At 49.3% G+C, this 139,157-nt stretch overlaps 12 protein-coding genes and 2 long non-coding RNA genes across 19 annotated transcripts; 8 read left to right on the top strand and 6 right to left on the bottom strand.

The window, feature by feature from the left end:
• Positions 1 to 27,268: 27,268 nt before the first annotated feature.
• LOC120679931 (RPM1-interacting protein 4-like) lies at positions 27,269 to 30,125 on the top strand. 2 transcript variants are annotated; one of them, XM_039961590.1, is made up of 4 exons: positions 27,269 to 27,496; positions 28,917 to 29,363; positions 29,459 to 29,650; positions 29,750 to 30,125. In XM_039961590.1, exons 1-4 carry the CDS (start codon positions 27,491 to 27,493, stop codon positions 29,777 to 29,779), a joined length of 675 nt encoding a protein of 224 aa, XP_039817524.1. In that variant the 5' UTR covers positions 27,269 to 27,490; the 3' UTR covers positions 29,780 to 30,125. The 2 variants fall into 2 exon arrangements, with proteins under 2 accessions (XP_039817524.1, XP_039817525.1); XM_039961591.1 differs by having other exon boundaries at positions 27,287 to 27,496; positions 28,920 to 29,363.
• A 4,628-nt stretch (positions 30,126 to 34,753) lies between these two features.
• LOC120677479 lies at positions 34,754 to 35,623 on the bottom strand. The gene is made up of 3 exons (XR_005676342.1): positions 35,512 to 35,623; positions 35,232 to 35,387; positions 34,754 to 35,111 (listed from the first exon to the last, which is right to left on the bottom strand). It is a non-coding gene; the product is annotated as an uncharacterized LOC120677479 (long non-coding RNA).
• Positions 35,624 to 36,166: 543 nt separating this feature from the next.
• On the bottom strand, positions 36,167 to 36,979 carry LOC120678275. Its single transcript, XM_039959410.1, has one exon. The coding sequence runs from the start codon at positions 36,977 to 36,979 to the stop codon at positions 36,167 to 36,169; it is 813 nt and encodes a 270-aa protein (XP_039815344.1).
• Positions 36,980 to 51,565: 14,586 nt separating this feature from the next.
• Positions 51,566 to 53,672, top strand: LOC120680182 (UDP-glucuronate 4-epimerase 6-like). The gene has a single exon (XM_039961795.1). It carries the CDS (start codon positions 51,692 to 51,694, stop codon positions 53,138 to 53,140), a length of 1,449 nt encoding a protein of 482 aa, XP_039817729.1. The 5' UTR covers positions 51,566 to 51,691; the 3' UTR covers positions 53,141 to 53,672.
• An 8,220-nt stretch (positions 53,673 to 61,892) lies between these two features.
• Positions 61,893 to 65,189, top strand: LOC120679549. Its single transcript, XM_039961155.1, has 2 exons — positions 61,893 to 62,348; positions 63,609 to 65,189. Exons 1-2 carry the CDS (start codon positions 62,053 to 62,055, stop codon positions 64,942 to 64,944), a joined length of 1,632 nt encoding a protein of 543 aa, XP_039817089.1. The 5' UTR covers positions 61,893 to 62,052; the 3' UTR covers positions 64,945 to 65,189.
• Positions 65,190 to 65,640: 451 nt separating this feature from the next.
• On the top strand, positions 65,641 to 67,282 carry LOC120679885. 3 transcript variants are annotated; one of them, XM_039961545.1, is made up of 3 exons: positions 65,660 to 65,797; positions 65,884 to 66,082; positions 66,958 to 67,282. In XM_039961545.1, exons 2-3 carry the CDS (start codon positions 65,909 to 65,911, stop codon positions 67,021 to 67,023), a joined length of 240 nt encoding a protein of 79 aa, XP_039817479.1. In that variant the 5' UTR covers positions 65,660 to 65,797; positions 65,884 to 65,908; the 3' UTR covers positions 67,024 to 67,282. The 3 variants fall into 3 exon arrangements, with proteins under 3 accessions (XP_039817478.1, XP_039817479.1, XP_039817480.1); XM_039961546.1 differs by having other exon boundaries at positions 65,700 to 65,797; positions 65,880 to 66,082; XM_039961544.1 differs by having other exon boundaries at positions 65,641 to 66,082.
• Positions 67,283 to 68,390: 1,108 nt separating this feature from the next.
• LOC120679905 (GDT1-like protein 4) lies at positions 68,391 to 71,431 on the top strand. The gene is made up of 9 exons (XM_039961563.1): positions 68,391 to 68,731; positions 68,829 to 68,894; positions 69,026 to 69,136; positions 69,244 to 69,342; positions 69,449 to 69,521; positions 70,083 to 70,168; positions 70,478 to 70,561; positions 70,837 to 70,896; positions 70,981 to 71,431. The coding sequence occupies exons 1-9, from the start codon at positions 68,648 to 68,650 to the stop codon at positions 71,167 to 71,169; spliced, it is 852 nt and encodes a 283-aa protein (XP_039817497.1). The 5' UTR covers positions 68,391 to 68,647; the 3' UTR covers positions 71,170 to 71,431.
• A 55-nt stretch (positions 71,432 to 71,486) lies between these two features.
• LOC120679906 lies at positions 71,487 to 72,287 on the bottom strand. The gene is made up of 2 exons (XM_039961564.1): positions 71,781 to 72,287; positions 71,487 to 71,636 (listed from the first exon to the last, which is right to left on the bottom strand). Exons 1-2 carry the CDS (start codon positions 72,276 to 72,278, stop codon positions 71,487 to 71,489), a joined length of 648 nt encoding a protein of 215 aa, XP_039817498.1. The 5' UTR covers positions 72,279 to 72,287.
• A 4,221-nt stretch (positions 72,288 to 76,508) lies between these two features.
• Positions 76,509 to 81,252, top strand: LOC120679904 (ubiquitin carboxyl-terminal hydrolase 2-like). The gene is made up of 3 exons (XM_039961562.1): positions 76,509 to 77,787; positions 78,310 to 79,447; positions 80,621 to 81,252. The coding sequence occupies exons 1-3, from the start codon at positions 76,509 to 76,511 to the stop codon at positions 80,874 to 80,876; spliced, it is 2,673 nt and encodes an 890-aa protein (XP_039817496.1). The 3' UTR covers positions 80,877 to 81,252.
• Positions 81,253 to 82,508: 1,256 nt separating this feature from the next.
• On the top strand, positions 82,509 to 83,971 carry LOC120680295 (translation initiation factor IF-2-like). Its single transcript, XM_039961909.1, has one exon. The coding sequence runs from the start codon at positions 82,877 to 82,879 to the stop codon at positions 83,678 to 83,680; it is 804 nt and encodes a 267-aa protein (XP_039817843.1). The 5' UTR covers positions 82,509 to 82,876; the 3' UTR covers positions 83,681 to 83,971.
• Positions 83,972 to 84,971: 1,000 nt separating this feature from the next.
• On the top strand, positions 84,972 to 86,834 carry LOC120677519. The gene is made up of 2 exons (XM_039958665.1): positions 84,972 to 85,896; positions 86,041 to 86,834. Exons 1-2 carry the CDS (start codon positions 85,480 to 85,482, stop codon positions 86,494 to 86,496), a joined length of 873 nt encoding a protein of 290 aa, XP_039814599.1. The 5' UTR covers positions 84,972 to 85,479; the 3' UTR covers positions 86,497 to 86,834.
• A 4,838-nt stretch (positions 86,835 to 91,672) lies between these two features.
• On the bottom strand, positions 91,673 to 92,137 carry LOC120678274 (arabinogalactan protein 1-like). Its single transcript, XM_039959409.1, has one exon. The coding sequence runs from the start codon at positions 92,135 to 92,137 to the stop codon at positions 91,673 to 91,675; it is 465 nt and encodes a 154-aa protein (XP_039815343.1).
• Positions 92,138 to 107,182: 15,045 nt separating this feature from the next.
• On the bottom strand, positions 107,183 to 112,252 carry LOC120677275 (UBX domain-containing protein 1-like). 2 transcript variants are annotated; one of them, XM_039958424.1, is made up of 13 exons: positions 112,062 to 112,252; positions 111,397 to 111,492; positions 110,980 to 111,056; positions 110,732 to 110,802; positions 110,076 to 110,130; positions 109,734 to 109,783; positions 109,538 to 109,619; positions 109,321 to 109,391; positions 109,160 to 109,241; positions 108,444 to 108,521; positions 108,288 to 108,362; positions 107,847 to 107,966; positions 107,183 to 107,754 (listed from the first exon to the last, which is right to left on the bottom strand). In XM_039958424.1, the coding sequence occupies exons 2-13, from the start codon at positions 111,488 to 111,490 to the stop codon at positions 107,572 to 107,574; spliced, it is 1,038 nt and encodes a 345-aa protein (XP_039814358.1). In that variant the 5' UTR covers positions 111,491 to 111,492; positions 112,062 to 112,252; the 3' UTR covers positions 107,183 to 107,571. The 2 variants fall into 2 exon arrangements, with proteins under 2 accessions (XP_039814358.1, XP_039814357.1); XM_039958423.1 differs by having other exon boundaries at positions 109,734 to 109,795; positions 112,062 to 112,251.
• Positions 112,253 to 114,061: 1,809 nt separating this feature from the next.
• LOC120679683 lies at positions 114,062 to 117,460 on the bottom strand. Of its 2 annotated transcripts, none has more exons than XR_005677285.1 (6): positions 116,778 to 117,460; positions 116,520 to 116,643; positions 115,325 to 116,014; positions 115,012 to 115,114; positions 114,463 to 114,864; positions 114,062 to 114,376 (listed from the first exon to the last, which is right to left on the bottom strand). It is a non-coding gene; the product is annotated as an uncharacterized LOC120679683 (long non-coding RNA). The 2 variants fall into 2 exon arrangements; XR_005677286.1 differs by having other exon boundaries at positions 116,520 to 116,637.
• Between the last annotated feature and the right edge of the window lie 21,697 nt (positions 117,461 to 139,157).

Below are 139,157 nucleotides of genomic sequence, written 5' to 3'. Positions count from 1 at the left end.
CCCTCGCCTGAACCTCACCGGAGCACCCTCGCCGTCGCTTGCCTCCGCCGCCGACCCGCCCTGCTCCGCCGAGCCGCCGATTCCGAGCCCCTCCGCGCAACCCTAGGCCACCCAGAGGTGCGCCTTGCACCCGTGAAGCTCACGCACCCCTCCCCTCTCGCCGCCGGTGAGCCCCTCGCCGGGAAACGGCCGGTCAACCGCCGCCTTCCCTCTCTGACCCGGCCCAGGGACCTCGGGTTGAAAGGAAAGAAAACCCAGGGGGTTATTTGCATAGGCCTAGACTCAGATGAATAGTGCCAGTAGGGGCTGCTTTGTAATATTTTCAGTGAACTTTGAAATTCTAGATCAATTCGTAGAAAATTCGTAAATTAGAAAATCTTGATGTTTTGGAATCCTCTTGAAGAGCTCTATGCAGTAGAACCATAATATGTTAGGCTTTAGTTGCAAGTTTTTGCCGTATAAATGGTTTTGTGTCACTAGGTAAATAAATACTAGATGTTTAGTCTTTTTCTTATCTAATGCTTGAAAGCTGGTCTTGCTCTGAAATTTTTGTGGTAGTTTACTCATGTTACACTAGTTTTGCTATAAAAATTTCATGATCAGTTCTCTTGTGTAGCTATTTATTTGATTTAATCCTTGTTTAGTATACTTTATTGATGATAAATAGTTTCTGTTCTTGTTAAATCCTGAAAATATTCCTGAGTATTCCTCTGGAGTATATTAGCTTGTCCAGGAAGTTTGAGCCTGAGTTCATGGCTAGATTAGGGGCTAAAAATAAATCTTGCTAATCTGTTGTTTGTTTTAGTTATTTTCTCAGAGTTAATTATGTGTAGATAAAATCATGAAAAATTCACTGTAGCTAGATCTTACCTTTGTAAATCTCCTGTTAAATTTTGAGCTTCTACTTTGCAATATTTTAGTCTGTATAATTCAAGCTTGTACTAGGTGTTGCCTGCATAAATGATTTATTGTGATTAAATGATTAGATGTCTTGATATGATTTTTGAAGGGTAGATTACTTTGTTCATGTTCTGTTTAGTGTAATTTTGGTATAATTTATTACTTTTTGTACTCTGATTTGATGATTTATTTACAAACCATGACTTAGTGGTATGATAAATCACCACCACTCATTTTATGAAGTTAGTTAACTTCTTTTGTGCTGTTAATCATGATGCCTTGTGTAGTTAAATTTGTCATTTAACTACTCTATAAACGATTGCCCATGTTTGTTTATAATGTTGTTCTTGCATTACATATAGATACGACTACTTTGTCAGACGGGACGTACGAGTTGATTCCGGAGTCTGACGGAGGTGATCTCGAAGCTCAAGTGAACACTGCGGAACTAACTGAAGCCCCGAACCAAAGTTCGGAAGAGCCTAGCGCTGAAATAGTTAGCAATTACCGAGAAGGCAAGCCCCGGACATAACCTATACTTCAAAATTAATTTCATTTACTGTATTATTTTACTTGTGCATTTACAGTTCATAGGAGTTGAATTGAAACTCTAGATGCATGATCCTAGGAACCTATGTACTGAACACTAGACTTGAGTTCGAATAATTGCTAAGCTTATAGGACCGGTAAAAGTCGAGTGATTGCCTGTCACTCGCGAGCTTTATAGGAATTGCTTGTTTACTTTCTGTTATCAATATAAGGACGACGGACGGGGTTGTGTTCGATATTATGTCCTATGTGAGACCCCGTCTGTGTTGATGAACTTGCTAAGGTCGCGGTGTGTGGTAGTGCTGGTTAAGTTTTTGAAAGTACTAGTCACATGCCGTAAATATGGTACGCGGCAAGCCTAGTAGCCGATTGGACCGGGGAGTGGATATACCTCCCACTCTCTCAGTAGGGATAGGTTTTATTTTATGTTGCGCAACACTACGACTTCTAGGGACAAGGTTCGGCCTTGGAGCCCTGTAGTCGGGGAGAGTGGCACTATCCACAAGCCGGAAAGAAAGGTTAACGGTTGTTTGGGAATGACCCGACGGTATTCCAGACGTGTGTACTAGGTTACCCTTGCAAGGTTGAATTTCGATTCAGAATCGTCCGCCTCTCACGATGAAATGAGACTGCTTGATCTCTTTGCCACACAGAGTAATAAGAGCAACAATATTCTTATTAATCTGGATGTTTGCTTAGAAGTTTCACCATGAATGGTTAGTAGATGCTTACATAGAATGGTTAATCAACTAGAATCTTGAAGCTAAAACTTGAAAGTAAGGACCTACTCTTTATTGCTTTTCAGCAAAGGAAAACCAGAGCCTTACAAATGCCTTGCATAGTCTAGCTAAGGTGGGCTACTTATACCCGTTGTCGGTTAAGTCTTGCTGAGTATTAGAATACTCAGCCTTGCTGTTGAAACCCTTTTTCAGGTATGAGTTTTGAGGATCAGATCGCTAGCTTGACCTATCCTTGCGCTTTGCCTCCTGGCTGGTCCATAGAATGGGATACGTCTTCGGCCGGCAATGACTATGACGAGTGATACCATGCCTGGGCTAGCCTGGTATCCTTTTTGTGACGTGTTGTAGCCGTCGTGTTTTATCTTCCGCTGTTTTAAACTCTGATTCTACACTTATGTTTGTATAACTGTTTTACTTAAGTTGGTTTTGTAATAATGGTTTGAACTATTTTGTAATCACTACTGAACTTGCCTGTGTTGTAAAATTTGTGGTTGTAATATCTCTGGACTCGCCTTCGTGCGAGGTATGCTTGTTCGATCCGAGAATCGGTGGTTGTATCGGGACGTTACCCGACAGACCAAAAATTGTTCCGTTTGAAGTGCGTTTAAGCTAATGTTGCCTTTATGGGGATGGTTTACGCACTTGAGCCGGGATAATTTAGGCGGTTCTGCCACAGCTGGCATCAGAGCTACAAGCATATACCAGAGGTGTTGGAACCTTAAAAATCGTTTTCCATATAAAATTGGAACCATAAAGAATTTCGGAAAACTACGTTGGATTCGTTAAGAGTTGTGTTTAGAACGTAAAGTCCTAGGGAATTTATGGGAATTACTAGGTGGTTATTTTTGTATGGTTTATGTTATCTGACTTCCAGCACTTTATATTTTGTCAAACCATACTCACAAGCAACTCTTAATTCTTGTAACGACGCACCTACGTGAGGTAAGATGGTAAGGATCCTCAGTCAGCTGAGGGAGTCTGACCTTCCCGTCGGTGATGCGAGCCGAACGCTGCCCTCAAGCAGTGGCTTACTTGAGGTGCTTCCAATATACCGACTATTAGTTGACTATATTGGAAGTAAAGTGTGCTCAGTCAGCTGAGGGAGTCTGACCTTCCCGTCGGCGATGCGAACCGAACGCTGCGCTCAAGCAGTGACTTACTTGAGCTGCTGCCAATATACCGATCTCGGTCGACTATATTGGGAGTAAAGGAACTCGTGAATACGCCACTAACTAGCGTATGTTAACGTTGGCCATACGGCGGAAATTGTATGGCTGCCGCTTCTATAGTGAGCGGTAATGTTTGGGAACGCTTTCATGAGTGCTGGCATGAAAGGTTCATTGGGGTTATATATTTATGTTCTGTCAATATTATGCAGGTACGCTAACCACGATTCGATAAGATAAGAACGGTTAGAATGTATCGACTAGCTATATAGGGAGAGCCGTATTTATGTATGCCACCATGCTAACCACGTAAGCCCAACGATAGTTGGCAATTGTTTATCTTGTGAGGAACGAACAGGACGTGCATGCATATCTAGTTGATGTTTGATTTGTTCCTAGTACTTGAAGTTGCTACAGGAGCTTGTTAAGGAATTTCTAGTATGAATCCTTATAAGATAAGTGTTAGTGTGCTTAAAACATGAGTAAGTGAAACTCTGATGTTAGTAGCATATTAGTAAAATGCTTAGGTTTCCTTAGATGAAAAATATGGTTTCGAGTCATGCCTTCCTCCTAAGCCCATCTTGTTGTTATAAGGATCTTTTCATTCCTTAGAATCTCAAATGATGAACCAGTACCAATTGTGGTTTATTATTCTTTGAGTTGGAATCATATCATCTTGTGAATTAGAATCACATTTGTTTTACCGCAGTCTTCTTAAAGCTTTATTTGAGAAGTCTTGAGATAATTCCATTACTCACATTTGAATCCTTTTTTATTCAGATGGCGACTTGTTCCCAGATCTTTTGGGATGAGGAGGGAAATGCTCATACCGATTGTCTGTACTGGGAGGGTTTTCCGAGGATTCTTTGGGATTCACTTCGTACCTTCCACTACCCAGATCCACCCCAGTACACGGGACGCCAGTTTTCGGAGGATGGAATTAAGAAGAACAGAGTTAAGATGATCATTGCATGTACCATTGATTTTGGAAGCGAGAAATATGTATCTAATGGATGTCTTCCATGATTACAGATGGTTGGTCATACACGCGGAACGCCTGATGGCTTTGGTTGTGAAACTGGCAGTGGATCTCAGCAACCACCGCCACCCCCGTCAAATCTGGCCGAGTTAATGGCCATGCAAACAGAGCTGCTTCGCCAGCTAGTCCATGGGCAACAAAATCAGCCACGCCAACAGTATGGAGGAAGGGAGGCGCAACCAGCGGGTTACCAGGAATTCTTTGGTACCCAACCTCCACTTTTCAGCAAAGCTGATGACCCATTGGATGCCGATGCTTGGCTTCGTACAATCAATTCCAAGTTTGCTTTGTTAGCGGTACCATGTATTGATGCAAACAAGGCCCCCTTTGCCGCCCAACAGCTTCGCGGTCCTGCCCGTATATGATGGGATAATTATTGTGAAATGCAGCCTGCTGAACATATCATATCTTGGGAGGAATTCAGAACTGCATTCAGATCACATCATATTCCGGATGGACTGATGGAGAGAAAGTTGAATGAATTCTTGGCTCTAGATCAGGGAACCCGCACTGTTCTTCAATATGCACAGACCTTCAATCATCTGTGCCAATATGCGGGCCATCATGCTGATACTGATGCCAAGAAACGTGATCGTTTCCGTCGTGGCCTCAATACTAAGCTCAAGGAACGTTTAAACTTGGTTCAGCCCCATACCTATAATGAGCTGGTGAATATGGCCATTACACAGGAAGATTGTATTGCTGCACATCGTGCTGAGAAAAAGCGGAAGGCACCAACGGGACCCTCGAGTGCTCAGCCACCGAGGTATCGCCTGGTGCAAAATACTCCACCTAGGCCTCCACAAAGAAATGCCCCAGTGGGTAGGTTTGTCTTTAGGCCGCCTCAGCAACAAGGAGGATTCAGACCTCCAGTACCTCAGCAACAGCAACAACAGCAGTTTAGCCCAAGGCCGAATGCCCCACAGTTCAATAGTGGGAATAGTAATAATCGATATTTCAACTGTGGCAGTGCTTCTCATTTTGCCAAGAATTGTCCACAACCCAGAAGAAACAATCCAGGGCAAAACTCTAATCAGAACAACAACAACAACAACAACAACAACAACAACAACAAGGGCAAGGGCAAGAGGCAAATAGTGCAAGTCCGGCAAGGGCGAGTTAATTTCACTACTCTTGCAGACCTTCCAGCAGGAGCACCAGTAATGACGGGTACTTTCTCTATCCACAATAAACCCGCAGTCATATTATTTGATTCTGGTGCAACGCATAGTTTTATAAGTGCCAAATTTGGAGCAAGATTAGGATTGGATTTTTGTCATACTAAGGGATCGTTTATGATAACAACCCCTGGTGGGAAGATAGCTTCCAATCAAATCACTAGATGTGTGCCAATTAAGCTGGGTAGCAAATTGATAAAGACAGACTTGATTTTGCTAAATTTAGAAGGCATGGATGTTATTCTAGGCATGAATTGGATGACTACACATAAAGTGCTATTAGATATCTCTTCCCGGGCTGTCGAGATAGATTCACCACATCAAGGAGCCACCATACTCTATCTACCCCAACGAGAGTATATTAACTCTTGTGCTTATGCCGCAAAAGGAATTAAACTTGAAGATATCCCTATTGTGTGGGAGTATGCGGATGTATTTCCAGATGATTTACCTGGAATGCCTCCTGATAGAAACATCGAGTTTGTTATCGAACTTCAACCCGGTACCGCCCCTATTTCTAAGAGGTCGTACCGAATGCCTCCAAATGAATTAGCAGAATTGAAAGTCCAACTCCAAGACCTTCTTGACAAAGGTTTTATACGTCCCAGTTCTTCACCCTGGGGATGTCCAGCCCTGTTTGTGAAGAAGAAAGACAATGGTTTGAGGCTATGTGTTGATTATCGACCATTCAATGCGGTCACTATTAAAAACAAGTATCCTCTTCCCCGCATTGATATTCTGTTTGATCAGTTAGCTGGAGCTAAGGTTTTCTCTAAGATTGATCTTCGTTCTGGCTACCATCAAATAAAGATCAAGCCTTGTGATATTCCAAAGACTGCTTTCTCTACCAGATATGGACTATATGAATATTTGGTTATGTCTTTTGGTCTTACCAACGCCCCAGCATATTTTATGTACTTGATGAATTCAGTCTTCATGCCGGAGCTGGATAAATTCGTCGTGGTTTTCATTGACGATATCTTGATCTACTCCAAGAATGAAGAAGATCATGCTGAACATTTGCGTATCGTTCTCCAACGATTACGAGATCATCATCTTTATGCCAAATTCTCCAAGTGTGAATTTTGGTTGGACAGTGTGAAATTCTTAGGTCACACTATCTCCAGTGATGGTATATCTGTTGATCCAACTAAAGTACAAGAAGTGATGGATTGGGAATCTCCTATTTCAGTTCATCAAATTCGCAGTTTTCTTGGTTTAGCTGGATATTATCGTCGGTTTATTACTGATTTCTCCAGAATAGCCAAGCCTATGACGGAGTTATTAAAGAAGGGAGTGAAGTTCGTTTGGAATGATAAGTGTGAAGAAGCTTTCCAAACTCTTAAAGCAAGATTGACTACCGCTCCAGTATTGTCTACACCGGACAGTACTAAACCTTTTGATGTCTATTGTGATGCAGTCGGGTACGGGACTTGGTTGTGTGCTTATGCAGGACAACCGGGTTATTTCTTATGCATCAAGAGCTCTCCGGGATCATGAGAAGAATTATCCGACCCATGATCTGGAATTAGCAGCGGTTATTCACGCTCTTAAGATGTGGAGACATCATCTTATGGGAACTCACTGTAATATTTACACTGACCATAAGAGTCTCAAATATATCTTCACTCAAGCGGATCTCAACATGAGACAGAGACGCTGGCTGGAGTTGATAAAGGATTATGATCTAGAAGTGCATTATCATCCAGGAAAGGCTAATGTGGTTGCGGATGCACTCAGCCGCAAGTCACAATGCCATTGTCTATCTGTAGAACCATTCAATGAAACTCTATGCCAGGAAATGATGAAGTTAAACCTAGAAATGGTACCTCAAGGAAGTTTGAACCATATATCCCTTGAGCCTACACTTCATGATAGCATCATCATGGGACAATTACATGATGAGGGTATCAAGGTTATCAAGGAAAAGTTATCACAGGGAGAAGCAAAGTATAAATGTTTCAGAGTGGATCATAGGGGAGTTCTATGGTTCGAATCCCGACTGGTGGTACCTAAGGATCATCAGCTTAGAAAGCAAATCCTTGATGAAGCACATCTATCGAAGTTTTCGATTCATCCCGGTGGTACCAAGATGTACCATGATCTCAATCAAAATTTCTGGTGGACTCGAATGAAAAGAGAGATCGCCAGATATGTTTCTGAGTGTGATGTCTGTCAAAGAGTTAAAGCTAGTCATTTGAAAGTAGCTGGTACTCTCCAACCTTTATCTATTCCATCCTGGAAATGGGAGGACATCAGTATGGATTTTATCGTTGGTTTACCCATTACTCCTCATAGGCATGATTCTGTTTGGGTAATCGTTGATAGACTCACCAAGACCGCTCATTTTATTCCAGTACACACCACTTATTCTGCCAAGAAGTACGCAGAGATTTATCTCGATCAGATTGTTCGTTTACATGGCATTCCAAAGACGATTATTTCTGATCGTGGGCCTCAGTTTATAGCACGTTTCTGGGAGCAAATGCAGGAATCCCTTGGAACAAAATTGATTCGTAGTTCGGCTTATCATCCACAAACAGATGGGCAAACTGAACGAATCAATCAAATCCTTGAAGACATGTTGAGGGCATGTGTTATTCAATATGGCAAGAATTGGGTTAAGTGCTTAGCACTGGCAGAGTTTTCATACAATAACAGTTATCAATCTAGCTTGCAAATGGCCCCATTTGAAGCATTATACGGTCGAAGGTGTCGAACTCCTTTGAATTGGTCACAAGCTGGGGAACGCAAAATTTTTGGGCCAGATTTAGTTTCGGAGGCAGAGGAGCAAGTCAGAATTATCCAGGTTAATCTTAAAGCAGCTCAATCAAGACAGAAAAGTTATGCAGACAAAAGGAGAGATCCTTTACAATTCGAGGTAGGAGACTTTGTATATTTGCGAGTATCTCCTACTAAAGGTGTTCAACGCTTTGGCTTAAAAGGAAAATTAGCACCCCGATACATTGGACCATTTGAAATTATCGAAACTTGTGGACCCGTTGCCTACCGACTTCGTCTTTCATCTCAGTTGGCCGCCGTTCATGATGTCTTCCATGTCTCACAACTTCGGAAGTGCACCAGGGTACCTACTGAAATCCTTGAACCACAAGATATCGAAATTGAATCCGATCTATCTTATACGGAGTATCCGATCAAGATTCTTGACACCAAAGAAAGAAGTACTAGAAGGGAGAAAGTTAAAATGTACAAGATCCAGTGGAATCAGCATACTGTAGAAGAAGCTACTTGGGAGACTGAAAATTTTCTCCAAAAAAAAAAAACTTTCCCGACTTTCTTAGAACCAATCCAGGTACCAATTCTTTGCACCCTTTTCTTCCTGTAATCTCGGGGCGAGATTCCTTTTTAGGGGGGAAGGCTGTAACACCCCGGGTGTTTACACAGTAATTAATTAAGCGTCTGCACAGTAATTGGGTAGGTTTGCTATGCATCATGTGCTAGAATTACTTAAAAAGGATCTTTTTGTAATTATGAAAGGGTATATGTGTAATTATGATTTTATGCAAGGTCCTTTATATAGTTATTTCTGAATATAGCTTTTGTGGAGGGTGTTTGTGCAAAATTTCAGTGCATTTATTGCATGGCATCAATTTTTGCTTGAAGGTCTACATTTGAAATGAAATTGCTTTGAAAAAGACAAATTTCCTGGAATTCAAAATCCCTTCAACAGTTTTAATTTTAGCTCTTGAAGCTTTGGCCAAATAAATTTTTGCACAACATCAAAGTTGTAGATCTTGAAATTTTGAACAACTTTCATGTTGGGCACTTTTCCATTTGAGCTTTGATTTAAAAGTTATTGCTTGTTTACAGAAAGGTCCCTGGAACTTTTGGAAATTGCAAAATCGCCCTTATGACCATCTCCCCCTCTCTGCTCTGCTTCTCGCCGCCGGCCACCGACAGCGCCGCCCGCCGACGATTTCCCGGCCTTCCCGGCCATCAATTCGCCGTGCGCTGGCGCCCACGCGTCGCGGACGAGCTCCTCCCCCGCCTGTTGCCTCGCGCTGGCGCCTCCACCCCTCGCCACGCCGCCCCGCCGCGCCCAGAACCTCCCCGGCGGCCGCCACCGCGACGCCGCCGTGGAGAGCCCAAACCCGAGGCCCAGCTCTCGATCTTTCGCGCGCCTGAGCACTACAAGAAGACCCGCGCTCTATTCCCCTCCTCTTTTCGCCAGTTCCCTAACCCCACGCCCCAGAACGCCGCCGCCGCTCACCCCGAACGCCGGCGAGCTTCACCCCGCCGCGGAGCCGCCACCCCAGACCCGCTCTACCCCTACAGCCCCCACCTTTAGCACCGCCTCGACCTCGCGCAGCTCCCAGGCCACTTCCCCTCGCCTGAACCTCACCGGAGCACCCTCGCCGTCGCTTGCCTCCGCCGCCGACCCGCCCTGCTCCGCCGAGCCGCCGATTCCGAGCCCCTCCGCGCAACCCTAGGCCACCCAGAGGTGCGCCTTGCACCCGTGAAGCTCACGCACCCCTCCCCTCTCGCCGCCGGTGAGCCCCTCGCCGGGAAACGGCCGGTCAACCGCCGCCTTCCCTCTCTGACCCGGCCCAGGGACCTCGGGTTGAAAGGAAAGAAAACCCAGGGGGTTATTTGCATAGGCCTAGACTCAGATGAATAGTGCCAGTAGGGGCTGCTTTGTAATATTTTCAGTGAACTTTGAAATTCTAGATCAATTCGTAGAAAATTCGTAAATTAGAAAATCTTGATGTTTTGGAATCCTCTTGAAGAGCTCTATGCAGTAGAACCATAATATGTTAGGCTTTAGTTGCAAGTTTTTGCCGTATAAATGGTTTTGTGTCACTAGGTAAATAAATACTAGATGTTTAGTCTTTTTCTTATCTAATGCTTGAAAGCTGGTCTTGCTCTGAAATTTTTGTGGTAGTTTACTCATGTTACACTAGTTTTGCTATAAAAATTTCATGATCAGTTCTCTTGTGTAGCTATTTATTTGATTTAATCCTTGTTTAGTATACTTTATTGATGATAAATAGTTTCTGTTCTTGTTAAATCCTGAAAATATTCCTGAGTATTCCTCTGGAGTATATTAGCTTGTCCAGGAAGTTTGAGCCTGAGTTCATGGCTAGATTAGGGGCTAAAAATAAATCTTGCTAATCTGTTGTTTGTTTTAGTTATTTTCTCAGAGTTAATTATGTGTAGATAAAATCATGAAAAATTCACTGTAGCTAGATCTTACCTTTGTAAATCTCCTGTTAAATTTTGAGCTTCTACTTTGCAATATTTTAGTCTGTATAATTCAAGCTTGTACTAGGTGTTGCCTGCATAAATGATTTATTGTGATTAAATGATTAGATGTCTTGATATGATTTTTGAAGGGTAGATTACTTTGTTCATGTTCTGTTTAGTGTAATTTTGGTATAATTTATTACTTTTTGTACTCTGATTTGATGATTTATTTACAAACCATGACTTAGTGGTATGATAAATCACCACCACTCATTTTATGAAGTTAGTTAACTTCTTTTGTGCTGTTAATCATGATGCCTTGTGTAGTTAAATTTGTCATTTAACTACTCTATAAACTGATTGCCCATGTTTGTTTATAATGTTGTTCTTGCATTACATATAGATACGACTACTTTGTCAGACGGGACGTACGAGTTGATTCCGGAGTCTGACGGAGGTGATCTCGAAGCTCAAGTGAACACTGCGGAACTAACTGAAGCCCCGAACCAAAGTTCGGAAGAGCCTAGCAGCTGAAATAGTTAGCAATTACCGAGAAGGCAAGCCCCGGACATAACCTATACTTCAAAATTAATTTCATTTACTGTATTATTTTACTTGTGCATTTACAGTTCATAGGAGTTGAATTGAAACTCTAGATGCATGATCCTAGGAACCTATGTACTGAACACTAGACTTGAGTTCGAATAATTGCTAAGCTTATAGGACCGGTAAAAGTCGAGTGATTGCCTGTCACTCGCGAGCTTTATAGGAATTGCTTGTTTACTTTCTGTTATCAATATAAGGACGACGGACGGGGTTGTGTTCGATATTATGTCCTATGTGAGACCCCGTCTGTGTTGATGAACTTGCTAAGGTCGCGGTGTGTGGTAGTGCTGGTTAAGTTTTTGAAAGTACTAGTCACATGCCGTAAATATGGTACGCGGCAAGCCTAGTAGCCGATTGGACCGGGGAGTGGATATACCTCCCACTCTCTCAGTAGGGATAGGTTTTATTTTATGTTGCGCAACACTACGACTTCTAGGGACAAGGTTCGGCCTTGGAGCCCTGTAGTCGGGGAGAGTGGCACTATCCACAAGCCGGAAAGAAAGGTTAACGGTTGTTTGGGAATGACCCGACGGTATTCCAGACGTGTGTACTAGGTTACCCTTGCAAGGTTGAATTTCGATTCAGAATCGTCCGCCTCTCACGATGAAATGAGACTGCTTGATCTCTTTGCCACACAGAGTAATAAGAGCAACAATATTCTTATTAATCTGGATGTTTGCTTAGAAGTTTCACCATGAATGGTTAGTAGATGCTTACATAGAATGGTTAATCAACTAGAATCTTGAAGCTAAAACTTGAAAGTAAGGACCTACTCTTTATTGCTTTTCAGCAAAGGAAAACCAGAGCCTTACAAATGCCTTGCATAGTCTAGCTAAGGTGGGCTACTTATACCCGTTGTCGGTTAAGTCTTGCTGAGTATTAGAATACTCAGCCTTGCTGTTGAAACCCTTTTTCAGGTATGAGTTTTGAGGATCAGATCGCTAGCTTGACCTATCCTTGCGCTTTGCCTCCTGGCTGGTCCGTAGAATGGGATACGTCTTCGGCCGGCAATGACTATGACGAGTGATACCATGCCTGGGCTAGCCTGGTATCCTTTTTGTGACGTGTTGTAGCCGTCGTGTTTTATCTTCCGCTGTTTTAAACTCTGATTCTACACTTATGTTTGTATAACTGTTTTGCTTAAGTTGGTTTTGTAATAATGGTTTGAACTATTTTGTAATCACTACTGAACTTGCCTGTGTTGTAAAATTTGTGGTTGTAATATCTCTGGACTCGCCTTCGTGCGAGGTATGCTTGTTCGATCCGAGAATCGGTGGTTGTATCGGGACGTTACCCGACAGACCAAAAATTGTTCCGTTTGAAGTGCGTTTAAGCTAATGTTGCCTTTATGGGGATGATTTACGCACTTGAGCCGGGATAATTTAGGCGGTTCTGCCACATCTATGTTATGAGGCTTTACTGCTTGACGATTCATTGCCTTCCACATTTAAAGAATCATCAAGCACAAAGCTAGGGCTTGTACTACTAATGTGATTTAATTGGGCTTCTGAGCTTTTTATGATTAATCGAAAGAAAAGAGTTCAAGTTATGTTTATAATAATTATGTGCAAGCCATGTATGTGAGATCCTTTTCTTGTGAAGGACATGGAACCTAAAGGGCCAAGGTATGTTTTATTAGGGTCAAGTATTTATGATTTGCATCTAGGCCCTCTACATGCTAGTGTGTGCATGTTTTGTATCAAGTAATTCAAAGTCATTTAGTGTAACTATAGATATTTGGTTGATACCTTCTTTTGAGATTGACTTAGTGTCAAGAGAACTAAATTGTTGTGAGGTATGAGCCAAATATGCTAAGGACAGTGCTTGACTTGAGTTACTAGATACATGAGTGTTATAGGATCGATTTTTTCGAAAAACCCAACTAGTATGCTAGGTTGTTTGCGGTTTGGAAACTTTTGGTTCTTGGTCTTTGTGACCATGTCAAGTTGCCTTGTGGTTATAGTTACACTTGTTTGATTGTTGGCTAACCACAAAGCAACAAGACTCTCTCAAGTCCATAGGATCTATTCCAATCTCATCTCAAGGGGTATATTCTTTAGAAATAGTTTCTCTCATCAAATTCAAGCCTAGGTTCCTATTTCAAATGGATATCTAAGACAAAGGAACCAAAATATCAAAATCTTTCTCTTGTCAAGGACCTCTCATCTAGAAATCAAACTCTATCAACACTTTTGAGATATTTTGCCCAATTCTGAGAATAGTCCGGATTCTCTGGGTTTCAGCCCGGATACTCTAGGGTGGCCCGGATACTCTGGCTTTTCTCTCGGATTCTCTAGAGTTTACCCAGTACAGAAGTAAACCCGGAAGTTCCGAGTTTGTAACCCGAAAGTTCCGGATTCAAGTGGGTAAAAATATTCACCTCAAAAATTCTGAGAAATTTCCATGGCTATAAAGTTCCAAAATTATTATGGATGTTCAAGAAGTTGGAACTTACTTTTATCTCGGGCAAATACACTCAAAATCAAGTCAAGTCAGAGGGGTTTTGAGAAACCCGAAAGTTCTGGTTTTTGGAACCCGGAAGTTCCGGATTTCAACAGTTATATCACTATTTGGCCCGTGACTTACCCTTTCACCCCTTATTCACTCTCTCACTACTGCCCGACACTTCTACTGTTCGGGAGAGGTGATTTTGTGGCGATTCAAGGATTTCAAGGGGCAAAGGTGGGCCTTTGGTGATTTCAATCCAGAGGTTCCGAATCCACTCTCCAGAATCGATTTCAAACCCTTCCCACCATGAGCAACGGTACAAAATCATTCCATTTGCCCGATCTCTTTACCTAGGATTGATCTGTTCGATTCCTTTGGTAGAACACATACATTTAGACCATAGATGTTATTCCTAGTAAAAGAATCATGTTTCCATGGTCGATTTTGATGGTGCTTGAAGTTAGGGTTTTCTGGGCAAACCCGGAAGTTCCGGGTTTCAAATCCGGAAGTTCCGGATTCACCCAAAAAACTGGAATCCAGCTCTGATCTTCCAAATTATCGGATTCTTTCACTCAAAATCATTTCAGTCCTAAATCCAGGGTTCCTCTTTTGTTTTTCACAGATAATTCAGATGAGGAAAGGTTTGTTTTGAGGAGAAGGAGCAAAAATCCTAATGTTCCCATTGGGACAAGAAGATCCATGAGGCAACTTTCCAGAGGCACCTTGCACATTGCAGATGAGCCATAAATTCAAGAAGAGAACAGCACATCTAGTGATGATGGGCAGGAAAGTGATCCAAATTATCATGAATCACCTCCCCATGGAACAAAGAGAAGTGGTAGGCAAATGAGGGGCAGCAGCAGCAGTGGTGGCCATGGAGTTGGCAGTGGTAGTTCTCAACCCGATGAAGAAGAGGAAGAAGAACATGTACAACAGTCCGATCAGCCACTCTTTGTGACTGGAGTCATGTTGAGAAAGCCAAGTATTCCCCATGACTATATCATGACTGATTACATGAAGAGGGGAATGACAGACAAAGTAAGAAAAAAAAAGATTGAAGAATACTTTGCATGCTAAGAAAGGAAGAAGTGTTGATTATAGATTTCAAACCAAGTTCCATCAAGACTTCTATGTGAGTGCAATTCTTAGGAAGATATACAAAGTGGCACGCTCTCAATTTATGAATTGGCCAAAACTTGAGAGAATGGGAGATCCAATCTTTAATAAGATCATTAGTGCATGCAAGGCTAAGCACATATACAAAATCATGGCATTTCAATATGATTGGAACATAGAAGTGATTGCCCAATTTTATGCCACTTGCTATTTTGAAACACATGATGATATGAGATGGGTCCATTGGATGACAGAGGGAAAATGGTATAAAATTAGTTATGTTGAGTTTGCAGTCATATTTGGATTTGGGAGAGCTGATGCAGAAAGAGTTAGACTTCACCTTAACTCTCCTCTCCCCAAAGAAGAAATGAACTGCATGTACTTACCTGGCAGGGAGTCAAAGTTTGGGGGGCCTAAAGGACTAATTCTATTTTATGCATATCTTAACAAGTTCTTTAGGAAGACACTTGCTCCTAGAGAGGGTGATGCTCACAATATATCGTCATATGGAAAGAATTTGCTATATGCTTTAACTCCTAGTGAGCCAGAGTTCAGTGTGTTTGATTACATATGGGAGGAAATCAAATCCATATCTGAATCACCTCAAAAGTGTTGTGGTTTTGGAGCTTATCTCATGTTCATGATTGATCAAAAGACCAATAAAAGATTTGAGTGTGATTACAAACATCCTCCTGTTGATGTCAAGATGGACTCACACCCTGGACCCACTCTTGCTGAAATCATTGCATCTAGAGAACAAGCTGTAGCTCCAGGTGATGATGATACAGCCCCACATGCTCCTACACATGCTCCTAGTGCACCACATGTCCCTACTCGCTCCTATTCTAGGCGTGGTGGCTCTAGATCTCAAAATTGGGAAAAGCCTCCCTCTCCAATTAGAAAGATGTTTAACATGATTTTTGGGATGTGCAAGTCCACAAATGATGTGGTGCATAAGGAGAGGGAAAGAAGAAAGAAAGACACTTTGAGGCTAAAGAAATTGCAAGAAGCCATGTTGCCCAATGATCCTCCCTCACCCATTGGCTCAGAAGGACAGCAAAGTGAGCCTGAAACTATGGAGCAAATGAATGCTAGATATCAGCAAGAAGATTATTGGGGGCAGCTCTATGGTAGTGGCACCACATCCTATGTTAACCCTACTGTTGTTGACCCCTCGACCGCCTTCATGCCTCAGGCTCCTCAGTTTCCACCACCACCTCCATCTTATGGGTTCGATGCTTATGGTGCTTGGATGTTTGATCACCATGTTGGTGATGCCGGCCAAGGTTCGAGTAGGCAAGATGGAAGACAAGACGATGAGGATGATGATCAGTAGTAGAAGCCCCAGAAAGACTCCCCTCAGGCCCTTCTTGGTGATAGATGACAAAGGGGGAGAGATTATTGAAGATTAAAGCTTCTACTCAGTTTTTAGTGTTTCTGGTCAGGCAAACCCGGAGGTTCCGGGTTTCCAAATCCGGAAGTTCCGGATTTGGGTGTGGGATGCCGCATGCCATGTAATAAATTCGTTTTAGCTCATGAGGACTTGAGAACAAATTGTATTGTGTGATATTGTGTGGTGAACCATGTTTAGATGCTTTAAACTAATATGTGATGCTTGTTAGTGTGATAAAAGGTGATGAAATGATGTTTTGTTGTTTTTAGACCAGTTCTGCCTGGCAAATACGGAAGTTCCGGATTTGGAACCCGGAGGTTCCGGGTTTGCCTGACCAAAACTGACCTGCTTCTTTTATCTTGCTTTTGTGTGAGATATCTGTCATATGCATCACGTATTATTTGATCACACATTTGTTTTGCACTCCACGGATGCTAAGATTTAGGGGGAGCGCTTTGTTTTTCTTGTGAATATGTGCAAAAGGGCATTTGAGGCCAAATTGATTGAATTCCATTCAATGCACATAGTAAGGGGAAGCTCCTACAAAATCTGAAAATTCAAAAGCTATATTTATTATATCTTTTTGTAAGCTTTAATCGGTGTTGTCATCAATCATCAAAAAGGGGGAGATTGAAAGTGCATCTCGGCCCCTAGTGTGTTTTGGTGGATTGATTGACACCACGATTAAATGGCTAACTATCTTGTTGAGTATATGAGCAGGAATTGATTATCACAATTGTAATCTATGTGATGAAATGAATCAAGATTCAAGACACATGCTCATATGACAAGATGAATGACATGTTCTAGTATGAGAATATTAACAAGCAACAGCTACCATGGAAATTGGGATATGTATTAACGATAAAGAATTTATTCGTATATCCAAATGAAGCTTGTTGACGTAAGTGGAATTCAAAATGACAAGCCAAGGCATTGTGAATGAGACAAAGGTGTATGCTTAGGCATAGTCTCACAATTGGAGAAACTTGTCATAAGGAATGTATGAGATAGTTGATTATCAAGCTAGCATGAAAGAAATGATGTTCATTGTAATGGCAAAATCAATGTGAGTTCAAGAGGGCTGTTGAGGATAAATGGATGGGATCGAAAGGCGTGTTTCTAGAGGCTATGTAAGCAAAAGCTTGGCATGAGCAAAGAAACCGATAATGATCAAGTCCAAGAATTCTAAGAGACATGGAGAATTTCATATTGACAAGTGACATTCATTAGAGAAGAAAAATTGCTTGTGGATCAAAATAGATTTCATTGTAAGTTAAATGTGATACAAGCCTACATGAAGCTATATGTGATGCAAGGATGAAGAGTTGGAATTCGGGAATAGGTTTCTAGGTACTAAGCTTGGAGAAGGGCAATTGTGGTTGTGCCGAGGAACCAATGCTAGGGTGACAAAACGTTCTTTGGGTTCAACATAAAGAATCTTGGTCATGTGTGGTGTTCATGTTGGCAAGTATCAATCTTTCTAGAATCTTATTGTGAAGACGGTGACTTGAACTAGAGGTGGATTTCATTCAAAGATAAAGGTTCAAAGTCACTAGCTCAAGGAAGATGTGCTCAAAGTAAAGAAGCCAAGTTGGATGCACACCTCAGATTGTGATTGATCAACACACGGCATAGTATGAAAAAGAGAAGCTCAAGAAGTTGAAATATAATTTATCTTTGATCTTGAGTTTAGGTATGCTGTACTATCAAGAGGGATGCATTACAATGGTCCTTGGTTTAGTCTCAGTGCTCAAGTAACCCATGTGAGTTGAGAGAGACACAAAAGCCTCACGTACACATTTTAACATTACTGCCAGGGCAAATCCGGAAGTTCCGGATTTGGCACACGTGGTACTAACGGCTAGTTGGTTTGATTACCCGGAGGTTCCGGGTTGTAGAATCTGGAAGTTCCGGGTTCTAACTGTCACATAATGGCTAGTTTTGTTGGGACCAGCTATTTATACCCCTTAGCCCCCTCCTTGGTGGGCTGCTGTTCCAAGCTCTATTCTGTTGATTGCTGGTTGTCCCAAGAAGCTTGGTAGCCATAGATGAGCTCTCCCCAACCTCTCTTTGTGAGATTATGTGATTAGTGTATATCCTTGAGTTGGGTTGAGAGAGTGAATGCTTGAGAGCACTAGAGAGCATAGCAAACCTTGAGCACTTGAGATTAGCCGTGATTTGTGTGATTCGCATTTGTTACTCTTGGAGGCGAAGCCTCCTAGATGGCTAGGCGTCGCCGGCTAGCTCCCAAGGATTGGGTGAGCAGCGGCAAGTTTGTTGCAGCACTGATCTTGTGTCACGAGGGCGCATGGTCATATAGTGGAAGGAGGAAATAGCTTCACCTTGGGGTTGATATAAGCTTCCTCAACGGAGACTAGGATTCACACGTGGGTGCACAGGGTGAATCTGAACTTCGGTAAAACAAATCCTTGTGTTCATTGCATTTACATTTGTTTTGTAGATTTGAGGAGCTCTCCATTAGACACTTGTGTCTTGGAGATATTGTTGTTTCGTATGTGCAGGATCTGCGTGAACCTGCTCAAGGAACTTCTCTGAGCAGACTCTACAATTAGGGTTTGAATTTACATTCATTTATTAGCACTACTCTTATTGTGTTCACTCTGTTCTGAGTGAACTCGGAAGTTTCGGATTGACAAACCCGGAAGTTCCGAGTTCACCTACTGTCTAGCCCAAATCCGGAAGTTCCGGATTTGAAACCCGGAAGTTCCGGGTTTGGCAGACAGACAATTTTATCCGCTACGTTTGAGTGAAATTTTGTAGGTGCGCCTATTCACCCCCACTCTAGGCGACATCACGGTCCTTTCACCATTGTACATACTTTTTCCTGTGGTGTACGTACTTGTTAGTTGGGCAATTGATGGGCATCGTGTGAAAGAAGAGTCCATCGGAGGAGGGGAAAATCGCAAACAAGTTTGACTCTGCAAAAGCAGTTCCCAACTACGCTGCCAAGGTGCAATGCATGGCAGCGACGGCGCAACCATATTGTGCGCAGACAGAGAAACAGAGTTGGTACATGGGAGATCAAACTGCCGTCCTACTTATTGTACTAGCCACTAGGGAGCAGGTCGTTCGCCAACAAATTTGTTTTTGTTAGATATGATATAAAACCATTTTGGCCCTATCCACTATGATCGAAATGATCAAACAAGAGTCGGTGCCGGTGGTGATGGGTCCCACTGGAAGCAGATCTGCTTTCATGTCGGGGCATTTCTGTTGGAAATGATCTCAGCCATTAAAACATAAATGAATGGCTAGGATCTAAACCATTAAGCCTAAAATGGTTTTGCTAAAATCATTTGAGCCCCAAGTTTTGCTAGAAACTTGGCTCTTAAGTTTAGTCAAAACTTAAGCCCTAAGTCTTGCCAAAAACCATTTAAGTTTCAAATGGTTTTGCCTATGATCAGTGGGCAATGGCCAATTGTTTTTGGTGTTGATTTCCCTAGTGCACAATAGTATAAATAGAGGAGATGGACATGATCAATTGATAACCATCTATCTCCTCTCATTCATTCCTGATCAAACTCATCTGCACCAGGTGAACCACAACAAAATGGAGTGGCTGAACGGCGTAATCGCACTCTTATGGATATGGTACGAAGTATGTTGATTCATTCTACTTTACCCATTAATTTATGGATGGAGGCTCTTAAAACAGCTTGTCATGTTTTGAATAAAGTTCCTAGTAAATCAGTGCCCAAAACACCTTATGAAATATGGACCGGGAGAAAACCAACCCTGAATTATCTACATGTTTGGGGTTGTCCTGCTGAAGCTAGAGTTTCCAATCCTAATATGGATAAATTGGACCCAAAGACTGTCAGTTGCCATTTCATTGGATATCTTGACAAGTCTAAAGCATATTGATTTTACTGTCGAAATCAGTTCACTAAGTTTGTTGATACAAGACACGCAGTGTTCTTGGAAAGTGATATGATGAAAGGGGAAATAACACACCGGCAGATAGATCTTGAAGAAAAGCGGAATTATGTCCCAATGCCTATTATTCAAGAACCGTATTTTGCTCCAACTGTTGGGATTGCACCTTCAAATGAAAGGGTTGTTGAAACAACACCAGTTGAGACACCGGTTGTTGTCTCACAAGCTACTCCTAATGATCTTCCTAGTGAAGATGTTCAACACCCTCAAACTGTGATTGATATGTCTAATGAAAATACATTAAGGAGATCATAGCGAGTCATTAGAAAGCCTGCAATCTTGAGTGATTATGTCACTTATGTGACTGAAGATATGGATGAGTATGCATTGGATGATGATCCCACATCATTTAAAGAAGCCATGCATGGTGAATATACTTCTGAATGGCTTAGTGCAATGCAGGAAGAAATGAAGTCTATGAGTACAAATAAAATTTGGGATTTAGTTGAAATTCCCCAAGGAGCCAAAATAGTAGGCTGTAAATGGGTCTACAAAACAAAATATGACTCCAAGGGTAATATTGAAAGATTCAAAGCCAGACTCGTGGCTAAAGACTTCACTTAGAGGGAAGGCATTGATTATAATGAGACTTTCTCGCCTGTTTCCTCAAAAGACTCATTCAGAATAATAATGGCGCTTGTTGCACATTTTAATTTAGAATTACATCAGATGGATGTAAAGACGGCTTTCCTAAATGGTGATTTGCATGAAGATGTCTATATGGCTCAACCTGAGGGTTTTGCTATACAAGATAAAGAACATTTAGGATGCCGACTTAAGAAATCAATTTATGGTTTAAAACAAGCGTCAAGACAGTGGTATTTGAAGTTTGACCAAATTATCAGACAATTTGGTTTTAAGGAAAATAAAGTGGACAATTACATATACACTAAGTTCAGGGGGAGTAAATTTGTTTTCTTGGTGTTATATGTGGATGATATTCTTTTAGCCAGTAGTGATATCAATTTACTACTGGAAACCAAGAAGTTCTTATCTTGTAAGTTCGATATGAAAAATCTTGGTGAAGCATCTTATGTTTTGGGCATTGAGATTCACCTAGATAGATCCAATGGGACCTTGGGGTTATCTCAGAAAATATATATTGAGGAAGTGCTCAAGAAGTACAATATGCACAAATGTTCAGTTTCGCCTGCTCCTATTGTCAATGGCGATAAATTTGGGACATTTCAATGTCCAAAGAATGAATATGAAGCTGCGCAGATGAAAACTATCCCATATGCATTAGCAGTGGGAAGTATTATGTATGCACAAGTGTGCACTCGTCCTGACTTAGCATTCATAACAGGGATGTTTGGCAGATATCAATCCAATCCTGGAATTGATCATTGGAAGACCGTTAAGAAAGCCTTACGTTATATACAAGACACTAAAGATCTCATGCTCACATATAAAAAATCTGATAACCTTGAAGTTGTGGGTTATTCGGATGCTGATTTTGCGGAATGTGTTGATACTAAGAAATCCACGTCAGGTTATATCTTCACACTCGCTGGTGGAGCTATCTCATGGAAAAGCTCCAAACAAACAGTTAATGCTTCATCAACGATGCAAGCAGAATTTGTAGCATGTTATGAGGCCACATGACAGGCAACTTGGTTAAAGAACTTCATCCCAGGATTAATAGTGGTGGATAGTATCTCAGGACCACTCACTTTATACTGTGATAATCAACCAGCAGTAATCTATTCAAGTAACAACAAGTCAAGTAGTGCTGCCAAACACATTGATATAAAGTACCATGTTGTGAAAGATATAATTCAAGATCAGACAATAAGTTTGAAATACATAAACACAAAGTTTATGTTAGCGGATCCTCTTACTAAAGGCCTACCGCCTAGTATATTCAGAGATCATGTTGCCGGCATGAATTTGGTAGAAAATCCTTTGATCTTGAATTAATTGGGACCGTGAAGACACCATCTCCCCATAAGCTAAGATGACTCATTTTGAGATGTAATAGGAACCATAGTCATTTGGTTCAATAGTACTTAATTGACTATTGTAACCTATTGTCTTGGTGTACTATTTATCATAGAGTGAGTCTGTACCATTATGTATAATGATGTATGAGCTCTTAGGTTAAAGAAGTTTGTTTTGATGCAAACTCTTAAGTTATAGAAGTTTGTTTTGATATAAACCGGTGTACAATAGTAAATAGGGTCTTGGTACATTATTGACCATTCTGATCCTTTTATCTTTGTATGTTGTTTTATTGATGAATAAATTTATAATTTTTTAACCTTACGATCAACGGGGAGAATGTTGGAAATGATCTCAGCTGTTAAAACATAAATGAATGGCTAGGATCTAAATTATTAAGCCTCAAATGGTTTTGCTAAAACCATTTGAGCCCCAAATTTTGCTAGAAACTTGGCCTTCAAGTTTAGTCAAAACTTAAGCCCTAAGTCTTGCCAAAAACCATTTAAGTTTCAAATGGTTTTGTCTATGATCAGTGGGCAATGGCCAATTATTTTTAGTGTTGGTTCCCCTAGTGCACAATAGTATAAATAGAGGTGATGGACATGATCAATTGATAACCATCTATCTCCTCTCATTCATTCCTGATCAAACTCATCTATTGCAAGCACTAGGAAGAGCAACACTAATCCATGTACATATCTAGACGGGTTCTTCATCTAAAGAAAATAAGCCTATATTATGTTCTCATGCACATACATGTGATTCATTATGACCTAGTTGATCCAGAGTATATAACAATTTCTTCATTCCGTGTAGAGTAACCCAAAGTGCCAGTCTTGCAGCGCTCAATCCTGCAGTGGAATTCGCCAGATGCAAGAAAGATAAGGCTGTCTGCACTCGTCATACTCTATTTCCATCCTCTAAAAGGAATATTCTGTCCTGGTCATCAAAATTCCCTCCTTTATATCAAGTTTTTTCCGCACCCGTTCATACTCTATATCCATCCTCTATTCCAACTACCCAAGCGTGGGGCCCACATATCAGATTTTTTTACCCCCCACGCCCCCTCCGGCCCTCTCTCTCTCTGCATCGCCTCCTCCCTCTCTCTCTCTCCTCTGCATCCCCGAGCACCGCCGCGGGCGGGCGGGACGAGCTCCGCGGGCGGGCCATGGTGCAGCGCGGCCGAGCTCCCGAGATTCCCTGCGCCGCGGCCGAGCTCCCCGACCTGCATCCGCTTCGCCGGCCTCGCCTCCTCGGACCTTCCTCGCCGTAGCGCCCCTCCGGCCCTCCTCGACGTCGCCTCTTCCCTCCCGGCCGGCCCCTCCTCGCGCGGCCGCCTCTGTTCGCCGGCGTGGATGGGTCGCGGCGGCTCGGCGTCCAAGTGCGGCGAGCCTGCCCGGCGGGCCTGCGTGTTGAGACTGCGCGGCGGCCGGCCTCTCTGCTCAGGCGCGTGCGCAGGCCAGAGGAAGCAGCGGCGCGTGCGCCGAGCCATAGGGCGGCGGCGGACGCGACGTGGTGGCAGAGCAGGCATGGTGGCAGAGCACGCACGACGAGGGTGGCGAGCGACCGCGGCGGCAGCGTGCGCGTGAGGCTCGGGCGTGCGAGCGGCGTGCGACGCCGGCGGCAAGCGAGGGCTGTGGCGGCGGGGGACGAGGCGCGGCAAGGCGGGCCGTGGCCGGGGATGGGGCGCGGCGAGGCGGGCCGCGGCTGGGGACGCGGTGCGGCGAGGCAAGCCGCGGGGATCTCGGCGCCGCGCCTCCCCTGCTCCCTCGGCCGGTGGCCTGCGCGGCGCGGGCACGGAGGCCGATGCGGGCGGGCGGCGCGACCACAGCCGAGCGCGGGCGCGGAAGCCGGCGCGGCCGGAGCAGGGGTGCCTCGGCGGCGACCGGCGGTCCTCCCACCTCGCTCCCCCCTAGCGGCCCGCGCGTGACGTCGCGGCCAGCACGCGGCGGCGAGGCCCTCTCCCTCTCCCTCTCCGGCGACGAGGCCCTCTTTCTCTCCCTCTCTGGCGGCTCTCTCCCCGCGCGAGCTCCTTCCTCCTCGCGCCTCCTTCCTTCGAGCAGGGGCTCTCCCGGCGGCGGCTCCTCCCGTTCCGTGGCCGAGCGCGAAGGCGGGGCAGTTGGCACGCTTCGGGCGACCGCATTCCCCGTTCGGACGCCCGAACGCAATCGTTTCGTAGCTCTTAGGCTTTCTCCAACGTTCACCCCCATCCAACTCCCCCTAAATGTACTTTTTTATTATTTTTTACTACATTTCCCCAAAAGATTCCTCCCCCTATAATTCCTCCTCTCCAACCATTCACTCTATACATTCTCCCTAAACCAACTACTATCCTTTTTTATTCATTTTCACTTCACATTCGAACACAACGTATATGAACTGTACGCGATCCGTATATGTATAAATGAACAGTGATAATTTAAGTTGCTGCATGCATTTTAATTTTCGGCGTTACAATTTTTTTTAATAAATTGTCATTCCTGTTCAATTTTCACTTTGTATTACATTATCATTACTAAAATGGGTCAATGCTGTTTTTCTTGTAAAATGAACCTCAGCAGCCTACAGGTCTTTGAGGAATGATTTTTTCTTCGTAGAGAACAGAGCCCGTTCTTATCTTGTCTCAGGAGAAAAGAAAGGAGGCCATTCCTCTCTCTCTCTCCCTTATCTGCTCATGTCCACACACGGGAGCAAGCAGAGGAGATAGGCGGCGCAAGCCCCTAGCCAGTGGGCGGGCAACCACGCCCGAGTCCCTACCCTGGCTCACGCCGGCGGCCGGGACGGCGGCATTTGCGCCGTGGCCAGGGGCCACCCCCACTTGCCGGCGGCCGAGCCAGGCCGCACTTGCGCCGGTGGCCGGGGTTCGCGTCCGCGCCGGGGGAAGGCGGTTTGCGCTCACGCCGGCGGTCGAGGCCCGCGCCTGCGCCCGCGCGGTGCTTCGCGCGTCGTGCACCCGCATCCATGGCTTGCAGGGCCCGGCGATGCGGCGTCCTGCGCTCGTGGTCTTCGGGACCGGCGGCGCGGTGGCCTGCGCAGCGCGCGGCGGCCTACAGGGGCGGCGCCCTCGCGATCTGCGGGGCCGGCCGGGTGGCGGTTCGAGCGCCCGACTAGATCCGGTGGGCGGCGCCGCCCGCACCCGGCGGCAGCAGCCTACGGGGCCGCGCTCTGTCTTCCGTGCGAGCCACCTTCCCCTGCTGCGCAGCGCCGCCGCCGGCTCGTGCTCGCCACCGCACCCCCCCCCCCCCCCGCCTCCTCCTCCCCATCCTCCGCGGAACTTCTTCCCGCGCCCGCCAACCGCCAGCAACGGCTCGCCAGTGGGTGGGGGGAGTCCGTACGCCCCCCACCCATGGGGGGAGGAGCAACCTCACCGGACGTGGGGGAAAGAAATGGAGGGCGCCGTTGGAGCGGATATAGCCCGAACGTAGGGTGGGGGGGCTGTTTGCGGGGAACCGTTGGAGGAAGCCTTAGGCTTGCTCCAACGGGGCACGGTAAACCGCCCCCCACCCCACGTAGGGGGGGCTTTGGGGGGAGCGAGCGCTCCAACGGCTCCCCCCTACAGCTCCCCCTATATACGGGGGGAGTTGAAACTCCTCCCATGTATAGAGTGAGTTTCAACTCCCCATATATCTCTAATCACACCGTTTCTTCGTGATATTAATCCTATTTGAGCCCCGTAATATGATAATAATGCGTATTATGACAGTATAAATATTGTATGATTTTTTAAATTCAAAAACGTTAAATAAATAGTTAGTTAATGAGTGATAGTATATAGGGGGAATAGATATGGGGGGAATGGTTGGAGAGAAGGAGTTATAGGGGGAGGAATCTTTTAGAGGGAGGTAGTAAAATATAGTAGAAAATACATATAGGGGGAGTTGGATGGGGGAATGGTGGGAGAAAGACTTAGCGTACCCGCTGCGGGGCAAAAAAACGCTAAAGCGGCACTGCAGGTTGCGATGGCGGACGGGGTACCGTCCCAGTGCAGAGAGCCTAAAGGATAGGAATTTATTAGTGTGGTTTAACATAATTTTATTTTATGTCAAGATCTCAGTCGTACAAACTGATCCTTTCTATAAAAAAAAAACTGTATCGTGTCCGTGCGTCGGCAGTTGTCGCCGCATCCGAGAGCGCGGACGCTTTCCACCTCAGGCGACCGGACGACCCACATGTGCCACTGCCAGCCGAAGCCGACGCCGGCCGGGAGGAACTCGTCGCCACCTCGCGCTCCAGTCCCGTCTCCGCCGGAGAGCCCAAGGAGGACGGACGACGCGCACGTTCCAGCCACGGCCCCGCGCGGGCGCGCGTTCCTACCGGACCCGCGCCCACCGGTCTTGCCGTCCAGCGCGTCGCGACCGGCCTGGCGGTGGCGCGCGCGCGCGCGAGAGCAGAGCCAGGCCTGGGCCCCGACAAAGAAGCTGCCTCGACGGCAGCCGGCAGGCAGGCGCGGCACTCTGCTCTGCTCTGCTGAGGCGCGTGGAGAGTGACCCACGAGGGGCAGCTGCCAGGAACCGAGCATCCGGCGAACGAGCTCTGATCGCTTTGGGCTGCTCGCTGCGCTCAAGCGGAGCGGCGGCGACCGGTCAAAAATGGCCGCCGGCGTTTGTTAAGCGTTGATCCGGCGTCGCGGTGGACTCGGGCACTGCCGCTCCCTTCGTTGAGCTCGTCAACCGTCGCCGTCCACGGTCTTGTTTGATCTCGCCTTTTCCGTTTCAGACCCCACACGGACCTCGGGTTTCTAGAACAGGACCGTGTTTTGATCAGGTCATGTGGCGTCTTGTGGTAAAATTTTAGGGTTCCTTGGCGCAAATTTGCTGTTCCTAAACCTCTGTAGCACGGTTGTCGGCTGGGGCTGGATCATCATTCAGAAATGGCAAACACAAGCCGGAACACACAAGCGTTTCCCTGAAGACTTTTCAAGGGAAGGGACTGGTGGTACGCAAGAGAACACGAGGGAGAAAAAAAAAGTACTGCTAGAAAGGGGCCTCGTGTCGTGGCACCTTGTATATAAGAATGCAACCGGCCTCTCCCCGTCGTTTTCTTGGAGTTATAGTCTTACCGGCCGGCCACAAGAGGGTCGATCAGCAACCAAGCTGATAGCCAGGGGCCGGTAGGAACAGCCAGGAGCATAAATCCATCCATCCCCTTCTTGCGGAGTTGCAGTCGCAGACCGGCAGCTGCTGGACACACTTCTGATACCGCCGGGTCTGATCTCTCTCTCGCCCGCTCGTCTCGGCGCTGGAAACGCCATGGCTGTAAGTTCCTCTCTTCCTCAGCTCCTCGCATGCTCTTCTTCATGGCGAGAACCTTCGATGTTTCTTACGGTTCATTTCGGTTCAACCCCAAATTTTCGGTTAGATTTTGAAGCATACTAGTCTACTAGTTTTTATCTTGTCTTTGCAAGAACAGATTCCCCCCCAAGAACTGGTAATTCCTTAATTCGCTTGAAAGGAGTTGAGTTCGCCTTTGTGCAGTAGGTCCGGGATGCGATATCTGAATCTGGGACCTGAATTTTCTGAAGGAACAAGATGGTCTCTACGATTACTTTACTTTTATCTTGCATCTTGAGCTACTAGTTGTGACTTTTTCTGTGCATACCACACCAAATACATGCGTTCAACCAACCTTCTTTGAGACTTTGAAGGAGCAACCGAATTGCACAGGGTAAAGCAACCGAGTTAGAACTAGAACCCATCTCTTGCCTGAGCTGATCAACCTCTCGGCTTTTTCTGAAACTTGAGAGACATCTTCCGATCACAGTAATTACCCTGGTAGCCTTCATCTCACAATTGGCATACATGATGGATGCATAAAGTTAGAGACGTCGCCAGGTTAACTCACTGGAATACGACGTCCTGGTTGCATATATTAGACTCCTTATTTAATTAGTACCAGCTGCTCTTACCTATTTAGACATTGTCCGTATGTGCACGTAAGATGCTCTGGTACTCTTGACTTGGAACAATTTTTTTTTCCAATTTACAAACTGATGTAAACGTATGAGGCGTCAGCCAGGCAGGCCTTCGCTGTCCATCTGCCTTCAGAAGTTTTGCAGATTGTCAAACCTGAAGTACCAACTGCACTAGCATGTCCTGTTTGGCTTTAGTTTGCACAAGTGGCGAAGTAGAAGCATGTGATTGATTTCTCTATTTAGATAAATACAGTTGATTAGTCCATGCACTGTGTAAACGGCCGGAAGTCATGGCGTGTGGTTTCCTCCAGTTTGATTTGTTTGCCTTGGTCGATCAGCCCATCTACTGCCACCAGCCCACCATGACTTAGTCATGTCAACTTGACCTGTTGTCGATGTTCTACCATTGCAGCTAGTCTTACAATTCTGACTGCTGACCTCCATAGAAGAAGGATAACCCCAAAAAAAAACATTGACTATTGGGCCTAAAAATATTAGGCACTGTTGGAGATGCTCTAGGACTTTCCCTATTTTTTTCAAAACAAATTCCTATTTCAAGTAGCACTAAAATTATGCAGTTATGCGTAATGAACCTGTTGTGTCATCATTAAGGTGTTGTTTTCTTCTGTGTCGCACTAAAGCATAGCCATGGTGCTATCGTGAGTTTACATTGCAAAAGGCAGTTCCACATTTGTTCTAGGAAAAAAAATTTGTGGCAATGGCTGATCCTTCTCGGCCTGAATTGAACGTTTGTGTGCTCGCAGCAGCAGAAGAACGCGCACGTCCCCAAGTTCGGCAACTGGGACAACGATGGCAACGTGCCGTACACGCTCTACTTCGAGAACGCGCGCAAGGGCAAGGGCGCCGGCGGCAAGATGATCAACCCCAACGACCCCGCCGAGAACCCGGAGGCCTTCTCCATCGCCGCGCCGTCGCCGAACCGCTCCGATGCCGGGAGGTCGTCGCCGGCTCCTCCGCCGCCCCCGCGGCACGAGCGCCGCCCCAGCGACGCGCCACCGCGGTCGCCCAGCCCCTACGCCGGGTCGCCGTACCACCGCCACGCCGGCGGCGAGCCTCCGAGGAGAGGCGGCGGGTACAGCGTCGAGCAATCGCCGGTGCACCCGTACAGCTCCGAGAGCGGCGGCTACGGCCTCGTCGCCAACTCCGTCGAGCGGTCCCGGGCCAAGGGCGGCCCGCGCGGCAATGAGACGGTGAGGCCCTGCTCTCTGTAAGGTTGTTGTTGCTCTGCATTGACATGAGCATGAGCTTGGAAAGCTGATCAGTTTGCGCGCGCTTGCCGATGCAGCCGACGAGGGGCTCGGCGGTGCCCAAGTTCGGCGACTGGGACTCGAACCCGGCGTCGGCGGACGGCTACACGCACATCTTCAACAAGGTGAGGGAGGAGAAGCAGACCCAGGCCGGGAAGCCGGGGGCGTTCGAGAAGGACGCCGCGCGTGGCAACGCCGCCAAGCAGCACGACGACGGCTACGTCTCGTCGGTGAGTGGCGCGAGAAAACTCACTGGTCTCGTATGTCCATGTCCTTGCTTGCCCATTGTGCAGTGATCTGATTGAGCCTTGGACCTGGTTTACTTGCAGAAGTTCTCATGCTTTGGATGTTGCAAATAGAGATGCGCTGATGAATGGTGATGGATACAAATGTTGGTTCCTTTGGGGACTCCAAATTTGGAGAAAGGGGAGGTTGTGATTCAGCCTATACTTCATTCCCATTTCTGAAGATTAAACAGTCTCCACAATCTTTTTGTGATAGCTTCACTTTTTTGAAATGATATATAGAGCTGTTCATGGTTTTTTTAAAAGAAAAACAAGAGCTGTTCATGGTTAGTGTTATACTAGAGTAAGCATTGCATTGTTGTGTTGGTTCTTCAGTTTTGAATTTGCAGAATGTGTACCACAGGTTTGAACTCACTCTGAAGTGAATGTACAATATTGGTGTGTGGGTTTGTTCTTGGTACGCTCAAAAGCTTACTGCTGCATCGTTAGAAAACAAAAAAAATATACCCTCTAAAAAAACGAAAATTACACTTGCATATTTTGTTTACTGAAATCAGAACGGTCTAGACGTGGACACAAAATTACTTCCCATTATTATTGTCAATATTGAGGACTCCGCTCACTGGTACTCCAGGTGGAGGGGAGGAGGTGTTGCAGACTTGCAGTTATAGACACACTCTGAATCAAACAAGACATCATCAGGTTTCTGATCAGAGTGCTGGATTGTTATCATGAAACCTCGTCAGTCATCTCTGATTTTGGTCACACAGCCAAAGAGGCAAGAGGCCACCTTACGTCTGTCTCTGAAGTCTGAAGTTTGAACTCTGAATGAAGAGACGAATTCAAGGAGACAGAAACGTTCTCGATCTGGGGTTTGGGCCGCAGGCCATTTGGGCCTCGAGACCACCACTCTCAACCAGAAGAGGCCCAATGCGGGGAGAGTTTTTGATCATGGAAACCTTTTTGGACCATTCATTCATCAACGAGGCATCTCTGATAGATAGGATTCAGTCCTTGTCGGTGAAGCTGATGAATCTCGCGTCTTTATTTCCTCGACTCCTTGGCTGCTTCTTCAGGTCGATTTCCCACTTTCCTTTTGTGCATCATCTTCTTTTCATCCGGTCGCGCACATGGAAATATGCCTCTCTTTATTTCGTTGGGTTGAGAAAGCTCAGAAAGGGCCAAGCTGTCCACTTCGTCCAGAAAAGCTCAGCAGGGCGGCGTCCGGACCGGACTAGATGCCACGCTGGATTTGGATCCGATTGGGCCTGTCCGGGTAGTGGAGACGCATGTGTTGGCGGGGAGGAAACTGAAAGAGTATGTGAGATGCAACGCACATTGTATTGATCATCTCTGGTGTTTAAATACAGGAGATGGCTCAGCGCATGCCGCCTTGGGCGGGCATAGCGGCCACGACGCGCGGACGACGCGCTGGCAAGCGCGACGGACTCGGTCCCCTAACAACCTAGGCAACGGCCTCTAACAAACCATGCAACAGCCTCTAAAGGATAAGTGATCAGCCACTTTTACACCCCCCGCAGTTTGTGCGTCGTCGACGATGCACAAACTGGAGCGAAAATCTTCAAACAACGTAGTTGGCAGCCCCTTCGTCATGATGTCTGCGAGCTGATGACGAGCCGGAACGTGCGCGACACGAATGTCCCCAACAGCAACTTTCTCACGAACAAAATGAATGTCCAACTCAACGTGCTTGGTTCTTCCGTGATGCACAGGATTCTGGGTCAAGTAGACGGCCGATACGTTGTCGCAGTACACAATTGACGCCTTGGACACCGGTTGCAGAAGCTCGCCAAGTAGATGGCGAAGCCAACAGCATTCTGCCGCAACGTTGGCCACACCTCTGTACTCAGCCTCCGCGCTCGACCTGGAGACGACGGGCTGGCATTTGGACGACCATGACACCAACGAGTCGCCCAGGAACACACAGAACCCTGACGTCGAACGTCGCGTGTCGGGGCAGCCCGCCCAGTCGGCGTCGGAATAGCCCGTGAGTGCTGGCGTAGCGATGAAGTTGGAGACCCTTGCCCGCTGTGCCGCACACATAGCGCAAGATCCTCTTGACGAACATCCAATGCACATCTTTGGGATCATGCATGTGCAGGCACGCTTTCTGGACGGCATAGGTAAGGTCGGGACGCGTCAAGGTGAGGTACTGGAGTGCGCCAACAATGCTGCAGTAGAAGGTTGGGTCGGCGATAGGTTCGCCTGCGTCGCTTGGAAGCTTCGCCTTCGTGTCCACCGGCATGGTCGCAGGCTTGCAGTCACTCATGCCCGCGCAATCAAGGATGTCGTCGGCGTACTGTTCTTGCGAGAGGAAGAAACCGGCCGTCGAGCGCTTAACTTGGATGCCGAGGAAGAAGTGGACGGGGCCAAGATCCTCATCGCGAACTCGTTGCGTAGCCGAGTGACGATGTGTTGCAGAACAGCCGGTGATGACGCCGTAAGCACGATATCGTCGACGTATAGAAGAAGATACGCGATGTCGTTGCCTCGATGGAGGACGAAGAGCGACGAGTCTGCTTTGCTGGGGACGAAGCCGAGATGGAGGAGGTGCGTGGCGAAGCGCTGGAACCAAGCGCGTGGCACTTGCTTGAGGCCGTATAATGATTTCCGGAGCAGGCAGACGTCGTTGGGGCGGGTTGCGTCGACGAACCCTGCTGGCTGATGACAGTAGATGCGCTCCGTAAGCTCGCCGTGAAGAAATGCATTCTTCACGTCAAGTTGGTGGACCGGCCAGTCGTTGGCGGCAGCGAGGTGCAGGACGACACGAATCATGGCTGGCTTAACCACTGGCGCGAAGGTCTGATTGAAGTCGAGACCAGGCCGCTGCGAAAACCCACGAACCACCCATCATGTTTTGCGACGTTCCAGTGTGCCGTCGGCGTGGTACTTCTTCTTGAAGATCCATTTCCCTGTGATCACGTGTGCACCCGTCGGACGGGGCACCAGCTCCCAGGTCTGGTTCTGCTGTAGAGCCTGGACCTCGTCGAGCATGGCAGCGTGCCACGCAGGGTCGCTAACTGCGGCGCGAACGGAGCGAGGAACGTCGTCGACGTCGGCGATGTTGGCGTAGCGGGGATTCGGTCGAACGTCCCGGCGCAACGGCACGTGATCATGGGGTGGCCAGGCGGCGCCGACGGTGCAGATGTACTCGGTTGTGCGTCCAGAGGTGCTGCAGGTGGCGACGCAGGGGGACTAGTGCCGGCCACCGGAGTAGGCACGCCGTGATCGGTAGTGGAGGCAGGCGACGGCGGTGCTGGCGTCACGGAGGCAGCTGCTGGAGCCGAATAGGTGCGGCGCGACATGGTGGCTAGCGGGCTGGCACCACCTGGTGGCGCTGAAGCCGGCCCACGTCGAGGTTGCAGCGCGACCGGCACTTGCTCAATGACTGCAGTCGGCGGAGGGGCAGTCGTGGGCGGCACCTGCTGTTCCTGGCGAAACGGAAACACAAGTTCGTCGAAGACAACATGTCGTGAGGTGATAACTCGGTGGGACGCCATGTCATAGCACCTGTACCCCTTGGTATTGTCAGGATAACCCAGGAACACGCACGGTACAGATCGCGGCGCGAGTTTGTGCGGTGACGTGGCTGTGGTGTTGGGGAAACAGAGACATCCGAAGGTGCGTAGGTGTGTATAGTCCGGCTGGATACCGAACAGGAGAAGATGGGGTGTGGCATGGCCTCGGGGTGTGCAAGGCCGCCGGTTGATCAGGTGAGTGGCGGTCTACAGTGCGTCCGGCCAGAAGCGCAGAGGCATTGCAGCGTGAAGAAGCAAGGTGCGGACGCAGTCGTTGAGCGTTCGGAGGATGCGCTCGGCTCGGCCATTTTGCTGGGAAGTGTAGGGGCAGGTGAGACGCAAAACGGAGCCATGTGCTACGAGGAAGGACCGAAAGGCATGGTTGTCAAACTCCTTGCCATTATCGGTCTGGAACGCAAGGATCGAGCGTCCGAACTGAACCTGGGCGAAAGCATGAAACGACACGAGTGTGTGAAATACATCAGACTTTCGGCGCAGGGGAAATGTCCACGTATAGTGAGAGTAGTCATCCAGAAGCATGAGGTAGTACTGATAACCTGAATTACTCAGTACGGGCGATGTCCACACATCACAATGCACAAGACAAAAGGGAAAGGGAGAGACTGTGTTTGATTCAGAAAACGGAAGACGAACATGTTTGCCAATGCGACAGGATGCACAGCTATGATTATTTGTGGGCTTAGAATCAAAAACAACGTTATTGAGGAGACGCCGGAGAGCAGGCTGGCCAGGGTGACCCAAACGAGAATCGACGGAAACCTGAAGGGCGACATCAGGTGGCGAAGACGTTGTGGAGCGCAGGGGGTACAGATCGCCGGTGCTGTTACTTCGGAGTAGAGTCGTCCGGCTGTGTAGATCCTTGATGGAGAAGACAAAAGGGTCAAATTCAACCGAAACGGAATTGTCGCGTGTAAGCCGACGAACGGAAACCAAGTTGTGAATCAAGGACGGCGAAACAAGAACATCATGAAGAGTAAGAGAGGGGGGAATAGCAGCGGTGCCCGAGCACTGGACAGGCAGCGAGGCGCCATTGCCGACAACAATGCGAGAGGTGGAAGGAGTAGCGGTGGAGAGTATACCAGACGAGGAGGCCATGTGTGACGACGTGCCGGTGTCGAACACCCAGTCGGAGGCGCTGGGCGGTGTGGACTGGAGAGAAAGGCCGGTCAGCGCCTGGTACAGCGCAGGGGGGAGCTGGCCGGCAGGTTGGTGGAGCGCCGCCATGGACTGCTGGGGCTGGACCCCCGGACGAGCACCGAGCATGCCAGCCGCAGGTTGGACCTGTGGAAGTCCCGCGAACGGCCAAGCCTGGACCACGCCGTGCCAGGGGTTGTCCCAGGAGGCGGCCGTGGGAGCGCCGCGTGACTAGCCACCAGTGTTCGTGCCGCCCTGGTTGTTGTGAGGGCGGCTGTCCTGCTTCTTGCGCTTTCGTGCACGGTCGTAGTTCCCGCCGGAGTGCTGGCCGCCGGCAAGGGCGGGCCCAGGATTTGGGACCTTGGTATTCAAAATTGTAAGCAGTGGAAAAAAATTTAACAGCCCAACATACATATTAGTAGCACATGATTTAGTACTAACAACATAAATTGTTCATAATCTGAATTCTGAAATTGTTCAACATATAGAAAATAGAGGTACTAAAACAATAAATGGCATTGATAAGGATGCTTACAAATTACAAGATAACTTTTCGGTCCTTCATAGCTTGAAAATAATTGATGATGTCCTCATCCTTCGCTTGAAAATACCACTATCTGCCTTTGATTTTCATTAGTAGGTGGGGCAACAACCTCTGACTCAAGAGGTTTTTTCTTTGCCGCAGCTCTTTGCAAGAAAGATTTCAAATCAATGGCGGCACTACCACCCCTCTTTCTTTTCATAGTTTAAACCTACAAATTAGAAGGATTCAAGATTTAGAAAATTATGACTACATGTATACATTACTGCTACTTTTTTTCACAAATCCATAACTATAATTAATCACAAATTATACATAAATTTCAATTCACCTTGGTTCACTGTCTCTGGTCGTCTTCTTCGCGAACCGAGCTCAGACACTTGCCGGCTTCCTGTCTCAGGCCGTCGCTCCGTCCGGCCTGTCCGTCGCTCCGTCTGGAGTCCGCCGGCCCGCCTCTACCTCGGGCGGCTGAGGCTGCCTTCTGCCGCTGCACGCCATAAAGCAGCTCTGTTTAGATCGAGATCAGCCAGCTTGCTAGTGAATGATTGAGGCCCGCTGTTCATCCATTGATGACTAGTCTGCTCTTGCCCGACAGGATGATGGTTACTTACAGGGTTGAGAGTGGGGTGCTCCCGGAAGCTGTCCTCAAGCACGGCCGCCTGGTCCTTGGACAGACGGAGCTTCTTCCTTGAGCCGTCGATGCCGCAGCCGCCTCTACCTCGGGTAGCTCAGGTGCGTGCCTGGCCGCTGTGCGCGGTGCGCCGAGCGTGCCGGCCTGCCCCTGGCCGCTGGCGACCTGGCGTGGCACCGAGCCGCGGCGGGGGCGCCTGGACGCGCGGCGCCGGCACAGCGGCACTGCAGGGCCGCCCCAGCCCCAGGACGACTGGAACGGACGGATCCGGGGCTGACGAGCGGCGGCCTGCAGCGGTGCAGCCCGCAGCCGGCGGCGGCGACCGGCGATGGCCAGGCGAGGCGGCGGCGCGGGCGCGCTAGCGAGGACGGGGCGGCAGGCGACGGGAGGGCAGGGAGGGGATCAGGGGAACGGCCGAACGGGCCAACGGGGCAGGGGTGGGGGGGTGGGATTGACTCATTTTTGGGCCGTGTGAGGGAATTGGGCCTGCGGTGGGTGGGATGTTTAGTTGTTTTTTGCCCAAATGAAGATTGAGCTCTTAGTAGTCCAGTTTGTAAGTATGATTTTTGTTTTTTTGAATCATATACTTAGAATACACTATATGTATAAAATTTTTGTTCAAAAATAATTGGTATTCAACTGAATACCATTGAATTGAATGGGGCCCGCCCCTGGCCGCCGGCCTGCGGAACGGACGGAGAAGGAGGAGTCGCGGATCCGGCGGCGGGCGTTGCGGGAGAGGCGCCTGTGGAACGCGACGAAGAGAGCAGGGCGGTGGCGGCAGCCTTCTGAGCCCGTGTGTTCATCCAGATTCCCTCCTGTAGGAGGAACGACCGGGCTTGGCGAAACGTCATCCTGGGGCGCGCGGCGGAGATGGTGGTGACGCAGTTGGCGAACTTGTCGTTGAGGCCGCTGAGGAGGCTGACGACGAGGTCGGGGTCGGAGACGGGAGCACCGACATCGCGGAGGGTGTCGGTCAGGACCTTGAGCCGGCCGCAATACTCCGTGATCGTCATGTCCCCCTGGTGAAGCCCGTGGAACTGCTGACGAGCCTGGACAGTGCGATACACGACGTTGTCGAGGAACTGGTCGGTGATGGCGGTCCAGGTGGTGTAGGCGTCGTCGGCCGGCTGGATGACGGCGGAGAGGAGGTCGGAGGAGAGCGTGGTGTAGAGCCAGGAGACGATGTAAGTATCGATTTGCGTCCACTCGGCGTCGTCAAGCATCAGGTTGGCGAACCGAGTGCCGTCGATGTGGTCGAGGACGCCGAACTTGCGGAACGCGATGAGGAAGAAGGTGCGCCATGTGCCGAAGTTGGAGTCGCCAAGATCAAGCGTGACGGGAACGTGGGACTTGATGTTGATCAGTTGAGCAGTGGCAGCCGTGATCGCTACTGCGGCAGCAGCGGCAAACGGGTTGTTGCCCGACGAGCTCGAGCTGGCGGACATGGCGACAGACGAGGAGAGGAGAGGAGAGGAGAGGCAGCGGAAGGGACGACAGGATCAGTAGGCGAATGGTACCTTGAAAGAGTATGTGAGATACAACGCACATTGTATTGATCATCTCTGGTGTTTAAATACAGGAGATGGCTCAGCGCATGCCGCCTTGGGCGGGCATAGCGGCCACGACGCGCGGACGACGCGCTGGCAAGCGCGACGGACTCGGTCCCCTAACAACCTAGGCAACGGCCTCTAACAAACCATGCAACGGCCTCTAGAGGATAAGTGATCTGCCACTTTTACAGAAACGAACGAGATCGTGCACGAGCCGATGGAATCATGCAATGTGGATTCAGACACTTTGTTCACTCGCCGTCAGTCATCATGTTCTCCATGAGCCTGAGCCCTGAAGCTTCCAAAAGAGGCCATGAGATGGATGCATGAGAGAGAGATCAGGCGCTTCAAGGACCTTCAAACGCTAAAGTTTTTGCACGGATGGGTCTAATTTGCGAGACGAATTTAATGAGCCTAATTAATTCTTGATTTTCTATATTGATACTACATTAAATATCCACTAATTATAAATTAGTTACCCTTGTTCGATTCGTCTCGCAAGAATTCTGCAATTAATTTTGTCATTAAATTTTATTTAATACTTCTAAATAACAAAATCTTTTTTTAATACCAAAAGTTTAGCTCCCTAGAACCAAACCACACCGGCTAGTGGGCCTGGACCATGTGTGATCCTGGCCCTCGGGGCCACAGCCTGCCTGGTGATGTACGGCTAACCTCTCATCTTCTATCGCAGAAAAAGAGCAAGAAGCAGCAGCCGGAAAAGCGGAAAGCTTATATTCTGGAATCTGGAATCTATAATTGCAAATTAGTCGCTAAAGAATGAGGCAAACCCACACGTATGAAGTGATTCAGTTACAACGACAACAGACGGACTTGAGAGCTATGAACCTGCTGATTCTTGGTACATGGAAGCGATGCAAATGCAATACATTGGCATTGTTTTTTGAAAATGATTGGCATTGTCATTTATATTAATGTTGCACATGCGCTGTCACTACTGCGCATGAGGTTTTGTATTAATGCTGAAAGGTCTGTCACTACTGCGCATGAGGTTTTGTATTAATGCTGAAAGGTCAGCTGGATTCTTGAAGCATGCATGGAATTGGAAGTGTACATGGAGCGAGGATAAAGAGGGCCACCGACGGAGCCGACTCTCTCTCTCTCCCCCCACGAGGTGCGCGTGTGTTATCGTGCATGCATCACTAGTAGAGAGTTCAGGATGGATCGACCACCCGCAGTAGACAGGCGTGACCAATGTTGAGATCGTCGCTATTTAACCCGTGCACACTCCAAAACCGTGGACATGGCAGTGCCTTGAGCTCGGATCCTATTTTCTCCTCGAAGCAGAGTCGTTTCTGCGAGATGAAAATCTGAACGCGGACGGCAGCGTTGAGCTCTGAACCTGCAACTTCTTGAGAGGGGAATGAAAGCCTGAAACCGACGAGCTCGAACCAAAAACTCAGGTAACGCAGTAGATAATACGCTGAGCCCGCTCCCGGGCTCTCCCAGCTGTAAAGGCCGACGATGCAAGACCGGCTAGAATCCAGCCCAATCCACCACTGCTCCCGTTGTAAATTCAGGGATCGACGAGCGTATATGCCGCGGCACCGCGTGCTGTCATCAGCTGTCACCTGGTTACGAATACCTAGGCAATCTCTCTGCAGGTTTGGGGTTGTTTTAACTGGCGGTACAATACAACAGGATCAGTATACTAATACTAATACAGGATGAGTCTATACTAGTAATAGCTACAGTGACTCAGTCAGCTGATCTCACTGGACAGTGACGACAAACACCCCGTGCAGTCTCACTTTCTGCCTGGTAAAGCGCGTCACCTCTTAACCTGTTTGCACTCATCATACTCTATTTTCATCTTTTAAAAAAAATATTCTGTTCTGGTCAGCGAGATTCTCTTCTCTACACTCAGTTTTCCCGCACCAGTCGTACTCTATATCTCTTCCCCTATACCAACTGGGACCCACACGTCAACCTCCCCTCTATTTTTTACTCCCCCCAGTTTCTTCTCCCGTGTCTTCTCTCCCTCCCTCGACTCCTCCTAGTACTCTGCTCCTCCGCCCCCCTTCTTCTACACTGCGCCGGTGAGGAGGTCGCCACATCCATGGCCAGCTCGGGCCGATGGTGGGCGTGCGGCGGCGGCGGCCGTCTGCGGCCTCGACCCGGCTGAGGGAGCCTCCGCCGCGCGGGCCAGCCGCTGGCGGAGTTCGCGGCCGCGGTGCTGCACGCCGATGGGCTCGGCACGGGCGAACGCGGCCGCGAGGCGGGGCGCGATGGGGCAGAGCGCGCCGGGGCCGAGCTTGCCGGGGCGGCGCGTGCCGGGGCCGAGCTCGCCGCGGCCCTCCTCCGCGAGCTCGCCGCCGCCCATGCTCCTCACCTTCACTGCCGCTTGGCTCCTCCACGAGCTCCCTCCTTTGCCGAGCTCCCTGCCTGCACCCTCCCATGCGAGCTCCAGCCGGCCCCTGCGCCAGGGAGAGCGGCGGCGGCGGCCCGTGGTGGCGCCTCCCCTCTCTTCCCCCGCGACGCGCTCGTCGTCTCCTCCGGTCTGGAGCTCCTCCCGGCGGTGGTGGCGCGCGGTGGTGGCGTGAGCGCGTTCACGCGACGAGCGCGTGTGGCTCCCTCTCCTCTCTGCTAGTGCACGCCTCCACCTCGGCCCCGAGTTCGGCGGCGTCGAGCTCGCCGACCTCGTGCTCCACCGCGCTGAGCTCCGGCGGATCTGGCCGGGGTGGGGCGAGTGGGCCGTGGCGCGCGCACGGCAGCAGCAGCTCTGGTGGCTCCTCCTGCGGGCTGCGGCGACATCCTTGCTGCTGCTCGAGCTCCGGGCGGCGCCACGGCCAGGCGGAGGCGGAGGCGGTGTTCGAGCCACGGCATCGGAGGTCGTTCCAAGCATGGCGGGAGAGCTGGGGTAGTTGGGGCTGGCGGCCTCGGGAGGCGGTACCGGACGCCTCGCGTCTCCCCTGAATATCCCGGACGGCTGCTCGTCCGCAATGGTTGAGGATGGGTTTTCAGTACCTGCTGCGGAGAAAAATCTGCTAAAGCGGTACTGGGAAATGGCCTACCAGACGGCTTGGCGTACCCGGTGCCGGCAGTCTTAATCCCTTCTGACCAGCTGTCGGCTAGCTAAGATACCTTACCTCACTTTTACCCTCCAATCAGGGGGTGTTTAGTTGATGAAAATTTTTGATTCAAGGGCCACATCAAATGTTTGACCAGATGTCAAGAGGGTTTTTCAGACACTAATCTATATAACTAATCTTGGTGCATTTCCTTGCACCAGGAGGTGGCCACATTGGCAAGAATGTATGGGCCGTCGGATCGGTCGATCCAACGACCAGAAACAATTCTAGATCATTTGACCCCATATGTGGGAACTGTGGACATGGGTCCCACATGTGGGCCCCACCGTGGGCTCCGTATGACCCGACAATTTGGGTCCCACAATTGCGCCCCACTATGGACCCACAAGTGAGTCCCACCATATGTGGAGCCCACAGAACCAATTATATGTGGGGCTTACTATAGTTTTTCAAACAAAGAAAAACCTCTGAACTCTAATAAAATCAATCCGCACTCTACCTACGTCGCTCCACATAAAACTCTATAAGCTTTGGTGAAATCAATTTGTACTCCACGAACAACAAATCTACAGAAAACACCCCAAGACTTCTGCAAAACCAATCCGCTTAATTTATATTGGTGACGAGTTAAATCGTCTCACACATTTACACACTGCATATACCACAATATTGACACGTATGATAACTGCAACATATAAGATTTCTCGCTACAGACGCATGGACGATCTGGGGACATAAATTTGGTGAAAAACCCTTGGACCTTTGGTGAAATCAACTCACAGTCCATGGATGGCAATTTTACAAAAAAAGCCCCCAGTCTTTGTGAATGTCTACAAAAGACCACCTGAACTTCAACGAAATCGACACGCACTCTATTGATAGCAACTTTATGAAAAAAAACCCCGCTGGTCCTTGGCGAAACCAATTTGCACTCGACGAATATCAAATTCACAGAAAACCCCCTAGAGTTTTGCGAAACCAACCTCCTTAATGTGTATCTGTGACGGGTTTAATCGCCTTGCATATTTACACACTGCATATACCACAGCATTGACACCTATAATGACTGCCACATACAAACTTTCTCGCTACGAATGCATGGCCGATCCGTACACATATTTCAACAGTCTACACCTCACACACATACATTTAACAATCCAAATCAAATTTGATCGAGCCAGCAATAAAACTTTATAACCACACACACATATATATATATACACGTGACATATATATATGTATACACGTGACAGGCCTCTCGGTGGCGCCAACTGCGCAGTATTTTTCTAGTTAAAAAACTAATTTCAGAACTCACCTGGAAACCGCGAGATAAATCTTTTGAGGCTTTTGACCGCATCATTAGCATATGTGGGTTACTGTAGCACGTATGGCTAATCATGCGCTAATTAGGCTCAAAAGATTCGTCTCGTTGTATACATTCAAACTGTACAATTAGTTTTGTTGTTTAACTATATTTATTGCTCCATGCATGTGTCCAAAAAAAAAGGCACAAATTTCGAGGTGAATTTTTTTTAACTAAACGACCCCTCAGTTTTACAGCGCAGGATCTGTCCTGGCATCATCTATTCAGCGCCGTGGTAAATCCAAATCTCCCTGCAAAATCTGGCCTGGCATCATCTATTCAGCGAAACGGGCCCTTTTAGTTCTCAAAAATTTTCGCACAGTATCCATCACATCGAATCTTTAGACATATGTATAAAATATCAAATGCATTTGAAATAAATAACTAATTATACAGTTCAACTGTAAATGACGAGATAAATTTTATAAGCCTAATTAGTCTATAATTAAACATTAATTATCAAATAACAACGAAAATACTACAGTACTCAAATTCAAAAAATTCCGCGAACTAAACACAACCGAAATTGAAGTTCGCCAAGCTTCCCCGCATGGCATGTTTCAAGGAAACGGGAAAGAAAAGGAGAACAAATGCGACGTCGGGAAGAGATGGACGGCAGCGGAACGCGCTCGCTCTCCCCGCGGCGGCGGCGGCGGCGGCGACCGCGTGCGTGCACAGCACACAGCAAGCGACAGCGCCCCGGCCCGCGGCCGCTCGCCGCACCGGCCGTGACAGGGGCACAGTGCCGCCGATCGGCCGGGCATGTGAGGCTCTTTAAACCCGGCAGCTGTTGATGACCTGAACCTGTGAGACCCTGGCCCAGCGACGGAGAGCATTCATCAGGCACCGACCCGACCAATAGATCCATGGAGGATCGATCCATTCCTCCATCGGCAGGCTGCCAGTGCCGGCCACCGCCGACGCCGGATCTGCTTGCCGACGTGCGTGCACCTCGTTTGAGGGGGGCGCGCACACCGGGATCACACAGCACAGAGCACAGGCTCACGTCCAGCAGCTTGCAGTGGATAAGGGGGTGCTTAGTTAGCGAAATTTTTTGGTTCAAATGTCACATTGATTGTTTGAATAGATGTCGGAAGGGTTTTTCGAGCACTAATTAAAAACTAATTTCAGAATTTACTTGGAAACCGCGAGACAATTTTTTTAGGCCTTTGACCGTATTGTTAGCACATGTGGGTTACTGTAGCACTTATGGCTAATCGCGCACTAATTAGGCTCAAAAAATTCGTCTCATCGTGTACATCCAAACTGTGCAATTAGTTTTGTTGTTTGACTACATTTAATATTTCATGCATGTGTTCAAAAGGGAGCCAAAAATTTTTGGGAATTAAACGGCCCATAAGTACTCCATCCGTCCACAGAGGAATGCAATTCTATTTTTTGATAAGTTAGATAGTATAAATTTTGCGTCAAGCTATATACTCCCTCCGTCCCAAAATAAATGTAATTCTAGGACTAAACACACAAACCAATACTAGGTATAAAATTACCAATTTTTTTTATTTTTGTGGTGAGTGAATGAGGTGTTAGTTGTGTTTTGTGGAATCTTCCGGAAATTGGGTTGTCTTTTGTGGTAGGTGGGTCAAAGATAATATTTTTTGTGGGACAAATTTTGAACTCTATAATTACATTTATTTTGGGACGGATAGAGTACAAATAATAATAGTTATTATACAAATAAGTATCACTAAATTAGTTATAGAATATGTTTTTATAAAATATTATTTGATGGTATAGAAGTTAGCATTATTTATTAGAAATTTGATCGAATTTGAACTAGTTTGATCGGATTCTGTATATTCTTTTACTGTACTACGCGTACGTGTTTCATTTACGGCCTGCAACTACAGTAGATGCAACAGGGGTCCGCGTGTGCATCCGCAGTGTGGTGGGCTGGAGCCTGGGCCCTGGGGCCCGGTCGCATGGCGTCAAAGGAACGCATGGCGATCCCCGAGGCACCATTTTCCCTCCGGTGCGCGTGGGCCCACGCGTCGCTGCGTGCGACCCGGGGCATTGGTCCATCGCGCGCCGCCCAGACATGGCACACCAGCCACTGCTGACCATTGTCTTCAAAATACCTCTAGGTTTCAGTAATTTAATCACCCGACAAAAATTGTTGGAGTAATGGGTTTGGTCCATTACTTCTAAAGCATTAAAAGAATTTAAAACCTACTATTAATGTTAGGGAATCAATGCTTAATTTCGTACCGGGAATTGAGGAGGATCTCAACCGACTTAAAAGGTGGACTTCATGTACACCACTTGTGAAGCCGGTAAGAGGAGGATGGTGAACCACACGCGCGCTCGCTCGCCTCGCCGGGCCGGGCCGGGGCGGGGCGCGGTGCAGGTGCGGTGGCTATTTTGCCGTTGACAACGTGCAATTAAATCTGTAATTAATAGCCATAACCGCATCACCTAAATGACTCTGATGGTGTCCAGGTTCAACGATCCTGAGCACCTGAGTCACTATATAAGAAGTGTCATTCCCCTCATCCATTCTGCACCAGAGCACTGAGGCAACTCGGCTCCTCTCTTCTCCCTCTCCAGTTGCAACAACTGAGTTCCCCAACACTAATTTCTGCGCGCACAGAATTAGCGTGAGCAGGCCTCCGAAACCTTGCTCGCCTTGAGATCCTGCACGGGATAGGTGGGCAATCAGGTTTTTGGGTAACGCTTTAGCGTGACTGCTCAAAAATACAAAGGCTTTGCCCGATTGAACGACTACTTCCTGGTGGACGAGCCGAACGACTACGTCGACTACATTCTGGTGGCCGAACGACTACGTCGACTACATCTTGGTGACCGTTCGCGGGACTGCACTGCGAAATTCTTCCTGCACCGATTTAGTTCGACTACTTCGACTGAGGCCAGCCGAGTAGATGTCTACTCCAGTTGGTAACAGCGCAGCCAATGCCTCCGGCAACGGCCCCGCTTCAGAGTACTCCCTGAAACTTTGGTTATTTATATTGTTTATGCTTATCTGTGTGATAAGTATAAACATGTTCACATGTTTTATTTTACTCATTAAAGTCATAGAAATATTGCTAGTTTATACATTTAATTTTGGAATTAAATTGTGCCCAAAATTGCCTAAATTTCTAACAATCCAAAAACCTGATTGTGTTAATAGGCTTTCGGTATCTAGCTTTGCTGCATCAATCAAACCACCACCTTTTGATGGTTCAAATTACAAACGTTGGCAAGAGCGGCTTATACTGTGGTTAACACTATCGAGAGTGATCCATGTGAAAGAGGGTAAGCCTAAACAATTCTCTCCAGAGGAAGAGAGTGCGTTCAATGAGGCTGATATCCTCTTTCGAGGCTTGATCATTAGTGTTCTCGGTGATAACCTGGTGGATTCTTATATCCGGCTGCCAACTGGCAAAGCATTGTGGGATGCTCTTGAGGCTCAATATGGAGTATCTGACGCCGGGAGTGAGTTGTATATCATGGAGCAGTTCCTTGAGTACAGGATGGTCGAAGACCGTTCTGTAGTGGAACAGGCTCATGAAATACATACTCTGGCAAAAGATCTCAAAAATTGCAGCAAAGAGTCCCCATGTGTGTTACCCAATAAGTTTGTGGCCGGAGGTATAATCTCTAAACTGCCACCTTCTTGGAGGGACTTTGCTACTTCTCTAAAACACAAGAGACAGGAGTTCACAATAGATGGACTCATAGGGACTCTTGATGTTGAGGAGAAGGCGAGAGCAAAGGACATACGTGGGAAATGAGTTGTTGGTGCTTCAAGTGCCAATCTTGTTCAGAAGAACAACTCCCACAAGAACAAGAAAAAGCCACCGCAGAACCAACCAAAGACTAAGAAGACAACCACTTTTAAGAAGAAGAAGACGGGAGCTTGCTATGTGTGCGCTAGTACGGATCACTTTGCTGCAAAGTGTCCGAACCGCAAAGGCAACGACTCCGCCAACATGGTTATTAGCGAGCCTGGAGGAACTTCGGGGTACGGTAATTTATTACCTACTGTTCTTTCAGTCTTTGGTTCACCCGAGTGGTGGGTTGACACTGGTGCTAATATTCATGTTTGTGCTGATACTTCTTTGTTCTCTTCTTACCAGATCGGCGGGACTTCCTCCTTGCTGATGGGGAACGGATCACATGCGCGTGTTCTTGGTGTTGATACGGTAAATCTAAAGTTTACTTCGGGGAAGACCGTGCCGCTGAAGAACGTGCAGCATGTCCCCACCATCAAGAAGAATTTAGTCAGTGGCTCTCTACTGTGTAGAGATGGTTTCAAATTAGTCTTTGAGTTCAATAAATATATCTTGTCTAAGTTTGGTACTTTTGTTGGAAAAAGTTATGAAAGCGGAGGCTTGTTCCGTCTTTCTTTGTCAGATGTTTGTAATAAAATTGCATACAATGTTATTAACGTTGATGAAACAAATGTTTGGCATTCGAGGCTTTGTCACGTTAATTTTGGTTGTATGATGCGCTTAGCTAATTTGAGCTTAATTCCAAAGTTCACTTTTGTCAAAAATTCTAAGTGTCATGTATGTATGTATGTGTTGAATCAAAACAAACTCGTAAGCCTCATAAGACCGCGGAGGCAAGGAGCTTGGCACCCTTAGAATTAATTCATTCCGATTTGTGCGAAATGAATGGAGTGTTGACAAAAGGTGGTAAAAAATATTTCATGACTTTGATTGATGATAGTACTAGATTTTGTTACATCTATTTGTTGAAGTCAAAAGATGAAGCTTTACACTACTTTAAAATCTATAAACCTGAAGTAGAAAACCAACTTGAGAGAAAGATCAAAAGAGTTAGGTCAGATCGTGGTGGCGAGTATTTCTCAAATTTATTTACTTTATTCTGCGAGGAACATGGTATTATTCATGAAAGGACGCCTCCCTATTCACCTCAGTCAAATGGGGTTGCCGAAAGAAAGAACCGCACTCTAACGGATTTGGTTAACGCCATGTTAGATACAGCGGGACTTTCCAAGGAATGGTGGGGTGAGGCTATATTGACTGCATGTCATGTCCTAAACCGTGTTCCTACAAAGAATAAAGAGATAACTCCATTCGAGGAATGGGAGAAGAAAAGGCCAACACTGTCATACTTACGTACATGGGGTTGTTTGGCAAAAGTGAGTGTGCCAATAACCAAGAAACGTAAGTTTGGACCTAAAACTGTGGATTGTATCTTTCTAGGTTATGCTATTCACAGTGTTGGATATAGATTTTTAATAGTGAAATCTGGAGTACCTGACATGCATGTTGGTACTATAATGGAGTCCAGAGATGCTATATTTTTTGAAAACATTTTTCCCACGAGAGATGAAACAAGTTCATCTAGGCAAGAGTTCATCGAGGATGATGGCTCTGCTGAGCCGATAGAACACAATGAACATACACTTGTAGAAAATCCTGAGGAGGATAACAATGATGCTCCGAGAAAGAGCAAGAGACAAAGGACTGTAAAGTCTTTTGGTGATGATTTCATTGTATACCTCATAGATGATACACCCAGAACCATTGAAGAGGCATATTCATCTCCTGATGCTGACTATTGGAAGGAAGCAGTAAGGAGTGAGATGGATTCTATTATGTCTAATGGAACCTGGGAGGTCGTTGAACGTCCTTATGGATGTAAACCGGTTGGATGCAAGTGGGTGTTCAAGAAAAAGCTTAGGCCAGATGAAACTATTGAAAAGTACAAGGCTAGGCTTGTGGCCAAGGGTTATATCCAAAAAGAAGGAGAAGATTTCTTTGACACTTATTCACCAGTTGCCCGATTGACCACAATTCGAGTGTTACTTTCCCTGGCAGCCTCTTATGGTCTTCTCGTTCATCAGATGGACGTTAAGACGGCTTTCCTCAATGGAGAGTTAGAAGAGGAGATCTATATGGATCAGCCGGATGGGTTTGTATCAAAGGGTCAAGAAGGAATGGTTTGTAAGTTGTTAAAATCTTTATATGGTCTCAAGCAAGCGCCTAAGCAGTGGCATGAAAAGTTTGATAGAACTTTGACCTCTGCCGGCTTTGTTGTGAACGAAGCTGACAGATGTGTGTACTATCGCTATGGTGGGGCTGAAGGAGTGATTTTGTGCTTGTATGTGGATGACATACTGATCTTTGGTACTAGCCTTAATGTGATTAAGGAAGTCAAAGAGTTTTTATCTCAAAATTTTGAGATGAAGGATCTGGGAGAAGCTGATGTTATCCTTAATATAAAACTGGTAAAAGAGATCGATGGTGGGGTGATTCTTACATAATCTCACTATGTGGAGAAGGTGTTAAGTCACTTTGGTTATAGCGACTATAAACCTGTCTCAACACCATATGTTGCCAGTTTAATTCTTAGAAAGAACAAAAGGATAATGCGAGATCAGCTGAGATATTCTCAGATCATTGGTTCATTAATGTATTTAGCGAGCGCTACAAGACCTGACATCTCGTTTGCTGTAAGCAAACTGAGCCGGTTTGTTTCAAACCCGGGAGATGATCATTGGAAGGCTCTTGAAAGAGTAATGCGCTATCTGAAGGGGACAATGAACTATGGAATTCACTACACCGGGTACCCAAGGGTACCAGAAGGGTATAGTGATTCAAATTGGATTTCTGATGCTGATGAGATAAAGGCCACAAGTGGATATGTGTTTACACTTGGTGGTAGAGCTGTTTCCTGGAAGTCTTGCAAGCAGACCATCTTAACGAGGTCAACTATGGAAGCAGAACTCACAACATTAGATACCGCCACTGTTGAGGCTGAGTGGCTTCGTGAGCTCCTTATGGACTCGCCGATAGTTGAAAAAATGTTACCGGCAATCCTAATGAACTGTGACAATCAAACGGTAATTGTCAAGGTGAATAGTTCAAAGGATAACATGAAGTCATCTAGACATGTGAAAAGGCGGTTGAAATCTGTCAGAAAATTGAGAAACTCCGGAGTTATAGCCCTGGACTATGTTCAGACGGCTAAGAATCTGGCAGATCAGTTTACAAAGGGTCTTTCACGAAATGTGATAGACAATGCATCTATGAAATTGGGCTTGAGACCCACATGAGTCATTCTATAGTGGAAACATATCCTATGTGATCGGAGATCCCGTGAATTAGGATGGTGAAACAAACTAAAGTCTGACTGTGAGAAGAGAACCTTTGTGAAAAGGGCTCATTCCGTGTATAAGGTGCATTTCTCTTCTAATCTATATGGCAGGTTAGTCTATACCTTAATGTGTGCCAGGTGGTTTCTTTTAAACAAATGAGTTGTTTTCTTGAAACAAAGATGTTGTCCTACAGAACATCTGAAAGGAACACACCTATATGAGTTTGACCACTGGTCATGGTCTATGAGAATTAGGTATTCTCTAGAAACTCATGAAGGGCCTGGAGTATGACTTATAAGCTCCAAACTGCGGGGATGTTTTTGCAGCCTAGTACCAGTGTAGGGCTCTGGTCAAACTTGTTTGCACAAAACTGGCAATTCAAGGTATAGTCCATTGCACAGTTGTGAATAAGTGTAGCCTTTGTCCTAGATGGAAGTTCAACTTAACAGTCTCTGTCGAATACTGGTATATCAATGAGGGAATGAGGGTATTTCTAGTGTGGCTTGAATTTTTTTGTGGGGATTGTTGGAGTAATGGGCTTGGCCCATTACTTCTAAAGCATTAAAAGAATTTAAAGCCCACTATTAATGCTAGGGAATCAATGCTTAATTCCGTACCGGGAATTGAGGAGGATCTCAACCGACTTAAAAGGTTTACTTCGTGTACACTACTTGTGAAGCTGGTAAGAGGAGGATGGTGAACCACACGCGCGCGCGCTCGCTCGCCTCGCCGGGCCGGGCCGTGGCCGTGGCCGAGACGAGGCGCGGCGCGGCGCGGCCGGCCGGCCGGACGGGCGGTGCGGTGCGCGTGCGCGGCCGGACGTGACGTGCAGGTGCCGGTGCGGTGCGGTGTGATGGCTATTTTGCCGTTGACAGCAATTAATCGTGCGATTAAACGTGCAATTAAATCTGTAATTAATGGTCATAACTGCATCACCTAAATGACTCTGATGGTGTCCAGGTTCAACGCTCCTGAGCATCTGAGTCACTATATAAGAAGTGTCATTCCCCTCATCCATTCTGCACCAGAGCACTGAGGCAACTCGGCTCCTCTCTTCTCCCTCTCCAGTTGCAACAACTGAGTTCCCCAACGCTAATTTCTGCACGCACAGAATTAGCGTGAGCAGGCCTCCGTAACCTTGCTCGCCTTGAGATCCTGCACGGGATAGGCGGGCAATCAGGTTTTTGGGTAACGCTTTAGCGTGACTGCTCAAAAATACAAAGGCTTTGCCCGATTGAACGACTACTTCCTGGTGGACGAGCCGAATGACTACGTCGACTACATTCTGGTGGCCGAACGACTACGTCGACTACATCTTGGTGACCGTTCGCGGGACTGCACTGCGAACTTCTTCCTGCACCGATTTAGTTCGACTACTTCGACTGAGGCCAACCGAGTAGATGTCTACTCCAGTTGGTAACAGCGCAGCCAATGCCTCCGGCAACGGCCCCGCTTCAGAGTACTCCCTGAAATTTTGGTTATTTATATTGTTTATGCTTATCTGTGTGATAAGTATAAACATGTTCACATATTTTATTTTACTCCTTAAAGTCATAGAAATATTGCTAGTTTATACATTTAATTTAGGAATTAAATTGTGCCCGAAATTGCCTAAAATTCTAACAAAAATTGCAAAATACTCCTACACACAGTACGCACGCCATGCAGAAACAGGGCCAAACTTGATGGAAACACGAGCTAAGATTGCAACTGCAAGACACGTATGCGCCGTCGGATGAACCGGACTGGTGATTCGATGGACGTCGTCCGATCCTTCACCGTTCCAAAAAGAAAAAGAAAAAAAAGAAATGCTAAACTGATGGGAGCCGAGGATCGGAGACGCTTTTTTGATCTCGTTGGCGAAGCATGGGGGACTCTTCCGTTTCCTCAAAGGGATGCTGAGAAAAGCACAAGGGATTCACGGATGGAAACCTTCTTCTAGCTAGTGGTACTACTACGTGCTACGAGCGTCAGGTCGCTCCGTTCCCACAGCTTTACAAACTGGCGCCCAGCTCGGTACTCGGCAGTGCAGCCCAAGTATTTTTTTTAGGGAACTAGCGCCTCAATGGGCGAGAGGAAACAAAGACGACCTTGATTGTCTATCAGTGCTCTCAATGTTACCCTTGCAATGCAAGTTAAACAAAACTGATGCTGCCATCCAATGGGGGCGGAAAACACAATGGTCAAAGTTTCTTTTTTTTCTTTTTTGCCAAAAACAGGAGAACGGCATCCCGACTAACGAAAAACATAACGGGACAAAGGGAGTGATCCTTTTTTTCCCCACACATCACCGCTCAAAAGAGCAGTAAAAACAAAAAACTGACTAGCACCGACACGGCTCATCCTCTGGAGTGTGTAGTCCTCTACAGTCGACAGGCCCACACACGGCTGACGGCACAAAGCCAGTCCAAAATGGGGCCCAATGTCAGAGTGCGTGAGAAATTTTTTTCCAAGGAGAGAGAGAGAGAGCTCTGAGGTGAATAATTGGACGGCGTTGATTGCCCGGCAGCTACCTGGCGGAAGCGGACAAAAGCTCACTCATTCCCGCGCACACCCTCACGCGGTGAATCCTGGCACACGGACAGAGTACCACCGGCCACAGCCGCAAGCAACCAAGCCCGCGGCCCCGCGCGCCCCCCTCTCCAGCTCCGCTATATCTTTTGGATGTCACGTCAGCACTGTGACCAAATGTCAGGATGGTTTTCCGGATACTAATTAAAAATCTAATTTCAGAACTCACTTGGAAACCACGAGACGAATCTTTTGAGGCATTTGACCGCATCATTAGCACATGTGGGGTTACTGTAGCACTTATGGCTAATCATGCACTAATTAGGCTCAAAAGATTCGTCTCGTCGTGTACATCCAAACTGTGTAATTAGTTTTGTTATTTAATTACATTTAGTGCTTCATACATATGTTTAAAGGGGAGGTGAAAATTTTTGGTAACTAAACGCTAAAGGCTCAGACGCTCTCGCTCCCATCACTCTCACTGTCTCACAGCCTCACTCACTCCCCAGCTCGCTCGCTCCCCATTTCGCTTCGCCGTACGACCAAGCTCACCCTTGGCTCCACCGGCGGGCGCAGCAGAGCAGGGCGGGATGCCGGCCGGCGTGGTGGACGCGGCCGCCAAGGGCGTCAGGCTGGAGCGGCACGCGGCGGGGGCCGCCGTGCTGCTGCGGCGCGCGTCGGGCGCCAAGCAGCTCGCGTCGGCGTCCTCGCACCTGCTCTTCCGCGCCACGGTCCTCGCCACGCTCGCGCTCGTCGTCCTCTTCGCCGTGCACTACCCGTCCCTGCTCTCGCGCTCCTTCAGCCTCTCCGCCGCGCCATCGTCCGGCTCGCCGTCCGCGGCGGCGGCGCGGTCGCGGCCGTCGCACCGGAGCCTGCTGGGCTCGGGGGCCTCGTACGGGGGCGCCGCGTGGGAGCGTGAGGTGCGGCGCAGAGCCACGCCGCGGCGGGACGGGGGCCTGTCCGTGCTGGTCACCAGCGCCGCGGGGTTCGTGGGCGCGCACTGCTCCCTGGCGCTCCGCGGGCGCGGCGACGGCGTGCTCGGCCTCGACAACTTCAACTCCTACTACGACCCCGCCCTGAAGCGCGCGCGCCAGCGCCTGCTCGCGTCGCGCGGTGTGGTGGTGCTCGACGCCGACATCAACGACGCCGCGCTGCTCGAGCGGCTCTTCGCCGCGGCGCCGTTCACGCACGTGCTGCACCTCGCCGCGCAGGCAGGGGTGCGGTACGCGATGCAGGCGCCGCAGACGTACGTGGCCTCCAACGTGGCGGGGCTGGTCAGCCTCTTCGAGGTCGCGGCCAAGCACGCCGACCCGCAGCCGGCGATCGTGTGGGCGTCGTCGTCGTCGGTGTACGGGCTCAACACTGACGCGCCCTTCTCCGAGGAGCACCGCACGGACCGGCCCGCGTCGCTGTACGCCGCGACCAAGAAGGCCGGCGAGGCCATCGCGCACGCGTACAACCACATCTACGGGCTCTCCATCACCGGCCTCCGCTTCTTCACCGTCTACGGGCCGTGGGGCCGCCCCGACATGGCCTACTTCTCCTTCGCCCGCAGCATCGTCGCCGGCGAGCCCATCACGCTCTTCCGCACCGCCGACGGCGCCGACGCGCGCCGCGACTTCACCTACATCGACGACGTCGTCAAGGGATGCCTCGGCGCGCTCGACACGGCCGGCAGGAGCACGGGCGACAAGTCCGGCAAGAAGCGCGGGCCTGCGCCCCTCCGCGTGTACAACCTCGGCAACACCTCGCCGGTGCCCGTCACCCGCATGGTCGCCATCCTCGAGAAGCTCCTCGGCAAGAAGGCGAACAAGCGCGTCGTCACGATGCCGAGCAACGGCGACGTGCCGTTCACGCACGCCAACGTCACCCACGCCGCGCGCGACTTCGGCTACCGCCCGGCCACCTCGCTCGAGGCCGGCCTCCGGCATTTCGTCGACTGGTTCGTGCAGTACTACAAGCTCGACATCAAGGGCAGCAATGTCCTCGCCGGCAAGACCACCAAGAAGAAATCAATGGCCATGTCTGCAGCATCATGAGGTGTCGAGGTGCCGCCGCCGCCGCCGTGGCGTGTTCCCCGGTCCGGCCGTCCACCACTAAGTGTGCATTCTCTTGTCCTTGGAGGTTAGCTAGGAGAGCCCTGTAACTTTGTAAGTGCTTATTTGTTTAAGCCTTGCTGCTTTGCGTCTTCATGATGCTGCCATGGTAGTGCTTAGTGGCAAGGAAAAGGATCCATGGCCAAATTAAGCTTAAGAAAAAGTAGAAAAAAAAGGAGGGTATGGGATAGATAGACAACAGAGCAAAGCAAAGGACAGCCATGGCTGAGCAAAGATGAGGTCATTGGCTTCCTTTTGGTTCAGATTATTCTGCTCAGATTATTACTATTTTTTGGTCAGATACTAGATTTCACTGACCTATGAATCACGTCAAGAACTCAAAGATGCTATGCTTGATGTAACTCCAAGCGATTGCAGGCTGCCAAAACAGCTTTGTTTAGGTCCTGGCGGTGGACTTGATGCGGCTCCTGCATTTTCCCCATATATAAACCTGTGCAAATTCGTGCTTTGCATTTGCCCTTTTGTTGTGGTTCTCTGCACCGGGTATCTTACTGCATGTGGAGCGATTGCGCATTCGGTTCTGAATTTTTGTTGCAATGCGCGTGAGGTAGGTGGTTGTTGCGCCCTGAATTTTTCACCAACTAAACAGGCCCTTTGTTTGCGCCTTGTATAGCTCCTTTTCGCATGGTGTACACGACGGGGAAAAGGACAGTTTGTACAGTGGTACAGACGTACTCCCTCCATACCCAAAATACCTGATGTCCTGGGTGTGGTATTCGTTTTCGCAAAACTTGACGTTGTGGCCGTGCTACCCCGTCCGTGGACGTGTTTGCCCCTGGAGTCTGTTCGGCTCCCTTCCTTAATTTCTTCGTTAATCGCGCCAGCAGCAAAAAAAATTTGCAGCTGCCAGAATTTGAACTCAGCTCCCCACTCTTATTCCTCCGCTCACGCTCACTAGCCAGTTGGGCTTGTTTACTTTCTCGTACAGAGAGCAACCGCAATCATATTTATTAGGGGCAGATATGGAAAATTAACCCCTAATTAATGATTTCTTGGTTACCACAATCTTGTCCTAAACGTCAAGAATTGTGGGTATGGAGGGAGTACATCTTTGAAGCTGAATCTGATTTTGTACTAATGTTGAATCAGGAATCTGCATTTGTGAGGCAACAGATGAGATAAGATCAATTAACGTGATACTGCAACCATTTGTGAGGCTCCAGAATTACATGATAATAATCCTGAATACGTGAACAATAATATATATCTAGGTCAAATTCAATCTGTTTATTATATGAACGGCCAAACGATCGGAAGAAGAAAAAGGTGAATGACGAAGCGATCAACTGTGCCCGGAGATGGTGCTGGAGACGGACGATCACGTCATCATGTCGTCGTCCGATCCTTCCTCTTCCTCGGGAGGCGGCGTGATGCCGGCGGCCGTCTGGTACCGGCGCATCGACGCCCTGAACGAATCCACGGCTGCGAGCGCCGCCTTGGCCTTGCCCGCCTGCCTCCGCAGCGGGGCCACCAGCGCCGCCTCCCCTGGCCTCTTGGCGCAGTCCATGGCAGCCATCACGAGCCACAGCCGCAGCGTCGCCATCTCCTCCTCCGCCAGCTCCGCTGCGCCGACGGCAGCGGCCACCTCCTCGGGCATCGTCGACGTCGACAACGACGCGTAGCGGTCCATCTCGCCGGCCACGCGCGCCAGGAACGCCATCACGTTCGGATCGACGACGTGCTCCAATGCTGCCATCCTCCGTATAGGTGGCCAACTGGGCCGAGCCCGTTGGGCCGGCCCGGGCATGACCCGAGAAAGCACGGCCCGAACACGGCCCGGCCTGTGGCCTCGTGGGCCCGTGCCAGGCGCCGGGCCGTGCCTGGGCCGCAATCCCGGCCCGTGGCACTAGCACGGGCCGGCCCGGCTAAGGCATCAGCACGGGGGCGGCACGGCCTCGGCCCGTCAACCCGACAGCCGACAGGCGACTCGCCGCTCGCCGCTCGCCGCTTGCCGCTCGCGTCACTCCTCTTCCCCCCAGCCGCCGCCGCGCCTCTCCCCCTCCGGCTGCAGCCGCTGCGCCGCTCCCCCCTCCGGCCGGATCTGCCGCGCCGCTCCCTTCCTCCCGTCCGCGAGTTCGGACCTCGCCTCCGGCGTGCTCGGATCTCGCCTCCGTCCGCGAGCTCGGACCTCGCCCCCGGACGCCGTCGTCGCCCCCTCCGCAGCCTTGCCGTCGCGCTGCTGCTCTGCTCAGCCTCCTCGCCTTGGCCGCGGCGGCCGCCACGAGGGCCGGGGCGCAGCCGGCGTGCGACCTCGGTGGCTGCGTCCCCTGCCTCTGCCGCGTCACGTCGCCGGCCAGCCGCAGCTCGTCCTCGCCCACCTCACCGCCGCCGCCAAGGGCCGTCGCCGCCCCCACCCGTCGCCTGTGCGGCTGCACCGGTCTTCCCCGCCATGGTCCGCCCCCGCCGCCGCCGCTCGGGCCTGCCGTGCTGCCGTGCCCAAGGGCACGGCCCGGCACGCCGGCACCCTCGTAAGGCCGTGCCTGGGCCGGGATGTCGGCACGGCGGCACTACGCGGCACGGCACGGCGGCGCCGCCGTGCCCCGGCATGCCGTGCCTCCCCGTGCCCGTACTAGCCGTGCTCGGGTCGTGCCCGTGCCGTGCGGCCCGGTTGGCCACCTATAATCCTCCGCGTCTCCTTCTCCCGGAGGCATCGCGCGGCGGCGGCCACCTGCCGCGCATCCGCCGCGTGCGGCACTGTACCGCCTGCCGCTGTAGCTCCGCCACCACCGCAGCCTGATCCTCGCCCGGCCGCGTGTCCAGCACCGCGGCGCCGCGCAGGATGCCCTCGGCCATGGATGCCATCTCTTTCTCTGTTCGAACCGTGTCCTCTTCCAGGCCCTGCAACCACGCCAGTTCCTCCGGGCAAAGGGCTTGGCCCGCGCCGTCCAGGTCGGCCACCTTGCGCAGCAGAGTCATCAGGTCCGCCGCCATGGCGCGGTCGGTGCTGTCCGTCTCCTCCACATCTGTTGCCGCGAGCTCCCTCAGTGCCAGCAGCTCCTCCTCGTCGACAAGGTGCTCGTACGCCGCCTCCATGGTTGCCATGCGATCGAGCAGAGAGGGTTGATGAACGATGGCTGAGATCAACAACACGTACGCCGAGATGGTGCAGATGGAGTGCGCTAATAATGACCTGATGCTGCGCCTCTCCCCAAGATGGTCGATTTATAGCCGCCCTGTCCGATCGAGTCCAACTCGATTGCGTCGCGGAAAAGAAACCGGTGTTGCTCCACCGACTCCGAGTAGGGAACGAACGGATCGGATGGGTCCATGTCCATTACAAGTCCACCAGGTCCTAGATTTTCGGAACGGAGCCGCCAGCCTCCGGCATCATCATCATCATCATTTATACGATTCAGGTACTGCTAGATCTCAATGGCAGCCAAGTTTGGGACGAAATTGCGAGGCTAATCTTTTTATCTATTGGATTGGATAAACGGAACTTACAGGGAATCAGGGCAAGGAGGCCGGAGATTAGATGGCGGCCGGCGGCGGCGGGCACCGGCGGCACAGCAGGGGGGAAAAGCGCCTTCTTTTCGTGGAGGAGAGATGGATGCTGGATGGCTCCTGCGATGCATACCTTGTCTTCAAGATAAACCTCAAGGACATGTTCGCATCCGCCGCCGTAGCGGAGGGGGGCGAGGAGGATTGGGCGATGCCGATGAGGAGCTTTCCCCGCCCCGTCGCCGGGCCGGCCGGAGCGCCTGGACCTCGCCGTCGTCCCGGGATCTGGCGGCGGCACCAACATCGTCGCCGTCAGCAACGACAAGCGCACCGTCATCTACGACGCCGCCGCCGGCGCCGAGGTGACGTGCGGGCGGGAGCTTCGCTACTGCATGACCAACGGCACCACGCTCATCCCGTTGGGAACCCGGCTGTACGCCGTCGCCACCAACCTTCGGCCGCCGACCAGCGTGGATTCGCGCCCCAGCTTCCAGTCCCTCCAGCCCCCGCCGCCGTTGAGCAGCGGCAGCGGCAGCCATGGCCGCTAGTCCTGGCGCGCGCTGCCGGCGCCTCCTCGCGACCTGTACAGGATGGGGTCGGACCGCGAGAGAGTGTTCTGCTACGTGGCGGCCTCCATGGGCGCCGGCACGCGCGTCTGGGTCTCGGCGCCGGACAGGGGCACCTTCTCCTTCGACACGGCCTGCCACGCATGGCGCAAGGAAGGAGACTGGGAGCTGCCATTCGCGGGCCGCGCCCTCTTCGTCCCGGACCTGGGCCTCTGCTTCGGCATCTGCCCGCACCGCCTCTGCCTCTGCCCCTTCGACGCCCCACCTCCGGGGTAGGGGAGCCACCGGCGGTCCGCTATGTGTGGCAAGATGAGTCGTACCCTCGCGAGGTCGGAGACAGGGGATTCCACGTGCAAAGCCCCGGCACCTTGGCCTACTTGGGAGAGGGCAAATTCTGCATCGCCTGGCCTATCGCCGTCGAGTTCGCCAGCAAAGACATGATGATTGTGCCCTCGCGGTTTGCCCTCTTTCTGATGGCCGTCCAAGTCGTCAGGCGCTCTCGTCGTCGTGAGCCAACTGCCGGCTCCAGAGAGCTGCGGCTGCTGAAGCGTAGGGTGCGCTGCTACAAAATGTCAAGCAGTGGAGTAGATGGCTACGTGCTTCAGGCTTCAGCCTTCCTTGGGCTGAAGCTGAATTTCTCCTGATCAGCTGATGTATATGAATGTCCAGCAGAAAAATCTTCAGCGAACTTTTCAAAAAAAAACTTGAGCGAACATTCACCCACATTCTATCAGATCTCATCTCACAAAAGCAGCACTGCATCATCCAAGTAAGCGGGCAAATTTGGTTTCGTCAAAGAACTCAAATATGGTTTTAAGAGAAATCGTCATGTGTTCCCCAGTTTTAACCTAAATAGACCTCTCGCAATTTCAAGGATAAAAATGATCTGTGCCTTGAAGGTATTTGGAATTTCATGTGATGTACTAGTTCACCGCTAACTTTTCACATGTGGTTAAAATTTTTAGCTGAAAAAAAAGAACCATTGCTAAATGACTTTTACAACCTTGGTCTCAATTTAGTTAACTTAAATCATGGCTTGCTTTGCCTAAAACGAGGAAACCATTAAAATACCATGGGCTCCAAAGCTACGTAAGAGCAAGTATAATGAATCCCTTCAGCCGGCGAATACAGCCTACCACACTGAAAACAATCGGGTGCTCTAGTCTAAGAAGGGGAGGGGCGAATTAGACACTCTAAAACCTAAACCTATGACTCCAACTATTTTGCACAAAACTTAAACTAATCCAAGCTATCTAGATGTGCAACTACGGTTCACCTTAGTGTGAAAACCTTCATCCCAAAAGAGTTTTGCAACCTATAGCCAATCATAGCAAGATACTACACTAAGAAAGTAAAGGCACACAAGTTGCAATATGAAATACGGAAGCTTAAAGAGAGGGATGAGAGAAAGCGAACTCTCGACACGAGGATATATCCCGTGCGTTCGGTTTGCCACAAAGGCACCCCTACGTCCACGTTGTTGAAGCACTCACGAAGAGTATCGCTTCCCGGCAATCAAGTCTCTTCCGTGAACACAATCACGGTCATCTTGATCTCGATCTTCACTAAGGGAGATTGCCCACGAAGGAGGGGTCTCCGTCCCCCGCACAATGTTGTCGACGCCACTCCACACTAAGCCGGAGGGTCGTTGACTTGCCGGCAAGCCACTAATCACTAATGCTCCAAGGAGACCGGCGCACCGAGATACAAGTTTGGTTCACTTTAGAACCATAGCACAAGGATCTAAACCTTGTTTGATCACTCACTCAAGAGCTAATCTAGCACTAACACTCACAAAACTTGTGCTAAGGACTAAGGATTTGAACTCTATGCTCTTGGATGGTTTGGAGGTGTTCTTGGGTGTGTGTGTGATGTCTTGGGACTCCAGCAATCTTCAAATGACCGGGGGAACACATATATATAGGCCACCATGTCAAGAGAGTTGTTACTAGCCGTTGGCCAGTTTTCTGCGTAGGCATCGAAACTTCCGGTGCATAGAGCATCAGTTCTTCCGGTCACTCTGCGCTCTGAAATAACCGTTGGCCTCTCTAACACGCTGCAGCAACTTCAGGGACCATCGGATGAACCGATGCTAAGGCGTCAGAACTTCCGATGACACTTGTCCTTTATATAGCCGTTACACCTTGCTGACGTCATTGCACCGACGCATTACTCCGGTAGCCGTCGGATCTTCCGGTGCTGAAGGTTTGGCTGCCTGCATGCTTGTCATCGTCTCTGGAACATAGTACGTTGAATGTACCGATGCTTAACTTGGCCTTGTCGGTTCAACCGGTGCTTCACTTTTTCTTCACTTGATCTTCAGAGGTGCTCAGACTTGCACGGATGCCAGGGTGTCGGATCTTCTGACAACCATCAGATGCACCGATGCCTAAGCATCGGTTAAACCGGTGCCCCTGTTTTCTGTCAAACTCGTTCAATGCATCGCAACGATCAATTGGATCCTTCAAATTTATTTTATCTCTAGATTTCCACTATGCTTTGACATCTCTACGGCGGATTGGACTTGTCATTTTGATGGTGGATTGGACTTGACGTCTCGACGATAGATTAGACATTGCGTCTTGACGATGAATTAGACATGTTGACTCATATCTATGGGACCTAAAAATTCCTACAAGTGTGATCTCACAAACTTGTTAGTTCCATTGATTATGTTGTCACTCAATCACTAAAATCATAAATAATGGCCTAAATAGAGCCACGTTGCTTACGCACCAGCTCAATCTGAGTTGGAGCGAGAAACGCAGAGCGGGCAACTTGTGACTCGCTCGCTCGAAGCGGCAGACCCGAGGTGGAATCGTCAGCTCCCAGCCCGTGGTTGGCAATTTCGTTGGTGATTCTTCCTCCCCTCCAATCAGATGTGCTTGCTCTTATTAAATGCAAGGACTCTCTTAGCCTATTCAATAGCCAACTCATTATACTGGTCGGCTATGGTGAAAACTCAATATGACGTGGCTGTTGCATTTCGCTTGCTGCAGGCTAAACCATCAGCCATGCTCGGAAAAGAAAGCTTCTTTTGAGCACAAAATGAACCACAGGATTACAGGAAGCATCAAACTCAAGGCAGAGCCGCAGAGGTGCTCAGCTTTTCTAGAGCAATTTTACTAAATAAAGATTTACCTCTTAGAGCCTATAATCAGAGCTGGACAATTATGCAACAAAGAATGAGTAATTTTTTTCTAGAGAAAATGTTTCCCTGCTTTATTTCGAGAAATAAAGCGTCAAACGTGCAAGTTCATTACAGCAGGAGCCACAGCGCATACGCTGGGTTAAGGAGGTTCAAAATAGTTCACCGTAGGAACATTAGCCCTTACATTCGACTCAAACTCAGTAGATATCAAAGCAGGAGCTTCAAACGCCGTCAGTCGAACAGCGCTGGATGGCGCCATTCCAGGTAATGGAGCCGAAGTAGATGTGTTCGCCTCCAGGGAGCACAAGGGTCAGTGGCGAAGCCAGTTCAGAAAATGACCTAGGGCGGACATCTACAATAAAAATTTTGCACGGCCAGAGCGAGACGCCGAGGCTTGCTGCCCGGTAGCAGGCGCCCACGTCAGCGGCGCACGGGATCCGCTGTCGCCACCGACGGGTGCCGAGACAAGGCTGCAGGACGGACAGGCACGGAGTGGCGTCGCGCAATGGCAGCGACGCGCCAGCGTGAGCGCCTGAGCGGGACTGTAGGGGGGTAGATGGTGAACTGCTGAAATTGGCAGCGGCATATGGTGGCAAGAAGATGCAGTGCTGGGTTGGGGCGCTAGGTTGAACCACTTAAGAGGTTGTAGCCCACTCGACCTCGCGTTCGGGGGGCGCCGCTGCACCGTCATGAGCCCCTACCAGAGTTGAGAACAGGGGATATCGTCAGCACCCACGAACCGAAGGAAACATCTACTATTATGGGCCGCCGCACCAGGAAGTCTAGTGTTTGTCTTGGCGCAAATGGGTTCGCTAGATGTGCCTGTCCGCACATATCAGACCCAATCCATATAAACATAAGAGAGTCACTAGTTAAATACTGAGTGCGTGCGAGGAGGAAAGGTATCAAACAACTTATATGAACTCTTACTCTTTTCTCAAGTAACATGTTATGCGAAACCAATTCCCTCTTCTTTTATGTTCTTCCTATGTTTTTCAAACCATCCTTCTCATTCTCTGCTACCTTTACTATTAACAAATATACTCTGAATCTCACCTGGAGGGACCTAGGGCGGCCACCTTGGCTCGCCCTAGTGGTGGCTCCGCCACTGACAAGGGTTATGCGGCCATTGGTCCCAGCAGAGGTAATGGTTGTTCCAGCTTGATGTGCATGGCCTCCAGGACTTGATCTAGCTTCGCCAATTCTCCATCCTTGAACAGAATTCGCCAATTTCTCAACATGTTCACCATTTTTCTTATTACCACAAGAGTGAGTAATTTTGTAGGGTCATTACATAAAAAATTATAGTTGATGAAAAATAGGAAGCAAGATGGATGCAAGGTCACATGACCATATGAGTAGCTGGAGCTGGTGGCTGAAGTGGTGTGAGAGAAAAATAATATTGGCTGACTGGTGGTTAGAAGCTAGTGCTAAAGTGGTGTGAGAGAAAAATAATGTTGGGCTGAAAGATGGTGGAGCTGCCGAATAGAGCGTCACGTTCGTAGTTTGAGGCCACGACCACGACTCCCGTAGTCCCGTCCCCTCCTCCCAACAGTCAGCACGAAACCGAAACGAGTCCACACGGGCCGCTCGGCGTCGCCGTCCGTGGCGGCCCCCGCCGCCGCTTGCCGGAGTAGTAGTAGCAGCAGTAGCAGGGGAAGGGCAAGCGTGGCCGGATGGGGGTCCTGGGCGACGCCTCGGAGTGGTGCTTCTGCTCCGGCGGGGCTAAGCTGGAGCGGATCAAGTCCAGGCTCCTTGCCGCAAAGGGCGCCGCCGTAGCTGCCGTATCCTTCCCCAACGGGGACGACCGAGGAGGGGGAGGGGGAGCTGGAAGCAAAGGCGGGAGCGGGTTCCTCATCCACCGCGGCCTCCTGCTCACCACGCACGGCACCATCCCCTCGGCCGCCGCGGCGGGCGCCGCCGAGGTTCGGCTCAGCCACGGCCGCCTCCTAGCTCGCCTGGTGCCGCATAGGTAACAACGCATTCCTCGGCCTCCCCTGTTTAGCTTTCCCTTGGCTTAGTTTGAATGTGCAATGCGGTGCCAGGCGACTCGATTTTTTTGGGGGCAAGTTCATCCCCCATGAATCTCTTGGTTGCCGCATGAAAAGTTTGGATTTTGGGTTAGAAGCGGCAATTTCTTTGTGCTGCACTTGACCTGATTATGAGATGCGACACCTCCTTGACCGTGGTGTGAAAGGATTTACATTCAGTGAATTGAAAGCTGGTAATTTTCTTAGCAATTCACACTTCCCAGGTGTATGAGATTCATATTTTTTTTGGTGAATTTATGTACCAAAGGCTGATTTCTGCATTTTAGAAATGGGGTTTTTGTTTGCGTGGAAGTTAGAGACTCGGGTCCATTGTGCTGGGGTTGACTTCCATGTGGTTCAGGAGATTATTTTGGGCTTGTGGTCATGGACTCAGATAATCTTGATTTTGTTGATGCACTTAGTCATGTAGCAACTAGCAATAGTATTACATGTTGATGGGGATAGAATTTTCATTTTATTTGGTTGGTGAGGAACAGGACAGTATGAGTGCATTATGCTGCCTTGTTGATAGGATTTTTTTAGATTAAATATCTACTAGTAGCAGATATATATGGACCAATGTAACAATAGAGATGTATGCTCAGTTGCTCACTGACTCAGGCTCCCAGCCTGACTGAATGACATGTAGGTTAGAAAGGTTTGCTGCCATTTTGTAAGGGACGGGTGACTAATGCTGCCTTGTACAACAGTGGACAACTTTAAGCCTAGTACAGGATGGCATAAATTCTTTTCAAGTTTAGATTGCTGATTGACTAATGGTTACATAAGAATCTGTGGGATGTAATACTGCTGAAAAGTGGTCCTTGGATCTACTTATATTCACTTAATTGATGAGTGCAGGACATGTTTTTAATGCATTCTTAAGTCTTAACTCAACATGGGATGAACCTGGATTTTCCTCTCAAACACTTTATTGTCCGACACCCAGATATTCAAATTACCTGTACGGAATGATGAAAGGATATAAAAACGCTTTCGATGATAGCAGGGGCAACTCCTTTCTTAAAAAAAAAAGGATATAGAATCTTTAAAAAAGTTGCCATGAAGAAGATAAGATAGACTGTACATTCTCCTTGTCGTTAGTGGTTGAATAAACTAAAAAGGTATAAGAACTCGAATGGGGCTTTGTTCCATGGCTTTGCAGCTTACTTACTGGTCCACATTTCATGTCTTCATTTCAGGATATTTATGACCAGCCCTATTCTTGACCTTACAGTAGTCGGTCTTGATGTCGTGGATGATCACTCAAGTTCACATGGGCAACAGCCTCATTTCTTAAAAACTTGCTTGAACCCCAGCTTGGACCTTGGCAGTACGGTTTTGCTAGTGGGACATAACAGAAGGGATTTGGCTGTAGGCAAGGGGAAGGTTGTAATAGCTACAGACAATCTTATAAAGTTCTCAACTGATGAAGTCTTGTGGCATCCTGGATCTGCTGGGTTTGATATGTATGGAAATCTAGCTTTTATGGTATGTGATCCCATGAAAATGGCCCCTTCTACACCTAATGGGTATGCTTCCGCATCATCAACTGCTCTTCTTTCATCAAGAAAGGATGCGCCTATACAGTTTGGGATCCCTATCCCTGCAGTACGTGAATGGTTAAAACAGCACTGGAATGGTAGCTTAGAAGATGTTAGCAAGCCAATGATGCCTCCTGCACGATTGACAACCTCCGGAGAACAAAGTGGTCGTTCTTTCTTTGGTCATCTTCGTTTTATTAAGACCACAGAGCGAGAGGGTGGTGATATCTTGTCATCCTCACAGATACCACCTAGACAGATTTGGCAGCACGGAGCATGCAGTTCAGCATCTGCCAAGATTTCACATGGCAAAAATGATTCGAGTGTCTCACGATCTTTCCATGGGCAAAACGAGCTGACGTCAAAAATGTGCAAAGCTAAGAACGAGCAAGCTGATTCACTTATGGACATTAGCCTTCCTCCTGAGAATTCAAGATCCATTCGCCTACCGCTTCCCTTGAAGCACATGATACCTGGTGAGAACAAGAATGAGGCGCACATGCCAGCTCCACATGGAACACATCCATCTAATGTGCAAATCAACTGTGGCACTCTTCACAATGTTGCTTACCAGGAAAATTGCTGGAGTGAGGTGCAGTCCAGTTCCTCCCCACTTGCGATATCCGAAATAAGAGATGAGAGGGACGGTTTTAGCAGCGGGAAGGAGACAATATACTCTGCTGAAACAAGGGAAAGCCGGAACATCCCAAGTCCAAAGGATAAAAAGGCCGAGACAGTTGGTCGATCCCAAAGCTTCATGAATCATAACAAATGGGACTCGCCTAAAAGTGTTGGATCATCAAAAGGAGCACCCTCAAAGTCGCGCACCTTCATCCCCCCGAGAAAACCGCATCTACAGGCTGCAGCCATTTCACAGAAGAGCCAAGATTATTTCAGCCCAACCGTCTCCTCCAACATGAAGAAGAGGAACTTATCCCAGACTCCCATGAAGCCCAGGCTGCGTGCTCAGGTTGTCTCCAAATGGATAACTTGATGCATTGACCTGTTCCCGGGATCATACATACAAAGATAACACCTTTGTTTAGTCAGTTCCCACGGGGAATCTCTCCTTTCTTTTCCCTTCTTCCTGTAGTTGTATCATGTAAATGTATTCTAGTCATGAACTACTCTCTGGTCATTCTTTTCAGGACACCAGAAATTAGAAGATATTGCTCTTTACCGTGTAATTCTCTAGTGATGGGGGTAATTCACAGGAATGCATTTGTTCGTTCTGGATTATCCATGAGGCGTTCTACATGGCTATGCCATTTTTTTCCTGCACAAGAATGAATGATATCTAGTATATGCTCTGACTAAGCGGACAGATCTGTAGCTGTGCTGTTTTCTTTTCTTGCAATGTCCAATTCCGCTTCAGCTCAGTCGTCAGCGTTAGCCTCTCTTATATTTTAACCACCGTTTGATCGATATCCGACGGTCGTGGGCTACGCATTTACCACTGGTAGAGGCCCCTCATGAGACGCCGTGGCCGAACCAAGATTTTAAATAGCCGGCTATAGTTTCCGCTATAGACGGCTATAGCTTTTAGGAAGGCCAGACGTTATGGCATTTAGTCCGCTAAAGCCGGCTATAGCCCGCTAAATGCCAGCTATAGCCTGTTAAACACCGTAACGGTAGCTCTGCCGCTAAACGTATTAGCCGGCGATTTAAAACATGGGGCCGAACCCCGAACCCCCCAGGGGCCCCAACGAATTCCATTCTCTCGTCGTCGTCCCTTCCTTCCCCTCCCCCTACCTCCACGGCTCCACCCTCTCCACCGCAGCGCGAGCTCACCGATCGGGGCCGGTCCCCTTCGCCGCACCGTACGCGGCCGGACGGCCGGAGATCCGGTACCTGCGCCCCTTCTCCCTCACCCCTATCTCAAGCGACGTGTGCGGCCTTCGTGACGCTGACCTCTTGGATCCGGCGGAGGTAGGGGAACCCGTGAGCGATCGGGAGCGATGCGGCAGCAGCGGGGCGGGGTCGGGGGCGGACTCGGGGGCGGGAGGACGGGGGACGACCCGGGGCTCCTGACGAGGGCTGTGGACAAGGTGTTCCGCTTCGTCCGCCTCGCCGAGTTCGAGATCCTCTTCGTCCTCTTCTTCCTCGTCGCCTTCCTCCTCTTCAAGGACCTCGTAAGCACCCGCATCAACCCAGTATGGCCATATCTCGCCGCTCTTCACTAGAATGAGATCGAGTAGGGCAGTTCAATACCCAACTCGCATGGCGCCGTTTTGTCAATTTGGTACTGCGTGGCTATGATTTTTGACGAGCACAGTAGTTCCATTCTGATAGCCTGATAGGAATGCGTTAAATGGTCGTTGAGGACTCGGCTAAAATCACATAAGATATGTATTGGTAGCTTAGTGAATGCCGATACTCTTCATCCATAAAGCTTAGAATTTCCCTAGCATAGATAATAAAAGGTAGAATGGTGGTATTTCTATCCATAATATTGTAGATCTTTCTACTATGTGAATTATACTGTTTGAGTGTTTGGTAGAAACCACAAGGTTTGACTTCATATGCATTGCTGAGATTCCGCCATCCGGATAAATTTGACGGAAGACCTAGCTCGTACCTTGAAATAATTATTAAGAGATCAGCTGAAATTATAGAAGTTACAGTAGCTTACTCAATGCAAATACCTCCTTCACACAACCTGGAATTTTCATTGATTGGATGGCAGGTAGAACACATCTCTAAAAAACAGTTAGATTGCTAGTTTTTACTTTTGGTCCTTGGTAGGCCTTTCTGGCATATGAATTATGATGTTTGAATGTAAAACCCCTTTCGGAATCGATATAATAGAAGCGACATATGTATTTTCTTAGTTTGGTTATCCAAATTGTTTGATTTCGAGGCCTACCTATTACACTGACATGTCTCAGTGGCAAATCATGTCCATATGTGATTTAGTTACCTGAATGCAGAATGGTTTTGCAGATTGTTTTATCTGGTATTTTGGAAGTTTTATCTTACACTGGTTATTGAATGAATTTTGCTGCAGATGTCGCGACCTGAATACAATCAGATATTTGTCAAGAAGCCTGATCTGGATGACCCCTGGCCTTAGAGGGTACAGAACGTATAATGTTCATAGTTGTAGCTTGGTCTTTTTGCAAGTGTATTCTTCTTTGAAGCCCGGTGTGACTGGTCCCTTTTTTGTCAGGAACCTTTTTTTGACTATGACTAAATAGACTATTCTCTTCAGTGACGATGAATATATTTTGCAAGCTATTTTCTTTACATCAAGACCAAATTTTCATGTAAATATTGCTGTGCAGCCATACTCAGGTTGTTGGTAGCATTTACACTCTGTTTATGTTGTGTGAGGAACCATGAGTCCTAGGTGAAATTGATCTGATAAGTCCATTGCTTTCGGGTGGTCAGTTCTAAGTTGCACAACCATGGCACTTAAATTCAATCACTGGGCATTTTTTCTAATAGTTGACGAATGGTTGCTTGACGGCAAGGTAACTGTGATATAACTTTAAATATTATGCGCCAGTGTCATATAAATTCAGACTTACTTATTTTGCAGGATCCAGGAAATGCAAATAAGAAAACCGTATTTTTCAAGATAGCCTGTTTGGCTGGATTATTGAAGAACTAGCGTGGTCTTAGAAGGTTAGTCAGCTCCAAAGGTTCGGTGGATAATCTAAGAGCTCGGTTATGCCTTTGTTGGCACGAGCGAGTACTCATATCTGATGGGGTCGTGATGAGCGATGGCTGATGCCAAGGAATCGATAGAAAGAAGACAACTGATCATAGAGGTTAAGAATCATTCTTCTTTCAATCAAAAAAAAAAAAAAAGAGGTGAAGAATCATAGTAATCTGGTACTCTGGTAGCTCACCCGAACGACGGTAAGTACGTAGATCATCGGTCCTTGCGTATCAGAAGTACAAGGGATTGGAGGATTCAGTTCACTCTCCAAGAAGCAAGTAACCTTTAGTCAAAACATTTCTTTTTTTTTCGTGGATGCTGCGGCAGCTTCGGAGTGAGCATCACCAGATTCGTCGCACATTCACGTGTGTGCACGCGTCAACATCGTTGCGTGAGATCCAACCTAACGGAAACGTCAAAGGGTTAAAGAAATCTTTTTGAGTAGCAGGTTCGGCGGAAGTTGGCGTACGCCAACTCAACTCGAGTGCTCGAGACACTGAAAAGAGAACTGAGGCATAAATTTCGACACGATCAGACTGCAGTTTCTTTCCCCTCGAGCAAACCACTATTTGATAAAAAAAAAAGTTTGAATGAAAATAGCACATGGTCTTCCAAAATTTCATTGAATTCAAAACAGAAAAAGAATGTTCTTATTTCCGAAGACGGGGCTGAAATTTCTGTTCTGGGCCAGTCGGCAGGGCGCGTCGGCGGCAGGATCCGGTGGGCCCGTCGCCTCCGCGCTTTTTTAACTCCTCGGCCATCCCGACGCCGCACGCGGGTCGCCCAGCTGGCTGCCCCCCCCCCTCCCAGCCAGGCCGCCACTCCTCCGAGATCCAGCCCCCGCCTCGCCTCGGAACGAGATCCGCTGCAGTTGAGTTCCCTGCAATGGTGTCCCTGACACGTGGGCCCCACACACGCAGGCCCACCTGTCAGTGACCCAACTGCAGGCTGCCGAACTGCAGCGATCCCTGTCCCCTCGCCTCGCCTCGCCGCGCCGACGCACGGATCTCGTCTCGCCGTCCGCCCCGTCGCGATGCACAGGCGCGCCCCCGCCGCGGCCCTCCTCGTCGTCCTCGCGCTCTCCGTTTCTGTTTCCGTCTGCGCTGCCGCCGACCAGGTCAGCATTTCCCGCCACCTCCCCGTCCTTTGCTCCTCTCCTCTCCCCGCGGGGCTCTGACAGTCTTACGTTCCGGGTGCTGCGTTCCTGTCGTCAGGTCGCTAATGGCGCTGCTGGGAATGGCACCGGCGCCGGCGCCGCCCGACTGGACCGGCGCACCAAGGTGAGCAAGCGCACGCTGTGTGTCTGAAGTCTGAACAAACCAGAGCATTGGCTCTGAAGAACCAGAGCTGGGTTGGTCTCTCTCTCTCTCTCTCTCTGAACGGTCCCTTCCCGTGTGTTCTGCTTTCTCAGATGTTCCTCCAGACGGCGCGGGCGCGCGGGGACTCTGCTGCGGCGCAGGAGCCGGGCCTTGGGCTCTTCGACGCCTTCTTTGCCAGCCTGTCCATCATCGTCGTCAGCGAGGTGAGACCATCGCGACAGCGATGCCCGTGGAGTTGCTTCTGCTGCGCGAATACGGTCTTTCCTTTCGGAAGTCTGTTTCTGAATTTTCTGTGTCTCCTGGCCTGAAGATTGGGGATGAGACGTTCATCATCGCGGCACTGATGGCGATGCGGCACCCCAAGTCGACAGTGCTCTCTGGGGCACTGTCGGCGCTGGTCGTTATGACAGTAGGTGAAACTGAAGCTTTTGCAGTTCGCAGCAGCTATCTGGTGGGTTAAAATGGATTCAAGTTTGGTGTAACTGATCCTTCTCTGGGCGTGCTTTTCCTTTCAGGTGCTGTCAACTGGGCTAGGCAGAATTGTTCCAAATTTGATATCAAGGAAGCACACTAACAGCGCAGCAACTGGTATGACCAATCTGACTTTTATCTTGTTGTGTTAAAGCTAGTCCAAGGTTAGAGGTCCTATACGTTGGGGAATAATGATCGGATCATTAGAAGAAATGAGTAGTACTAACTCTTCATTATTTGTTCAGTCCCGGAAGCACCTGAACTGGTACCCTAGATGTTACATACAAACATGATACAACTACTCAAATCAAAATTCATGTTTTAGATATTTATACTTGAAATTTACTGTTTGTTCATGAATGTGAGTAGATAGAGCTAGTATAAATTGTCACAGTGTTATATAATTGAAGATTTGTGCTTTTAATCATGGATATTCACTATAAGAGCCAATTTAAAATCCATCACGGGAAATAAAAAATGATACAAAGAAAGCATTGAGCTCTAAAGGTCTTCTCATGGTGTATGTACATACTCATTCTAGCAGAAATACTTTTAATCTCATGTTTTTTGAGATGTGACATGCAATCGGAATATCAATTTAGTTCTGTTCTTCTGTAGCATGTACCAATTCATTCAGTGATGTCTTATCTCCTCTTTTGTTTTTTTTGGGTGTTTCAGTCCTTTATGCATTCTTTGGGCTACGTCTGCTGTACATTGCCTGGAGATCAGATTCCAAGGCATCGCAGAAAAAGGAAATAGAAGAAGTATGTGTAATTTCTTACATCAACCCTCCACCCTCTTTGTCATTTACATAACAGGCAGCCTCCATCTGTGCTAGATATAGTGTTAAGAACTTTTGAGTCCATAATCTCTCTGAGTTCCCTAAACATGAACTATTTAGGATCATACCGTGCTTGAAAGTTGAAACTTAATTGCTGAAGTAAAGAGTGAGTAATACAACTACTACTCATTATCTGGCAAGATGCTATTTTGTGCATTCCTACTGTGCGCATTGGTTGCGGTAACCTGTTAGTGTCATGGTCTTTGTTCATCGTATGAGTTAACATATACAGGTAGAGGAAAAGCTGGAAGCAGGTCAAGGGAAGTCAACATTTAGACGTGTTTTCTCGAGATTCTGCACTCCTATTTTCTTGGAGGTAGATTTCCCTCCCTTCTCATTTTACACAATTTCATTTCTCAGAAACTTACATTTGCTTGGGCCAGCTGCTCATGACACTGGCATTTTGGAATGGATGGAAAAATCTTATGCAATCGTATTCCTTTCTTTGAGAGGATTTATAATCCTTTTAAGCAGTGTGTTTTTTCTTTTAACACTAAATGTTGGTGTACAATGCTTAAAGCATATGATCGCTGAAGCTGCACCTGTGTAATGTTTTTAACTGGTTTTATGTATGACTTGTTTTGGTTTCAGTCATTTGTGTTGACCTTCCTAGCAGAGTGGGGCGACCGGAGTCAGATAGCTACGATTGCGGTATGTTCATCCTAAATTCCAAGTTCGTAACTGAGTCCACAAAAATGAACTGTAACTGAACTTCAAGCATTGACCTCAATGCAGCTGGCAACGCACAAAAACGCGATCGGTGTTGCTACAGGAGCAACCTTGGGGCACACCATCTGCACATCGATTGCGGTGGTGGGTGGCAGCATGCTGGCGTCCAAGATATCTCAGGGCACGGTTGCGACCATTGGAGGCCTCCTCTTCCTCGGGTTCTCTCTTTCGTCGTATTTCTACCCACCATTGTAGTAGCACCCTGTCATGTCTGTCATCCTTCTAGTTCCTCCTGCTAGCCCCCACCCCACTCACCCAACCCTCTGTGGCCTTCTCACCGTGCCCAGCATCCTCATCTGATCCAGTGATCCTTGGGCCGCGGCACACGATCTTTTGTTGTACCAGTGTACACGGGTATGTGTAGGGATACGATCGATGCCAGGCAGCTGATTGCCAATTGTAAAACTATACAAGTACTCATGAATTCAAAAAGAAACAGAAGACGAGGTGTTCTGAATTCCTGATTGACGCGGCAACAGGTACGTGTCATCGGCGGCAATCTGCTAGCTGAGCTAGTAGTTGAACCACCACCGCCACCGGCCGATGATCTTGCCGACGTACTCGTGGCGGTGCGGTTTCTTCCGGCACATGGTGGGGAAGAGCCCGAGCACGTGCTGGCACTCCCTGAGCACCACGTCCCCGACCAGCTTCTTCTCCCGCACCTGCCGCGGCGCGTCCGGAGGCAGCTCCAGCTCCGGCGGCGGCGCAGCCGGAGGCGGAGCCGGACCCCGGCCCGGACCCGGCGCCGCTGCAGGACCCTGGCCTGGACCCGGCGCCGCCACCGGCCCCAGCGTCTCCGCCGCCACCTTCGCCTTGGGCGCGGGGCCGCCGCCGCCGTGCTTCCCGGTGACGAGGAACATGTGGCCGTCCTGGAACAGGTAGCGGCAGCCGCCGTTGTCGACGCGGCACTCGGACGCCCAGGTGGCGCAGCTGTTGAAGACCACCACGTCCTGGAGGAAGTTGCCCATGTACCCCCACTTGCAGAAGATGACGTAGGGGTCGGACTGCGGCTGGAAGAAGGCCTGCTGGGGCTTGTAGGGATCGAGGATGAAGTAGTGGAAGTACTCCCAGTTGCCCGAGAAGGCGGCGCGGCAGCTGAGGATCATCTGGCCCCCCGTCATGGTGCTCAGCATGGACAGCGAGTGGTTCTGCCCCGGCGGCGCCGGCCCCGAGCCCTCCTGGGGCCCCGCCGCGTGCGGGGACAGCATGCCCACGATGATCACCACGGACGGGATCGCCACGAACACGAACGGGATCGAGATGATGGTCAGCTTCCGGAGCAGGTCCTTCTTCTTCTCCTCCATTGCCGATTGGTTTCGCGCTTCTCCTCTCGTCTTTCTCTCTCTCTCTCTCTCTCTCTCTCTCTCTCTCTCTCTCTCTCTCTCTCTCTCTCTCTCTCTCTCTCTCTCTCTCTCCCCCTCTCTCCTGCGTAAAAAGGAACAGATGCACCATTGTTCACACTCACGTTGCGGTGCTTATTTTTAGAAGAGTGAAACCTATTTAGGGCATCTATCTGTTCTTAGAAAAACGGATGGCTCGAACTCGCATTTCTTTATTGAGTATTTGAATCTCATGGACGATGAATTGACAAATGTTTTATACATCATATGAATATACGATTGTATGCAAAATAGCAAATTGCAAGCATAAAAATTGAGATAGATGCAAAAAAGAGAGTTTGCATCTATCTCATAATCTCAATGTTTATTCGTGCAACTTGCTATTTAGCATACAATAGTATATGAGATAGACGTAAACTGCCAGCATGGATTCAAGAGTACGAGAAAACCACAAATGTGATGCATTACCTTCAAGGACCAGCACAAATTTTGCTGGAATTATTGCACAAGAAACAACTGAAACCCCACGGAAATCTCGAGAAAGAACCACACATCCTAAATGAGCATCTAAGCTATCGGATCAATGCCCTTGGACGTCACCCTTTGGAAACGAATGCATAGAGCATAGAGAGAGGGGCAGGGGCTCGGAGGAATGAAGGGAGGAATGGGGGAAGACGATGGAGGTCGATGTTGCCTTATATAGCCATGCGCACGCGCGTGACGTGTGAACCTACTACTCCGGTGGCGTGGCAACACCAAATTTGATCTGAGGATATATATGCCTCTTTTTCCCCGAAAGATATGGATGATTCCGGCATTAATTGATACTAGTATAACATCTGTGCATTGCTACGGATAACATAATAGATTTATATAAACTTTGTGCTTGTTCACTCTGTGTACTGATCGTGTTGTCATTATGTTGTGATTATGCGAGATATTGCTCCAGGATCCAATTGGTATTTTGATTGATTTGTCCGGGATCCAATTATGATTCCGATTGGTTTGTCCGGGTTTCAATTGATTGACGAACGGCTAGTTGGACTCACATATAGGGTGGACTAAGGCTCATCTGTCAATGACACAAGACGGACCAAGCTAAAATTTGAGATGAAAACCTTACTCGCTTTAGAAATAGTTAATTGATATGGAGAAAGCATAGTTCAGACACCAGAGGTGTCCGCTTTACAAACCTGCTCCACCAGAGGCAGGCCGGGGCATCAAAAAAGCCCCATACCAAGGTAAGAGTAACTCCAACAGCTTAGTTAAATTAGACTAGGCAAATGTATGTTTAGCTAGCCATTTAACTTTTTCGAGGATGGGCAACCAACAGCCTCTCTAATCTAGACTCTACATACTCCGTCCCTGCCCTGCTTGACACCGTGCACCGGCGGACCTCGACGCCGAGCCGCAGGTGGCCGCGGTGGGCGAGGTTGGCCGTCACGACGCACTCCAGCCGCATCCTCTCCGCTTCCAGGTCGCGGACGGCGCGGTCCATGGCGTCGCCCCGTTCTCGGAGGCCGGCTTGCAGCAAGGACAGGGCATGGGTGTCCCGGTCGACGCTGCCGCGGAAGGCCGCTGCGTCCCTGCCCAGCCTCGAGGCGAGCTCGTTGGCCAGCACCGCGTGAAGAGATGGTGAGGAGGTCCCGCGTGTTGAGCAGCATGATGGAGGCGTCGTCGTCACGGGCTCGCGGCGGAGCTCGACGCCACGACCAAGCTTGACACCGCGCTGCAGGCGGAGCTCGACACCGCAACCGACCTCGACGTCGCGCCGTAGGTGGAGCTCAAGGCTAAGCTCGGCGCCGTTCGGAGGCTACCACCACCAAGGGGCGCCGCCGTAGTGGGCCGCCGTCGCAGAGGGACGCCGCGGCGGGGCGCAGCAGCCACGGGAGGGACGCCGCGGAGGGCCACGGCCGTGGGGCGCCGCCGCCACAGGAAGGCCGCTGTGGAGGGGCGCCGTCGCCATGGGCCGTCGCCGCGGGAAGGCCGCCGCGCGAAGGGGCACAGAAGCCGAGGAGGCGGGCGAGGGACGCGGGGCAGAGTAGCGAGCGGATGGGACTCTGAGAATTGACGAGCGGAGAGGGCTCCATACCGAGTCAGATAGCGATGAAGGCAGTTGGAGAGGCTGTTGGATCTCATTTTTATCTCTATTTTGCTACCTTTAGCTAGCCAGTTTATTGTGAAGAAGCTATTGGAGTTGCTCTGAAGAAGGAAAGCTAATGACTCGCTAAAATGATGGTCTGCTAGCGCCGCGAGATGCTTTACTCCTGTGGACATTGAAAGCTTGGCCGCTTATTTTATCTCCTCGACAAGCCTGCTTGCTGACTGTGTTTGCTTGGTTTGTCAGCCAACCAGTCAGTAATATTGTTCTCTAATGTTAAATCAGCTCCAGCCACCAGGTACCAGTCAATAGTACTATTCTCTTATAACATATCAGCACCAGTCATCAGCCACAACCAAGCGAACACAAAAATACATTTGTTCCTCCCTCAATGCCCAAATCATCAATATGGCAAGTGAACGGGCTCCCTTAGCTTGTGCAGCCTCATTTAGATTTTGAAATCAAGAGGGCAGGTTATCAGTAGGTAGCCAAGAACCCGGATCAAAAAATTGGCAGTGAAACCAGTCACACACAGCTTCCAAATCGAGCAGGAAGCCAAAGGATGTCGGGTCAGTTGGTCACGGCAGGCCGGCGGCACCCCGTAGGTTGTGGGTTCGATCTTTGGTCGAGGCGAATTTCCACCTGCAGGTAAAAAAACCCCTCGTCTGCCTCATATCCAAAGCACTGTGGAGCCCGGTCTAACTCACAAGGCGACGAGCCCCCCGTGTACGGGTGGGGTAGGGGTTCGGGGGTTTTCTTAGCTTGCCGTGAGAAGATCATTCTACCTCTCAAACAATGTCGTGGAGACGGTCTTACCCCGCAAGTCAATTTTTTTCTCCAAATCGAGCAGGAAAAGAGCAACCCGGAAAGAGGTGCCTGTGCTGTCTCTAGGTTCCTCGCTGCCTGGCCTGAGGCCCTGTTTGGTTTTCCCTATCATACCATAGCACACAATTCCCGAGAAAAAAATCTTACATGCATTGAGTACTAAATAAAATTTATTTGCAAAATTTTTTCACGGATGGGTGTAACTTTTCACGAAGAATCTAATGATATTAATTAATCAATGATTGGCTACAGTGATACTACAGTAACCATCCTCTAGTCGTGCGGTCAAAGGTCTCATTAGATTCGTCTCGCGAAGTAGCGCAGGGCTGTGGAGTTAATTTTGTAAATTATCTTTATTCAATACTCCTAATAATTAGTCAAAATTTTTGTGCTACTCCAAACGGGGCATGAGACCGCCGAGAGGCCCCACGGCCCAACCGTCGTCCCGGTCCCGCAGCCGCCGCATCCTGCCTGAGTCAAAATAAAAATAGAAAAAAAAGAAAATCGTCTGCTCTTCTCCGCCGCCCTCCCATGTCCCATCCCTCTCTCCCTCAAAACCCCCGCGGCCTCCCCGAACCCGGCCCCGCATCCCGCTCGACCCCGAATCCCGATACCTCTCGCCGTCTCTGTAGTAAGCTTTCCCCGGGCATTTCTCTCTTCCCACCTTCTGTTCTGCTGCCTCGATGGTTCTGGTTCTTGATCCTCACCCATCGGAGCTGCGTGAGATTTCCGTGTTTCGCTGATGGGGTTTTCTGCTCTGGCTCTTCGCCTCTCGGCTGTCTTGATCCCATCCCCATTCCGTGCGGCTCTTCATCCTCGTCGGAATGGTTGCAATCTCGGTTGTTCTTCGTGCCACGATGGTTTTGGTTTTTGGTTCTTGAATCCGCGGCCCCGTTCTTCACCCTCGCCTTTTGGTTTCCTCTGATTCTTTGCCTTTCCGTACCTCGGTCTAATCTCCTAGTCCGTACGGTTCTTGATCCTTGGCAGAATGGTTGCGATTTCAATTGGCTTTGATTATTTTTTGCCCCTCTGGTTCCCGGCCCTTTTGTATTCCCCTCGGACCCCTCGTCCTTACGGCCCATGATCCTGCCGTAGCGTTCGATTCCTCTCCGTCTTCTTCTTGGATTTTCCCTTGTTTCCCCGTCTTTTTTTTCGCTTTATTGGGACATCCGCAATCGTAGGATTCTTGGTTTCTTCGTGGTTTCGGGTTTAACGGATTCGTCATTCATCCGACTCTTCTTTATTTTGGTTCCGTTGTTCCAGGCGTGATGGGGGACACGAGGCCGAGGGCGTGGGAGGCGGGCGAGAGCTCGCGGGATGCCAAGACTCCGCGGCTGGACTTGCTGGCTTCGGCTGCGTTGGAGCAGAACGATCTGTCGCGCTGGGACGAATGGCCGGAGGTGACAGGCGACAAGGATTGGTGCGATCACGTCCCCACTGACAGTGCCCACAAGGAGATTCTGGATTCGTCGCTGCTATCCGATGACGCAGGGAAGTGTGCGGATTGCCAGCGCGAGGACGCCGAGGAGGAGCCTGGGAAATGCCGGCCCGTGCATAGCCGTATCTTGGTGTGCCTGGAATGCGGCCGGCAATCCTGCGGGGATTCCGATAGTTATCTCCCATATGGTCATGCTCAGGACCACGCCAAGCATGAGCAGCATTGGGTTGCTGCGATGTTCGCTGATCCACAAGCTGGATTCTGCTTCAAGTGTGAAACTGAAGTGTCTGTGTATCCAGAGCAGGAAGAAATGCCAGGCGAAATTCAGGCAGGTGGTCATGGGTTTGGATCTGATGTGCACTACGGTCCTGGCAATGGGTCACTGGATATCGGGTTCACATGGCAATGCCATGAGTTCGGATCATCTAATGTGCAAGGCTATGCTATCAGAGGGATACCGAATCGCGGGAGCACATGCTACGTGAATGCAATTGTGCAGTGCCTCCTTGTGCTTGATAAACTGCGGGCAAGGATGTTAGGACCAGATGCTCCACCAGGTCAACTTGGCCTAGCACTAATGGAGCTTTTTGTGGAGACATGTGTGGAAGATGCTGTGGCAGGCATGCTGAACCCAGATAAACTCTTGAGAAGGGTACGCTTGCATACTGACAAGTTCGAAGCCTATAGAATGCACGACAGCCATGAACTGCTTGACTCCTTGCGCAGTGCTTTGCATAGCGAGGAAAATGAAATTGAGATTCCTAACAGGCAAAGAGTTGCTGCTACAGTAATTGATTCCATTTTCAGGGGTGAAATCTCTTATACACGGTCCTGCATTCGTTGCGGATCTAGTCTGGTTTTACACGATCAGTTCTGTGAGCTCTCACTGCCACTGCCATCAAAGGAGCATCCATCCAGAAGTGCTGCAGCACCAAAAACAAGCGAGTCTCTCAAATCTCAACCAAAGAAAGCTGCTACTCAACTAATTCCAACAAATGAGAAGATTACCTCGGAAAAGATCCAAGAAGTTGTCAAAAGCGGTGATTCTCATATTCTTGGTTCAGAATTGAAAGATGTCGTCGAGAAAACACCTGAGCCTTTGGAAGTTGGTGAGTTTATGCGCTCCTTCACCCATTCAAAAGTCCTGAGTGCATATTTTGGGGATATCCTAGTTTCCTAGACTGCACCATTGTCTCCACTGTTTTCGGGCTTGGTTTCCTGTCTCTGAAACCAAACTTACCCTGTAACCAACTTCTCTTAATGAAATATTAGTATGTGCTTAGGCACGGCCACGAAAATTTAGAGGGCCCTTTACCCACATCTACTGAAGAAAGAAGAAACCTTCAGGATGTGCATAGATAAGTGAGCAGGATGTTCAGCAGTATTAATGTGGCAACGCTGTTTGCTCAAGTGTAGTAGTTAAAACCACAATAGAATATACTTTGCCTTTTGAAATAATAAACTTCACTGGAAATGGTTGTTTAACTTGTGTGTGGGAAACTGGGAACTTCAAAAGAAGGCTGCTTCAAATGTGGAGGATAAAGATCCTAAAAAATTTGTAGAGGATGATAACTGTTTGTTGCATGATGCTATTTCCAGTACAATTAAGTATTATATCCTTGGTTATGCAGATTCTTCTGAAGCACAATGTATCTGGCAAAGCAAGGATGTTCTACAGGATCCTTTGGAGACTATGGAGGATAAAGCCTCATGTTCCGAACTTTCACGAGGGATCATTGAAGCGCCACCAAAGTCTGTTAGTTTTGTTCTCCAGAACTTGTCTAATGTCAAAGTTGAGCAAGTGATTGAGATGACAGCAGATTCCCACAGTCCAGAAGATATGGTTCCACCTCCACTTGTTGCTCCACTAAGTGAAAACGGTGCACCAATGGCATTAGGCAGTTCTGTAGATCAAAATGACAATGTTAATCCTGGTGATCTATTGAATCAGCTGGAAGTTAGTATACAAGCCAAGGAGAACACTTGCACAGGACAATTAACTGCAGAAGACAAAGAAAATGCTCGGAGTAGAGATGCTGTATATGATAAGGTGGTAGGGGTTAGCAATATTGTACCATCAATTGAGGACTGTCTATCACTGTTTTTTAAAGAACAGGTGGTAGAACGGAATTGTGATGATTGTCCCAAGGTTATTGAGGAGCCAAGTACCAATCAAAGTGAAAATGGTGGGCAGATGGTGTCAAGTACCACTGATAACACAGCAGTTGATGGAAATCTGACTGAACAGTCAGGCAGGTTAACATGCCACATTAAGCAATCTATTGAGCCAAACAGTTTGTCAGTGGAATGCAAATCTTCTTCAAGTAGGCAACCAGATGATTCTGATGCAAAGAGTGAAATTATACAAACAGAAGAAGTTAATACAGAAAGAATAAATTCTGGGATGAGTTATGGCGATAAAGAAATTGAATGTCATGATGGTATTCAAGAAGCTGTAAGTAGTTGCCTTCCAGCTGAGAAACAGACCGATCTGTTGAGCTCTGAGCATAGTCAAAATCTTAGCACGCCAAATCAGGACAGGAGTAAGCAAGTCGGGCTGGATCTTAGTGCAATCCAGTTAGAAGACAACCAAAACGAACAGAAAGAGAGGAGTGGATGTGCTATTGAAACACCTTGTATTACCAAGCTGCCATCTGTATTAACTCTTCATCTTAAGAGGTACATCAATTGTGGCAATGCCCATCATAAAAATGAAGCACATGTGAGCTATAAGGAGTACCTTGATGTAGAGCAATTCATGGACCCCAGGTACTTCTAGTTCTTTCATGATAATATCTAGTACTTCTATGCATTTCTAACTAGTGCCTGTCTGGCTGACTGAATAACTTTTATTTTTCTATGTCTTTATTGCCTAGTTTGTTGCTTCTACCTTGAAGAATACACAATATTCTCTGAAATAGCCTTTAGAGCACATGGAATTGTTGGTTAAAGACTTATTTAGAGACTCCATATTCAAGTGGTGTTCTCATTTGTGATCATGTGGACATGTATCCATATACTGTGCACACACTAGTTTTTGACTTTCCAATTCAACTACTAGAATTTATAAACAAGCATGTATCCTAGATAATGAAAATGAATGGCATTTAGAGCATACTCCTTTCGTCAAAACTTGGATAACTTCCCCTGTTTTGAATGTAATTACACAAATGCCACCTGTGACATATCCAGAAAGGAGTATTTGTCCACAAATGCCACCTCTAGAAATGTTGATGTTTCATTTGTGGTTTGTGAGAAAGGGAATTAGATGTTGATGCAAATGGTCCTACTATGTTTCCAACTAATTGCTGGTCCAGCTTGACATTTTTTTTTATTTTTCACCAGAATCCTGTGCTATCTGCCTGTCATAATCTTGTCTTAGATCAAAAACTGCTTTAGTGAATAAATTGCAATGGAATTTGCATGTACAATAGAACAGGTTATATTCACATATGAATTGAATAGACAGGTTATCTGCTACAAACCCCATTCATATTAGCAGCATATCACGTATGCGTGGATATTAAAAATATATATATATGCAAGTTAAAAAAAATAATTATCATATCTTAGAGCTCGTTATTACTGTGTTTGAGGTTACCTCTTAAATCCATAGCCTAGTAGCCTTTTTATTTGTTGAAATTTTTTATGTTTGGTATAATTCTGGTGCTCATATTTCAAAGATCAATGGATATACATAAACCTAGTATTCTTTAATGGGCTTCTTAATATTTGTGGAGCTTTGTTTGTCGATTATTTTTGTCAAATGTTAGTTACTTGAGAGGGGTCATATGGGTGTTTATTTGTAGTGATTGCTTGTGAGAAATATTCGATTTTTAGGATATATGATCAAGAATGGCATACCGTTGTTGATACTAAGTTATTATTAATTTATAGCCATACATTTGGTTTACCTTTTGTTTTGTTTTGTCTAATATTCAGCTCCGTGGACAAAGATAAATCTTTGTATCAGCTAGCTGGTGTAGTGGAGCACCGTGGACCCTCCATGAATGCCGGACACTATGTTGCTTACGTGAGAGCAAGGAGGCTTGGGAATCAGGAACAGCAGAGCAGCTGCTCTGCCTCATGGTTTTGTGCGGACGATGGTCACATCAGAGAAGTCACTCTAGAAGAAGTTCTCAAGCGTGAGTCATACATTCTTTTCTATGAGAAGATGGAAGACCAGCGTAAGATCTGACACACCTCATCAAATAACAGCCACCAAAACATGCAGATGAATGATATTAGCTAGCCTTCCTTGGTTCTTAATGATTGAGTTAGTGTACATGTTAGGCTCTGATCAAGTCAATTTTGTTTGCCCTAAAAAAAAAGTCTAATTTTGTTTTAGGGGGTTAAACTGACTGAAACTAGTACGCAATTAGAGTTTTTTGGCTGATCTGGTCAGTCTGATTCATATCCCATTATTACAGCTGCCTGCTAGTAGGATCAAACTATGAATGGAATGGGACACGTGGCATTGGTATGATGATTGTACAGGTCTTGTAAGAGGTGTGGGGTGGTACTGTCACCATGATAATGGTTTACAATAATGGAAAGTTTAGGACTTAGGAGTATTCCTTGATGCGTGGAGCTTTGCCAGAAATTCCAGCTTGGCGCATATTGTCTGCAATATGCTTTACACAACACTTCGAAGCTGCAATTGCATGCTCATTGTTATTTGTTTTGAACGTACTCTACTCTGCAACATTGCAGAAATTATACTGGCTTTTTGATGGTCTCGCCTAAACCTGATGTTAAACGGTCAATTGTCTGTTCCATCTGTCTCATCGAAAAGTTTGAACAGGTTGATGACTGAAGGCGACATTTCTTTCTTTTTGTGGAACACGCTCATCGCATGTCTGATAGAGTAGCTTAGTTTTGAGTGTGCTCTGTGCTAACATTCTGACTAGAGCAAATTCTTGAGACACCGGTCCATTCGGGGACTTTGTCTGCCGGCATGCAAGTCTTTCAGAAAGCGACATGCAGCACCATGGTAGTTTCCAGTGTTTTTTTTTGAAAGAATGGTAGTTTGTGACAAAGGAAAACTCATCAGGCGGTTTGGTCTTTCCTCTGTTCTTCTCCACGGCGTGGTCGTGGCAAGTGACACCCACTGTTCATATGCTGGCATGTGACAAGCGTGATGCTTCGCGGTAAATCTTACCTGCATAGAGTGCTAAATCCATATGAAATAAAACACGAAATGTATAGTTTGCTTGTAAATTGCGAGACGAATCTAATGAGCTTAGTTAGACTATGATTAGATACTAAATTGTTACGGTAATTGGTATAGTAAATATATGCTAATGACGAATTAATTAGTTCTAATAAATTCATCTCGTAGTTTACATACCGTTTCTATAATTAGTTTTGTGATTAGTCTTTGCTTTCTCTCTTTTTTTGGTTGGGTCTCTTGCTCTCTTGTGTTGCGCGCCGGAGTCGATGACAGAAAGAACAGCGTGCGGCGTTTGGAAGGTTCAGCAGCCGCTGCGCTGCGGTGCCAGTGATGATGGAGGGAACAGAGCTGGCACGCGGCCCAGGATCACCGGCCCAACCAACGCGGCCGCAGATCTCGCCTCCCCCTCCGTTGCTGCCTGCCATATCGCTCCCTCATCAGCCGGCCCACCCAAACCCCGCCCCGTGCCGCTGCGCGGCGGTCGGACACTCGGACGGGACGGGCACGGCGCGGCTCCCCCTCCCCGACAAACGGCATCCCGTTTCACCTCGGTAGATCCGCGCTGCTGCTCCGCTGATCCCGCCCGCCCGCCCGCCCGCCTCCCTCCGTCTCCCACGCCCCCGCCCGCCCAGCCTTTATTACTCCCTCCTCTCCCCTCCCACTTCGCCAGCAGCGGCGGCAGCGCAAGCGAGCGAGGCGGGCGCTGACACGCCACGCGGAAACCAGCAGCCATCTCCGCCCCCCAGATCGGCGGGGATCATCACGCGGCGGCTCAGCTCAGCTCCGGCCTCGCACGCGAGATCCAAACGGGGACACCCCCCGCACGCCTCCCCAGGCGCGCCACGCCCTCCCCCACTTTATTACCCCACCCGAGAGCGTGCCTCTGGCCGCGCTCGCCTGCCGCTTGGAAGAATAGGCGCTTCCCCCTTCGGTTCGGCTCCTTCCTCCCCCTGCCTGCCTTGTCCGGGCTTGCCGAGCGGCGGGTGGGTTGGTTGGTTGGCGTCGGGGAGGAAGAGGAGTCGACGATGGAGGGGCGGGTGATGCGCCGCAGCGTCACGCTGGCGGACCAGCTCGCCGCGGTCGGGCCGCCGCCGGCGGTGGGTGCGGCGGGGTCGTGCAACCTCCGCGACCTGCTCAAGCTCCGCGACGGGGACGACCTCGCGGCGGGGCGCCGGGCGGCGGTCACGCTCGCCTCCGCCATGGCCGCCGAGAGGCAGGCCTCGCTGCCGCCACCCTCGTCGTCGTCCGCCGCCGCAGCCGCGGCCGCGGCGCGCACCCTCCTCGACATCATCCGGGACGACCAGCAGCCGCCTCCCGCCGCCGCGTCGGGGGCCGGCGCCGGCGACCCCGCCCTCGTCCGCCGCGCCGTGTTGCTTCCCGCCCCGAGCACGGCGGCCTCCCCGTTCGCGCCCGCCGAGGCCGCCCCTTCTCCTGCTCCGCCTCCGCCTCCGCGGCCGGCGAGCCAGCCGCCCACGCTGGTGGCGGCGCAAGAGGAGGTGGAGCAGGGGGAGAGGGTCTCCCTGATGGCGCTCCTCGAGCAGACGGACAGGCAGTGGAGCGCCGGCGCGGCCCCGCGCGAGGAGGACTTGGCGGAAGCGGAGGCGCCGGAGCTGGTGGAGGACGACGCCGACGCCGACGCGGAGCCGGAGGCCGCGGGCAAAGGGGTGGTCGCCGGGTGCTGCTGCGTGTGCATGGCGCGCGCCAAGGGCGCGGCCTTCATCCCCTGCGGCCACACCTTCTGCCGCCCCTGCGCCCGCGAGCTCCTCGCCGGCCGCAGTCGCTGCCCGCTCTGCAACGCCGCCATCGTCGACGTCCTCGACATCTTCTGACCCCGGGGCCCCTCGCCCAACCATCCCCCCGGGCCCCGGCCGGCGCTGCCGACACCTCGGCCGGCGAAATGCGCTCGCCGACGGATCGGCCAACCCCGCGACCGCAACTGAAATAGGATCCAGACATAGATAGATCTCTCCTCTCTCAATCAACTCTCCCCTTCCATGCCCTGTTCTTGTGCTGCTGCTGCTGCTGCTGCGATTGTGAAAAGACTAGAACATGTTCGCGACTTCAATTAAAGAGCATCACCTGCTGCAAAAATTGCGACTAATCAGCATTTCCGTCGTGCACATTTCCCGTCTCGCCTACTTTCCCAAATCCAGAAACCATGCTGGATCAAGCACAGGTTCTTGACACCCAATCAGTCAGAGTGCGCGCTACCGTGGCCGGTTAGCATCGGTTTTGACCCGGGGTTAGTACCACTGCAATTACTCCCCCTGCTGCAGTCCAGCTAGCAAGGACGCACTGTTTGAAGATCTCCGTCGCAAGGTGAGTCTACTCTCCTAGTCGAGATACCGTGCGCGCAAAATACAATTTTTTTTAAATCGCTTGCATGGTATATTAAATGTAACCGAAAAATAAATTGCATTATACAAATATACTGTAAATCGCGAGACGAATCTAAGCAGCCTAATTAGGACGTGATTAGACACTAAATTGCTACAGTAATGCTGCAGTAAATATGTTATGATGATGAATTACTTGGAGTCATTAGATTCGTCTCGTAGTTTACAAACGAGATCTGTAATTAGTTTTGTAATTATTCTACATTTAATACTTCAAATAATAAAAATTCTCTTCCAAACATACAAAGTGATGTAAACACAACCTTTATTACCGCTCCACTCCGAGCATTTCCACTGCATGAGTCCATTTACTGCAGGCTTGCAGCTCAGCTCCCCATCCATGGATGAGCGCCTGGAATTGAGATTTAGTGATATTTCACTGTGACATTTTCGGTTCCGAATCTGTGTCCGAGCGTCTGCCTGTGCATGTCATTGTCTCCATTTTTTTTCTCCGCTTTGAGGTTTCAGATTTGAACATTTCAAGGCCCTGATTGGAGCGCGCGACGTCACGAGGTATAAGAAAAGGGAAAATTGGCTATGTAGCACGGAAAGATAACGACTTTAGTAAAATACCACTAAAAGCATCCGGCCCCGTAAAATATCACTTAAAGTTGAAAACATTACCTGAATCTACCATCCCGTCACGGTAAGAGGAAATGTCGTCAACGCCGTCCAGGTCATCCCGTCTCCTTGTTAGCTGGCCCGTGGGAGCTAACGAGGTCGCCTTGCCGCTGCCGACCACCGCTCGCCCTTCGCTCTGCATCCCCACGATGGCGCCTAGTCACCCGCCCAGTCAGCACCGTTCCCTCGCGGTCTCGCCTCTTCTCTCTTTCTCTCCCTTCGGCTCGCCGCCGAGCCATGGAGGCTCTGCCACCGGCTGCTGGTTCGCCCGTCCCCCGCACTGTGCGGGCCCCGCGACCTCCTGCCGTTCCTCCTGCTCGCCACGCTGCACGGGCCTGCGGGACACGATGGCCTCGACCTCCTCGTCGACGCTGTAGTCGAAGGAGCCGCCAAGCAAGTAGGTGCGCCGGCGCTCCGAAGTCTAGCGGACGTGCCCCTCCTCCCCACGCGCGCTGCTCCCTTGCATCTGGGCCGCCCCTGTAGTCCAACGCCGGCGTCCCGCCCCTGCAGACTAGCGCCCGGCGATCTGCCCCTGCAGTACAGCGGCCGGCAACCCGCCTCCTTTGCAGCACCCGCTTCCCTCTCCGATTCTTCTCCACCGAACAATCAAGATGCTAGCAGCTGCAGCCCTTGCAATTTCTCCCTCCCTCTCACAAACCAGCGTGCATCTGTTCGTGTTCTTCCACGGCTCGCCCGATTCGCCGTCCCTAGATGCAGCCGGTCGCAGCCACGAGCACCATGAGCTGCGTGTCGCCGACTTGCACCCGTTCCACCCGTCCTCGTCACCGTTACATCGCCGGAGCGCCACCGCCGTGAGGAGCCGAGCACCGCCGCTTCCCTTGCACCGATTCGTCGTTCCCGCTGCACGCCGGCGAGGACTGACGCCACCACGTGCACCTCTCGCCAAGACGCATACAATCTCCGGGTCCTCGTCGCCCATTAGCCACCACAGCGCCGTCCCCGCTTGGACATCCTGTGCGTCGGCCGCCTCCTCCGATTCCGGCAGCCACGTTTGTCCCCCGCCCCTGGTAAGCACTCAACCGAGGTCACCACATCCTCCTCTTTCCATTCCCCAGCTCGACCGAGCCCCTAGATCACTAGAACACCGGCGGGCTCTGTGGCCAAGGCCGCCAGTCCGCCATGGCTGAAAGCTTCAACCTTTTTGTGATAAGGCCCTCCGAGAAGGTGGCGTTAGCGGCGGGTGCGGCGGCCCTGTTCGCGACGGCGTCCGCGCCGGCGGCGGGACGCGCCTGCTCGCGACGCCGTCCGCGCGCCGAGGCCTAGCACCACGCCCCTGTCACCGCGACGGCATCCACGTGCTCCGGCCATGGGCCCTGCTCGCGACGGCGTCCGCGCCGGCAGCGGGGCGCGTCTGCTCGCGACTGCATCCGCGTGCTCCGCCCCAGCGCAGGCGGCCCGGCTGCTTCGCGCGCTGCCTCGCCACGACATGCGCTCCATGTTTCTCGCGCGCGGAGGCCACGTCGCTCGTCCCTGCGTTGGAGGCGGCGCCATTCTTCCCCACGGGGGCCACGTTCTGCCTTCGCCAACGCCGGCCGGTCCGTGGAAGAGATGGCGTCACTGACTTAACTGACAGAGTGCTACATTCGGGTAACGTTGGAGCTTTTTAGTGATATTTTACGGTGCCATATGGTTTTAGTGGTATTTTACTAAAGTCATCGTCTTTTGATGCTACACAGCCAATTTTCCCATAAGAAAAATCCACGGGATAAGATGGAGAGGGTTTCATATATTGGCGACGCCGACCGATGGGCTCGACACTTATGTCAACTTTGGAAAAACTCCGTAAGATGGAGAGGGTTTCATATGTTGGCGACGCCGATCGATGGGCTCGACACTTATGTCAACTTTGGAAAAACTCTGTCTCTTATACCAGTCTTAGTGGGAGTGTCATCGACATAGTTATTAAGACTGGAAACTTAAGAACTGTGCCAGTAGAGTGTCATGGTGATGACACCCCTCTCATATTTCATGACACTACTCTTTCCTCTCTCTTCATACTATTAGCATATATTAGTAAATTTAATGTTCATAACACTTCCATACCACTGAGATCGGGCTTATCCGCCGCCGGGGCGCGTCACCTGCGCAAAGCCAGGCACTCGTACACGCAACCGTAGATAGAAGCAGCAGCAAAGCCTTCGTCTGGTGCGGTGGTGCCGACCCGACGATCAACGGAACGGGTACGGGACGCCCTTTTTCCCCGTCCCCAATGGGGCGCACGGATGGAATGGGTTGGTCGCCGGCACTTGTCAGTGCGGATGCCGCGCGCGATGGGTGGCGGTGGAGCCGGAAGGCGCGCACAGGGCGCCGGGCCGTGTGTCTCGGCCGCGTGTTGCGTCCTCGGCGTCTCGTACGCGGGTGGTGGTTGGGTTCCTGACTCCCGGTTGGACGAGCGGCTCACCGCTCCTCGGCACGGCCACCAATCCCCAACCGCTCCGGCGGCGGTACCACGGCCTCGGTTCGGCCGGGTACGAGGTTGGAGGAATGTTCAGGTGGGGGAATCGGAGATCTTTCGCCGGCGCTGGCGCCGCATGGCCGGCTCACCCGCCCTGCCAAACCACACCGAACCCAGACGCCCGCAACGGCCGCCGGCTCGCCAACCGGATGGGCTCTGGCTGCTGCGGCGGCGGCGGCGGCGAGAGCGAGAGCGACGGGTTCCGGCGTATCCTATGCCAAGTAAAGCAACGACCTCACGGTGCCGTGCAGGTGCAAGCCGAGCCGATCGGCGGCGTCATCCCGGTGGTTAAGCTAACTCGACCGCCACACGACTTGATTACAAGTACATGATCTTGCAAAAAAAAAGAAAGAAAATCATCAGTGTTGGGCTGATTTGGGCACTGCCGCCCGTTTACTGGTCAAAGCACAATCAGAGCAAGTATAATAAGGCTGAGTCAGCCGGCTGAATAGAGTACACGTCAGAAAAAAAAACATGATGTGGCAGTGAGAGAACAGAAGAGATAGAACGGGCCGGCGCTAAACTCTTCGCCCGGCTGAGACGCACCACGCCGCTCGTTCCCAGCCGGTTGCAGACGAAATTGCCGACGCTTCGCTCCCCACCTACCTTCCTTCTCGATCTCGTGCGGCACCTGCTCGCACGCGCCTTCCCTCCACTCGCCTGTTCGCGCCTCCACTCGCCCTCCAGCTCGCCCGCGCCTCCCTCCGCTCGCTCGCCCCGCCCCTCCGTTCGCCCTCCCGCTCGCTGGTGCCTTCGCTCGCCCGCGCTGCCGCTCGCCCGCCCGCGTCGTCCTCCTGCTCGCCCGCACCGCCGCTCGCCCGCGCCTCCATGGACTCGCAGCAGAGCGCGTGGAGCAGGAACCAGAAGGTGCCCGAGGCGGGCGCCCGCACCCCGGCCGCGGCCCCGTCTCCGCCCGCGGAGTTGCCGTCCCCCGACAACCGCGCCGACGAGCGCCGCAGCTGACTCTGCGGCAGCAGCGACTTCATCATCGCCGCCGGCACCCGGATCTGGCTCTGCCCTCCGAGCTGTATGGACTCAGGTATGGCCACAAAGATGTAGCCACAATGGATGATAGTCTTCCTATGTAAAGCATTAAATACTAGTATGTTTGATACAGCCTACCTCGCAGCCAGCTTGTTATATTCACATGCTATATGTGACATGGCAGAAGCTCTCAGTCGGCAGTCGGCTGGCTTATTAGCCATGCTCAGCAAGGTGCTGTTGCAATCTGCTGATGCTCTGTACTGCACTTGTTTTTTTTTCTCAGTTCATACTACTATCGGATTCCCCGGATTTCAATCATGCAGCGCGGGGTTTATCTGTTCTTGGTTTTTTTTTGGTTGCCATCGCGAACGCCGACGGACAGCGACAAGGGCGTGTGGAGAAAGGCGCGGGCGCGGCCAGCAGAGCCAGAACGAACGATCCAAGCGCAGAAACGAAGCGATGGGGGTTTCCGGCCGGGTCTGCGGCCGCACGGTGCTCGCGGATTTGGAGGCTTGCGCGCGGCGCCGGGTGCGGACAGGGGACAAAGGCTTCGGCGGCTCGGCACCGGCACGCGAGATTCCTGGAGTGCGCAGGGTTTCCTAACAGGTGGGAACCGGTCCGGTTTGATAGGTTACCGGTCAAACCGGTCCGGTCCGGTTTCGGTTTTGGCCAGTACCAAACCGGCCCAAATTCAAAATTTAAATTTAAATTCAAAAAAATGAAAAAAAAAATTCTAAAAATACTTCAAGGTGCGACGAATTTAATGGTGTCAAATTTTATCAAAAATTCGTTCATTTAGTATAGTTTGCGGGGATTTGAAGTTAAACAAAAAAATGTGCATACAAAAGTATACAAATACAATGTAAAAGTAGTACAAAAGAGGATTGGAGGGTTTATTTAGACTAAAATATATTATACAAACATTTATTTAGTATACTTTGCGGGCATTTAAATTTAAACCAAAAAAGAAAAAAAATTGAATTTGACCGGTTACCAGGCAAACCAGTCAAACCGGTCGGTAAACCGGTACGAACTGGTTGAACTGCGCCTTTTGAATTCAAATTTGAATTCCACCGGTTCCGACCAGTAACCGGTCAAACCGGTCCGGTAAACCGGAACCGGAGCCCGGCGGTTACCAGTTAACGGTTGAAGCGTCCCCTCATAAGAGAAGACTTAAATGTGATACAAAGCACCAGTCCCAGGAGGCTGATGCCACATTTATTACATCAGATGGTTCAAAACCGTACAAACCTTGGAGGACACTCGATACAGATAATGATAATAATTAACCAAGCTACGACATAACACCAGACCGCAAACCACATGGGGTCTAACACGGGCTCAGAGTATTGCGACAGCGGCGGCATCTCAACAGGGCCGGTTCCACAGGCAAGGTTGGGTGTAGAACGATAACCCTACTCGGCGTCGTCAGGTACGAAGTCTGGGTCTTCCTCTGTAAAAAGTAAGAATGGGGTGAGTACAAACGTACTCAGCAAGTCCAACCACACCCACGGAGGGGGTTATAACAGAATAATATGCATAGGTAAATCAAGGATAAGGTTATGGTTTAATTTGCAGAAAAACGATATTTTATGCAGGGGTTTGTTTTACGGAAAACCTTTTAGAAATCAGTTTTTGCAGTAACACAGAATTCAGGTTTTAAAACTGCTACCGGACTCCCCGTCCGTCGTAGCACACGGCACAACTGCCGGACACAAATCCAAAACAACTCACACCAGCCCATCCCAATAAAACACTAGTTATGTGACCACACCAGTAACTCGCCCAATACCGTGGGCACGGACTATTCGAATAGATTCTTAACTCTGCAGAGGTGTGCAACTTTACCCACAAGTAGGATACCACAACTCGAACACCGTCGTGTCGGTGTAGATCCCAACATAGCCATTACCCACCATAGCTAAGCCTGACTAGCCATCACGGGATGCACCAAGGGGTCATTGACCGTTCACTTAGGTATAACCGGGCATAAGTCACTCGGGGCTTATCCCTTTTCCTTAGTCACCCGTTGCTCTCAGCTCTCCTGATGGCTATCACACCAACTAGTGGGATTTATGCTACGCCGTTGCACCAAGAGTAAAGTCCTAAGCGTTCTAATATCGATTAACGTCCAAGCAAAATCAGACATTAATCTAGGTGATCAAGGAATGGTCATCACAAATCAAGGGGTGGCTATCCAACCGTGTTTTCATGCAAGTAAAACATATGCGACTTTATAAAACCGGCCATTGGGTTGTGTTTATAAAAACTAGGACAGAAACATGCATCAAAGGATGGGATTGAACTTGCCGTCTTCGTAGCCTTCGGGGAAGTCCTGTCCTTCGGGCTCGGGGTCGCGAAACTGGTCCTCATTCTCCTGCTCACAGTACTGCTCGTTGACGGGCTCTCCTTCGTTCACTCCGCGGTCTACAGCACACACAACAAGCATCCAATCAAAACAAGATCTATCGTTGAGCTCGAATCGGAATCACATAAAATATAAAGTACGAAGTATTATTTTCGAGTGGTTTCCTAATGGCATGGCCAAGACTTGGTTATGAGGGGCGTGGTAAAGTTTCGGGTTGATCAGAGGTTGTTTGTTACATGAAATGATAAGTTTTATAAAGGTTTGTGGGTCGGTTAAAGGGGTCAGGGGTCTAGTTGAAATTAATCCGGAGGGGGTAGGGGCCTGGCTGTAATTTTTGGAAACATCTGGACTAGTCTGGAAGGTTCAGGGGCATATTTAGAATTATGTTTGTAGGTGGAAAGGGTTTTCTTGGAATTAGAACAAAGGGCAGGGTTCTTTTTGGATAAAGACCATAAGTGGGGGGGTCCTTTATGGAATAGAGGGAAGGGGGAGGGCCTAATGGCAAAACTACCATCTCCCTCCTCCCCCTCGCACTGGGAAACAGGGGAGGCGCCCCGTGTGTCGGCGGCGGCCGATTTGGCCGTCCTGGACCACGGCGGCGGCCGGGAGTGGGGGGGGGGGGGGAAGGGGCTAGGGCACTTGGGGTTCGATTCCCCGGCTCACCTCGGGCTGGGGCGGCGCTCAGAGGCGGGGCGACGCGGGCCGGCGGCGGCGGCGCCACTAAAGCGGGGCGGCGGCGTTAGCACTGGGGAGGGAAGGCGGCGGTGGCCAGGGAGGTTTGAGTGTGGAGGAGCGGCGCCGTTGGGGAGGCTTTTATAGCCGTCGAGAGGCGGTGGCGTGGTGGAGGTGGGTGGCGGCTCGGCGAGGCTTGCGGGCGGGAGTAATGGCGGCGGCCGCGTTAGGTTGTCGCGGAGCGGCGTGCAGCGGCGAGGGCGTCGAGACCGCCCACTGTGGCACGTGGAGGGGAAGGCTGGCGCTAGCCTTGGCGCGGGCGGCGAGGCGGCGGCTCTGTGGCAGCAATGCTGCTAGGCGTCGCGCGGCGCGGCGGCTGCACGCGGGCACAGGGCGAGCGGGGCCGGGGCGAGGCGCCAGCGGCGGGCGTCGCGACGTGCGGCGGGGCGGTGATGGCGGGGCGCCGGTCAGGCGGCCGCGTCGTGGCGCGCAGGGGCGAGGTGGCGCGGCGGGTGCGCGCGAGCGGCGCCGAGCGGGGCAGCGGGCAGCGGGCGGCGCAGCGACGAGCGGTGCGCGGCGCGCACGTGGGCACGGCGAGGCGCGCGCTCGCGTGCACGCGGCGTGGCAGGAGCAGCAGCGTGCGCGCGTGCGCCGCGTCGGTGTGCGCGGTGCGGGCGGCCGTGTCGTGGCGGCGTCGCGGGCAGCGGCCGGGAGCGGGGTCCAGGGGGCGTGCGGCCGTGCTCGGGGAAGGACGGGCGCGTGCGGGCATGCGGGCCAGGGCTGGGAGGCAGGGAGGAGGGCCGGGCACGGCGGTGCTCGGGCGCAGAGAGAGAGGGAAGGAAGGAAGGGAAAGAAAGAAAAAGGAAAAAGGGTAAAGAGAAAAAAAAAAGAAAAAAAAGAAAAAGAAAATAGGAAAAAGAAACGAAGAAAAAAGAAAATGGGGAAAAGGGAGAGAGAGAAAAAGGAAAAAGGAGGGGGAGGGGCGGTGCGCGCCAGCGGCGACCGCGGCTGCGGTCGGCCACGCGCGGCGTGCGGGACGCGGGAGGTGGGGCACGCGGTCGGAGGAGAGAGGGAAAAGGAGGGGGCGGGATTCGCGGCGGCCGGTCACGACGCGTCGCGTTGGATGGGGAAAGAGATGGGATGTAGATTGAATTCGGGTGTCGGGTTGTTCGGGAGAGGCTCCGGGAATTTAGGATTCAGGGTTTAAGTCGAGCTCAACGATAAAAACCCCTTTTAGCGCATGATTTAATTTGGTGAGTTTTCGGGATGTTACAAACCTACCCCACTTAAAACGAATCTCGTCCTCGAGATTCGGCTGATTCCTAAACAGGTGGGGAAACTCCTTCTTTAGAGCGTCTTCGCGTTCCCAGGTAGCTTCTCCCGCCCCATGTCTGCTCCACTGAACTCTGCAAATCCGTACTTCGGAGTTTCTAGTCCTTCTGGTGACAGAGTCGAGGATCTTGACCGGTATTTCCTGATATCGTAGGTCTGGCTGTAGATCTATCGTTTCTACTGGCACATGCTCTGCCTCGGGTACCCTCAAACATCTTCTTAGCTGCGAAACGTGGAATACTGGATGTATATCCGACATTTCTTCTGGCAGTTCCAAACGGTATGCTACTGCTCCAACTTTCTTCAGAACTCGATATGGTCCAATGTACCGAGGGGCTAATTTTCCTTGTACCTGAAATCTTCGGGTTCCTCGAATGGGTGACACCTTGAGATACACAAAATCCCTTGGACTGAAACTTATTTCCCGCCTTTTCTTGTCAGCGTAACTCTTCTGTCGGGACTGGGCTGCTTTCAGCTTTTCCCTAATCTCGGCCACCCTTTCTTCTGCTTCCTTTATGAGGACGGGCCCGACTAGAGCACGTTCTCCAACTTCTGACCACATCAGAGGGGTTCTGCATTTCCTTCCGTAAAGAGCCTCGAACGGCGACATGCCCAAGCTTGCCTGATACCCATTGTTGTATGAGAACTCGGCATAGGGTAAACTCTGTTCCCAATCTTTGCCGTAGGTGAGAACACATGCTCTTAACATATCTTCCATAATCTGATTCACCCTTTCTGTCTGACCATCTGTCTGCGGGTGATAAGCGGAACTAAAGTCTAGCTTGGTGCCCATAGCTTTATGCAAGCTTTTCCAAAATCTAGAGGTGAACTAGGTCCCTCTATCTGAGACGATTCGACTGGGCACACCATGCAACTTTACTATATTTTCCACATAGAGCTTGGCTAGCTTCTCTCCGCCGTAGTTGGTCCGTACGGGTATGAAGTGAGCCGCTTTAGTGAGTCGGTCCACTATTACCCATATGGAATCGTGTCCTTTCTGGGTTCTGGGCAGCCCTACCACAAAATCCATTCCTACTTCATCCCATTTCCAAACTGGAATGGGTAGGGGTTGCAATAATCCTGCCGGCTTCTGGTGTTCAGCTTTGATTCTCTGGCAAGTATCGCAATGGGCGACAAATCGTGCAATATCTGCCTTCATCCCATTCCACCAATATTTCTGTCTTAGGTCCATATACATTTTGGTGGATCCTGGGTGGATGGAGTAGGCCGAGTTATGAGCTTCGTCCATGATTATCTGTCTGAAGTCTCCCTTCTGGGGCATATAAATCCTATCTTTATACCATAACGTTCCCTTATTATCCACTCTAAAGTCTGGTGCCTTATTTTCTCCGGTCTGCCTCCGGATTTCCATCAGTCCCTTGTCCGCTCTCTGGGCTTTCCTGATTCTTTCTTCTAGAGTGGATTGAACGTTCAGCACTTGGCTGGAGCCTCGAGGGACAATGTGCACGTTTAATCGCGCCATTTCCTCTTGTAAATGGTCATTCTTGGGCCCATAGGATTTCCGACTCAAGGCATCAGCTACTACATTTGCCTTTCCCGGGTGGTAATGAATTTCCAAATTATAATCCTTGACTAATTCTAGCCATCTTCTCTGCCTCAGGTTTAGGTCTGGTTGGGTGAAGATATACTTCAGACTTTTATGATCGGTAAAGATTTCGCACTTATTTCCAATCAAATAATGCCTCCAAATCTTAAGTGCGTGCACTACGGCTGCAAGTTCCAAATCATGAGTTGGGTAGTTTTGCTCATGGGTTCTGAGCTGACGGGAAGCATATGCAACGACTTTCCCATCTTGCATCAATACACAACCCAATCCTTGTCGGGACGCATCACAATAGATGACAAAATCCCGATGAATATCCGGCAGGGTTAGCACTGGGGTTGTCGTCAATCTTCGCTTCAACTCCCGGAAGCTTCTTTCACACGACTCCGTCCAGGTGAACCTCTTCTCTTTCTTGAGCAGCTCTGTCATGGGCCGGGCTATCTTAGAAAATCCCTCAATGAATCTCCGATAATACCCAGCTAATCCGAGAAAACTTCTAATCTCACTGACATTGGTTGCTGCCAGTTGGAGACTGCTTCGACCTTCTCGGGATCCACTGCTACTCCTTCCGCGGTCAAGATATGACCAAGGAAAGCTACTTTCTCCAGCCAGAACTCACACTTGCTGAATTTGGCGTATAGCCTATGCATTCTCAGCTTCTCTAGAACTACTCTCAGGTGTTGCTCGTGCTCCTGAATACTCTTTGAGTAAATAAGTATGTCGTCAATGAAGACTACAACAAACTTATCTAGCTCGTCCATAAACACTTTGTTCATGAGGTTCATGAAATAGGCAGGTGCATTTGTCAGTCCAAAAGACATCACTGTAAACTCAAACTGCCCATACCGGGTGACAAAAGCTGTTTTCGGGATGTCGCTTTCCCTGATCTTGAGCTGGAAATAACCGGACCTCAGGTCAATCTTGGAAAAGTACCTGGCTCCTTTTAACTGGTCAAAAAGATCATCGATCCTGGGGAGAGGGTACTTGTTCTTAATGGTGACCTCATTTAGTGCCCGGTAATCTACACATAGCCTCATACTTCCGTCCTTCTTTTTGACGAATAGGACCGGGGCTCCCCAAGGAGACGAACTTGGCCTGATGAAGCCAATTCGTTGTAACTCCTCTAGTTGTTTCTTTAATTCTGCCAATTCGGAGGCTGCCATCCTATAAGGTCTCTTGGCTATGGGGGCGGTTCCAGGAACAAGGTCAATGACAAATTCTATGTCCCTATCTGGTGGCATACCCGGAAGTTCTTCGGGAAAGACATCGGGGTACTCATTCACTACTGGGACTTCCTCCAAGGACTTGGCTTCCATGCTGAATACCATCGGGTTTGCTCCACTTTCCCGGGTATGACAGGTCACTCGGACTCCATCTGGGTTTGTTAGGTGGACTACCTTGTCCGTGCAACCTATGAGGCCATTGTGTTTGCTTAGCCAATCCATTCCAAGGATCACATCTATCCCTTCTGACTTAAGTACTACTAGATCTGCTAGAAACTCTACCCCACTTAAATTAATCCTCACCCGTAGACAGCCCAGTTGACACCTGATGTCTCCCCCGGGCGTCCGGGTCAATAGGGGTGTCTTTAGTAGTACTGTAGGTATTTTATGTTTCTCCACAAAACTCGAGGATATAAATGAGTGTGATGCTCCAGAATCAAACAGTACTGTTGCAAGAGTTGAGCTGACTAGGTACTCACCGAGTACTACGCCCTGAGCTCCTTGAGCTTCCTGCGCGTCGATGTGGTTGACGCGGGCCCGTCCGAAAGACTGCTGGGATTGCCTTTGCTGATTGTTGTTGTTGTTGGTGTTGCCACGGAGGGGCACTTGGTTGGCACCGGTCAGCACTGGCTTGGGTTCATTCACTGTGTTGGAGAAAGCTGAAGTGGCTGGCTTGTTCTTGGCATAAGGGCAGTCGGCGATGAAATGCCCTGTCTCTCGGTAGTTGAAACAGGCTCTCACATTGCTGTTGTTGTTGGTGACTTGGCTCGCATTACTCTGTGGGGCCCTCATGGTGTTCTGGCTTCTGAGCTGTGTGTTAGGGGCCCGTGGTCCTGTCACTTGGGACTGGGTTCTGTACTGCATTGGGGCTTGGGTCCTTGGTGCATTGTAGCTGAAACTTCTGGCCTTCTGGGGACGATCCTGCTGGCGGGCCTTACTCTCCAGGAACTTGCGCTTGTTATCCTTTCTTTCATCACTCTTGGCCTTCTCAGTGAGGATTGCCTTGTTCATCAAGGTGTTGAAGTCAGGATAGATCTGAGGGGTGAGCAGGGTCCTGAGTTCTGGATTTAGTCCCTTCTTGAACATATCCTGCTTCTTCTCGTCGTCGTTCACCTCTTCTGGTGCATAGCGAGCCAATTCCATAAACTGGTGTGTATACTCTTCTACCGTCATATTCCCCTGCTGAAGTGCGCGGAATTCATCTGCCTTGCGCTTCATGGTAGCTGAGGGGATGTGGTAGCGGCGGAACTCTCTCACGAATTCATTCCAAGTGATGGTGGAGGCATCTCTGGCAGCAGCGCAGTAATTTTCCCACCAGGCTAAGGCAGTCCCGGTGAGTTGATGTGCTGCCAGGAGGACTTTATCTCGATCCTGGCACCCAAACGGCTCGAGCTTCCTCTGGATCACGCGGAGCCAGTCATCTGCGTCCAAGGGGTTGCTGGATCCGGCAAAAGTGGGTGGCTTGGCCCTCAGAAAAGCTGTTAGCTTGTCATTGAAGGTCTGCTCTCGTGGCTGCCTGTTCATTAGAGCATTGGCCAGTGTCTCCAGTATGAGAGTCTGGTTATGGATCACTTGTGCCAGGTCCACGAAGGGTGGTGGTGGTGGTAGCTGTGCATCCTGATTTTCTCCTCTGCCCTGACTCACTTCTTGTTCTTCCTGAGGATGGTTTTCTCCGTTAGGACACATTCCTGCATCAGCAGCTGTAGGGTCCCTGACACGGGAGGCCCTCGTGATGCTTCGAGAAACCATCTGTAGATTGGGTAGGGTTTTGTGAGATTGAGATTAGGTGATGTTTAAGTTGTTTAATTCATATTTTTGAAAAGGCAGAATTAACCTTCTGCCGAAAGGCACACACACAACAAGCACACAACAAGACAAACAAGCAACCTTCAATAAAGCGAGGCAGGGTACAACACGGGGACACAACTAGAACGCGTACTACACGTCCGGGTACAGGTTCAAACTAGGGATACAACTTAAACTGAAAGGGCTAGAAGGGTACAACAACAGGGTAGGGTTGGACATTCTACTCGCGGGGCGAGTCTTCTTCTGGGGTGGTACGCGCTTCCGGGGAAACAAATGGCTCGTCGTCCTCCGGGTTCCCGTTCTCTTGGGGCTGAGCAGCAACTTCTCTTTCTCTGACAGCAATAGACCCTTCGGGGTTCTCGGGTAGGGCTCGAGGGCTTCCAAAGAGCGTTCCCCATCCTATGACGGGTGTCCCAAGTAGAACATGGTCTTCTCCGATGGCCGGAACTGGGGTCCCACTTCTGGTCCATTCTTGCATGCGTCGGTCTCGGGCTTGTCTGAGGCTCTCCTGTGCAACCGCTTCACTGCTGATCGCAGGCTGCGGCTCTTGCCTCGGCTTGGGCTGCTCGGACTTGCTGAAGCCTCACCGCGAGTTCAGCTTGCTCAGCGCGATGGGTCTGCTCCCTCAGCAGGTGGGCTTGTTCATCGAAGAGCTGATCCAAAGCGGCTAGGTAGTTAGCCACTTGGTACAGAGGGTCCTCTTCATGGCGGCGGCGTTCCAGACTCCTCATGCGAGCTTCCCAAACAGGGGTTCTGATGGCCGGCGGGAAGAACCTCATTGGTGTGGGTGCTAGGTGTTCTTCGAAAATCCGGCACAGGTAGCAGAGTGTCTTCCTGATAGCCAAGGGGTAGGTGTCATGGTGCCTAAACCCTGTAGCAGTCACTCGCCATGACTGGATGTCGGGGTAGCGGTCACTTCTGGCGACAACTAGAATCACCCTGCAGCGGAGAGTGCCATGATGCTCGTACTCTCTGCTGTAGTACCTTGGGCGTTCCGTGACTCCAAGGCTTTCCAGGGCATTGATCAAGAGGCTGGGGAAGCCAGGTGCAGCTTGGCAGTCGCCCTGGGTCCATCCTTCCTCAGCCATCTGAAAATAAAGATATGGTGAAAAACTTGCACAATTAATTGAGGTACACAAAGGGGGTAGATGACATTTATTATTGCAACATGGTGGGGTACAACTTCATGGGTACACGATTATTAGGGCAAAGGTTCTAGCTTGGGGCTACTCCTATCATGGGGACTCTTCCTCGACCCTAAGAGGACGCTTCTTCAGCGGGAGGTACTGATCCATCATGTCATCTTCGGTCTGAGTTCCTTTTTGTCCCAGTGAGTTTCTTCGGGTTCTTCTTCTTCAGTCTGAGTGCCAACGTCCCAATGGGTTTCCATGGGTTCCTCCTCTTCTTCGGCCTGGACGCCTACATCCCATTGAGCCTCTTCGGGTTCTTCTTCTGCGTCTTCCTCTATCCATCCACCTATTCCCCAGCGAGCCTCGTACCTCCGCATCCGAGCTTGGAGAGCGGCTAGTGAGTCCTCGGCGCGTGTGGCTCTCGCCTTTTGCTCTTCCAGTTCTTCCTCTTTTTCATCCATTTGGACTTGGAGGGCGGCTAGGGAATACTCGGCATGTACGATCCTCGACCGTTGTTCATCCAGCTCCTGGGTTGCCTTTTCTGCTCTGTGGACTTGCTGCTTCAGTTGTGCTGCTTGCTCGCGATAGAGCTCATCCAGGCCGGTGAGATAGATGGATAGGTGGGAGACCGTGTCTTCTAGGTCTTCTTCTTCTCTTCCAAGTCCTCTCATCCTGGCAATCCATGTGCGTCCTCTTCCTTCAGTCGGCGGGAAAAATCCCATAGGGGTCCTCTGAAGATGGTGCTTGTAGATCACACGCAGCTGTCGCAGGGCTTTACGGGCGGCTTTCCGATAGGTGTCTGGGAAGCGAAAACCTGTGGTGGAGATGAACCAAGGGTCCACATCAGGGTAGCGGGTGCTCCTTGCTATGAAGGTCATCAGGTCACACCGAAGAGTGCCCTTGGAGTCGTACTCTCGATAAAGAAACTCTGGCGGATCCACAACTCCAATGCGTTCCAGGCTGAGTATCAACAACTTAGGAAGGCCGGGCTCTGCGAAACAGATTCCGCCGATCCATCCATTGTCAGCCATCTGGACAGGGCAAGAACCAAAGGTAAGTATCCATGTGAGGAAAGGATTAAGGATAGAAAAGTCCTAAGGTGAAGGGTCCTGAAAACGGGTTTCGCCCCTAGGGTCACGTCCTACGGCCAACCTACGGCTCTGATACTACCTGAAGCGTCCCCTCATAAGAGAAGACTCAAATGTGATACAAAGCACCAGTCCCAGGAGGCTGATGCCACATTTATTACATCAGATGGTTCAAAACCGTACAAACCTTGGAGGACACTCGATACAGATAATGATAATAATTAACCAAGCTACGACATAACACCAGACCACAAACCACATGGGGTCTAACACGGGCTCAGAGTATTGCGACAGCGGCGGCATCTCAACAGGGCCGGTTCCACAGGCAAGGTTGGGTGTAGAACGATAACGCTACTCGGCGTCGTCAGGTACGAAGTCTGGGTCTTCCTCTGTAAAAAGTAAGAATGGGGTGAGTACAAACGTACTCAGCAAGTCCAACCACACCCACGGAGGGGGTTATAACAGAATAATATGCATAGGTAAATCAAGGATAAGGTTATGGTTTAATTTGCAGAAAAACGATATTTTATGCAGGGGTTTGTTTTACGGAAAACCTTTTAGAAATCAGTTTTTGCAGTAACACAGAATTCAGGTTTTAAAACTGCTACCGGACTCCCCGTCCATCGTAGCACACGACACAACTGCCGGACACAAATCCAAAACATCTCACACCAGCCCATCCCAATAAAACACTAGTTATGTGACCACACCGTAACTCGCCCAATACCGTGGGCACGGACTATTCGAATAGATTCTTAACTCTGCAGAGGTGTGCAACTTTACCCACAAGTAGGATACCACAACTCGAACACCGTCGTGTCGGTGTAGATCCCAACATAGCCATTACCCACCATAGCTAAGCCTGACTAGCCATCACGGGATGCACCAAGGGGTCATTGACCGTTCACTTAGGTATAATCGGGCATAAGTCACTCGGGGCTTATCCCTTTTCCTTAGTCACCCGTTGCTCTCAGCTCTCCTGATGGCTATCACACCAACTAGTGGGATTTATGCTACGCCGTTGCCCATTCAACGGTCGAGTGGTTTGCACGATAAAGGAGTTAGGTGAGATGACACACCAACTCGGTCCTTAGACATGACAAGATGGATATCTCCCTTCTTTGCCCTGCCACACAGGCATAAGCACACCAATCGGCAATTCACACAGAAATGCCATCCATCCCGTCCAAACTCATCTTTCGAAATCCACGTTTTGTCCCTTCCCACACGCACACATTTTCTTTATCAAATAAATTATGTTAAGAGTAAAGTCCTAAGCGTTCTAATATCGATTAACGTCCAAGCAAAATCAGACATTAATCTAGGTGATCAAGGAATGGTCATCACAAATCAAGGGGTGGCTATCCAACCGTGTTTTCATGCAAGTAAAACATATGCGACTTTATAAAACAGGCCATTGGGTTGTGTTTATAAAAACTAGGACAGAAACATGCATCAAAGGATGGGATTGAACTTGCCGTCTTCGTAGCCTTCGGGGAAGTCCTGTCCTTCGGGCTCGGGGTCGCGAAACTGGTCCTCGTTCTCCTGCTCACAGTACTGCTCGTTGACGGGCTCTCCTTCGTTCACTCCGCGGTCTACAGCACACACAACAAGCATCCAATCAAAACAAGATCTATCGTTGAGCTCGAATCGGAATCACATAAAATATAAAGTACGAAGTATTATTTTCGAGTGGTTTCCTAATGGCATGGCCAAGACTTGGTTATGAGGGGTGTGGTAAAGTTTCGGGTTGATCAGAGGTTGTTTGTTACATGAAATGATAAGTTTTATAAAGGTTTGTGGGTCGGTTAAAGGGGTCAGGGGTCTAGTTGAAATTAATCCGGAGGGGGTAGGGGCCTGGCTGTAATTTTTGGAAACATCTGGACTAGTCTGGAAGGTTCAGGGGCATATTTAGAATTATGTTTGTAGGTGGAAAGGGTTTTCTTGGAATTAGAACAAAGGGCAGGGTTCTTTTTGGATAAAGACCATAAGTGGGGGGGGGTCCTTTATGGAATAGAGGGAAGGGGAGGGCCTAATGGCAAAACTGCCATCTCCCTCCTCCCCCTCGCACTGGGAAACAGGGGAGGCGCCCCATGCGTCGGCGGCGGCCGATTTGGCCGTCCTGGACCACGGCGGCGGCCGGGAGTGGGGGGGGGGAAAGGGCTAGGGCACTTGGGGTTCGATTCCCCGGCTCACCTCGGGCTGGGGCGGCGCTCAGAGGCGGGGCGACGCGGGCCGGCGGCGGCGGCACTGGGGAGGGAAGGCGGCGGTGGCCAGGGAGGTTTGAGTGTGGAGGACCGGCGCCGTTGGGGAGGCTTTTATAGCCGTCGAGAGGCGGTGGCGTGGTGGAGGTGGGTGGCGGCTCGGCGAGGCTTGTGGGCGGGAGTAATGGCGGCGGCCGCGTTAGGTTGTCGCGGAGCGGCGTGCAGCGGCGAGGGCGTCGAGACCGCCCACTGTGGCACGTGGAGGGGAAGGCTGGCGCTGGCCTTGGCGCGGGCGGCGAGGCGGCGGCTCTGCGGCGGCACTGCTGCTAGGCGTCACGCGGCGCGGCGGCTGCACGCGGGCACAGGGCGAGCGGGGCCGGGGCGAGGCGCCAGCGGCGGGCGTCGCGACGTGCGGCGGGGCGGTGATGGCGGGGCGCCGGTCAGGCGGCCGCGTCGTGGCGCATAGGGGCGAGGCGGGGCGGCGTGTGCGCGCGAGCGGCGCCGAGCGGGGCAGCGGGCAGCGGGCGGCGCAGCGACGAGCGGTGCGCGGCGCGCACGTGGGCACGGCGAGGCGCGCGCTCGCGGGCACGCGGCGGGGCAGGAGCAGCAGCGTGCGCGCGTGCGCCGCGTCGGTGTGCGCGGCGCGGGCGGCCGTGTCGTGGCGGCGTCGCGGGCAGCGGCCGGGAGCGGGGTCCAGGGGGCGTGCGGCCGTGCTCGGGGAAGGACGGGCACGTGCGGGCAGGCGGGCCAGGGCTGGGAGGCAGGGAGGAGGGCCGGGCACGGCGGTGCTCGGGCGCAGAGAGAGAGGGAAGGAAGGAAGGGAAAGAAAGAAAAAGGAAAAAGGGTAAAGAGAAAAAAAAAGAAAAAAAAAGAAAAAGAAAATAGGAAAAAGAAACGGAGAAAAAAGAAAATGGGGAAAAGGGAGAGAGAGAAAAAGGAAAAAGGAGGGGGAGGGGCGGTGCGCGCCAGCGGCGACCGCGGCTGCGGTCGGCCACGCGCGGCGTGCAGGACGCGGGAGGTGGGGCACGCGGTCGGAGGAGAGAGGGAAAAGGAGGGGGCGGGATTCGCGGCGGCCGGTCACGACGCGTCGCGTTGGATGGGGAAAGAGATGGGATGTGGATTGAATTCGGGTGTCGGGTTGTTCGGGAGAGGCTCCGGGAATTTAGGATTCAGGGTTTAAGTCGAGCTCAACGATAAAAACCCCTTTTAGCGCATGATTTAATTTGGTGAGTTTTCGGGATGTTACAACGGTCGGGAAATAAAACCCTGGGCGTGCGGGGGCGACCTCCGTGCCACGCGCGCGGGGATGGGGAAGAGGCCGAGGAAGGAGAACGTGGGTGGGAGAGATGGATGTGCCGAGAGCTCCTTGGAACTGAAAGTTTCAGGGACATGAGGTCCTGTTTAGTTCCCACTCTATAAATGCAAAATAACCGTAAACACATTAAAGTGAAAAGGAATCTTGCTAATTTGAAGTACTAAATGAAGTCTATTTACAAAACTTTTTGCATGGTTGGGCTGTAAATCGCGAGACGAATCTAATGAGCCTACTTAAGCCATGATTTGCAACAGTGTTACTACAGTAACCATCCGCTAATTATTGATTAATCATGAATTAGTTAGCATCATTAGATTCGTCTCGCGATTTACAACCCATCTGTGCAAAAAAGTTTGTAAATAGACTTCATTTAGTACTTCAAATTGGCAAGATTCCCATGCAAATTTTTTTTTGCGTTTACAAGTAAAACAAACTAAACAGACCCTGAAAGGGATGTGTGGTTAGTGGTGCTTTCAGAATCTGTGCCACTGACTGACCTCCAACCAGGAGTTGGGCCCGTGTTTAGATGCAAAAACCAAAATTCCAAAAAAATTTTCCGGCACCTGCATGGAGATTTAAATCTAGACGAAATAAAAAACGCATTGCGACTGCTGTCTGTAAATAGCGAGACGAATCTAATGAACCTAATTAGGCTGTAATTAGATGCTAAATTGCTACAGTAATGCTACAATAAATAACCTCTAATGACGGATTAATTAGGCTCATTAGATTCGTCTCGCGATTTACAGACGAATTCTGTAATTATTTTTGTAATTAGTCTATATTTAGTACTTCAAATGTAGAAAGATGTCTTTTCAAAAATTTTACATCGCGCAAGGCAGGGACAGTAGCGGGAGGGAGGCAGCAACGCTTTTCTCCAGGTCAGAACTCTGACTTGCTGGATCAAGCGGCATGGTCCCAGCTGGCCTGTTAGGTTTGAGGACCCATAAGGTCAACCTCAAGTTTGGAAATGAAAATTATTAAGACCTCACGTCACATGCGTGTCCATGCACGCAGAGCATAACAGTGACGCCTTCGTGGCTTTGAATAATACCGGAATGCTATCGTTTTACAGTTTACTGATGCTTTTTTTTAACTCCCAGAAGCACTGGGAGTCATCTAAGAATTTTAAGAGTCCATATTGACCAGACTCAATACAGATGAGACTGTCCGAGTAATTTCGGAACGCGCCATACTGAAGCACTCACACTACACGCACGCGCGCGCACACACACTCACTCCTTAGCACCCGTGGGAAAATCCCGCGCCGGGGTGGCCTGCACACTGGAGCGCACACTACCCGAGTTACGGCTCGGTCCCGATAGTTTACTGATGCTGTTTGGACGAAGAAGTAATCACTCTGTTCGGCAGCTCCAGCAGCCTCTAACCCAACAGTATTTTCCTTTCACACCGCTCCAGCACCAACTACCAGCCACCAGCAAACCACCAGTATTTTTTTCTCACACTATTCCAGCCACAAGCTCGAGCTCCAACCTAGATAGAGTGAGTATTGTTTGCCCCGGTCCAAACACAAGATGCGCCCATGTTTCAAGTCTCAACTCTGTGATGTTTGACCAACGAACGACCACCTAGACACCTAGTAGGAGTTCTTCGGGATGGTAAAAATGAAATAACCCAGCAGTAAGTACACCATGTTACGGACCGAAACTACTGTTTAGGGTGGCAATTGGTCAAAAGCATGCGCCTACTCCTAGGTTAGAACCGAACCTACTAGGGGCGTGTTTGGGACCGCGATTTCTGCAGCGGCGGTGGCGCTAAGCGAAGAATCCCGCCAAACGCTTCGCGTTAGACGCGCGTCTGGCCAACGCCTGCAGGAAAAAAGCGAAACTTTGCTTCGCGTTAGACGCGCGTCTGGCCAACGCCTGCAGAAAAAATACGAAACTTTGTACTGGGGGAGGGAAAAGCGGAGAAGCGGCGTCCGTAAGCGATGGGCGGCTGGTGCTCGCGGTGCCAAACAAACAGGGCCTAGGTCGATAAAGCTTGGCGCTTTTTCTTGGAATTCCGCGCCCACGTTCCCCCTGGATCGGACACCTTGATGGAGACCGCAACCGACTCGGCCGTGCCGTGCCGTGCTGTGCCTATCATTCTTCAGACTACACCCCGTGCGTGCATGACATGGCAATGGCATGCGCATGATGATGCACACTCTCTGTTGGGTGGAGCTGGTGCACGCAGCACAGTGCACGGGCCATTTCTGGGATAGAAGCTCCCGACCCGGCCGGCGGCGGGTTCCGGATCGCAGTCGGTGGTCGGAGGGCTGGCTGAGGTGAGCTGTGTGATGGACGGGTCACCGACGACGACGAGAGAATGCGACCGAGCTGCTGGTTGGATCGAGCGTCGACACGAGCGAGGGCACGGAACGCCCGCCTCGGCCCGGTGGTTGCGCCGCTGCAATCAGTTGTTCCGGCCTCCGGCCTGGCGGCCCCTGCCGTTGGCGCCGCATTCCTGTTCCTGCCCGTTGGCTCCCCTCTCCGCCGCAGTCCCGTCCCATGCTCCCATTCCCATCCCCGCCGGCCCCCACGCTGCCGCCGGCCGCTGCGCCCATGCCAGAAGGCAGGCAGGGGCTGTTGCGTTGCGTGCATCGAGGCGGAGAAGCCGAGAAGCGAAAAGGGATCGACTTGCACTTGCTGGCGTTCTCCTCCTCGTGCCAGATCGATGCCCCATGCCCGGCCCGTCGATCGGACGGCTCGCTGCCTGCCACTGCAACGACCACAGTGGCACTGTACGCGTGCATCGGCCAACAACAGTCATGCGTCCAAGCAACCGGGGTGTGGTTGGTGAAAAAAGTTTGGGTTTTGGTACAGCACACGTACAAATAATATTTAATTATGAACTAATTAGATTTAAAAGATTCAGCTTGTGCTAATTAGTAAGATTATGTAATTAGTTATTTATTTCAACTATATTTAATACATGTTCGAAGATTCGATTTGACAGATACAGTGCAAAATTTTTTGTAAACTAAACAGGTTTCGAATAGCAACGGAACAAGACACAGCCGTAGCGCGTCCATGTACATCGGTACGTGTGCGTCAGTCGTGGAGGCAAGATCCCTTGCCTTTAAGCAGCAGCAGCAGCAAGCGCCAGTACCGTAGTACAGTACTCGACGTGCCATGCCGCGGCGATCGAGCTGCTCGTAGCTCTGGGAATTATGAAAGCCCGTCCTTCGTATCCAAGGACCGTAAAAGGAGCGATCATAAAGCAGAGCCCTTGATATCTCTCTCTCACAAACTGACGCCATGGAACGTGCAGAACTTTTGTGCAATGTGCTCGTCCAACCTGCACTGTTTCTGGAAGTTGGTCGAGACAAACTTGCAGAATTGGACGCACTCCATCCAGATCCAGCACCAAACGCTCCTACCGATGGCCAGATGATTAGAACCCAGCGCGCGGACTGATGAAGGTGCTCGATATTTACTCCGGCTGCTTGGGTCAGCTCTGCTGCTCAGCCGGGAACGGGTGACGCGTCGATGCCGCTGACTACCTGCATGCGGCAACCTCTCAATCTTGCTCACCTCAGTACAGCCGCAGATGAACCATGGCAAATTGGCAACGAGTAGGATGATGAGGCTACAGCTCAGCGCCATTTTTTTTGCTCCTCACGGAGAAACCAATTGGCTGATGCCTTGTTCTTTTTCTTGGCTGATGCCGGACTCCAATTCAAACGGCGGCCAGCGCACCTTGGCGGGAGGCGCACCTCGGCGGGCCCTCGACATTGTCTCGTCGTCTGGTTCGCGGACAGGGGCGCAGGGAGCGGCGGCCAGACGAATCGACGAGAGGCGGTGTCACACAAAGCGACGAGACCGACTAGCGGAGGGCACACGAACGTGATCCGTCGCTCCGGCGTTCAGACGAATCGACGCCGGCGTCCCTTGGCGGGCACGGCGGCGATTCACGGGCGGGCGGCGGTGTCGATTCACGGGCAATCGGCGGTGGTGACTGCGACCAGGATGCCTGTGATTTGTATAATTTGGGATTAGGATGGAATGAGTGGGGGTTTAAGTGCAAAAATAACCCACCTGTGCCCCTAGCCATCGGATGAGAATCATGTGGTTTCGATTGGAGTTTTCAAAGTTTACACAGGATGGCTGGTTTCCATAGGATACGCTGCCGAGAATAAAGGCCATTCAATACCTTGGCAACACAGTTTACTGCCTGACCCTCCCCAGCTTGTACACCATGCCACGCCTCATGTTCATGTACGACCGGGAACACAGGACGGTGAGGAAGAAACACAGGACGGTGAGGAACACGAGTTGAAGGAAAAAAAAAGAAACAAATGCAACATCTTCTCTGTCAATGTACATGGTTGCATTTGATTTGTCCAGGACGAGATTGGTTAAGTTCACTTCTTGGGCATTTGCTCTGTTGGGAGACTCTGTACAACGGCACGGGCAGCAGGGACAGATCCTGTCAGCCGTGACGGACCGACACGTTACAGTGAAGTCCGTCCGGTGGCACACCCCGTTTCAGTCAGTACCGACGAAGCAGACGGGAACATCGGTAGTGGCTGTTCCGTTTCACTTGGAGAGCAGCCCGAAGTAGGGGTTCTCCATGGCCGATGCGATCTCGACTCCGGCGGCGTTGAGGAGCGCCATGTCGGCCCTGTCCCTCGGCATGACCAGGTAGCCGCTGGCGCTGAGCCTCTGGAACCCGCACAGCTCCAGGAATTCTACGCCTCCTTGCAGGTTACCCACCCTGTCCTGCAGGAGCGAGCATGGTATGTCAACTGAAGATCTTGCAGGGGATCGCAGCATTCAGAAATATGACCGAGCACGACATGTTGCGTTTTTACCATGAAAATAGGGTTGCTGAGCCGAATCCTCCTGAACTTCTCCTCTGCTGGGTTCTTCACTATGTTGGCGATAATCTTCAACAGTGTTTGGTATGCTCTTGTGACTCTGGCACTGTCATCCTACAAGTGAAATGACATACAGCATATTTAACGGTTCCTAGCGTCCAAGTAACACAAACATCTGAATTCTGATGCCTTAATAGGTCATATTTTGCCTTTTTTTGTGACCGGTTATTGAGAAACATAACGAAAACACGATCAAAACACAAGCTAGGAAATGAAGGCAAGTGCTGGACAAGCCTGGAATATATTAATCTAAACCAAGTGAATTTATTTGGTGTTCACAGAGCACCATATTCAGAATTGTCAATGCTTCTGCACCAGTTGAAATGCCTAAGAGACAATGGATCAAAATTAGCATCTGCAATGAACCATTTTTACCTTGTGATTCTTCTTCAGAGTTCGCAGGCAATCTCTCAGTTGTTCTGAAGTTACAATACGTTCAACAGGTTTTACCTGCAGTTAAGAAGCATGTGAGGAATGTGCTTTGGAGGTTTGATCTTGACATGTAAAAGTATGGTGGAAAGACATTTAGACCTTTGTGGGCGTTATGATTGCAACTGAAGCCGCGGCAGGATTTTCCTGTGGCAAACCAAGCCTTCTCCTTCTTTCTGCCTGCATAGAAAGGAAAGGATATGACTTAGGCATCGGGGACGGGTATATCACTGGAACATTTTGGAGAAAGAGCCGATGAGATGTAGTTGCTGAAGTTGAAGGAAATGATGTCACTTTAGTGAAAGCAAGCGCCCTTGAACATAATTCATGATTTAAAGGTAATCTTGACCATACCCAATGAGAACTATGTGGTTTAGTTATGTCCATGCAGTGAACGAAAAAATATAAAGAAAGGCTGCGATATTTCATATAGTTGTGAAAGCATAAAGTGACAAACTTTCAATGTGGAATCAAAGATTATAAAATTTTAAAAATAAAAGATTTATTGGATGACTTCTGAGCATGCTGCAAAAATTTAACTATAGTAAGGTGTAATGAAATGTTTGTACAATTAACAAGGCCATAGAAAAAATATAACAATTAAAAAGGCGCACAAACAGAAAATGACTCCTCTAAAATAATGGACTCATTCTTCGTAACTATTAATACAAGATGGATTTAGGTCCAAATTCCAAGTGAGAAATTCTCATCTGCTACCATATCCACATATCACCTATCCAGAGAAGCCTCAGTACCCATTAAACCATTTGAGTGGCAAATAATTATATGTTGTGAGGCGGGGACAAATAGCAACATACCCTATCATCTGCTATACGCTGTCGTATTCTCTCTCTTGCTCTTTTCACCTCTTCTTGATCTGCTATACGACTTTCCATCATGCTGCAGTAAACATAATATCACTTCTGCAACAAGCAATTTGGAATTGGAAATATCATCACTACATGCATATGAAACAAACCGCTTTCTTTGATTTTCCTCAAGAGTTCGTTTTGCTTCCATAAGATCTTTAGAAGCTCGAATCCTCTCCCTCTATAGAAACAATAAGAAACATTCAGTTGGCAAGAAAATGGCCACATGATATACTTAAATGTATTGTAAGAAAGCACATTTTGTTCTTCCTTCTGTAGTGTTAGATTTTTTTTTACTTCTTAGAAGTATGAAAAAAATCACAATACTTGATCATCTTGTAACTGATTTCGTTTTTGCCCCCTTGCTCTTCCTTCCTCATCTCGTTTTTGCTTATATAGTGCTAATATCCTGATAAGTACAGGAGGTTATTAATTTTCAAAAAAAAAGTACAGGAGGTTACACTTACTAGGGTGAATGCATGATAAACAAAATAACTGTAGCTATCCAAAGCAAGGTACAAACCTCTTTCTATCTTCTTCCTCCTGTTCATCCGCATTTAATTCTCGTTCCAACTGGGATGTCTCCTAAAAGGGAAGTTCGGGTGTGACAGAGTAATAGAAAGAATGAAGCACTAATTCAAGATCATATGAGGCAGAAAGACAAGATGCTAGCAAATGGCAGCAACACACTAAATTATAATATATTGATAAAGCAAAAATCGATGAATGTTGAAAGAGTGATTATATTCCAACCCTTCACAATAGCTTAAGCTTTTGGCTAAATTTGTCGTTGCATGGAACTCAATATGTTATGAAATTTCATAGGAAACATCTAAGATATCAAAATTAGAAAGTGACCAAGTACATTGTGTCTTCCAGTTTCAGTCCGTTCTTCTGGTTTCTGCTCCTGCACGGGATCCCTGCAAGGCAAGCATGCCATAGAATATATACTACTGCAACAACGTAGCATAGCAAACAAAAGAAATGCCGACCAGAACATGCATTGAGTCACCCGAGTATTTTTTTTCAAAAATCATTTAACTATGACATATGACTTGTTTTATTAGACCTACCTTGTGCATTGATGCTATACCATACTGATACAAGTAAAGTTACAAGAACTAACACGATCACCAATCACTTGCTAGTATTTTCTAGTGCATCGCCCAGAAGTGTAAACTTGTAAAGTGGGCAGGCTGAAGGAAAGGTTTTGCCCCCACGTGGCTGTTTCATTAAAAGGAGAATGACACTTAACAGTAAGTCATGTGAAATCCCCAAGAAGAAAGCAGAAGAAAAAAATCTTCCTTGAGGTGACAGATTGGAAGTTTAGGTAGCATGGCATCCAACACTGACTATGTCACTCATTTGAAATATGATGTAGATTGCAGATTTCCTCAGTAGAGGTCGATATTTAACAGTCTTACTAAGAAATTGATGGTTTTTCCACTGAAATAGTGCTATGGTATTTCTATTGCAAACCATATATGAAATCATTTAAGGAACAAAAAGTTAAAAACTAACCTCATTCCTTGAATGTCATTCCTTACTTCATTTGATGTGTCACCGCATTCAATGGGGATTTCTTGTGGAATCTAGACCATTCAAATTTCAAGGGGACAATCAAAACAAATTGTTTGAACGAAGTGACATTGTGATAGTGATGTTCGCATGACAATGCGACCGGTTCCCATGAAACTAGAAATGTAACGTAAGTGAAATAAAGGACTTGTGCTAATGAAGAATATTTGCATTGTTAAGAAATAACCTACCAATGGTAGCCGATCAATGTCTGGGTCACTTTCATGTTCCAGAAGCCAGTTTACAGCAGATTCAAGATTGGAATTACCTGATCAAGACATTTGGTTATCTCTCCAATTCACCGAACTACGTACTAAAGAAATAATATAATGAATATTTATAAAAAGTATGTTGCCAGAGCTTCAGTTCAATCACAAATTTTTCATCTTTTATAATTTTATGGAAAATACATATCTATCAACAGCAATAATGAAACAGATAGAAGAAACAAACAGCCATGGAAGGATGATAGCAATACACAAACATAACACTAGCAACCATAGAAATGTCTTCTAGTTATCTATTTGGCCCGTTATCAGCCTATCTTCAGTAAAGAAAGCAGTGTCATACAAGATCTGTTCCTAGTAAGTTCGTTTGAATGGACATACCTGAAAAATGGAGTGCCCTGATTGAACGAGTGGTTGGGAATCCCATGGCTTCAAGTTCACCGAGCATTTTCTTATCAACTTGTGGGACAGCCATAGCTATAAGATTGGTGAACAAAAATAAGAGCAGCCCAATTGCTACAAATACAAAACTGGGAATGGATAAGGGGAAAAACATGTAGCCATACGAAAATACTGGTTCAGATGAAGTAGATGTTCCCTACAACTAAGAATTAATTAGAAAAAAATAGTTGTGCAAGCACAAATAATTACAAAACTTACCGCTGACTGCATGTCCCCCATGATCTTATATAATTTAAGCTCTGTTTGAGGAGATCTATGTTCAGCTATTTTGTTTTTATGTCTAACATGAAAGTTACAATGTCCTAGAGTTAACATTGGAACTACATCTGTGTAGCATCTGTGACCTGTGAGTATGTTAATTCTTGGTCAGTTGGCCTTAATCATTATACATGGAAGAATAGGTACACCAGAAACAGCTAGCCTGAAATTACAAGTCATAATGGAACGACACAAGAACTAGAAAACAGAAGCAACGGAAAAGCTTAAGATTGAACAAGTTTGATGAAGAAATTCACGAGATCTCCAGGTTGCATTGAAATTTGGATGACAGAACAAGTTGATGAAATGATGAATAGAAAATTTACCTTTCAAAAGTTCTTTCCTTGCTTTGTATTTCTGGATCCAAGCTGGATGAATCCTCTATAAGTAGAGCAAAGAGCTATGCGTTACTGCAAATGGAAAGGGAAGTAGGAAAATTAGATGTAGAGGATTAGAGCTTTGCTTCTTCTGTACTTCATTCTTGTCTTTTCTTCCCAGAAGGGTCTTGTGGTGACCTCAGGAGACTGGGGTGACTTGTGTCCTCCTGCAGTTACTTATACCTTCCTTCCTGCTTAAGATTCCCCCCTTGAATCAACAGCCTGGTCATAACTAGATTGATTCCTTTGTTTGGGTTACAACTTACAATCTCAATCAAGTCACTAAGAAACTCAATTACAGAGTAATATTGAGGTTTTACAGTATGACAAGCATTAGATGGTGTCAGCCAGTATACAATTGAATTGCTTTGTCAACGTTGCTTTAGGATGTTACATCCTGACTTTTTGTCACCACTGCCTTGCAGATCCTTTGGTTGGAAAGAATACAAGGATTTTTATTCAAACATCCAAGCACATGAACATGTAAACCTCTTAATAAGAAATATAGAGACAAATGGCAGCATCAGCATGTAGCAGTAGCACCGCACAGCCGTGCTCTCCAAAGGTAAATATTTTGCAACCACTAGCCGAACGAAAGGTATTAGCATGGTCAATTTCTGTCCTGCATGGTCACTTCTGCAATCCACGTGTCTGATAAAGTGCCCAGTGCCATCACCCATACTCCCATAGTACTTGTTGCCTCGTTGGAGATGAATAACATCAGAAGTGTGGTGGCATTGTGTTATCCAATGTTCATGGAGCGCCGTATATCTCAGTAATATAACTAAGCTAGTCAACTCGCACAATGATTATGAAGAAGCCAAGAAGGGTTAAATTTCCTCTTTGACCTGGGAACCTGCATTGATGCTTCAGTTTTTTAGAGAAAATTGCAAAAATAGAACTCAGAACCAAGCAATGACCTCCTGGACGTCGTAAAAATCTAAGAAACCTACCATTGTTTTTCAGAAGAACATGGTATTCTTCTTCACATGAAACTGTTATTTTTCTCCTTTTTCATAGCCCGTGAGATGAGATTCCCTCACCAGATTGCACTCTCGAATGGGTACATTTATGGATCGGCCATGTACGAGACTAATTTTTTGTATTGAGTTTCTGTCACTCTTTTGGCAAAAGGAATCAGACCTGTCATTCATTATTTCGCCCCACTTTCATGGTTTAACAGCTTCCATACATCACATTGGTCTGATCACCTCTATCCATCCCTATTGCAAGCAACAATTTGGCTCGTTCCACCATTTCCCTCTATGAATTTCTTTTATCAGTCGTACTTGGGTATGAAAAAGGAAGATACTAAATCGTGTTTACCAGAAATAAGAGATTGGTCAGAACAATTATTCAGAGTTGTCCGATGAAACTGAAGAAAGAACAAGTTCTGATGTGCTGAACTATGAAGCGACTGAACGCAACAAATTCTGACGTGTAGCTTGTTCGTGTCAGTCATGTTGACGGCGCGGCGATGATCCCCCTCTCTAAAGGAACCATCCTGGTTGCTAGGAGATGTGTAGCTTAATTGGCTTACAGCTACAAGATGTGTACATCTTTTGCCGAACACTCTTGAACTCGGATGAATCCTAAAGGCACATAGATATGTGTGGATTCAGTGCCCAGATCGAATGACAAGAGGTGTCTGATATCCATCTGTTTACCACAAGATATCCAAAGGGATGGAGGTTTCTAATCTTTGAAGCAAACTGTAGCTAGCACCTAGCAGCTTAACTCAACAGGTCAGGTGTCTGGTGTATCCTAAGCTTATCGACCTGATGCCTAACAGGACCAGAGAAAAAAGCACGAGTAATTACTGAGAACGGAACAGTCTGCAACAGGTTAACAACTTAACATCACATTCCAGCTCCATCAAGGAAGTGCCTCCAACAGCCCGAACACTGAAAAGCAGAGTAATAGGGTAGGGTTCCAAAGAAAGTGCAAGCTCCAGATCCCAAATCAAATACATCTTACTATTAAATCAACCTCCACATTTTATATACAGAAGATATTACTCCTCCAATATCCAAATCATAGATTAAGTGGCACAAGTATCATTGTACCTAAAAGTAAAACGACCTCAGATAGAACTCAACGACTTAGCCATACTGACACTACATTATTTTCGGAATAAAGACAGTACTTTTAGGATAGATCAAGCCTAAAACAAACTGAGAAAAGGAAACATTGAGAAGAAGGAAAAGACAGCTTAAGGTCATCCTTTTCGTTCCTAGCTTCAGCGCATTCACTCCTCCTGTTCTCTGAAAAAATAAACAGAGCAAGTGAGACAAACCTTGAGGAAAAATTCAGTAGGACGAGCAGGCCAGTTGTGGCCAAAACAACTCACGAGGTTCATATTTCCTGAAGACTGTACAAATTGCCAAACTGATTCTTCCTCTACACTTTCTGGCGCTTGCTTGAGCATGATTTGTTGTGCCTTATGAACTGAGAGGTGCCGTTCTTCGCATGAAACTTGTAGCCCCTGTCACAACAGTGGCACACTGCATACACCCTGCCAGGATCTGTGGTGTAAATCTTAGTGAAATACAACCAAACTTCTGATCCACCATCCGGACCACCAGTTCTCTTGCGCTTTCCAAGCCGTGATTGATCACATTGACCAACCCATCCGGACCACCAGTTCTCTTGCGCTTTCCAAGCCGTGATTGATCACATTGACCAACCTCACCGAGCAAGCAGTCACGGAGCAAGGTGCTCATGCGCGCTTTCACCTCTTCTTCACGCTCACCTAATGGATAGGATTATGGAATGTTAGCCTTGATACTTGATGCCCGTGCAAAGTTTTCTCTACTACTAAATTGATGCAATGAAGCAACTGAAGACTAGCTGCAGTGAATGAAGTATTTTGGGGATTAAGCTGTTCAATCTATCCTACCGATGTAGTGCTCTTCTTCGTCGTCGTCCCCATTCCACATTCTTTCCAACTCTTTGACCGCATCTTTGAAAATTTGGATTACCTTGCGAAACACCATGCTCCCCTACAATTAAGCAAACGTCAAGTGTGATTAAAATGAAAGCATAACAAAGGTGCTGGAACTTGTATAGTAACAGGTACAATTGGATGAATTTTGAATGCACCATAGAGGTTCATATGGATAACAAAACTAAGTAAAATTTTCACATGTTTAGTACGTAGTATTTGCTGCTACATACTTGAATAATTATTTCTTTGTGAGAGATCCTTATACCTCAAGAAGCAGGTCGGGGGGTCTTGTACTCATCGACCTGGTGGTACTCGAGCATGATCCAGTCCATCTTGGTGCCATTGTCATGGTGGAATTCGAGGGTCCTCTTCATCCCGGCGTACTGCGGCACCGGCAGCTGACCGATGCGGATTGCAATGAGCTTGTCATTACTCTTAATCTCCTCCCAGCGCCCCTGATGCGTCTTCAGGCTTAGCAAGTTCGTGCAGTAGCGTGGGGTGGAAAGATCCCATGGATCCACACTAGCGTTGAGCTCCGGAGAGTCGACCCTTCCCTCCATATTCCCCTGCTTGTAGAGATCAAGGTTTGCGCGAAGCTCACGCAGGATCTCCTGGTCTTCAGTGGTGGACAATGGATTGTTGTTGCATGTACATGTCTTGCTCTTACGGTGCCTTCTGAGGTGAGAAGTGCCATTCTTGGAATGAGCCCTGAGCACCCTGTCACAGTGGTGGCACGCTGCGTACACCACATCGGGATCTTTGGTGTTTATCCTGGTGAAGTGCTGCCAAACATCGTCTGATGATTCTCTATCTGGAGCAGCAGACGCAGTTAGAAACTTCCTACGCTCGTATCTTTCTTTATCAAGACCTCTCCAACTCATCAACTCGGGCACGCAGAAATAGTAAAAATGAAGCATAGCACTTTGCAGATCCGCCATCATGTCCTTGTTGTGTTCTGTTCAAAATGAAAAATCCACCATCATGTCATAATCCCCATGCAGCGATTGTTGTTCAGCCGTGGAAGAGCTAATATTAAAAGAAATGCAAATGCCACCCTGCAAGTCACCTAAAATTTCAAACCATCCTACTAGTCTAATCCTTTTGCAAAGCTAAGTGCACCCTAGACGTTCTAATTCGACGCTATATCGACATATTTGCTATGATACAACCTTGCATTGAGTAGTATACTAGATCAAATGTGTTGGTGTAATAGCTTTCTCCATGAATCTGACCAAAAGAGTAGTCTTTTGGATCCAAGCTAATATGTGGTTAAAGTCTAGGTTGGGCACACCTATAAGCTAGGGAAATATGCGGGTATGGCATCGAAGCAACAAGCCTGCAGATGCAACTTGAAATGACTTTTAAAGGGGTATAGTTACAAATTGTTGGGCAAAAACTTAAGAAGGGTAATCATATATATAGTAGATAATAACGCGGTTTTATCGGGGGATGAAACGTACCGGGGTTGGCGAGTGCTGCATCAAGGTAAACTTCCAGGTCTACGTCAACACCCTTTGAATAATATGGGACCCGATCTGTGTGCTTTTTGTTGAATACCTTACGAAAGACCACATCCTCCTACAACTAAGCACAAAACGTATGTATAGGCCAAATTAATCCATGCTTGCTTGAGGCGGCCTTTATCAAATGTGTTATTTGGCATGGTCATAGAAAATCTAATAGCTAATAGCACGCTGATGCAGCGATGTCGGTATTACCTAGACAAACATGTCATTATCGAGCAGGTTGTACTCGTGGATGACCCAGTCCGTCTTGGTGCCGTTGTGCTCGTAAAACTCCAGGGTCCTCGTAACCCCATGGTAGGACGGCGAGCTGGAGGGCGAGGACGAGCCTTCTCCTCCTCCATTGGAGCGCATCGCGGTGAACTCATCTTCTTTCTCTTTCCAGTACCCAGAATGTGTCCGCAGGCTTGAGCTCCCCGGCTTCTTCGGCATGATGAATCGCCGCGGCAGATCCCATGGGTCAACCTCGGCGAGGTCGGCGGTAGCCTGCAGCGTGCGGTAGAACCTGCGATTCCGCTCCAAGTTCTTGCTGGACATGTCCCCTATCGCCTCCTCGATGGTGCATCTCCTACAGCCGAGGCTTCTGAGGCGCACCTCATCCATCGCGTCGTTGATGTTCCGAAGCTTGGCAGCGGCGTCATCGGCTTCCATCGAGACCGAGCTGAATGAGTTGGCTTGAGCTGGAGGCTAATCTTGGGTGGAAATAAAACTAAAAGCCGCGCCGGCGAGGGTAGGAGGCAGGAAGGCGGAGGGAAGTTTGATTTGGAGCCGGGAGCTTCTCTTTCGGGGATTGGGGTTGGGGGGGCGCCCGGCGCGATTCCCCCGGCGCTGGAGGGGAAAGGGTAAAGCGTTGGTGGACGGGGGAGAGCAGAGCTGGAGCGCGGCGACAGAGGAAGCTCGAGACTGACTGGCGACCCTTTTTATCGTGACCAGGATGTGCCGCGTCGGGCTCACCCCAGCCCGGCTGACCCCACAGTCCTACTCAGCGGCCTTTTCTTTTCTTTTTTTGAGGATGATAAAATCGCCAAAATCGTCCCTCAACTCTTGATAAAGGATCAATTTCGTCATCCTACTTTTCCGTCCAAATTAGTCCCTCAACTGTTGGATTTCGACTCAGTTACGTCCTCCCACCCGTTTTTCCGTTCACGCCGTCAGTTTAGGGGGCGACGGATCGCAGCAAAAGACTAGGATGCCCCTTGTTCGACCTGCCGCCCACCCCAACCCCTCGCCTGGGCGCCGGCCCGCAGCAACCGCGCGCTAGAGGCGAGCCCGCGCCGCCCCTTCCCAACCTCGTCGGCGGCGCAAGCAGGTCTTCCCGCCCGCCTCCCCTTCAACCTTGGCGGCGGTGCAAGCTGGTCGCCCAGGAGGGGGCCATCGTCCAGATCGACAACCGCCGCCCAAGAGTTTCTCTGGCTGTCCCTGTTCCCATCCGACCTCTGGCTCGCTTCGGTTTTCCCTGCTCTCGTCGGCCTGAACGAGCTGTCCGGCTGTCCCTGATTCCGGTCGTCCTGAAGGAGCTGCTCCAAATCTCCCTGTTCATGTCGGCCTGAAGGAGGTAATTCGTAGATGCAGATTGTAATGCATTTTAATTCGTACATGCAGTGTTCAATGTCCCTATTTTGCTGAATTTGATGGTAGAATACATCATGTAGGGTTAAGAGAAGATGGGAGATTCAGAGGTATTACTTGTTAGGTTTCATTTCAATGGGGTATTTGTTATTGATGGAACCTCAGTGGAGTATTGCAATGGGGATTATGGAGTTTCACACATAGATAAGGATAGATTGTCAATCCCAGAGCTTGAAGGCCACCTACTGGATCACACAACTTTTAGAAGGTCTGTTAGGATGTTTTGGTTGCCATTTGGTGCAGCGCTGAGTACTGGATTGAGGATGCTTGCAAATGATAAATCATGCCTTGACATGCTTGATGCAGTAGGATCTGATGGGGCTGTTGACATTTACACTGAATTAATTGGTGAGGATTTGGCTGCAATGAGTGAAACAGATAATGGTGAAGCTGTGTTTGACCAAACTGCAGAAGAGGAAAACATGTTGAATTTGGATGATCCAACCACACATGAGGATGCACAGAATGGTACACAAGTTGAAGAAGAAGAAGAGGCAGATGCTGAATATGATGTCACAGGATTTACATCTGATGAGGATGATGAAGCTAAGGAGATAAGGACTAACTACAAAGCATATATGTCTAAAAGGAAAAAGAGACAAGGCATACCATTGGATAGCCCAACCTCAATGGATCCTCCAGCAGGGAATGACAGTAACAAGGAAAGTATAACTCAGGAGAATGATTTTGGAGATGGCATTGCATATTTCGACTCAGATGAAGATGTATCTTATGATGATGACAGTGACACAGATGCCAAGAGAAGGAAGTGCAGGTTCCCTATATTTGACAGCCATGCAGATACACCTCAGTTTGCCTTAGACATGTGCTTTAGATTCAAAAAGCAATTGAAGGATGCAATATAAAGGTATGCTCTGAAAAAGAAGGTCAATATTAGGTTTCCCAAGAATGACAAGCAGAGGTTGAGGGTTGTTTGCTCATGGAAAGGTTGTCCTTGGGTATTGCATGCTTCATACAACTCCAAAAGTGACTGGTTTCAGATTGTCACATACAATCCCACCCATGCATGTTGCCCAGTCTTGAAAAACAAGAGGTTATCAACAGCTAGGATATGTGACAAACATGAGAGCACTATCAAGGCTAACCCAGGATGGAGGGCTAGAGCAATGAAGGAGACTATACAAGAAGACATGGGTGTGGAGGTTTCCATGACAATGGTGAAAAGAGCAAAAGTGAAGGTTATCAGGAAGGTAATGGATGCTCGGAGTGGTGAGTATTCTAGGCTGTTTGACTACGCTCTTGAGTTGAAGCGTAGTGAAGCGTCCCCTCATAAGAGAAGACTTAAATGTGATACAAATATCAGTCCCAGGAGGCTGATAACACATTTATTACATCAGATGGTACATCACCGTACAACTCTGCGCGGTAATGGGCAGTGAAGCACCACTATCGCGAGGACAACAACTACAACCCAAACAAGAACGTGAAGCACGAAGAGGTCATCAGAGTCTTGCGCCATACGAAGCTTGGTGACCCTATTCACAGGCAAGGTTGGGTGCAGAACGGAACCCCTACTCAACATCCTTGGGAATAAAGTCTGGATCTTCCTCTGTAAAAATTAAATAAGGGGTGAGTACAAACGTACTCAGCAAGTCCAACCACACCCACGGAGGAGGGTATAAACAGAATACATGCACAGAGTAGATCAAGGATAAGGCTAGGGTTTAATTTGCGGAAAGCTAGTTTTTATGCATGGGTTTATTTGAAAAAGATTTTTCTTAAAGAAATTCTTTTGTAATTGAGTGGGGTTGATCCACACAGGATCCAAGCACACGACACAACTGCCGGACACTTTTCCAAAACAACTCACGCCAACCCATCCATTCCTAGAAGAAATACTAGTTGTGTGACTAAACCATAACTCGCCCAGTACCGTGGGCACGGCTATTCGAATAGGTTTTTAACTCTGCAGAGGTGTGCAACTTTACCCACAAGCGGGGTACCACAGCACGATCACCGTAGTGTCGGTGCAGACCCCAACAAAGCCATTACCCACCTTAGCTAGACCTAACTAGCCACCATGGGATCTACCAAGGGGACATTGACCTATCTCCGAGGTTTAACCGGGGCATAAGTCACACAGAGCTTATCCCTTCTCCTTAGTCACCCGTTGCTCTCAGCTCTCCTGATGGCTATCAGACTAACTAGTGGGGTTTATGCTAAGCCGTTGCCACATACAACGGTCAAGTGGTTTGCACGATGGTAGAGTTAGGCAAGATGACACATCAACTCGGTCCTTAATTGTGACAAGATGGATATCTCCCAACCTTGCTCAACTACACAGGTACGAGCACACCTTTCGGCAATTCACACAGAAGTGTCATCCATCTCATCTTTCTTTTGTTTCCAAAAATTCCACATTCCCCCTTCCCACGCACTCACACATTTTTCTTTTGTAAAACAAATTGTACCATATTCAAGGTCCTAAGCGTTCTAGCAGCGATTAACATCCAAATAGAATAAATCATATTCAGACATTAATCTAGGTGGTCAAGGAATAGTTATGACAAATCAAGGGGTGGCTATCCAACCATGTTTTCAACAGACAAACCATATGCAATTTTGTAAAACAGGCCAATAGGTTGTGTTTATAAAACTGGGACAAAACATGCATCAAAGGATGGGATTGAACTTGCCGTTCTCAAAGCCTTCCGGGAAGTCCTGATCGAGGTACTGTTCTTCGGGTTCGGGGTCGCGGAACTGGTCCTCACACACTTGCTCGCGGTACTGCTCATCGACAGGTTCTCCCTCGTTCACACCGTGACCTACGACGCACACAACATTCACACAATAAAGAAAAAGAAATAAAGATTTTATCGTTGAGCTCGAATCGGGAACAATTAAGATATAGAGATAGGAGTAATATCTTTTCGCAGTTTTCTAATGGCACGGCCGAAACTATATTAGAACAGGCGTGGTAAAGTTCCAGGGTGATTGGAGGATTTTTGGCTCATGAAATGACGGGTCGAAGGAGTGGTTAGGGCTAAACAGGGATTCAAGGGCTTCTTTGTAATTATTTTTGAGATGACAGGGGCTTGGTTGGAATTTTAGAAAACATCGGGGTCACTCTGGAAAGGTGTAGGGGTCTAGGTGTAATTATTTTGTAAAGTGGAAGGGCCATTTCCTAAATAGAAAAAACCGGGAGGGCTTCTTTGGAAAAGAACATAGAGAGAGGGGGAGGGTTCTTTAAGAAATAGAAGGAAAGGCAGGGGGTTAAGAGCAAAATGGCCCTTCTCCTTCCTCCCCTTTCCCGTGAAACAGGGGAGGGGGGCGCGCAGGCGGCCTGGGGCCGGCGGCCTGGGAGCCCGACGGCGCTCGGGAAGAGGGGGGAAAAGGGAGAGGGAAGTGAGATGATCCGATTCTCTGCCGCGGCTCGGGCAGAGGTGGTCCGTGGAGGCTTGGCCACGGCGGCGGGCGGCGGCGGCGGCCGTGGTGGCGCCTCTGTGGGGTTCGGCGGCGGCCCGGAGCTGGGGGAAAAGGGGGAGGGAGGCGAGGAGATTCTATCCTTGCCCTTACCTTGGGCGGAGACAGCGCGAGGAGGCGGCGCGACTGTGGTGGGAGGCGGCCGGCTCTGGAGCTCGGCGCAGCAGTGCTGCAGGCCGGGAAGGAGGGCTAGAGGTGGTGGCGGGGGTTGTGGAGCTCGGGAGCGACTCGGAGGCCTATTTATAGGCGGGGTAAGGCGGTGGGGGAAAGCGGGTCGCGGTGGAGGCCGGCGAGCTAGGCGGCCTGCCTTAATGGCGCTCGGTGTCGCGGCACACGGAGCGGCGACATGATTCGCAGTGGCGACGCGACGGCTCGGGCAGGGAAGGACGCGCAAGTGGACACGTGGAGGGGCCGGCTACTCGGCGTGGAGCTCGGCGTCGAGCTCTGCTTGAGCAGTGCGGGCTCGAGCGGCGAGGCGGGGCGCTCTGCTCTACTCGCGCGAGCAGTGCGGCTTGACGGCCTGAGCGGCGAGGCGGCCAGGCGACGGGATGGGTCGGTAGCGGCGAGCGGCACGGCTGCGTGGTGCGCGTGGGCGCACAGGCGTGCGCGCGGCGCGTGGAGGGGGAAGGCGGCGCCGAGCTGAGCAGGCGCGCTCGCGCACGTGGACGGGAGCAGAGAGAAGGAAGGAGGAAAAGGGAGGAGGGAGAAAAGAAAAGAAGAAAAGGAAAAGGAAAAAGAAAAGGGAAAGGAAAAAGAAAAGAGAGAGGGAGAGAAGAGAGAGAGTCGCGGCGGGATTCTCGGCAGTGACCACGGGGTCGGTCGGGCACGCGCGGCGGTCGGGCGGTACGCGATGCACGGAATGGGGAGAAGAAGGGACAGGACGGCGATTGATTTCGGTGCCGGGTCGGCAGGATCGCCGGGGAATTTGGAGTTCGGACAGGAAGGGGTTTAGGAAAGGATTGAGCTCAACGATGAAAAGAGATTTGAAAATTATTTTTAGCACGTGATTTATCTTGGTAAATTTTCGGGATGTTACACGTAGTAATCCTGGAAGTAGTGTGCACATTGCCCTGGATCCTGAAGAAGAAGAACATGTCTTTCACAGAATGTATATGTGTCTTGATGCCTGTCGAAGGGGTTTCTTAGATGGATGCAGGAGGGTGATAGGGCTCGATGGTTGCTTTCTAAAGGGTCCTATGAAGGGAGAGCTATTGTCAGCTATTGGAAGAGATGCAAACAATCAGATTTATCCTATAGCTTGGGCTGTTGTGGAATATGAGAATTTAAGTTCATGGAAATGGTTTCTTGGCCACGTACAAAAAGATTTGAATGTCCCATATGGTGCTGGTGGATGGGTATTCATTACAGACAAACAGAAGGGTTTGCTGAAGGCAATTGACCAATACTTTCCAATGGCAGAGCATCGAATGTGCACGACACATTTATGCAAAATGGAGAAAAAAGCATAGACTCCAGGAGTACCAAAAGAGGTTTTGGAAGATTGCAAAGGCAAGTAATGAGATGATGTTCAATCATTACAAGAATAAGCTGGCAGCCAAAACACCTAAAGGATGGGAAGCATTGGAAAAACAAGATCCAGTTCATTGGTGTCGGGCTTGGTTCAAGGATGGGTCCAATTGTGAGTCAGTTGATAACAATGTCAGTGAATCATTCAACAGATGGATCATAGACGCAAGATTTAATCCTATCATAGCCATGTTAGAGGACATACGTACCATGGTGACTAGAAGGATTCAAGAGAACAAGAGTAATGGAGAGAGATGGACAATGGCTATATGCCCAAACATTCTCATGAAGGTAAATAAGATAAGGCATGCTACTCAGTATTGTCATGTCTTATGGAATGGTGCTGCTGGTTTTGAAGTGAGGGACAAAAAATGGAGGTTCACAGTTGATCTAGGACAGAAGACATGCTCCTGCAGATATTGGCAATTGTCAGGTATCCCATGTCGACATGCTTGTGCTGCCCTGTTCACAATGTCAGATGAGCCTAACAATTATGTGAACGCATGTTTCTCCATTGACCAATACAAGACAACTTACCAGCATGTCCTGCAACCAGTGGAGCATGAGTCTGCATGGCCTGTGTCTCCTAATCCTAAACCATTACCTCCAATGAAAACACGGTTGGATAGCCACCCCTTGATTTGTGACAACCATTCCTTGACCACCTAGATTAATGTCTGATTTTGCCCGGACGTTAATCAATACTAGAATGCTTAGGACCTGCTACTTTATACAACTTGTTTTATAAAGAAAAGGTGTGTGTGTGGGATGGGATAAAAGTGGATTTTCGAAAGATGAGTTTAGACGGGATGGATGTCATTTCTGTGTGATTTGCCGATTGGTGTGCTCGTGCCTGTGTGGCAGAGCAAGGAAGGGAGATATCCATCTTGTCACCCCTAAGGACCGAGTTGGTGTTACATTTCACCTAACTCCACTCTCGTGCAAACCACTCGACCGTTGTATGGGAAACGGCTTAGCATAAACCCCACTAGTTAGTCTGATAGCCATCAGGAGAGCTGAGAGCAACGGGTGACCAAGGAGAAGGGATATGTTCTGTGTGACTTAGGCCCCGGTTAAACCTCAGAGATGGGTCAATGGCCCCTTTGTGGATCCCATGGTGGCTAGTCAGGTCTAGCTAAGGTGGGTAAAGGCTTTGTTGGGATCTGCACCGACACTAAGGTGATCGTGTTGTGGTACCCCACTTGTGGGTAAAGTTGCACACCTCTGCAGAGTTAAAACCTATTCGAATAGTCCGTGCCCACGGTACTGGGCGAGTTACGGTGTGGTCTCACAACTAGTGTTTCATCTGGGAATGGATGGGTTGGCGTGAGTTGTTTTGGAAAAGTGTCCGGCAGTTGTACCGTGTGCTACGGCGGACGAGGAGTCTGGTAGCAGTTTAAAACTTGGATCCTGTGTGGATCAACCCCTCGTGTTAATTAGTACAAGAGAATTGGTTTTGGAAAATGCTTTCTTTCAAATGAACCCTTGCATAAAATATTGTTTCTACAAAAGTAAACCTTAACCTTATCCTTGAATTACCCTGTGCATATTACTCTGCTTATACCCCCCCCTCCGTGGGTGTGGTTGGACTTGCTGAGTATGATTGTACTCACCCCACTCTTTATTTTTTTACAGAAGAAGATCCAGACTTTGTACCCGACGACGTTGAGTAGGGGTACCGTCTTGCACCCAGCCTTGCCTGTGGATTAGGGTCACCCGCAAGAGATACCGCATGGCGCAAGACTATGATGACTTTCTTTTTGTATTTAATATCGTTGCGTGTGTATGGATTGTAATCCTCGCGATAGTGGCACTTCTCTGCTCACTACCGCGTAGAGTTGTACGGTAATGAACCATTTGATGTAATAAATGTGTCATCAGCCTCCTGGGACTGATGTTTGTAACACATTTAAGTCTTCTCTTATGAGGGGACGCTTCACTGCTGTGCAGCAGGCCGAGAGCTATGCGTCTCGCATGCGCTCGACAGCCCCGAAGTCCGGAGGTACAACACTTCAGGGCCATGAGGCCTCGGTGCACACTCCACCAGGAGGGAGGGGAAAGGCAGCCGCGGTAGATGGTGCGAAAGCACCCTTGGTGCATGACCTATCCATCTATCTCACCGGCCTGGATGAGCTCTACCGCGAACAAGCGGCACAACTGAAGCAACAAGTCCACAGAGCAGAAAAGGCAACCCAACAGCTGATGAACAACGGACAAGAGCCGTACACGCCGAGTATTCCCTAGCCGCTCTCCAAGTCTAGATGCAAGAATGTGAAGCAGAACTGGAAGAACAATGGACAAGGACCGCACACGCCGAGAATTCCCTAGCCGCTCTCCAAGCCCGAATGCAAGAATACGAAGCTCGTAGAGGAATAGGTGGGTGGATAGAGGAAGAAGAAGAAGAAGAACCCGAAGAAGCTCAATGGGATGTAGGCATTCAGACCGAAGAAGAAGAACCCGAAGAAACCCATTGGGACATAGGCACTCAGACTGAAGAGGAAGAACCCGAAGAAACCCACAGGGATAAAGGTACTCAGACCGAAGATGACATGATGGATCAGTATCTCCCACTGAAGAAGCGCCCCCTTAGGATCGAGGAAGAGTTTCCATGATAGGAGTAGCACCCCAAGCTAGAACCTTTACCCTAATAATCATGTAACCATGAAGCTTGTACCCCACCATGTTGCAATAATAAAATCTACTCCCTTTGTGTACCCCAAATAAGTGTGCAAGTTTTTCACCCTATCTTTGTTTTTAGATGGCTGAGGAAGGATGGACCCAGGGCGACTGCCAAGCTGCACCTGGCTTCCTCAGCCTGTTGATCAACGCCCTGGAGAGCCTTAGCGTCATGGAATGCCCAAGGTACTACAGCAGAGAGTACGAGCATCATGGCACTCTCTGCTGTAGGGTGATCATAGTCATCGCCAGAAGTGACCGCTACCCCGACATCCAGCCATGGCGAGTGACCGCTACAGGGTTTAGGCACCAGGACACCTATCCCTTAGCCGTCAGGAAAGCACTCCGTTACCTGTGCTGGATTTTCGAAAGACACCTCGCCTCCACACCAATGAGGTTCTTTCCGCCGGCCATCAGAACCCCAGTTTGGGAAGCTCGAATGAGAAGCCTGGAACGGCGCCACCATGAAGAAGGGCTCCTGTACCAAGTGGCTACCTACCTAGCCTCCTTGGATCAGCTCTTTGACGAGCAAGCTAACTTGCTGAGGGAACAGACTCATCGAGCCGAGCAAGCAGAGCTCGCGGTAAGACTGCAACAGATCCGAGCAGTCCAAGCCGAGGCAAGAGCCGCAGCCGCGGTCAGCAGTGAAGCAGTTGCTCAGGAGAACCTCAGGCAAGCCTGGGACCGGCGTATGCAGGAATGGGCTAGAAGTGGAACCCCAGTCCCGGCAATAGGAGAAGACCATGTTCTACTCGGAACGCCCGTCATAGGATGGGGACCACTCTTTGGAAACCCACAAGCCCCACCCGAGAACCCTGGAAGGTCTACGGCCGCCGCCGCAAGAGAAGCCACTACGCAACCCCGGGGAAACGGAGATCTAGAGGACGGCGAGCCAGGACCGCTCATTCCCCTAGAAGACGTGAGTTCTCTTCCAAGGGAAGAACCCACTCAAGCCAATGAGTTTGCCTAGAGTGCTAGCGACCATCAAGGGATGAAGCTGTGTGGTCCGAAGAAGATTTGTGCCCCCTTTCTTTTGAAGTTGTGTACCCGGACGTGTAGTACGCGTTTGGCCTTGCCCCGTGTTGTACCCTCCCTTGCAGTAATAAAGTTGTTTGTGCTTATTGTTTGGTATGTTGTGTGCTTGTTAGTTGTGTGCTTATCGAAATAGGTAGATTCTGCCTTTTCAAAAATACAATTTAAACAACTTAAACATCACTTAATCCCAATCTCACAAAAACTCTACCCAATTTATAGATGGCTTCCCGAAGCATTACGAGGGCCTCCCGCATTCGGAACCCTGCGGTCGCTGACATGGGAGTGCAGCCGAATGGGCAGAACCCTCCCCAGGATGAACAGGAAGTGAGTCAGAACTGAGGAGAGAATCAAGGAGAGGTGCCACTGCCACCACCTCCACCCCTCGGAGACCTGGCACAAATAATCCACAATCAGATTCTCATCCTAGAAACACTGGCCAATGCCCTTGTCAACAGGCAGCCACGAGGACAAACCATGAATGACAAGCTGACAGCTTTTCTGAGGACCAAGCTGCCCACCTTTGCTAGATCCAGCAACCCCCTGGATGCAGACGACTGGCTTCGTGTGATTCAGAGAAAGCTCGAGCCATTCGAGTGCCAGGATCGGGACAAGGTTCTTCTAGCAGCCCACCAACTCACCGGGTCTGCCTTAGCCTGGTGGGAGAATTACTGCACTGCTGCCAAGGATGCCTCCACCATCACTTGGAATGAATTCGTAAAGGAGTTCCGCCGCTACCATATCCCCTCGGCCACCATGAAGTGCAAGGTGGATGAATTCCGCGCGCTTCAGCAAGGGGGTATGTCGGTGGAAGAGTATACTCACCAGTTTATGGAGCTGGCTCGCTACGCACCAGAAGAAGTGAACGACGACGAGAAGAAGCAGGATATGTTCAAGAAGGGACTAAACCCGGAACTCAGGACCCTGCTCACCCCTCAGATCTATCCTGATTTCAACACTCTGATGAACAAGGCAATCCTCACAGAGAAGGCCAAGATTGATGAAAGAAAGGATAACAAGCGCAAGTTCCTGGAGAGCAAGTTTCGCCAGCAGGATCGTGTCCAGAAGCCCAGAAGCTTTAGCTACAACGCACCAAGGCTCCAAGCCCCAATGCAGTACAGAACTCAGTCTCAAGTGACAGGACCACGGGCCCCTAACACCCAGCCCAGAAGCCAGAACACCATGAGGGCCCCGCAGAGTAATGCGAGCCAGGTCACCACCAACAACAACAATGTGAGGGCCTGCTTCAACTGCCGAGAGACGGGACATTTCATCGCCGACTGCCCCTATGCCAAGAACAAGCCTGCTACGTCATCCTTCTCCAACACGGTGAACGGACCAAAGCCAGTCTTGACCGGTGCCAACCGAGTGCCCATCCACAACAACAGCAACGCCAACAACAACAGTCAGCAGATGAGGCAGCCCCAGCAGTCATTTGGACGAGCCCGCGTCAATCACATCAACGCACAGGAGGCTTAAGGAGCTCAGGGCGTAGTACTCGGTGAGTACCTAGTCAGCTCAGCCCTTACAACAGTGTTATTTGATTCTAGAGCATCGCACTCATTCATATCCTCGAGTTTTGTGGAAAAGCACAAAATACCTACAGTACTACTAAAAACACCCCTATTAACCCGGACGCCTGGAGGTGACATCAAGTGTCCACTAGGTTGTCTACGGGTAAGGATCAATTTAAGTGGGGTAGAATTTTTAGCAGACTTAGTAGTACTAAAGTCCAAGGGAATAGACGTGATCCTTGGAATGGACTGGTGTAGCAGCACCGTCCAAATTAAACCGGCTTAAATGCACTAACCATCATCTTAATACTTAATCCAGTTACTGTGCACTTAAAACGGTGTAACCTGACAGGCTGTCGGGTAAAATCCCGATTAAACTACTGTACTCCAGGATCACAATTGCACTTAGACCCGTACGAAGACGAGCACAGGTGTTACCAGCATACAGAAATCTTCAAATTAATTTACAACACAGGTTTTACATAAAAGTCTTAAATACAAACAACAGAGTTCAAACGCACAGCAGAAATTTAAAACTGAGTTCGAAAATACAATACGATAACTACGACGATGATAAAAGGTGAGCTCCACATCCTGCCCACCGATGTGATGCCAACCTGCCCAATCTTCACGGGGAAGACGGGGCCCACTCGACGGTCCAACCCGGAGGAAGCGGCTGTCCAATCCAGGACGCACAGATCTCCTCGAAGTCCGCAGGGACACAACCTGCTCAGAAGGGTTACAACAACAACCCTGAGTATACTAATACTCAGCAAGACTTACCCAACTCTGGGTATACTTAGCCCATTACCTAGACATGCAAAGCTTTTTGGCTCTGGGGTTCTTTTGCTGAAAGGCTGCTAGAAGTGAATCCTTACTTTCAATATTTTAGCTCTATTTAGTATATCAAGTATTACTAAGTTCGCCTATTCATCTAAAGCACACATGGTGGAACAGATTATCTTTTAGTAACTTCCAAACTAGTCTTTTCCATTCCGTTTTCATTCCACTTTCTTACTACGATGTGACAAAGTGACCAAGGTTCTCTTAACCGAGAGAGACGGCGAATCGATCCGATTTAACCTTGCAAGGTGGACCTAACTCACACGACACGCGTAAACCCCGTCGGGCCACACACGTCAACTATTCCCATCATCACCCCGACGTCTGAATCACGCCTGCCAAAACCCAGGTGAAGGGTCCCTCATAGCGAACTCCCAGAGAACTAGGAGGTGACATACACTCCAACACCCGCCATCATCCCACTCCCAGAGTAGCAGGTCGCGATTCAAAGTATCGTTGCAAATCAGGTAATTAGCTTACCGGTTTCGACTACCTCCTACTTCCGGCATGTGGTTAGTACTGTTCAAACTCAGTCAACACTGCCAACAACGGAACGGTCCTCAATCGACACAGGCGGAGCTTACTTTCCATCCATTCCATACCAGAACCAACTCATTTCCGCCCAGTCTCCATTTCTTTTTACTCAACATTTCAATTCAAGCCAAGGCTAAGGAATCAAGATCCTAAACTCGCGAGTGACAGTAATCACTCGACTTCTACCGAAATCCTATTTAGCAAAGTATTTCTATCGACACCTGCATACTAGTATAGGCCCACGGTACCTAGGGAAACATGCATACTATGGTTCCATTCAACTCCTAGAACATAAATGCACAATACTTAAATAAACATTGAATAATTTAAATTATGGTTATGCTCCGGGGCTTGCCTTGCAGGTCAGCGGGGTTAACGAATTCTTCTGGAGCGGGCTCAACGGCGTCCTCCTGCTGCTTTCCTGCTCGTGGCTCCTGGACCGGCTCAGCAACTAGCTCGTGGACAGCTTCGTTCGCGGCGTCTACACGAGTAAAATATGCCATGCAACAGTTAGGATATGGTGCAACGCATGAGTACTTATGACACGATGAAAAGATCAACTCATTTTAGCCTGAAGTGTTTCCTTCGAAAACAACTACTAACAAAGCATTTAAATAACCCTAGCAAGGTAAATTGAACATAAATAGATCTACACAAAAAAAATGCATAGCAACAGGTCATGAAACTTTTACAGTGGACTAAACATGAAATGAGTAAGCCACTTCGAATTTTCCATGATTTTTAGAGCAACAGAACAAGTGGTACAAAAATAAACTATGTTAAACACAAATTGAAATTTTCATCAGAGAAAAAGTGACAATTGCTGTGCACAGCTATTTTTCCTCTGAAGATCATGATTTTAGAAACCTAACAAAATTGGGTTTGCAATTTTTGGATTTTTCTACAAATTTCTACACTTTTAGGAAGGTTCCAGCCATTTAAATGAAAGGAAAACAATAAAAGGGGGGGGGGGCTGACAGCCGGGCCCCACATGGCAGTGGGCGCCGGCCCAGCTGCTCCCCCTCCCCTGCTTCGCGCGCGCTTGCGCGGCCATGGCCGGCGCGGCGCTGACGGGACCGCAGCGGGGCTTCCGCTGGCGGGGGCCGGCCGGCGGCACTGCTGCGGGGCGCCACGGCCAGGACGACAGGCGGAGTCGGGGCGCGGGCGCGGGACAGGGGCGGCGGCGGCGGCGCGCGCGGCATGGAGCGGCGGCGGCGGTGACGTTCCGGCCACTGCGGCGCAAGGCGGCGGCGGGATCGGGCGGCGTGAGCCTCAGGGAGGCCAAGAGGCCTAGGGGCGCGCGGTAGGGGGCCGCGGGCTGGAGCAGGGAGCTCCGGCGGCGCGCGCGGGCAGCGATCAGCGCGTCCGCGGCGGCGCGGCGACACTGCGGAGGCGGTGGCGTGGGATTCGGCCGGGGAAAGGGTCAGGAAGGGAGAGGAGAGCGCGGTGGAGCTCACCAGGGGCTCGATTTGGGCGGAGAAGACCTCGGAGAGGGAGCTCAACGGCGCGGGTGGAGTTCGGGGCGACAGCAATGGCGGACGGAGTTCTGCAGCTCGATTTCGGCCGGGGTAGAGCACGGCCGCGCTCGTGGAGAGATGGACGAGCTTCGGGGCGAGGTGTAGTGGGTTGGAGCGCGATGAATCGAAGCGGGGCGGCGAGCCGTGGCCGGCGCGATGAACGGCGGCGACTCTGCTCGGTTCTGCCCGCTTGAGCTCGACCTAGCTCCGAGGAAGGAGAAAGGAGGATTGGGACGGAACGGGAAGCTTCGAGGGCATCCGCGAGAATGCGAGCAGCGCTCAGACGTTGAGGATCGCCGGGATTGCCGACGCGTGGCGCCGCTCGCCGGCGACCAGCAGCGGTATGGGCATCGGGCACAGTGTCGAGCACAGGAGGGGCACTGTTTGCTCGTTTAAAAGATTTTAGCCCGAGTTTGACTAGTTGAAACTCAAATTTCCATATAAGAACTTGAAATTTGGCCAAAATAAAAGTTGTAGAAGAAGGAAAGATCTACAACTTTCTTTTTGGGTGGAAGTTGAATCGAAGCTCCGATCAAGGACAAAAACGAGATCGAAAACGACTGAGAAGATGTTTACTAAACGAACGCGATTAGCGTTAACGATGAATTTGAGTCCACGATTAGCGTGTTAACTCGTGATTAGCGAGACGATTAACACATGGGTGTTACAGCCTTTCCCCCTTAAAGAAATCTCGTCCCGAGATTCACACACGAAAGAAAGTATAAGACGAGAAGGTTCGAAGATGTAGTACCTGGATGAACGTTTAAAAACTCCGGATACTTGGATTTCAGAAATTCCTCCTTCTCCCAAGTAGCTTTATCTTCGGAATGATTACTCCATTGAACTTTGTAGAATCGGTTGGTCGTGCGACGAGTAACTCGCTCCTTGCGATCAATAATCTTGATAGGATGCTCAGGATATGTGAGATCAGACTCTAATTGAATCGAGTCACTTTCAACAGCTTCAGTTGGAACTCTAAGGCACAATCTGAGTTGCGACACATGGAAGATGTTATGAACTGCAGAAAGATTCGCTGGAAGATCCAACCGATACGCCACAGGACCGCATCGTTCCACAATTGGATATGGACCGATGTAGCGGGGAGCTAGCTTTCCTTTTATTCCAAACCTTTGCACGCCTTTCCAAGGTGAGACTTTCAGATAGACGTGGTCACCGACCTTAAAGACGAGTGGATCTCTTCTTTTATCCGCATAGCTCTTCTGCCGAGACTGTGCTATCTTTAAGTTGGCTTGGATATGACGGACTTGTTCTTCGGCCTCTTGAACCATGTCGGGCCCAAAGATTGTTCTTTCTCCGGATTCAGACCAATTGAGAGGTGTACGGCATCGACGACCATACAACGCTTCGAATGGTGCCATTTTGATGCTCTCTTGATAACTATTGTTATAGGAGAATTCAGCTAATGGCAAACATTGATCCCATTTCTGTGGATAGGTCAAGACACATGCACGAAGCATATCCTCCAAAATTTGATTTATCCTTTCGGTTTGGCCGTCTGTCTGAGGGTGATATGCAGAGCTGCGAATAAGATGCGTTCCCAAGCAAGCATGTAACTGCTCCCAAAAACGGGCAATGAATTGAGTTCCACGATTAGAAATGATAGTCTTTGGCACACCATGCAAACAAAGTATGCGATTAATATATAGTTCCGCATACTGCTTGGTCAAGTATGTCATCTTAACTGGGAGGAAATGTGCCGATTTAGTTAGCCTGTCGACCACAACCCAAATAGAGTCATAACCCTTTTGAGTTCGAGGTAAGCCGACGATGAAATCCATACTTATATCTTCCCATTTCCATTCTGGAATATTCAAGGGCTGGAGAGTTCCAGCTGGTCTGAGATGACTAGCCTTAACTCTTCTACAGATATCACACTCTGACACATACTTGGCAATTTCTCTTTTCATCCGAGTCCACCAAAATCGTTGCTTCAGGTCTTGGTACATCTTGTTGCTACCCGGATGAATTGATAGTCGTGAAGTATGGGCTTCGTCAAGAATTTGTTTTCTGAGCTCAAAATTCTTAGGCACCACTAATCGGTCCTTGAACCATAACACATTCTCATTATCCTGGTGGAAGCAATTCACTTTAGGGTCTCCTTCTAATAGTCTTCTCTGAATTTCCTTCACCCCTTTGTCTTGCTTTTGTGCCGTGACGATGAGATCACGAATAGTAGGAGTAAGCTCTAGATGAGCCAATGTGCCATGTGGTACGATACTTAAGTTCAGCTTTTTCCATTTCAAAGCAAAGGGATTCGCTTAATGGTATAGCTGAAATGCAATGACAGTGAGCTTTGCGACTTAGCGCATCGGCAACCACATTCACCTTGCCAGGATGATAATGCACTTCGAGCTCATAATCTTTAATTAACTCAAGCCATCTTCTTTGACGCATGTTCAAATCAGCTTGAGTGAAAAGATATTTGAGACTCTTGTGATCGGTATAGATATTGCACAATGAACCTAAAAGATAGTGTCGCCAGATCTTCAGAGCATGGACGACAGCTGCTAATTCAAGATCATGAGTGGGATAGTTTTCTTCGTGACACTTAAGCGATCGAGATGCATAAGCAATCACCCGGTTCTCCTGCATCAAGACACAACCGAGTCCTGTGCGTGAGGCATCACAGTAGACATCGAATGGTTTTGTAGTGTCCGGCTGGGCCAAGATTGGAGCAGAAGTGAGAAGTGTCTTCAATTTCTGGAAAGCTTCCTCACATTGATTACTCCAATAGAACTTGACACCCTTCTTAAGAAGTTTAGTCATTGGCTTCGCAATTCTGGAGAATTCTGGGATGAATCGACGATAATACCCAGCTAAGCCCAAGAAACTGCGAATATCAGGGACTGAAGTTGGGGCTTCCCAATTGAGTACATCTTGTACTTTACTGGGATCCACAGAGATGCCCTCAGCAGATATGACATGACCAAGGAATGGTACTTCCTTCAGCCAAAAGTCACACTTGCTGAGTTTGGCATAAAGCTGGTGCTCTCTCAGACGCTGAAGTACTATGCGAAGATGATGAGCATGTTCTTCCTCATTCTTGGAGTAGATCAAGATGTCATCAATGAAGACCACGACGAACTTGTCTAACTCCGGCATGAATACCGAATTCATGAGGTACATGAAGTAAGCTGGAGCATTGGTTAATCCGAAGGACATCACCAAATACTCGTATAAACCATAACGAGTAGAGAAAGCTGTTTTTGGTATATCCACCGGTCTGATTTTGATTTGATGATAGCCAGATCGTAGATCTATTTTTGAGAATACCTTAGCTCCGGCTAGTTGATCAAAAAGAATATCAATACGAGGAAGGGGATATTTGTTTTTGATGGTGACTGCATTTAGCGGTCGATAATCCACACATAGCCTTAGTCCGTGATCTTTCTTCTTTACGAACAGAGCCGGGCAACCCCAAGGTGAGGTGCTCGGTCGAATATAGCCTTTATCCAGCAACTCTTGTAACTGGATCTTCAATTCAGCTAACTCACTTGGAGTCATTCTATATGGCCTTCGAGATATGGGCGCTGTGCCAGGCTGTAACTCAATGACAAACTCAATATCCCGATCGGGAGGCATACCTGGCAAGTCTTCCGGGAACACATCGGGGTATTCACAAACCACCGGAATTATTTCTAGAATTTTCCCTTCAAGGTGGTATATGACAGTGGCTGGAATTGCATGCTGGGAAAGATGAATATCCATAGAACCATAGGTGGGAGAGTTTAACTGAATAACACGAGAGGATGTATTGATGGTAGCACCATGTTCCTTCATCCAATTCATTCCAAGTATGACATCTATCCCCTGGCTTGGAAGGACAATGGGTGTAGTCGGAAAAATCGTCCCGTTCAAGTCAAGGGCCACACCTCGAACGAATTGGCTGGTACTTAAGTGTGTGCCCGGTGTATGAATAATATAAGGTCTTATCATGTGGTTTACTTGCAAATTAAGCCATGCTACACATGCTTGACTGATGAAGGTATGAGATGCTCCCAAATCAAATAGCACAGTAACAGGGCAGTGATTAACGGAGAATGTACCCGCCATCACTTGGGTGCCCTCTGGAACTTCCTCCAGAGTAGTGTAGTTCACACGACCAGTCTTGGCAGGTACAATCTTCTTCTTCTGATCCTTCTGGCTGGAACCTTGACTCAGCGCGGGAGTCTTGTAGATATTCTGCCGAGGTGGCAGACGGCAGTCACGTGCAAAGTGCCCCAGGTTACCACAATTGTAACATGGGTAGTTGTTGGGGCGAGGACCTTGTAGCATTAAAGGCCTCTGCTGCTGTATCGGAAAACGGGGTGCCCACTGCTGCTGTTGCTGGGGTGGTCTAGCGACCCAACGGCCCTGCCGTGGAGGACGGTTTGAAGTCTGCTGATTCCCTGTCTGAACCAGCTTGTATCTCTGGGGTGCATTGCTGGAGGATCCAGCAGGTGCCTTTCTCTTCTTGTCAGCTTTCTGTGCCAGCGTGGCATCTTCCTGTGTGATGGCCTTATTAACCAGATCAGTAAAGTTGTTGCAAGTAGTGAGAGCCAGTTTGTCCTGGAGCTTTGTGCTAAGTCCCCTCCTGAAACAATCCTGTTTCTTCTCATCAGTATCCACATGAAAACCGCCATACTGGGATAACTGATTGAAAGTCTGAGCATACTGGAGCACAGTGTTGGTCCCTTGCTTCAGGGCTAGGAACTCTGCCATCTTTCTCCTCATCAAACTTGTAGGGATGTGGTGGGCTTTAAAAGCTACCACAAACTCATCCCAGGTGAGACGTGTACCAGCGGGAAGTAGAGCCTTGTGATTGACCCACCATATTTTTGCAGGTCCTCGCAGCTGTTGTGCTGCAAAGGCGGCTTTGTCCATCTCTGTGCAATTGAGGATGCTAAACTTATCCTCAATGGTGCGAATCCAGGCATCAGCCTCAAGGGGATCATCGGCCTTATGGAACAGAGGTGGCTGGGTGGCCAGAAAACCGACACAGTCAGTTTCTGCTGGTGCTAGCGGGGGAGCATGTCGACCTCTGCCGGCATTGACCTGAGCTTGCACCAGTTGCCTTATCAACTCCGTCTGCTTGTTGCGGTCAGCGATAAGAGCTGCAACAGCTTGAGCCAAAGAGGGAGGTTGTTGGGGCAGTGCCTCGTGATTGTCATTGCCATGATTATCACCCATCTGCAAAATAATCATTCCCCTGGTTAGCCATTTCGCTATCAGGATTAATTCATGCAATTTAAAGAATGTGCATATATAATATGAACACACAGCATGAATCCTTCCCCTCACGATATGATTCACCAAGGAAAGATAAACTAACTTGCTTTGGTTGAAAGCACATCAACTCAACAAGTTTCGTCCAGAGTAGCTCTAACGTATGCAATACTAAACATCACTCAACAAAAATTTCAGATTTGAAGACGGTCGAAGCGCAACTCATGGCTGAAATTTCACACAGTGACAGAAAAGATCATTACGGGAGTAAAATTTACATTAAGCAGCCACACTGCTTCAGCGGGAACAAGGTTCAGTACAAACCAAGCCGTGCTACGGCAACAAACTAACATGGGAGAAGGGTTCACAAACGACCCGAGAACACACCACTACTAAAAGAAGGGTCTTGCACGACCCGGCTACACACCACACTAGCAAGGGGTTATCCTACATGACTCGAACTACCGAGCCACAAAAGAATTCTCAACCCAAGGTTAGCCTAAAACACTATGTTGGTCATCCTACCCAACTATCCTACAGTTAGGCTACACTGCAAGGGGAGAATCAACACTATCCCGCTGCGTCCTCACGGAGTCCCAGGTCCCGACTCGACTCCAGACACTCCCTCGATCTCCTGAGGGTCCTCTTCCTCTTCTTCTTCTTCTGGCTCCTCCTCTGCTGCCTCGGCCTCCATCTCTGCTGCTGCCTGCACCAGAGCCTGAGCGTCCTCAATCCACTCCTGGGCCTGCTGAAGCTGCCCTTCAAGGTGCTGCACCATCTGAGTCCTGTTCTCCAGCTCCTCCTGCAACTCCTGAATCCTGATCTTCCTTGCTCTGGACTTGGCCTTTAGGGTCTTGATCTTGTCCTGGGTACCAATCATGTGCTGCTCATGGAGGTGAGCCTCTCGAGCCTTGCTCCTGCATATCGCATTTTCCTCGCGAAGCTGCTCATACATGTTGCTCAAAGCTGAGGAGTAGCTGAACGAGAGGGTTGTCCTGACGTTGTAGTCGGGCATCATGTAGTTCAGGTTGCGGTTCACCCGATCTGCATAGGCCTGAGTAGTCTCATCCTTCAGAGGAAACACAATGTAAGGAGTATCTATCACCTCTGCATTATACTTCTCTGAGAACTCCTCAATAGCCTTCCTAGCTGCAATCTCCCAGGAGTCTGCCAGCTTCCTACCGTAGACAGTGAGCTGCCACGAGTCCCATTCCAAGCGAGCGGGGCACGCAGGGATCTTCACGATCATCTGGCAGCGCTCGGTGCCCAGCAAGCTAAACTCGTGTCCGGAGTACTGTGGGGGCTCAGTGTAGTCAAACGCCCTGAGCATCTGCCACAACAGACGAGGATAGTGGCCGGTGTGGAGGGCATTGGAGTGTGCCCAACCCTCAGCGTCCACGATCACGTGCGTGAAGCTAGCCATCTGTAAGAACACATAGCGCTAACGTAAGTCACAGATTTTTAAAAGAACAGATTTAAACTGGCAACACAACACAAATAAATTTTTAAGAACACATAGTAAAAACATGGTGATCCGAATAAATTTTTGTGAAGCGCAACCGAAGGTAACAAAACAAACAACTCAGGAATGCAAGATGCAAGATGCATGCCACGTTCTAGCGTTTCTCACCCAAACAAGTACCAAAATATGGTATACGAGAGCAATTGGTGGCACAATTACATACTCTCCCTATATATAGACTAGTCGTTCCTACGATCAAGGATTTTATAGCACGCTTAACGTGGTTAGTTTCCTGCAGAAGAACACAGAGACAGATATAAATATCCATTTCTGGACCCTTCGTGCCAGCACACACGAACGGCCCCCATGTGTCCTACGCCACACGGGTAACGCATATGCAGTTTCCCACATATTCACACATACATTACCATCCACTATAGAGATGGCACCCAAACGTTCGACGCTGAATGGGCAGCGCTGCATACGTCATAACAACGTATTCACTTCCCGTACACTCGCCTTACGGGATATCCAAGGGTAGACGTGTCCCAAGGGTCACGGTCATGGCCAACCGCATGACAGGTTTACATCTCGTAACATTGCCTTACGAAATGGCCGTGATCACAATCACACGGCATGAAATCCGCACTCCATATCAGGCGGCAGATAGCGACAGGCTCGTTTGAATTGAGCCTTATCACCTCCTCGTATGCTCAACATACGGGACCCGCGCACGTATGAAACACGTGAGCTATTCTAAGGACTACCAGAATGCTTACCTTGCTTACCTCAACGTAGGTGCGTCGTTACAGAAGTAAAGTTTAACAAAAAATAAAAGCTGGAAGTGCTGGAATAAAATAGATACTTAGTTGCCACCTAATTTATGTAACATATTTAGGGCATACGAACTATCTATTCTATTCCTTAGCGCATCTAGCGTCAACTTTTCAAAAAACCCGAAATCATTGCAAGGTAATCACCCCAGTGCAATTTAGAGCTCTGATGCCAGCTGTAGCAGCACCGTCCAAATTAAACCGGCTTAAATGCACTAACCATCATCTTAATACTTAATCCAGTTACTGTGCACTTAAAACGGTGTAACCTGACAGGCTGTCGGGTAAAATCCCGATTAAACTACTGTACTCCAGGATCACAATTGCACTTAGACCCG

This window comes from Panicum virgatum, chromosome 6N, assembly GCF_016808335.1.
Source record: "Panicum virgatum strain AP13 chromosome 6N, P.virgatum_v5, whole genome shotgun sequence".
Classification (NCBI taxonomy): domain Eukaryota; kingdom Viridiplantae; phylum Streptophyta; class Magnoliopsida; order Poales; family Poaceae; genus Panicum; species Panicum virgatum.
Note: the sequence above shows the minus strand (reverse complement) of the source record. Positions and strands in the feature narration are given on the sequence as shown.

What these genes read in the sequence shown, in the direction of transcription:
- LOC120677275 (XM_039958423.1), bottom strand. Translation starts at nt 111,490, where the DNA reads ATGGCTGTCCCACAAGTTGATAAGAAAATGCTCGGTGAACTTGAAGCC. An exon ending in AATGACATTCAAGGAATGAG is followed by an intron (nt 110,131 to 110,731) that starts GTTAGTTTTTAA and finishes CTTGCCTTGCAG; the next exon opens with GGATCCCGTGCAGGAGCAGA. An exon ending in CTCTGAAGAAGAATCACAAG is followed by an intron (nt 107,967 to 108,287) that starts GTAAAAATGGTT and finishes TTTCACTTGTAG; the next exon opens with GATGACAGTGCCAGAGTCAC.
- LOC120680182 (XM_039961795.1), top strand. Translation starts at nt 51,692, where the DNA reads ATGCCGGCCGGCGTGGTGGACGCGGCCGCCAAGGGCGTCAGGCTGGAG.
- LOC120680295 (XM_039961909.1), top strand. Translation starts at nt 82,877, where the DNA reads ATGGAGGGGCGGGTGATGCGCCGCAGCGTCACGCTGGCGGACCAGCTC.
- LOC120679906 (XM_039961564.1), bottom strand. Translation starts at nt 72,278, where the DNA reads ATGGAGGAGAAGAAGAAGGACCTGCTCCGGAAGCTGACCATCATCTCG. An exon ending in GCCCCGCGCCCAAGGCGAAG is followed by an intron (nt 71,637 to 71,780) that starts GTGGCGGCGGAG and finishes GCGCCGCGGCAG; the next exon opens with GTGCGGGAGAAGAAGCTGGT.
- LOC120679904 (XM_039961562.1), top strand. Translation starts at nt 76,509, where the DNA reads ATGGGGGACACGAGGCCGAGGGCGTGGGAGGCGGGCGAGAGCTCGCGG. An exon ending in ACCTGAGCCTTTGGAAGTTG is followed by an intron (nt 77,788 to 78,309) that starts GTGAGTTTATGC and finishes TTGGTTATGCAG; the next exon opens with ATTCTTCTGAAGCACAATGT. An exon ending in GAGCAATTCATGGACCCCAG is followed by an intron (nt 79,448 to 80,620) that starts GTACTTCTAGTT and finishes TCTAATATTCAG; the next exon opens with CTCCGTGGACAAAGATAAAT.
- LOC120678274 (XM_039959409.1), bottom strand. Translation starts at nt 92,137, where the DNA reads ATGCCCGCACGCGCCCGTCCTTCCCCGAGCACGGCCGCACGCCCCCTG.
- LOC120678275 (XM_039959410.1), bottom strand. Translation starts at nt 36,979, where the DNA reads ATGTCCGCCAGCTCGAGCTCGTCGGGCAACAACCCGTTTGCCGCTGCT.
- LOC120679905 (XM_039961563.1), top strand. Translation starts at nt 68,648, where the DNA reads ATGCACAGGCGCGCCCCCGCCGCGGCCCTCCTCGTCGTCCTCGCGCTC. An exon ending in TCTGCGCTGCCGCCGACCAG is followed by an intron (nt 68,732 to 68,828) that starts GTCAGCATTTCC and finishes TCCTGTCGTCAG; the next exon opens with GTCGCTAATGGCGCTGCTGG. An exon ending in AGAAAAAGGAAATAGAAGAA is followed by an intron (nt 70,169 to 70,477) that starts GTATGTGTAATT and finishes TAACATATACAG; the next exon opens with GTAGAGGAAAAGCTGGAAGC.
- LOC120679549 (XM_039961155.1), top strand. Translation starts at nt 62,053, where the DNA reads ATGGGGGTCCTGGGCGACGCCTCGGAGTGGTGCTTCTGCTCCGGCGGG. An exon ending in GCTCGCCTGGTGCCGCATAG is followed by an intron (nt 62,349 to 63,608) that starts GTAACAACGCAT and finishes TCTTCATTTCAG; the next exon opens with GATATTTATGACCAGCCCTA.
- LOC120679931 (XM_039961590.1), top strand. An exon ending in GCCCGCGCGGCAATGAGACG is followed by an intron (nt 29,364 to 29,458) that starts GTGAGGCCCTGC and finishes TTGCCGATGCAG; the next exon opens with CCGACGAGGGGCTCGGCGGT. An exon ending in ACGACGGCTACGTCTCGTCG is followed by an intron (nt 29,651 to 29,749) that starts GTGAGTGGCGCG and finishes GTTTACTTGCAG; the next exon opens with AAGTTCTCATGCTTTGGATG.
- LOC120677519 (XM_039958665.1), top strand. Translation starts at nt 85,480, where the DNA reads ATGCTAGCAGCTGCAGCCCTTGCAATTTCTCCCTCCCTCTCACAAACC. An exon ending in ACGTTTGTCCCCCGCCCCTG is followed by an intron (nt 85,897 to 86,040) that starts GTAAGCACTCAA and finishes TTTTGTGATAAG; the next exon opens with GCCCTCCGAGAAGGTGGCGT.
- LOC120679885 (XM_039961544.1), top strand. Translation starts at nt 65,909, where the DNA reads ATGCGGCAGCAGCGGGGCGGGGTCGGGGGCGGACTCGGGGGCGGGAGG. An exon ending in TCCTCCTCTTCAAGGACCTC is followed by an intron (nt 66,083 to 66,957) that starts GTAAGCACCCGC and finishes ATTTTGCTGCAG; the next exon opens with ATGTCGCGACCTGAATACAA.